Source organism: Schistocerca nitens, chromosome 9 (genome assembly GCF_023898315.1).
Source record: "Schistocerca nitens isolate TAMUIC-IGC-003100 chromosome 9, iqSchNite1.1, whole genome shotgun sequence".
NCBI lineage: Eukaryota > Metazoa > Arthropoda > Insecta > Orthoptera > Acrididae > Schistocerca > Schistocerca nitens.
In genome coordinates this window covers 284,922,196-285,066,374 of record NC_064622.1, presented here as the reverse complement: position 1 = coordinate 285,066,374, position 144,179 = coordinate 284,922,196, and the positions used below count along the sequence as shown (strand labels likewise).

At 41.7% G+C, this 144,179-nt stretch overlaps 1 protein-coding gene across 2 annotated transcripts; it reads right to left on the bottom strand.

Moving 5' to 3' along the window:
* Window positions 1-39,781: 39,781 nt before the first annotated feature.
* LOC126203489 (guided entry of tail-anchored proteins factor 1-like) lies at window positions 39,782-143,736 on the bottom strand. Of its 2 annotated transcripts, XM_049937819.1 has the most exons (5): window positions 143,584-143,726; window positions 141,899-141,988; window positions 78,171-78,336; window positions 42,663-42,730; window positions 39,782-40,082 (listed from the first exon to the last, which is right to left on the bottom strand). In XM_049937819.1, the coding sequence occupies exons 1-5, from the start codon at window positions 143,650-143,652 to the stop codon at window positions 39,891-39,893; spliced, it is 585 nt and encodes a 194-aa protein (XP_049793776.1). In that variant the 5' UTR covers window positions 143,653-143,726; the 3' UTR covers window positions 39,782-39,890. The 2 variants fall into 2 exon arrangements, with proteins under 2 accessions (XP_049793776.1, XP_049793777.1); XM_049937820.1 differs by lacking the exon at window positions 141,899-141,988 and having other exon boundaries at window positions 143,584-143,736.
* Window positions 143,737-144,179: the final 443 nt, after the last annotated feature.

Below are 144,179 nucleotides of genomic sequence, written 5' to 3'. Positions count from 1 at the left end.
TGCTGGTAAGCCACTTTTTTTCTCCAAAACCTTTAATTCCCTTCATAAAATTACAATCCTTTGCATGACCTGACTTCTCATGGTTATAATTCCCAGGAAGTCTTCTTATATCACAAATAATAAAAACTGAACCATTGAAGCTAGATCTGTATGTGCAAGCCTGAATTATTTGCATATTTTTACTTCATTATTTGTGCTCTCCAGCATATATTCGAAATCTCCCATGTGGTAGCACATGTTGACCCTGAAAGTATAAGGTTTTTTATTTCAGCCAATATTTGTTTACTGTTTGAGAAACACTGAAACAAAATTTGAGAAACAGTCACATTACTTCACTAATTCAGCATCAGTGAGATGTTTCGTACTTTTTTCCCAAGAATATTACACACACTCATCAACCAGAACATTATGACCACCAACTTACTGTCAATATAAACCCATCCAGGAGATAGCAGCATCACCTAGCGAGGAATGGCTGCTAGTCGAACACAGGCACAGTGCATATAGTATCAGTGAGCATGTTGTCTGTGTGTAAAATGGGGAAGATGTGCAATCTGTCCCAGTATGACTAAAGGCAGATTGTGATGGCTCGGAGGCTCAGCACGAATATTTCGGAAACTGCCCGACTTCTCAGGTGTTCAAGGGGTGCTGTGGTGAGTGTCTTCGACCCATGGGGAAACCAAGATCCAGATATCAGATATCGTGGGATTGGGCGGCCACACCTCATTACAGGTCTCGGATGTCGTAGACCCGGCAGACTGGGAAAACAGGATAGGCGGCGAATTGTAGCAGAACTAAGATCAGACTTTAGTGCTGGACAGAGTACAAGTGTATCTGAAGACACGGTGCACCAAACACTCCTAACAACGGACCTCTGCAACCAACAAACCATACATGTGTCAATGTTAACACCACAACATCAGCAACCATGACTGAAATGGGCACATGAGCATTGACACTGGACGTTGGCACAGTGGCAGAGCATTGCATGGCCTTATGAACCCTGATATCTTCTTCATCATGCTGATGGGAGGGCACGAATCTGTCGTCTTCCAAGTGTACAGCTCCTTGACATCTGTATTGCGGAACAGAGACAAGCTGGCGTTTACTCAATAATGCTCTAGAGAACATTCACATTGGCATCAATGGGTCCAGAGAGCAGTGTGTATATGTGACAAAGAAAAATGTTCCCAGATTTCTCGGTCAAAAATACACTATTTCCCAGATGAAAATATACCTTTTCCATGTTAAGTGACAGTATACTTCCGCTCGAAACTGAAAAACTTATCAATCCTTTGAGTGGTTAAGGTTTTATGCCCAGGTGTAGAACTTTCTGCCACTTAAAAGAAAACAGGTTTTGGAAAGATCTTTTATGTGCAGCAGCGTGTACGCTGCATATTTTCATATTACGAAAGTATAAATTCGAATTCTACCAAACATACTTGTTTCCAAAACATTGAAATCGAGGTTGTGATGCACTTTTGTAAGCCAATCATAGTTCATGTCACGTGATTTCATCAACCGATGACAGCAGATATTCAAAGCATAGGATATGTAATGCCGTCAATCGATAGCAACATTACCGTTAAGTAGCACGTACACTCAGATAGGAAAAGTTAATGCTTTAAATTAATAAACATAGCGTAGCTCCAAGAAAAGCTAAGCTATCACATATAATCTTGGCCTTGAAGATTAATAACTACAAGAATAGTTAAACTTCCATATATAATATTGGTCTTTTTCCGTGTGTTACACTTTAATATACATCACACAAATGTGCCAACAAAATTTTAAATAATGACATAAATGTCCAGTCTTCTGGGCTCGAAATTCTTCTAAGTGGCTGGTCCTCAAAGTGTTAAGTTTTAAATCAGAATCAAACGGGCTATGGTTTAAGAAATTTGTTGCACATTCTCTAACGTAACATAATTCATCTTCTGTAAAAGGAAATTTACTTTGATAGTAACGCTTTTCACACCACCATTCGCAATATTTTCCCGCGATCCATTAGAAATAAGTTTATTTCAACAGTTTCCAGAGAGCATCAGGAAACGGGCATTACTGCACATGCGTAGCTTCGATAATGTAGGAGCCCAGTGTGTTTGTACGTATTTAGCATTAAGAGATCTTACATTACGTCGTAAAAGACATCACAGATGTTTCAAGAGCAACGAAATTTCGTAAACCATATTAAAATGCATAATTCGGCTTAAAGTGCCCATCTGTATGTCTAAATTCACAATGAAGTAGGCCCCAATCTAATTTTAAGCTTTTCAGCATGGTTTGCGGGATGCAAATTTTCTTGGAGTACCAGTACTGTATTACCTCATGTTTGGTTCCTTATTATGGCATAATGCCACACGGGCCAGAAGATGAAAACTTGCACTTGAAATTCAGCGAACAGCTGAAACTAGCCTAGTGTGAAATGAAACACTTTCAAATAAATGTACTGCCTCTGCGGAAATGGTTAGTAAAAACTAAATTTCTTTAGCAAACCGACGAAAACAACTTTAATGTTCTGTAAGGCGATTAACCCATTATATACCGAAATTTTTTTTTTTAGATTTTGATAAAACTTCATATCCACCATCTATATGTGTTAATAATTATATTCTGAATGTTAATTTGTTATTGTGGCCTGAAACGTATACTTTTTTTAATGTATGATACATCATACGGTGGGCAGTAAGGGATAGAATTCTTTCCAGATTTTTATCACACTTAAAATGTTGAATTTTTCATGATTGTCATTCAATAACTCAGACTTTTTGAACTTCATTATTATTTATATTTTAAATATACATTATTTATTCACATGTTAAGGATACATGGTAAAAACAAATTGTTGAACAAACAAGTAACTTTAACGTATTACATGAATAAAAAGACATTGCTATAATAGGAATGAATGACAAAAATGGTGGTTTATCAGGAAACTGTCTTCTTAGTGCTGGTGATAGAAAATGAAACACCGCTTCAAATGGAGTCCTACATTGCATTTTACACAACGGAATATTGTGCATTTACCACACTGTCCACATCTTCTTTGTGTGCTCTGCTCGTCAATCATATGTCCAGTATTATCAAATCTGATGTCTTCTTGCACCTGGGATAGAAATCGTGGTCTCATAGCTCTTGGCTTTTCAGTGTTGGGCGAGGTCAGGATTGAAAGTACTATACGTCTGGTAAATACCAATAGGCTCATGTACTGTTATTTAGTTGCCTGTTTAAGATCTACATATTCACAACAGCCCCATTCAGGCAGAACCTGATCAAACGCCAGTACCCTTTCTTTGATCTTTTTCGAATGTGGTATAAACTTCGTAGATTGTCAAAAAGGTCTACACCTCCCATGTGGCGATTATATTCCTGCACAAGAGAAGGCTGTGATATGGAAACCTTCTTTCTTGATTCTCTATTCCACCTCAAGCACGTACTCTCACCTTATACACCTACATCCTGTACATTTGTCCCCAAAGTCACTTGACTATTGTCATTCCATCTTACCAGTGTGGCAGAATTTTCTGTATCACGTAACACAAGTGTAGTACCTCTTGGTGTCTACTATATATCTGGTATAGGTGCCTTCTCCAAGCGGTCATTTCTCAGGGTTCCTATGCATTTGATTCCATGTGAAGAAAGAGATTAAAGTAGGAGCAAAGAGTTAACGTAATTATCAATGTACAGTCTGCTGTTCGGAGGGATGTAGCCCACACAAAGCTTTTCAACAACAGACTGCCCCAGTGTCTTCTGGGGATCTCTTTGACTTGCCCCAACATATGGCTCAAATTTGATGAGATATCCAGTAGATGTAGCTGAACACCACCATTTGAAACCATAGCGAATTGGCTTGCCCCTTATAAACTGTTTCATAAAGTGGTGGCCAGAATAAGGCTCCATGGCCTCATCCAAGAAGAAATTTTACCATAGAGGCGAACTTTATAAACTTTGTCTTCTTTTTCAATGCTGTCAATATCACTGACATGGAAGAATCTGTGAATTTTGTCAAAAGAATTTCTGGAGATAGAATTAGAAACAAGGGTATTGTTTGTGTCAGGTCGGGTCTCCCAGTACATACGTCTATGCATGACCTTACGATACCCAGATAAAAGCAAAATAACAATGTATTTGTAAATGTCATCATGACTTATTTGTATGTTGTGTCCCTTTTGAGCAGCATATTTTACTGTCTCTCTCATCAGAATCTCAACCAAATCATCATCAAAAACTGTACGAAAATGGTCAACTGGAGTCGAATTTGATGTGCGGAGATGTTCTATTATATCAGGTGTAGTATCACGAGATAACTCAAATTTTTGTGAAGAGTCTAATTTTTCTTCTATCCACTGTCTTTTTTTCCTAACTCAGGATCATGATTGCGATTTGGAACAGCAAGGATTTTGCTGCTGAGTAAATAAAGACGTAGCATCTTCAATAAGTCTGTCACTTTTTACTATTCTTACCTCTGCAGTTTGGCCCATAACCTTTTTCCCTAAATCAGCAACAGTGGCGGGTTGTCCTTCTGAATCACTAGCTGAGTCATCTTCATCACTGTCCTCACCATCATGTGGTGGAACAAGCAAAAATTCAAGTTCCTGGCATTCATCAAATTCATCAATGGCAGTTTCATCATGATCCTCTGTGGAGAATAGTATATTTAGAACCTCTTCTAAGTCTCTCTCCTTTTCCAATTTGTATTTGAAATAAATCGTACTAATTGATAGTACCATATGATATTTCATACATCAAAATACAAGCCAATACCACAACAGTGCTAATAAAGCATAAAGCACCGGTAAGCTTTTTAAATTTGAGCTAATATATTGATTTGGAGTATTCAGATTAGTAATCAATAGTAATATGTGCAAAATTATAACAATATACATCATAACTGCATCATTACTTACCGCTTATTCATGACGAAAAGCAGCAGAATCAATAGCACTAGAATAAATACCTTCCGCCACGAAATAAACGATCTCTTTCTTCACTGTTATTGTTGTTTCCAACAATGGACTTTTAAACTAACAATAAAAAGTATAAAAAAGGTTTCAATTCTTGACCATGAGCTTCTGGAAACTACAATGCCTAAGAATAGCATGCGTATGATAAATCATATGATGGGATATAATGGGTTAATGCTTAACTACCGAAAACATGGAAATGAAATAAAATCCGGAACTAATACCATAATTTAACCTTCCATAATTATCGGAATGTATTTTAATTCATTTGATAGCTCCAGGCCACAGAAATCCGTTTTGTTTTGAGGTGACGTAAGAGCTGTCAACGAAGTGTAAACAGCAAACTCAGTATTATCACAGTCTAATATATACAGTCGCGACACTCACTCCTGTGAAAGTTGTTACCATTTGACAGTTCAAGTGACACTATAGATGAATTCTTTTATCTTGGCGGCTCGCGCATGCTCGCCCAGACGCGGGAGATTGCTGCGTTGCCAGTTGCAAACGACGCACGCGCCAAGAGAAGCAGCGCCATAGTATAGTATAGTTCGCAAACTTACGTTTTTGGGGGAACGCGCAGTTCATGAAGTAAAGCCACCACGGCCGCATTAACCCTTTCGCTGCCACAGAGACGTGCTCCCCGCATTACGCGCTGTGCGCGATTTTGTCATCACTGCACTGCTCGCCTGTGCTGACACATGGTGTTCCGATTGCTTTGACACACTTATCATTCGATATCACAAAAACTATTTGGCCCAAAAATTTGATTTTTACTCATCTTCTTGACTGATACCTTCCCCCCATAAATGACTTAATTTTGTTTCGATGTTCAACGCAGTTATTGTGCAGCATTAAATGTAATAAACCATTGCACGAAATTTTGAAGAGTTTGCAGAGGTAAAAGTCCATAGCGTATACTTTCCGTATCGTCGATTTTAGTTTCCACAATGCTGAGAATGAAATGTGAACGAATTTCATATAAAATTTACTGTATAACGATGTCTCATTTAATTTAAGTACCAAATAGGTGTCATAATATTGAGAAACATTCCGTCTTTCGCGACTGTAATAAAAGTTTTATTTATACCAGAGTCATTTCGCTTTTTTCTAAAAAGTTCTGATTAAAACAAAATTGGCGAAGTACATAAAACCGAATTGTGGACGTAATAACACATAGAAACTAAAATATAATGTCAGTGAGGTGCAGTGCGAAAACAATTTGTGTTTGTCACAATGGACAGCAAATACTGGCCAAAACATAGATCAGTTGACGAAAACATTGAATATGATGATGTTGCCAAAGCAGCGGAGCAAAGATTTGCGTCAGACAATCAAGTAGCTCGTCAATGTACGAGCCGAAATGCTGCACTAAATAAAACTTTTAATACTGTCGCAAAGAATATATCTCAATATGAATAGTAAAACAGCGACTGCGGAAGAGAAGATATACAAACAAAACAAATAACATGAGTATTGTTTGTGTGCCTTTTCATTGTTTTTAATTGCTGTGATAAGAAATATTGGAGGACAAAATTAGGAAAACCGAAAACTTATGTGATTATAATGAATTTCAAAAAATTACATTCAAACGAATAAAATTCATGAAGTAAGACACTACGATTTTGTTTTTAAATAAAGAAAATATTATCACAGAATAAGGTGTGGGAACCTTTCACTTGGCAGCCAAACACCTTAACCATTACACTAACGCAGCTCATTGTTCAAACAGAAATCCTGGAGGAGTCTAAAGCAGCATGCAAAATACTGACAAACACTGTTGGTATGACTATGAATTATTCACGTTTCGTCAAAGTGCAATAGGAAATAAACAATTACCGCTGTTCTTTATTGCGAAAAAGCGGTTCGTGAGAATGATACAAACAACTTTCCTTGCTATCGCCTGAATTAGGAGGCTTATTGCTTGTTTGGTTTAACTAATTAATAGAATATGAAGTAATTGCTATAAAGCATACTTTTTCCAAACTTTCTACAAAAGAAAGTCTGCTATCAAGATATTTCATTTCATTTCATTTTATTATCTTCCTGTAAATCATTTACATGATGTAGGAATTGTCACAACAAAGTTATCATACTTGTACAAGTACTACAGACATAATAATGGAATATCACTTTCAAGGCATTTTTTAAAAGTACAAATTTAGACATATAAATTAAAATTTTTGGCAATAAATTTACACACAATCAAAGTACACATCTACATCATAGAAAGTTTTGCTTAAAAGGTAATTTTTAAGCTCAGTCTTAAGTTTTACTTCATCTACTATTTCCTTCATGTACACTGGCAGAGCATTGTAAAATTTTATTCCAAAATCACTTACATGCTTTAGGGTTTGTGTTGACCTTACCCTTTCTACATACAAATTCTTATGAGTTCTAGTATTATAATTATGGCAGTCCTCATTTGTACGTAGATTTTTCATATGTGCTCTTGTACACAGGATGCTTTTAAAAATATACAGTGATGGTATTGTGAGTATTTGCAGTTCTTTGAAAAGGGGCCTACAATGAGTTCTTGGAGAGTTATGTGTTATAATTCGTATAGCTCTTTTCTGAAATTTGAAGATATCTGTTAAGCTTGATTTAGTTTTACCCCAGAACACTATGCGTAAGACACAATGGGCTGAAAGTAAGCAAAATACACTAGTCTAGTGCAGTCTGTGCTGTAAACTCTTGATAATATCCTCAATGCAAAACATGCCGAATTGAGCCTGTGGGATAAGTACTTGAGATGGTCTTTCCAGCTTAAGTTTTGATCAATGTGCATGCCTAAAAACTTTGTGGATTGTACACTCTCTATCTTCTTATCCATTAGTTTTAACTGGAGGTCCATATCGAGTTGCTTTGCCATACTGTATATAATTTGTGTTACTTAGATTAAGTGTTAACTCATTAGCATTAAACCAATGTTGAATATATTTCAGGGCTATATCAGTTGTGGTGGTTAATGATTTTTTATCATCACTTATAATTATGCTAGTGTCATCTGCGAACAACATTATTTTGATAGAAATATTAGGATTTTTTATGTCATTTATATAAAGCAAGAATAATAAGGGACCAACAACACTGCGCTGTGGGACACCTATTTCCAATTTCTTTGCATCTGAGACCCACTTGATTTTCTGATTTTTATGTTCTGCGATGATTTCTACCACCTGAGTTCTATCTTGAAGGTAAGATTCAAACCACTGCTCCACAATTCCCCGTACACCTATTGCCTCCATCTTGTTTAACAGAATTTTGTGATTTACTGTATCAAAAGCGTTAGATAAATCTAAATTAATTCCCACTACACATTTTTTAGTGTCAAGACTTCTGACTATCTCTTTGGTATAGGCATGGATAGCTGTGTGCTGTGGCCCGAGCGAAAGCCATGTTGATTTCACTTTAGAAGTTTGTGAGCATATAAGTAATTTATGAGTCTGGTTTTCATTAATTTCTCTAGAATTTTTGAAAATGATTGGAGAAGGGATATTGGTCTATAATTTTCTACCTTGCATGGATCTCCTTTTTTAAACAGAGGTCTAACCTTAGAGATTTTCAACCTCTCAGGAAACACACATTCGCTGAAAGACAAATTGGCAATATGTACCAAGGGGCCGCCTGGGATTAGCTGAGCGGGCTAAGGCGCTGCAGTCATGGACTGAGCGGCTGGTCCCGGCGGAGGTTCGAGTCCTCCCTCGGGCATGGGTGTGTGTGTTTGTCCTTAGGATAATTTAGGTTAAGTAGTGTGTAAGCTTAGGGACTGATGACCTTAGCAGTTAAGTCCCATAAGACTTCACACACATTTGAACATTTTTTTGTACCAGGGGCTTTATAATTTGTTGGGCAAATTTTTTTATTATTGACACAGGCACTTCATCCACACCTGCAGACATTTTTGATTTTAGACTCTTTATCACCTTTAATATTTCATTATCATTTGTGGGAGTTAACAACATACTACTGTCTACTTTTGGGGCTGTTAATTTCTCATGTTTAGTAAAGTTTTTTTACTTAATGACACTGGTACACTTAAAAAGTAATTATTAATGTAATTTGCCAGAGTTTCATCTTTTAATTCAATATTTTCACTATTTTTGAGTACTATTTCCTGATCCTTGAGGCCCTTGCTTTTGTTCAATTACTTTATGTATGACTGAACATTTTTAAAATTGAAGCCACTCGTCTGTGCTCTGCACTACAGTCGAGCTCTGGCTACGTCATTCTCTGCTCATTGGCCGACTGTGTTTTGTGGCGTCAGATGCGCAGAATGAACCTAAACTCGCCCGCCGTCGTAAATGACGCGCACTATAGCGCCCCTAGCAGCCAGAAAGCTCGACTTCATCTGACGGCAGATGCGACATAAAAATAATGTTTGTTTTTAATTCATCTTGTACGTAATTCACAAAATATTTAGTATATTTTTGCGTCACAAGTGTTAGGAGAACAGCGAGAGACATATGGTAAATGATAGTGACATGTAAGTAAACAGAGTACAAACTATTAAATGAAGTGACATAAGCTGCAACATATTCTTGAAGAAATAATTAAGAAGTAGCATACAATCGTACTTATTCCACTGAAAGTAAGAGAATGCACACTGTATATCCCACATATGAAGTATATAGATGCTCTTCCTAGTGTAAAAATGAAGCAATATATCACTTTTCATTACGTTCTGTTTTGCAGGAAGCCTGCTTCCAAAAATATGATTTCCATCTTATTCTTTGTGGTATCAGGTTTTCTCAATAAAAAGCATGACTGTTTTAAAACTTTATTATATCCCATTGATACATTTACCAAAAATAAAATTAAATGAATGAGTCAGTCCTAACACTTTAGGAACTCAAATGAGCCAGCTTCATCACTTTTTTATTTCTTCTCTTACTCCCACAGACTAAGTCTTGATTCCTGAATTTAATAATGTAATAGAGCCTCATTTTCACAAACAGTCTTATTAACAGCAGCTTGGTTTCAGCACAACACCCAGGCGGAAAATTGGGGATGTCCATCAACATGTTCACAAAGGAAGCACCACAATTACTTATGTGAGCATATTCATCAAAAGTAGAAGTCATCTTAGTCTCACAATGAGTTAAAAATTCTTTGACATCTTCTGTAATAATAAATAGGCTTCCAAAGTTGCCTTCATAACTTTTAAAATGACAATAAACTTTGTCATTTGCATCTAAGTCTTGGCTGCCACCTACAAGTACTGTCCTACATTTATAACAGACATTAATTGTAAGCAGTTTCTTTAATACATAACCAAACACGTATCTCATGCTGTTTGCCTCTCCCAGGTCTGTTTGGACTTCCAAATTTGGTAGTCTGATAACTGAACTCATGTCACTGATGTCCAACTGTGGTGAAACAAGTAATTTGGGCGCTGCTTTCATATCCACTATTGTCTGACCCCAGTTGACACCCTCACAATTGGAGGTAGCTACGCTGTGTGTGTTCAATAATTTGCTTAAAGCACAATTACTGAATGCAGCACAAAACTGTCGTGGTGATGGGTTGCTACAAAAACCACCTTTATGCCTTATCACTGAGAAAACGTTTTCCAGTGGCTCTTGATTAACTTTGCGTGTTAATAAATGTAACTTGGTTCCATCCAAAACATCATCAACAAACATGTTGAAAGCGCTTATGTTACCCAGAAGTCCATTAACACACTTAATCCTAGATGAAAAATCTTTCCCACCAACATCTACAAATTTCCATGACTGTATCCATGGCTTTAATATTTCCAAATGTCTTGAGGCACTTGTAACGCAGTTCCTTCAGGATACGGGCCCATTAACACTATATGCATTAAATATGTCAAAATATCGTTTACGTTTTGGCAAAAATCTGCAGTAGCAGTAGCAGATGATGATATGGTGCCACAAGTAACAAGTGTCTCAATGCCTGTTGCTACTGTATGATTCAACACACGAACTGCAGTGCTTACCTTCATTTTTGAAAATGCTGGCAGTTGGGCAATTGATTTAGTGAGCTTGGGGGCCAACTTGTACTTTCTTTCACAATCACTTGAGTACAACTGACGAATGTCCTTCCATGAAGCAGTGCCAATCCATCCTTCGTCTGTTGTGTGGATAATGTTATACCTGAATAAATTATTACGTATGCTTTTCATCAAGGGTGGGGTGTCATAAAAAAAGTCGATCATACTCCCTTCGTGTACTAAGCATGGATTAACTGTTGTGATTCCCAGTCTGTGCCTCCACTCCACAAAATTCGAGCCTTGGTCAGTCACACGTTTTTACAACCAAACCAATCTCTGTGAGTTTTTCTACAACTTCGAAAAATATGCGCGTCAGATGGGTGGCTCCTACTGGTTCTTTGGAGAAATAATATACTAATGGCGGTTTAAAATTTGAGAATATGCCATTAATCATTATAACTAATGCAGTATTGGCAACCATAGATGTATGTATGAAACCCATGTCTTCAAATCCATTAACACGATCCCTAGAGCTGTCATATATCAAATTTTCCATTAGTGGCATCTCATCCATAGACAAATTAACAATTATATCAGTTTCTGGTAACTGCTGCACTTTCTGCTTTAAAAGATGAAATATGTTATTATTAACCCACAATTTAATTGTATATCTTCCACATACCTTTGCAAGGTACATACTGATGGAAGGCTAAAACAGTGTGATAAAAAACTGTATACCTGAGTACTATAATACAACAAATTAAGTGCAAATAATTCAGTTTCATCTTTCCATCTCGCACCACGTTTTCCATTCAGTGGTATACTGATTTGGCTTATCAATAAATCGAGAGCATCTTTTTTCAAGTACTTGGAACCAGTACTTTTTAAAATGAGCTTGTCCTTTTGTACTTGCGTCCTGCGACGTTGTGGCTGCAGTTTATTCTTACGATGGGCACTTTCCTTGTCACGTAGTAATTTTGTACGAAGTCTAATGATTTGCACAATTTTACAATTCACACGATTTTCCAACACGCGAATAATTACACGTAATCTAAGCATTTCATCTTCAAAAGATGTCTGTGTTGCAGATTACATTGTTAGTGATTTTATATATGTCTCTCGTGTAGTAACACTTGTGGTAACTGTTTCTTCTGTGTCAGGAGACAGTGTTATTGTTTTTGCAGTAACACTTTCACGTTTGTATGGCAACTTCCTCTTCATCATCACTAGTTGCGGCTTATTCGGCACATCAAATAACGTAGGAACTGCATTCCATACCAATGTCTTCTTTTCCGCGCTCATGAACTGGTTTGACTCGAAATGTAACACAGAAAACTTCACGTTATTGTGCAAATAAAGGATATCTTTTTGCAGCAGGTCCTGTCTTCTACTATTTATTAACCATTTTTTGCTCCTAAAAAAGAAAAACAAATTCAGTAATTCAATACAGTTTAGAAAAAAATTGTAAATAAAGAGCGCTCTAAAGTGATGTTTCATACCTCTCAGGGTCCTTAGGAAACCTGAAGAATGACAAATGTGGTGTCTTCTTCCTATTATTACTGCAACTGATTGCGCTACATACGCTGCCTTTCGTAAAAACCATGTTAAAAATTAATATAAACGATACTGTTTACATTTACTGAATACCGTATTCAGCAGCGTAGCTTCTCCACCGCTTGGGGCGCTGTTGTCGCGGTGTATAATAAAAATCAGCCAGTGTGTCGCGACTATATATATTAGACTGTGGTATTATAACAAACATAAACACGGTCACGTGGAGACTACCCCTCCCACTAAAACTCAGACTACTCTGTGCATGCGCGAATCTGGCAGATTGGGCGTGTCAGAAATATTTTTCCGAGTAGAATCTCGCTGCTTGTTGCCACTTCTGATACAGCTAACAGCCGCGCTTCAAGCAGCCAGAAGCTGGAGAACGTTCTGCTCTACACGACTCAACTATGCATGCGGATGGGTCCGCTGGCAAACTGCTCAAACGAACCTAATGTAAGCATCGGCCCATCATACTCATCGATAGCAGTTTGTTGTTATGAAGTATTGCATAGTCTTCGTCCTAAAGCCTCTGATACATTTTCCTATTGGCAGCCATTTGTGTGTGCATTGTGATTTGTTGTTTCAAATGGCGCATTTCCTTTGAAACCTAGGTTAGTTTCAGTTTTTTTTCTCTCGTTTACGTTTTATTGCTGGAGCTCAGTAAAATTCTTTATTAGGATATCAGTTCTTCCCAATAAAAATTACAAATATTTAACGAAAACTAAAACAACGAAAAATTCTCGGAATTCTAAAAAAATTCCGAGTTTTTCCCCGTTTTCTCCCGGACGGAAAAAATTCTGAGTTTTTCTCGGATTTCCCAGGGTGTATACACCTTGAGTGGAGCTCGCGCGAGGCACCAAGACGGCCAAGGAGCATCTTACACTGGTTGCTCACCGCATACAGCCCTTCATGACAGTTATGTTTCCCGACGGCAGTGGCAATTTTCAGCAGGGCCGGGAGTGTGATCGAGTCTTTGAGGAACACGGTGGCAAGTTCCAATTGATGTGCTGGTCCCCCACCATATCTGAACCCGATCGAACATATCTGGGATGTGACTGAATGTGGCGTCAGAGCTCATCGCCCCCTCTCCGGAATTTACGGGAATTACATGATTTGTGTTTGCAAATGTGGTGCCAACTCCTCCCAGTAACATACCAAGACCTCATTGTTCCCATGCAATGACCCGTGCCGAAGGTGGACATACCGGCTATTAGGTAGGTGGTCAAAATGTACTGGCTGATCAGTGTACTTCGTATAATGCTTACATGACAGCCTCAGTTTGCCCAAGTGGTGTTAACATAAAGTGGTACTGATGACAAATTGCTGATTTTAGATGAGCAGTTTTTTAATTTCCTTCAATGCACTATGCTTACTCATGTAGTGGCAAATTAAATATCTCTTCATTTCCACAACATTTCCCGGCATATTAACCTAATAGCAGTACCTTCGTAGTGTCCACTTAACAAAATTCTTCTTACTATATTTCTCACATGGGAACCTCCCCATCGCACCCCCCTCAGATTTAGTTATAGGTTGGCACAGTGGATAGGCCTTGAAAAACGGAACACAGATCAATCGAGAAAACAGGAAGAAGTTGTGTGGAACTATGAAAAAAATAAGCAAAATATACAAACTGAGTAGTCCATGCGGAAGATAGGCAACATCAAGGACAGTGTGAGCCAAGGAGCGCCGTGGTCCCGTGGTTAGCGTGAGCGGCTGCGTAACGAGAAGTCCTTGGTTCAAGTCTTCCTTCGAGTGAAAAGTTTAATTTTTTATTTTCAGACAATTATCATCTGTCCGTCTGTTATGTTTTCATCACTTTTTTGGGAGTGATTATCACATCCACAAGAAAACCTAAATCGGGCAAGGTAGAAGAACCTTTTTACCCATTCGCCAAGTATACAAGTTAGGTGGGTCAACAACATATTCCTGTCATGTGACGCACGTGCCGTCACCAGTGTCGTATAGAATATATCAGACGTGTTTTCCTGTGGAGGAATCGGTTGACCTATGACCTTGCGATCAAATGTTTTCAGTTCCCATTGGAGAGGCACGTCCTTTCGTCTACTAATCGCACGGTTTTGCGGTGCGGTCGCAAAACACAGACACTAAACTTATTACAGTGGATAGAGACGTCAATCAACGAACGGACAGATCATAACTTTGCGAAGATAAAAAAAGTAAACTTTTTCACTCGAGGGACGACTCGAACCAAGGACCTCTCGTTCCGCAGCCGCTCACGCTAACCACGGGACCACGGCGCTCCTAGGCTCACACAGGCACCGTCCTGGATCTGCACCTTCCTTATACAGACTACTTACGTGAAGTCAAGGATCACGCAAGACAACAATGGAAGTAAATGTGGAACGTTTCTCAACAGACAAAAGGCGGTTATTACGCAGTGCTACAACCTCGGATTCCTTCACAACCGTGGTTCATGAGGACACATCTGGACCGATCCACGATTTCTACCATCATAAGACTCCGCTTCAATCATGCCTCTTTCCCACAAGTACATCGGATCAACGTTTACAGTTCACCAGCATGTGAGTGTGATCCTGAGTCGGAAGCTGATGTCAACCACATCTTATTTATGTGCCCCAAATTTGACCGTGAACGGTTGGTCTTTCTGAAGACCATGCTGAGTATGGGCTAACATCTTCCTCAATCAGCTTCTTCTCTTTTGTGTACTAAAGACGTTCGTCTACATAAAGTGATAGTTAACTTCATCAAGAGTACTGGTTACAATCTGTAGGTTTTAATGGTGTACGATAATTATAAATATGTCTTGCTGATGAAAATGTTTCAGAATTGGTGTGATTGTAAGCCAAGACACTTTTAATTATTTTCCAATTCAATTCAATTCAATTTTTAAAACATTATGTACAAAACTGTAACAGTTAAGCTTTTTATTCTTGTAAATATGCATTTCTGTATTTGTTTATTCAATTATGTGTACATTGTTACTATGTGTTGCCGATGGCTAAATTGAGTACACACTCAAAGGCCAAATAATAAAAATTAAAAAAAAACTGAAACCTATCGCGTGACTGACATGACAAATGTGTAGGGGTAGTGGGGCGGGTCCGCGGACGGTGCGCCCCCATCCTAGGTTTTTCTCACGCTCTTCTCCCTGGATACGAAAAATGGTTCAAATGGCTCTGAGCACTATGGGACTCAACTGCTGAGGTCATTAGTCCCCTAGAACTTAGAACTAGTTAAACCTAACTAACCTAAGGACATCACAAACATCCATGCCCGAGGCAGGATTCGAACCTGCGACCGTAGCGGTCTTGCGCTTCCAGACTGCAGCGCCTTTAACCGCACGGCCACTTCGGCCGGCCCCTGGATACGCTTGTAATGGGGTACGAACTCATGTCCCGTCTGTGAGAGCACTCTTGTAACATTAAGAGCTCTCCTGTCACACAAAAAAATTGGGAAAGACACCTCACAAAACACTCAGTTGTTTGTTAAAATGATAATAGATTCTGATTAATAACAATTACATAATGAATTTAGACTTTCCAATTCGAATTGGATACTTCAGATGAACAATTAACAAAAGAAATAAAAACTGCAAGTATAAAAGATCATAACAATTCACGTACATTTTAGCATTGTTTAATCAACGAAAATAATCATTTTTTGAAAATCTAATGTAACTGGATAGATAAAAAAATCTACTCACCAACCAGCAGTAGCAGAACACATATCAAGAGGTATTTACATTTGAAGGCTTTCGGACGCAGTGGCTCCTAATGGCAGATTGGTTGCATGGGGAGGAAGAGGGGTGAAGGGAAAGGATGGTGACGTTTAGGAAATTGGGATAGTTTGGAAAAGTCGCCCAGAATCCTGGGTCAGGGGAGACTTACCAGATAGGATGAGGTTTCTCTCCTTCCTCCAGTCAGGGCAAACTTACCAGACGAATGTTTTAGTTGGACCACTTTTTTCGCTTTGTGATAGATGGCGCTGTACTAGTCACAAACATATGGCTCACAATTTTAGACGAACAGTTGGTAACAGGTAGATTTTTTTAAATTAAAATACAGAACGTAGGTACGTTTGAACATTTTATTTCGGTTGTTCCAATGTGATACATGTAGCTTTGTGAACTTATCATTTCTGAGAACGCATGCTGTTACAGCGTGATTACCTGTAAATACCACATTAATGCAATAAATGCTCAAAATGATGTCCATCAACCTCAATGCATTTGGCAATACGTGTAACGACATTCCTCTCAAGAGCGAGTAGTTCGCCCTCCGTAATATTCGCACATGCACTGAAAATACGCTGACGCATGTTGTCAGGCGTTGTCGGTGGATCACGATAGCAAATATCCTTCAACTTTCCCCACAGAAAGAAATCCGGGGACGTCAGATCCGGTGAACGTGCGGGTATGGTGCTTCGACGATCAATCCACCTATCATGAAATATGCTATTCAATACCGCTTCAACCGCACGCGAGCTATGTGCCGGAAATCCAACATGTTGGAAGTACAACGACATTCTGTCATGCAGCGAAACATCTTGTAGTAACATCGGTAGAACATTACGTAGGAAATCAGCATACATTGCACCATTTAGATTGCCATCGATAAAATGGGAGCCAATTATCCTTCTTCCCATAATGCCGCACCATGCATTAACCCGCCAAGGTCGCTGATGTTCCACTTGTCGCAGCCATCGTGGATTTTCCGTTGCCCAAAGTGCATATTATGCCGGTTTACTTTACCGCTGTTGGTGAATGACGCTTCGTCGCTAAATAGAACGCGTGCAAAAAATCTGTCATCGTCCCGTAATTTCTCTTGTGCCCAGTGTCAGAACTGTGCACGACGTTCAAAGTCGTCGCCATGCAATTCCTGGTGCATAGAAATATGGTACGGGTGCAATCGATGTTGATGTAGCATTCTCAACACCGAGGTTTTTGAGATTCCCGATTCTCGCGCAATTTGTCTGCTACTGATGTGCGGATTAGCCGCGACAGCAGCTAAAACATCTACTCGGGCATTATCATTTGCTGCAGGTCGTGGCTGACGTTTCACATATGGCTGAACACTTCCTGTTTCCTTAAATAACGCAACTATCCGGCGAACGGTCCGGAAACATGGATGATGTCGTCCAGGATACCGAGCAACATACATAACACACGCCCGTTGGGCATTTTGATCACAATAGCCATACTACGAGGGCTATTCCGAAAGTAAGGTCCGATAGGTCGCGAAATGGAAACCACGGTAAAAATCAAAAATGTTTTATTTGCAACAGTTAGATACACCTTGCAGCTACTTATCTCCATAGTCGCCGACCCGACTTAGACGTGTATCGTAGCGTTGTACCAACTTTCCCATACCCTCGCTATAGAAGGCAGCCGCCAGTGCTCTCCGCCAATTCTCTACGCTGGCCTACGGCTCGTTGTCTTGTGCCGAAATGTTGTCTTCATAACCAGCGGTTCATGTGACCAGAGCTGAAACTCAGAGGGAGACAATTACGGGCTGTATTGTGGGTACTCTCACATTTCCATTTGAAAACGATGCAGGAGCATCTTCATTGCCCCTGCAGAATGCGGCTGAGAATTGTCTTGAAGACGAAACAGCACGACAGTTATGTAATGTTAGCTGCATAGCTTCAGGGGAAATTTCTCACCAGGCCCCCGTACTTGGCGGCAGACACTATTTTCTAGACATCTTTACGCACTCACTGCGAGCTCAGAAATCAGAAGAGCGACGTGATGCTAACTGGGGTTATACTAGAGACACTACCCAACACATCTGTGCAAAGCTTTATCGGATTTTCATAGTCGTTTCCATTTCGTGACCGATCGGACCTTACTTTCGGAATAGCCCTCGTATATCGACCTTTTCCGCAATTGGTAAAAGGTCCAATTTAACACGGGTAATGTATCACGAAGCAAATACCGTCCGCACTGGCGGAATGTTACGTGATACCACATACTTATACGTTTGTGACTATTACAGCGCGATCTATCACAAAGCGAAAAAAGTGGTCCAACTAAAACATTCATATTTCTTTACGCACTACAGGAATATGTAATAAAAAATGGGGGTTCCTATTTTTAAAATAACGCAGTTGATATACGTTTGACCTATGGCAGCGCCATCCAGTGGGCCAACCATAGCGCCGTCTGGTCTCCCCCTTCAAGCTAGACGAGTTTCGTTCTTTGTAGTATTTTCGTGAGATATTAGACCCCGACACTATCAATGGACTACCCTATATATATAAGTGACGTAATTTTACTGCAATTTATGAATTACACAATTATATATATATAATGTTCTCCTGTTACTGATTGCCGGCCGCGGTGGTCTCGCGGTTCTAGGCGCGCAGTCCGGAACCGTGCGACTGCTACGGTCGCAGGTTCGAATCCTGCCTCGGGCATGGATGTGTGTGATGTCCTTAGGTTAGTTAGGTTTAAGTAGTTCTAAGTTCTAGGGGACTGATGACCACAGCAGTTGAGTCCCATAGTGCTCAGAGCCATTTGAACCATTTGCTACTGATTAGTGGGTAGATTTTTTAAAGATCGAGAGTTATATTTATCACCATTGTTTTAGATACATTTAAAAAATTGCTGATGCGCGTTTCTTTGGCAGTCAATTTTATTTTAAATAAAAGTAGAAACAAATGAAGATAAAAAGGTATAACGAGAAATGGTTAATTTAAATTTGGCAGTGCAGCAATGGTCAATAATTGACAAAGTTAGTTCCCAAGATAAGGCAAGTCGCTGCAAGGGCTCCCTTATCGGGGTTCAAGGCGAGAGGGGAGGGGCATGGGGAGGAGTCGCAGAGCGCCCCCCCTCCCACTCCCAGATCTCGACAACAGGAAGATATAGCCTTCCCAGGTATTGCCCCAACCCAATTATGGGCGCTCTTGTGCCCAAGTACAGATAGAAATGACGAAAAGGCAAGGAGCACCTTCGTCTCCTTTACCCTTCAAATGTGAATGGCTACTTAAAAACAATACATGTTTCATCTTTAATCTGCATTTTTATTTCCTAAAATCACACAGTAAATTTAAGTACAAAGATATTTTAATTAATGTGCCTTGTGATGTACTTTTTTGGCTATCTCATCCAATTCGCGCCTATTCAATCCTCGCTGTGTCTCCTATCTTCTGTTATCATGCAGAGCCACTGGGAGCAGGCGTACCGCGCAGGCTGCGGCACGCCTAGGGGCTCAATCGCTTTGATCGGATTATTTTCAATGTCTCCATATCTGAGTGACCAAATTATTTAATCCTCTCCTAAGAATGTAATATATATCTGACTGTTCGAATTAAAATACGAACTGTCTGTATGCGTGAACCACATTAATAACGGCAGGTATTTCTACTTGTGAAGGCACATCCCCATTGGGGATATTAATAAGTGGAAGCCGGCAGAGCCGCCCCCAGATGCCGGTTCCCGTACAGGTGCATTTGACTGAAGAAACTCCCGTGTGTTCACTTGTTCCGAGCCGTTACACAAAGCCGTTGATTGTTTGCTGCAATTTAAGGAGTGCATATTCATTTTAGTTTTATAAAACATAGGCGGAGAAACAAGAGTCCATATGGTGAGTACGTTTTATAGTTTAATTGTAGTAATTTCTAATACTAAATATTTCCAATTTTATAGTCGCTTTTTTAACATGTAAACCTCTGAAAGCAGTGTCTATACAGAACTTGAAACCATCGGTCGGACGTAACGTTCTTCCAAAGTGGCCGCGATTCACCTTTGACATTTGAAGTTAAATTTTCGCGGAAGTTTATAACATTTGTGCAGCGATCAGTTAGGCTAATGTTGTTCTAATTCCCTTTCCTATTGCCTTTTCGGAGTGACTTTTTTTGTTATTAATAAGGCCACTTGGAAAATGTCATTTACACCCAGTAAGTAACGAACGAAGGACTTTTAAACAAGAATAACACAGTTAATTCTCAAAAAAAGTAAGCATCTTTATCTCCTTTTACGGAAGGAGCAAGTAATTTTGTGGCAATACGCATTTCAAGAAGGGTCATAAATCAGATGCGAATAATTATAGGCCTATTTCGCTTACGTCAATCTGTTGTAGAATAATGGAACATGTTTTGTGTTCTCGTATTATGACGTTCTTAGATAATACAAATCTCCTTCATCATAACCAACATGGATTCCGCAAACAGAGATCATGTGAAACTCAGCTCGCCCTATTTGCCCAAGAAATTCACAGTGCCGTAGACACTGGCGAGCAGATTGATGCCGTATTCCTGGACTTCAGGAAGGCATTTGATACGGTTCCGCACTTACGTTTAGTGAAAAAAATACGAGCTTACGGAATATCGGACCAGGTTTGTGATTGGATTCAGGATTTCCTAGAAGAAAGAACACAACATGTCATTCTTAACGGTTCAAAATCTGCAGATGTACAGGTAATTTCGGGAGTACCGCAAGGAAGCGTGATAGGACCTTTACTGTTTACAATATACATAAATGACTTAGTTGACAACATCGGTAGCTCCGTGAGGCTATTTGCAGATGACACGGTTGTCTACAAGAAAGTAGCAACATCAGAAGACTCGTACGTACTCCAGGAAGACCTGCAGAGGATTAATGAATGGTGCGACAGCTGGCAGCTTTCCCTAAACGTAGATAAATGTTATATAATGCGCATACATAGGGGCAGAAATCCATTCCAGTACGATTATGCCATAGGTGGTAAATCATTGGAAGCGGTAACGACCGTAAAATACTTAGGAGTTACTATCCGGAGCGATCTGAAGTGGAATGATCACATAAAACAAATAGTGGGAAAAGCAGGCGCCAGGTTGAGATTCATAGGAAGAATTCTAAGAAAATGTGACTCATCGACGAAAGAAGTAGCTTACAAAACGCTTGTTCGTCCGATTCTTGAGTATTGCTCATCAGTATGGGACCCTTACCAGGTTGGATTAATAGAAGAGATAGACATGATCCAGCGAAAAGCAGCGCGATTCGTCATGGGGACATTTAGTCAGCGCGAGAGCGTTACGGAGATGCTGAACAAGCTCCAGTGGCGGACACTTCAAGAAAGGCGTTACGCAATACGGAGAGGTTTATTATCGAAATTACGAGAGAGCACATTCCGGGAAGAGATGGGCAACATATTACTACCGCCCACATATATCTCGCGTAATGATCACAACGAAAAGATCCGAGAAATTAGAGCAAATACGGAGACTTACAAGCAGTCGTTCTTCCCACGCACAATTCGTGAATGGAACAGGGAAGGGGGGATCAGATAGTGGTACAATAAGTACCCTCCGCCACACACCGTAAGGTGGCTCGCGGAGTATAGATGTAGATTATTGTGGTAAACTGATATTATGAAATTTTATCAATAATATGAACATGATTTCTAGCTTTCTGATTTCTTATCTATCATAAACAGGTTCGTATATAAGCTGAGTTGTCTTGAATTTTGTTGCCCTGTAGGATAAATTCAATGCCACCATCCCGTACACCTACATATATTATGTAACTTTCATTCGTTGTGTCATTGATACATGACTTGCTGCTTTCACATATTACACTGTGTGACACATCCCAGTTTTTGATGTCATTAGCCTACGTCGTTAATATCAGGATTAATATCCAAAACGCGTTTTACTCCGTTTTATTTACATACCAACACGCGTTGGGAAAGAATTGATGCAATTTTACTGCGATTTCCGGCTTACAATCGAGGAGAAAAGACGAAATTTTACTGCCATTCCCGGTTCACAATCGAAGAGAAGTGACGTAATTTTACTGCAATTTATGGCTTGCATTCGAAGATAAATGGCAAAATTTTCGTACGATACTTACAAAGCGCTGTAGTACAGAAGTACATGATCACCAACCACCACTGGCTACGACCTCATGATGCAGCATTCAAAGGAGAGGTGACCTCCGTAACAGACGATTAACAACTGAGAAACATTATGTCGCGTTTTTTACTGGTTGCTTATTATCTCCAGTACATCACCGATATTCTCATTGTTAAACCCAACCGTATATGGATGCAACGTCAGCCAATAGCGAATCCTCATTTTCCAATAAATTGGCTACACTATTTACTAATGTTAAAACAGTACAGTAAGTACATTCCGTATTACATTAGCATACATAAAATTAGTTCCGTATTTAGATAGATTTATTCGCTCCGCCTTACTGGATCTGTTGCCAATTGTAAACTACATTAACATACTCTTAGAAGAAATTAAGACACTGTGTAGCGTTATCGACCAAGTTCTGAATCCAACAGTCACTTATATGCCGGGAAAACAACGAGAGTGTCAGTAGTGGAAGGAAATATATTACGCTCTAAAATGTCTGCAGTAACACAAAATAAAATATTATAGAACAGAAGGGTAAGAATTTCATTTATTTGTAAATTTATTCAGTCAAGTACCAACAAACAATTTCAAAAGGTGCGTTAAACAAGAATGCCACAATCGCCCTTCGCAGCCCAGTAGAACCGAGCGAGGTGGCGCAGTGGTTAGCACACAGGACTCGCATTCGGGAGGACGACGGTTCAATCCCGCGTCCGGCCATCCTGATTTTGGTTTTCCGTGATTTCCCTAAATCGCTCCAGGCAAATGCCGGGATGGTTCCTTTGAAAGGGCACGGCCGACTTCCTTCCCCGTCCTTACCTAATCCGATGAGACCGATGACCTCGCTGTCTGGTCTTCCCCCCCCCCCCCCCCCCCCAACAACCCCAACCCAAGCCCAGTAAGTCAGCCGTAGCTGAGCACTGTATTACCACAGGACATGCTATGGATTTTTCTGCCACGAAAATCTTGGCCCTAGCGAAAACTTTCTGGGATTCAGCAATTAAATAACCTGTGGAGATACGCCTAGCGCAAAATCTTATAAATCGTGATGGCGGTTTTCAACTGGACAAGGTTTGGGACCCGGTGATCTCTATAATTTCCTCTGAGAAAAGACAATTTATTCATAATGACACGTCTGGCGACATCTGACGTCTATTTTTAGCGACGCGGGCGCGCATTCCGACAGAGGGCGGACATGTAGTTTTCACCTTTACGCATGCGCCTGTGCGCCACAGATAGAACAGTAGCTCCAGAGGACGTGGATTTCGATAGAGGACGCTCCTGTGACGAATGCCAATGTGCATGCGTTTTCGCGCCAATTTTTTGCTATAAAGTTGACTCCGGGATCTTGCAGTGTCCAGTGACGAACAGTCACCTGAAGATAGCTGGACGATTGCCAGCCGAAATATCGTGCCAAGAAGTCAACATGATCCGGTTGCAATCCCAAAATCTCATCGAACATTCAATACGTCGGGAAAACTTCAAGAATCACAATTTCATTAGTTTCGCCCAAAAATTGTTTCAGGAACTACAGAGGAAAAAAAAACCTTCTGGGACTCGGTTTCATTATCAGAAACGAGAGAAGAAATGGCAAAAAGAAAATCTGGCAGGTTCTATTACGAAATCTTTGACCAAATCTGTAAACGACGATCAAGAAACTCTTGCCTCCGCCACGTGCTCAACGTCTGGATCTGAAACTATGTAAGCAAGTGAAGACAAGACATGTTTCGCTCCTACTCCCTCTGGTGGTCTCAACGAAAGCATAGACACATGTGATGTTACTGCTGAAGACTCTTCAAGCAGTACAGCGGCAGTTTGTGAGAGTTTGACAATTAGCTAAGACCCAGGGCTGTGGCCTCTTCACACCTATACCAGTATATCACACACATTTAATTCCTAATAAATTACAATGAATCATGAAATTCTACAGATATTTGATGTTGCGAATGTAATTCATCACCAGTCAATGTTAAGGCCAAGTGTTTCAACTACTATAGATAGTCTGTAAAAGTAAAGCTTACAAAATGTTTGAAGAGAAAGTCAAACGTTTTGTGTAATGATTTGTCTAAAAGTATGAAATAAAAAATATTACGGAAACGTTTGGTGCACCTCATTTTCTGTTCATGATTTCGAGCATCATTCAAAGGCACGCAGAAAGTTTCTCTGATCTACTTATTTCTTTTACGCAAATCATTTCATAAAATATTTGATTGGTTTCTTTCATTTTTTAATTTCAAGTTTTATTCAGATAGCATGATTTTATTGACTCCTCGTAGGCTTTCCTAACGTACTTGATTCAAAGGACCCTTTTTGACATTTTAATACCGCACCAATGTATCTTTCTATGTGCGAAATTGCTAGGACTGGAATAGAAGAAATTTTTGACATTTCATTTACAGCAGCTTTTCGTGAAATATTTCAATTTTTCCTCAGCTTATTAAGTTTTCGTTAATTACCCTGATTACTTTCAAGCAGTTAAATATTTTCAGCCAAACTAGACCTCATGCTGGTCACTTTGATACCCCGTTTCTCTCCCTTTGTTTGGCTATGAAAATTTGGACAAAACCTCATGGTGTAAGTTATAGGGAGCCTTGTTTTCGGCTCTGCTCACGCATTTACAAAAACGCATCGAGTGTTAATCATATGATAAAATAGTCATTTCTGCGTGCTGTCATTTCCAAAATTTGTCGCTTCGACATCTTGAACCTTTTTGAGATACGACGATTTTTACGACCACTTGATTCCCGAAGCGCAGGAAAGGTTCGGACGCACCGCGAGCAACCCGTCCGCGGATATAACAACCAATATCTCAAGAATGGTCTCAACTTTAAATACAATTTAGATATACAGGGTGTTTCAAAAATGACCGGTATATTTGAAACGGCAATAAAAACTAAACGAGCAGCGATAGAAATACACCGTTTGTTGCAATATGCTTGGGACTACGGTACATTTTCAGGCAGGCAAACTTTCGAAATTATAGTAGTTACAATTTTCAACAACAGATGGCGCTGCGGTCTGGGAAACTCTATAGTACGATATTTTCCACATATCCACCATGCGTAGCAATAATATGGCGTAGTCTCTGAATGAAATTACCCGAAACCTTTGACAACGTGTCTGGCGGAATGGCTTCACATGCAGATGAGATGTACTGCTTCAGCTGTTCAATTGTTTCTGGATTCTAGCGGTACACCTGGTCTTTCAAGTGTCCACACAGAAAGAAGTCACAGGGGTTCATGTCTGGCGAATAGGGAGGCCACTCCACGCCGCCTCCTGTATGTTTCGGATAGCCCAAAGCAATCACACAATCACCGAAATATTCATTCAGGAAATTAAAGACGTCGGCCGTGCAATGTGGCCGGGCACCATCTTGCATAAACCACGAGGTGTTCGCAGTGTCGTCTAAGGCAGTTTGTACCGCCACAAATTCACGAAGAATGTCCAGATAGCGTGATGCAGTAATCGTTTCGGATCTGAAAAATGGGCCAATGATTCCTTTGGAAGAAATGGCGGCCCAGACCAGTACTTTTTGAGGATGCAGGGACGATGGGACTGCAACATGGGGCTTTTCGGTGCCCCATATGCGCCAGTTCTGTTTATTGACGAAGCCGTCCAGGTAAAAATAAGCTTCATCAGTAAACCAAATGCTGCCCACATGCATATCGCCGTCATCAATCCTGTCCACTATATCGTTAGCGAATGTCTCTCGTGCAGCAATGGTCGCGGCGCTGAGGGGTTGCCACGTTTGAATTTTGTATGGATAGAAGTGTAAACTCTGGCGCATGAGACGATACGTGGACGTTGGCGTCATTTGGACCGCAGCTGCAACACAGCGAACGGAAACCCGAGGCCGCTGTTGGATCACCTGCTGCACTAGCTGCGCGTTGCCCTCTGTGGTTGCCATACGCGGTCGCCCTACCTTTCCAGCACGTTCATCCGTCACGTTCCCAGTCCGTTGAAATTTTTCAAACAGATCCTTTATTGTATCGCTTTTCGGTCCTTTGGTTACATTAAACCTCCGTTGAAAACTTCGTCTTGTTGCAACAACACTGTGTTCTAGGCGGTGGAATTCCAACACCAGAAAAATCCTCTGTTCTAAGGAATAAACCATGTTGTCTACAGCACACTTGCACGTTGTGAACAGCACACGCTTACAGCAGAAAGACGACGTACAGAATGGCGCACCCACAGACTGCGTTGTCTTCTATATCTTTCACATCACTTGCAGCGCCATCTGTTGTTGAAAATTGTAACTACTGTAATTTCGAAAGTGTGTCCGCCTGAAAATGTACTGTTGTCCCAAGCATATTGCAACAAACGGTGTATTTCTATCGCTGCTCGTTTAGTTTTTATTGCCGTTTCAAATATACCGGTCATTTTTGAAACACCCTGTACTTGTTACATTTCATGAGCAATAATGTATGGTTCAAAATGGCTGTGAGCACTATGGGACTTAACTTCTGAGGTCATCAGTAATAATGTATGGCCTTAAACGAACTATACGGAAAGTCTACACAATGTGATTTTACCTCTGCAAATTTTTAAAAATTTCGTGCAGCCATGTACTAAATTTCGTGCAGCGCAGTAACTATGACGAATGACGAAAATAAATTCAAACCTTTATCGTTTAAAGATATCAAGCTATAAGTTGCGGAAGTATCAAATTTTTTCACCGAATAGTTTTCTTAAAATCGGATGTTAAACAATTCATAGCTGCCGTCGCGTCCGCTCCACTCCTTTGACGAGAAGACACGTGGCTGTCGCGCGTGCTGCAGCGACAAGATTCAAACAAGTTTGAATTCGAACGTCGCCAGCTGCAGCGGGAGACAGGCAGCGACACAGATGTTGCTCACGTAGGACCATGCTTATTCTTACCTCCATGCGTAGGACACTTCCGTAACCACACCTGCGGTTGTGTTTTGTCGCCTGAAGCTGTTACGGGAGTGTGTCCCAACAGTACGCACTTGGCTGTTTTGACGTTTAGCTGCCGGAAGTCACTGTTCCTTCAGCGAATCACTTGGCTGCGATGACGGTTTTCATGCACTTGCACCCGTGAATACCGAAGGTACTAGTTAAGCATTAGATAATTTCCATTTAATGTTTTAGTCGTTCATGTTCAATAAACCGAATAGTGTAAAAGTTCCGCGGTAGGCGCATATTGAAATTTGCATAATTGATGTATGTGCCTACAGACACGCCGAGATATTCTACCGATAAGTGTCAGTTTTTTTCTGTGAATCTTCGTTGTTATAACGAAATGTGCGTTAAATATAGAAAAATAAATGTGGTTGACAAAGTTAACACAAGGCTGCACTGCACATAAATCTGCTACAACAGCTTATTTCACATTCACATGTACGGAGGACCAAACCGGGGAATATGAAGTATTTTTAATATTTTGGAAGACGAAAAGCGGCTTTTAAGTAGCCACAGTATAGTTCCAGCCCTGTTAAAAACCTGTATAAGGAATGATGTATGGTAAAAAAAAAAAAATCATGGCTACATCTGAACAGAGTCAAAATTTGTACAACCCCAGAAAACGTCATTAGCTTCCACAGGGGGAGAGAGAGAGAGAGAGAGAGAGAGAGAGAGAGAGAGAGAAACAATTTCCCTAAACATAACAACTTTACAGCTGAAAAGCTTGAAAGTGTTTACTCTGAGCTTAGATATAATGTAATGGATAATGCAACATGGCCAAAAATATTGTGATGCATCGTTTTTTTATTCCAGAGAACCGCCAATATTCCTGTGAAATAATCTTTTCTGTGACAAACACAAAGAAGAATTAAGTTTAAACGGATCACATACTTCTCAGAAAGCTACTCCCATAATCACTAAGCAGTGCCTATGTCTCAGAACTAAACTTAATGTGTTATAGACGTGAAGCCAGATGTACAGTGTCATGAGGGACATGAAAGGGAAGCAGTGGTTGGGAAGGGAGTGAGACAGGGTTGTAACTTATCCCTGATGTTATTCAATCTGTATATTGAGCAAGCAGTGAAGGAAACAAAAGAAAAATTCAGAGTAGGTATTAAAATGCATGGAGAAGAAATAAAAACTTTGAGGTTCGCTGATGACATTGTAATTCTGCCAGAGACAGCAAAGGATTTGGAAGAGCAGTTGAACGGAATGGACAGTGTCTTGAAAGAAAGATATAAGATGAACATCAACAAAAGCAAAACGAGGATAATGGAATGTAGTCGAATTAAGTTGGGTGATGCTGAGGGCATTAGATTAGGAAATGAGACACTTAAAGTAGTACAGGAGTTTTGCTATTTGGGGAGCAAAGTAACTGATGATGGTCAAAGTAGAGAGGATATAAAATGTAGACTGGCAATGGCAAGGAAAGCGTTTCTGAAGAAGAGAAATTTGTTAACATCGAGTGTAGATTTAAGTGTCAGGAAGTCGTTTCTGAAAGTATTTGTCAGGAGTGTAATCATGTATGGAAGTGAAATATGGACTATAAATAGTTTGGACAAGAAGAGAATAGAAGCTTTCGAAATGTGGTGCTACAGAAGAATGCTGAAGATTAGATGGGTAGATCACATAACTAATGAAGTATTGAATAGAATTGGAGAGAAGAGAAATTTGTGGCACAACTTGACTAGAAGAAGGGATCAGTTGGTAGGGCATATTCTGAGGCATCAAGGGATCACCAATTTAGTATTGGAGGGCAGCGCGGAATGTAAAAATCGTAGAGGGAGACCAAGAGATGAATACACTAAACAGATTCAGAAGGATGTAGGTTGCAGTAGGTACTAGGAGATGAAGAAGCTTGCACAGGATAGAGTAGCATGGATAGCTGCATCAAATCAGTCTCTGGACGGAAGACCACAAGAACAACAACAAGAATCTCATCATACATTTCACCAATCTCTTCGTCATCTGTGGAGCTAGTTGGCATATAAACTTGTACTACTGTGGTAGGCGTGGGCTTCGTATCTATCTTGGCCACAATAATGCATTCACTATGCTGTTTGTAGTAGCTTACCCGCATTCCTACTTTCCTATTCATTATTAAACCTACTCCTGCATTACCCCTATTTGATTTTATATTGATAACCCTGTATTCACCTGACCAGAAGTCTTGTTCCTTCTGCCACCAAACTTCACTAATTCCCACTATATTTAACTTTAACCCATCCATTTCCCTTTTTAAATTTTCTAACCTACCTGCTCGATTAAGGGATCTGACATTCCACGCTCCGATCCGTAGAACGCCAGTTTTCTTTCTCCTGATAACAACGTCCTCCTGAGTAGTCCCCCGCCCAGAGATCCGGATGGGGGACTATTTTACCTCTGGAATATTTTACCCAAGAGGACACCATCATCATTTAACCACACAGTAAAGCTGCGTGCCCTCGGCAAAAATTACGGCTGTAGTTTCCCCTTACTTTCAGCCGTTCACAGTACCAGCACAGCAAGGCCGTTTTGGTTAGTGTTACAAGGCCAGATCAGTTAATCATCCAGACTGTTGCCCCTGCAACTACTGAAAAAGCTGCTGCCCCTCTTCAGGAACCATAGGTTTGTCTGACCTCTCAACAGATAGCCCTCCACTGTGGTTGCACCTACGGTAGGGCTATCTGTATCGCTGAGGCATGCAAGCTTCCCCACCAATGGCATGGTCCACGGTTAATTGGGTACGGTATTCCAGATAAGAAAGTGAAATTCTTGGTGGTCACTGTGGCCTGGGGCAGTACTGGGGATCCTCCCCTCCAGGTTGAATTTTTCGAGAGGGAGGAAATTAGTAGGAGACGACCATTATGTTTCGGGACTTGCCATGGAAAAGTGGTCTGAAACTGTCCTGACATTGATTACAGTTATTCTCAACTGCCATGTCAGCCTTTTTGCGTTCGGGGCTGACTCATGCATTGGGCCGAGGTCTGCTGAGTTCTAAGTACGTTTAACATTTTGCAATTAGCACTTTAGCAGCTCACAATTTGCAGGATTTGCAGCACAATTTAGGTCACTTGAGTACTTATCTTATTTTGCAAGTCTTGCACTCTATTATTTTGCATTTGCGAGCTCTACAGATTACGAAAGTTCTGCACTTCCCAAGCAGTCTTCCAGTTAGATTTGACATATCCTCCAATGTACATTAAGATACAAATAAGCTTCTCATGAGCCACTACTTGTTATTAATGTTAAGAGAACTTATTATTCTCATGATGTTAATTGCTTAGTAATCGTTTCTTTGGTTCATGTAGAATTCTCTTCCCAATGAACTGACACTTTTCAGTGCATTCTTGCTTTGCAATCATAAACCTGATTATCATACAACTAATCCTAACTACACAATCTGTAAATAATAAATAAAGTTAGTTACTTGCATATCTAATTTATCTCACTGTGATGATATTTCCACACTTCAGCGCTTTTGGTTAATTTGTTTAAATTAATGTATAATGGGAATAGCACTCACTCATCTAGCATTTGCATGTTAAAGTTGTGAGTGAGGTAGGCAGACAGACCCACAACAGCTGAGCCCCAGCGCGTTTTCAGTGTAATTGTCTCATTGGGATGCTAACAGTTTAATGCTGTAAAGAGGTTAAATTTTACATCCTCAAATATGACAACAATTCCAGTGCTCTTGGTTGATGGTATGGTGAATAAGGTGAACCCACCATCATACTGTTTAGATTATTGCACTAACTGGGTATTTGATTGCTTGCTTCAGACTTCCTCTACTGTTTTACACGTTACTTGTTTTCTGTGACCTTCTTCTGTTCACAATCTTCTGAATTTATCTTAATAATGTCCTAAAGCCTGATCACTTTTAATTATCTATCAAAAATATTTTAAGTGGAAACAGTAAACTTTTGTAGTCACACTGAACGTCTTACTTTCATGATATAAGTAACCCTGCAAAATTTACAAAGTTAATCACACATACTGATATGATTTCGTATTTTTAAAAGTTATTTAGACACCACAAAATTTTTCTTAACCCTTAACCTGAAAAATCTCTTAAATGGGTGCATCTAGCAACATGCGGTCCAGTAGACCTTGTAACATTTTTTTATCCCATAACTCCACATTAGCTGACAAAAATAAAGTGAATAGTCAGCTGCTTCATATTGTAAATAAGAAATACTATTCAGTGCTTAATAAGACTCCATTGATTACATTATTAAAAATGAACACCAAACATCTTGAGTGTGTGTACTCATATAGTATGAATCTTGAGATGACTGTTAATATTGTTACACTAGATGCGATATTCTTGAATATAAATGAAAGATTGCAGAGAATATAAATGGCAGTAATAATCAAAGGAATTAAACTGTAGAACTTCTCCACAGTTTACACACATCTTCCTACTGCATTCCAGTCAAATTGGCTGACGACATTTGGTGCACTTTTACGCTGTTTTCCTTTTCTTTGATACAGATACTTCACACATGTATTCCTCAGTCCATTCTATCTGTTTGATATACCTCTAACATCTCATCATCAAATAATACTCCTATATTTGAGATTTGGCATGTATTTGTAGCAAAATTCAATTTTTACTTTTACTCCAAGCATTCCTCCAATCAAAATGTTGTATTGAGGTGATTTTCTTGCTCCAACAGACTTTGAATAATTCCACTTGACCTTATTTTTGCCATAGAAAACTGTATTTGCTTTTAGTAACTAATTGTGGTACAAGGCACAACAGGCTCTTCTTCCAATAAAGAATTTGTTCATTAGTATCACATTTAGTTTAATGTTGAGCATCAGCTGCAGCAAAATCAGAATCACCATCAGAAACATCAAAAATGTCATTGTTGAGCTGTGGCAGGGTTTCTGGAGTTGCCTTTTGAATTCCTGGTGCCACTAGATTGTTCTGTCATGCGATGTCCCTCTGGTTTGTGGCCACTAAGATCTTTCCCCAAGGTTGCATTGATGGGGACTGGATGTGTTGTGGCATGGTAACGGAGCGAATGAGGACAGTGTGGGAGGTCCGCCCAGTGACTAAGGCGAGAACTTGTGCAAGTGTCTTGGGCATGAAATCCGGCAAATTGTTGCTGGGCATATTTGTGGGCTAATATGAACCTGTAGCTGACTCCGAGTATCGTCCTCATGCATAGCCTGGCCAGTCAGCCACCTCTGATCTGTGGCACACCAATGAGAGAGTTGAAGCATTTTGTTGTGGCTGAACTCTGCGCCCCCTTTAGATTTGGCAAGCTTCGACTTTGATTTGTTAACTTCAGGTAAGTTTTGGACCTTGAGGTCTTCAACTGTTATTTTGTTATTGATATCTACATACATGCTGCGATCATTGTGATTTCTTAGCTGATCTATTATACCTCCAGTTGTGGCTGTTGTTTACATTTCCTGAGTCGATACTGGCCTTGCTTGTTTGTTAACAGGATATCTTAACCTGTGTGAGCCAATGGTGTTTCCTGAGTCAGAGTGATAATGTGTTTTTCCTATGCTGTGCCTGACCTCCCCCCCCCTCCCCCCCCCCCCTTCGTCTTCATGCAGTGCCTACTAGAAGGTTGAGTTTTAGCTGACCTTCTTGCCAAATGTCTTCAAACACCAGTACCTTTCTCCTGTAATATGGTAAGGTGCCGGTTTCGAGATACCTTCGATCACTGCAGACATCATTGCTCTGTTAATTATATTGGCTTAGGAAGTGTCTGGATCTCAAAATTTGCAATTGCTGAAGCTATGTAATTGGATTTGGTGGCCTAGTTTTCTTTGAAGCTGTTATTATTGAAGGTCTGCCTGTTTTCTATTTGGTAATTTTGATTAACTGAAGCTGTTATTATTGAAGGCCTGCCTGTTTCCTATTTGGTAATTTCACTTAACTGAAGCTGTTATTATTGAAGACCTGGGTGTTTTCTATTTGGTAATTTACTTAACTGAAGCTGTTATTATTGAAGGCCTGCCTGTTTTCTGTTTGGCAATTCTACTTAACTAAAGCTGTTATAATTGATGGCCTGTCTGTTATCTATTTGGTAATTTTGCTTAACTGAAGCTGTTATTATTGAAGGCCTACATTTTTTCCATTTGGAAATTTTACTTAACTAGAGCTGATATTATTGAAAGCCTGCTTATTCTATTTTAATTAAATTAAGAGCTATTTCATAATTTGGGTTAGTTGAAACTCTTATTAATCAAGGCCTACCTGTTTTTATTGCAGTATGAACTTAAGAATTCAGGAGCTTAGCACCAAGGGTAGTGTTCCAGGGCTGGCGGCCAGGTCGCGCGCGACGTTGGGCACTCTGCTTTGCGGTTGGTGAGCACCATCGGGGAGGTCGGTGCTTCTCTCAATAACATTTCCACAGTGTTGGATGAGGTTCAGCAGAACCTGTCCTTTCTGCAGGACAGTCAACCTACTGTTAGGAAAATCGGTAGAATTCAGGCCCACCTAGCACATTTGGGGAATCGTTTGAGGGTCATTATCTCCTTGCAACTTAGCCAGCATGAAGTTACCAGGGTGGAGCAGTTGAGTGATTGAGCGAGGGATTTGCAGATCCAAGCAGCATCCTTAAGCTTGGAAAGTCAGGAAGTGGGAGCACGTCCAGCAGTTATCCCCACGAATCAAGGTCTTTGATCAGGCATCTGGGGCCCAAGGTTTAGGTGGCCCTCCAGCTAATAATTTTTCTAGACTACCCAATCCAGTTATGTCCTTTCAATGATATTTCAGAGCTTCCACTCAATACTTTGGGCCATGTCCAGCAGTTTTTGTGGCTGTTGGTGCAATTTGAATGTCATGTGGATGCCTTGAGGACATCTCACCATTTGATATTAGCATTACTTCGCCCCTTGGCGAAAGGTACTCTGAGTGATTTTATATCTTAAGTCCTGATGCGGACAGGCTCAATAGGACAACTAAGAGGACTGATTGTCAATAGGAAGCTCTCGCCACAGATGCGGAATGAGCTTGATCGCAAATATTACTGGCAGGTGGAGGCATCATTTGAACCGCTGAGCCAGTATGTCGAGCGAGGGCACCTAGCCATCTTGGCTCTTGCTATGTCAGTTTTGGAACTCAATACTGTATCAGACATTTTGGAAGGCATGCATACCAAGGATAGGTCGCGCTTGGCCATTTCTTCCCGCCCACTAGCTTCCGGGAATTGCAAACAATGGTTGATTCCACTGAATCCTTGTCATTTGCTGATGAGGAGCAGAGGTGTGTGGAGCACGTGGAAGCTCCTCTGCCCACCTCGAGAATTAATAGGGCTCCTCAGTCATCCAAAATATTTCTAGGAAATGTTTTCAGAGTGGTGCCCACGATCACTTGGGGGCATGAGTGTCCCATAGCATGAGCTCCTAGACCTAGCAAATGACACCAGGTGAAGAAGGGAGACACTGTTTCTGTCGGAGGTGCATATTCAAGCACCCTCTGGATCTGCCCTCCCTTTCATCTGTGCCCTGCTAGGACAAGAACCCTTGTGCGCGCTGCTGGCTTCTGGTAGCTCTGTTTACTTATTGAATTATAACTGGTATTTGGAGTTTGTGTAAATTATCTTCCTCAGAGATGTTATGTGGCCAATGGGCAATAGTTGCCTCTGGTCAGCGAGGTGCATAGTAGTTTGTCCATTTGTAATTTCTCATGTCCCATTACGCTCTTGCTTGTTAAAGAACTGGTGGTCAATTTGTTGCTTGGGTATGATTTTATTCAGAAAACTGGATTAATTCTCAACTTTGTGAGCCACACCTTCTCTTTAAGGTTTTCACCTAGTGACAAGATAGCCTTTCACTCTTGCCGTTGCGCAAGTGTGAAGATTCGGTAAATTGTAACTCCGGTGAATTTGATGTGACCCATCTTGAAATGGGTCAGGCAGGGCAGTTTCCCGAGATTTTCTCTAATAAGCTGGGGCTCACTAACGTCACACAGTACCACATACGCTTGGCTAATGATATTCTGTTGCATCTTCTTATCACCTATCGCCACCCAAAATGAAAATCTTGCGACAGAAATTGGCAAGTATGTTGAAGGAAGGGGTCATTAGGCTGTCTCCATCTCCCTATGCGTCACTGATTTTTCTCGTTCCCAAAGCTCAGGGCCAGGACTACAGGCCGGTGGTTGATTATAGACTCCTTAATAAAAAGATTATCTTGGAATCTGTCCCCTTGCCGGATCCTCACAACTGCTTTACCTGGTTTTCGGGGTTTAAGTGGTTCACAGTGCTTGATTTCAACCAAGCTTATTATCATATTCCTCTTACCGAGGAGTCTAAACATGTCACTGCATTCTGCACTGACTGGAACCTTTACGATTTCAACCGGGTGCTGTTCGGCTTGTCCACTGAGATGGCAGTTTTGTTTCATTTGTTAGATCGTATCCTAGGTGACTTGAAGTTTTTGTTTGTGTCTTTAGTTAACTTGATGATGATGTCATTTATGGTCAGTCGTTTGAGGATCATATTTCCCATCTTCGGGATGTCCTCAAGAAGTTTCGGGATGTGGGGTTGACCGTAAAGCCGTCCAGATTAGACTTGCTAGGAAAAAGGTGTCCTTTCTGGGGCATTTAATTTCTGAGGATGGCATTAGGATTGACCACGAATGAACTAAGGTGTTAGAGAAATTTCCTCGGGATCAAAATAGGAAGGAAATAGCCAGATTTATTGGGATGGTGAATTATTTTCGACATTTTGTCTCTGATTTTGCCCAGATGGCCACTCCCCTGAATAAACTATGTAGGAAGGGGGAGAAATTTGTCTGGGGTGAGAGCCAACAGGCGGCTTTTGAAGCTATCATCCTGGATTTCAGCAAAATATTCATCATTCCCACTGATCCCTCCAATGCTGGTATTACTGCTGTGTTGTTGCAGGAAGATTACGATATAAGTCACCCATTAGCTTTCCTGTCTATAATGTTATCTAGTGCTGAGATGAATTACTCCATTCATGAGTGTAAGGTGCTAGCTTTGCTTTTTGCCTTATAGAAGTTTCAGTTCTATCTCGAGCATAGGGAGCTTGATCTTGAGATGGGCAATCAAGCCCTAAGTTGGGTGTTGGATCAACCCAGGAAAAATGGCGAGATTGCCAGTGGGTGGTCAGCATCTCTACATTGCACTTCAAGGTGCTATGCATAAAAGGATCCGACAACCAAGTCGCCACCACCCTCAGTCGCATGTTTCAGGATGAGGGGGCTGTCGAGAATAAGGGCATTAATGTGTCTCACCTGGTTGTGTATACCGTTTTAGCTGAAGTTCCCCAGTTGTTTGTGGACGTTAAAACCCAACAGGATCAAGATCCAGTGTGGGGTCCATTAAGAAAGCAACTCTTATCCAGTGGTGAGGTTGGTGACTACTCCATCAGGAATGGCATTCTATGTAAACACGTTAACAAAGCCAGAGACTTTAAAATTTGTTTGCCTAAGGAGCTGGTGCCTCCCATTTTCCATTATTTTCGTAATTCTTGAGTGGGAGGACATCTGGACCTCTATAAAACCTTAGAAAAGTTTAAGGCTCACCTCACGTGGCCCTCTTTGTATTAGGATATCAGGCGATTAGTGGGTGAGAAGGCTAAACCCAGTAATAGTCCTCTGAAGGACTTGTTACAATCCAAGCATGAGGAGAACCCTATGGACAAACTCTTTATCGATTATGTAGAGCCTCTTCCTCATACCAAGAAGGGGAACAGAAATATTCAGGTGGTTGTTGACATATTTTCCAGATGTGTATGGCTAATCCCTAGTTGTGGGGTCATGGTGGCCATTACCATTGCACATCTGATCAACATTTTCAGCTAGTTTGGACTTCCGAAGGCTCTTGTTAGCAATAACCCTCCGGAATTTGTTTGTGAACAGTTTAAGCAATTTGGCTTTCGTCACACTGTTAAACACCTAACCAACACATGATGTTATCCCCAGGCACCTTTTGCCGAGAGAGTGAATCGCAACTCTAAGTCAGCTTTGATCATTTACCATCGTAAGTCTCCGAGTAAGTGGGATACCACCTTGCCGTGGATCAATTTTGCATTTAACACTGCACAGCATGGAGCATCCAAGGCAGTTCCTGCTGCTTTCTTGTTTACTTATCCTATCAGTACCCCTCTCTCTAACTTGTCCGGAAGAATGGACACAATCGATGACCTGCAGCCATCTAGAACGAAATTAGAATTATATATTAATACCTTCAGCTGCAGACGGGCATTGATAAATACTATGTCTGAAAGAACATACACCATATCCATATAAGTATATAGTTCTGGCAATACCGGCCATGACCTTCCTCTTCTGTGGTGATGCACACATATTACCCAAACTCTTACAGGACTTGGTAAGAATGTCTTCCACGAGTAATGAGTGTGTTGGGTAGGGACACTACGAATGTAGTGTGTGGATATATAAGGTGAGAATGTGGGTCTCACGGGAGGCGTGCATGAGATAGTCCCTGCAGTCGCACTGTCCTCTGTGCCCTCGGTGGCTCAGATGGATAGAGTATCTGCCATGTAAGTAGGAGATCTCGGGTTTGAGTCCCAGTCAGGGCACACATTTTCACCTGTCCCCGTTGATATATATCAATGCCCGTCAGTAGCTGAAGGTATTAATATATAATTCTAATTTCGTTCTAGATGGCTGCAGGTCATCAGTGGTGTCTGTTCTTTCAGACATGTCCATATATGTTATATTAATCAACTTAAGCCCGTTAATTAAACTCCCCCTTCTTCTTCCGTGGGCTGGGCCAGTATCCATTGGTTTAAGGAGGAGAGGTTGGGCATGGGGGAGTTTCTGGAGTCATCTTTTGAATTCCTGGCACCACTTAATCGATCCATTATATGATGTCCCTCTTGTTTGAGGCCACTAAGATCTTTGCTCAAGGTTGTTGATGGGGATGGGACGGGTTGTGCTGTGGCAAGTCAGGGAGTGGCAATGGAGCGAGTGGGACAGTGTGAAAGGTGCGCCCGGCAACTAAGGTGAGCAATTGCGCAAGCATCTTGTGCACGGAATCTCGTGAGTGGATGCTGGGTTTATTTGTGGGCCGATTTGAATCCGTGGCTGACTTCGTGTGCTGTCTTCATGCATAGACTGGCCAGCCAGCTCTGGGATGTGGCACACCAATGAGAGAGTTGAAGCTAGTTTTGCTGTGCTGAATTCTGGGCCCCCTTTGGAACCAGCAAGCTTCAGCTTCGATTTGCAAACTTCAGCCGATTTCAAGATACCTTCAGGAATTGCAGATGTCATTGCTCTGTTAATTATATTGGCTTAGGAGGTGCCTGGGTCTCAAAATTTGCAATTGCTGAGGCTATGTAATTGGGTTTTTGCCTAATTTTTTCTCAGGTGTTTCGCGCCGTTGTAGAGGCTGTATCTTGCAGTGACACAGGTACAACATTTGGCTAGTTATTGTTGCCTTCATGTAATTAACCTTGCTGTGTTAATATTTCTTTGACTGGTCTGTACCCAACAAAAAGGCCCTTGGAAGGCCGGTCCTCTCTTTGTTACCTTTCTTGGCCTTACTGTTTGGTGTAGTCTTGTGTTCTTTGTGTATAAGCCTTCTAGAGCACCATTTGTGAGGAGGCAATTCAAACTCCTGGTTACTTAACTGAAGCAGTTATTTATAAAGGCCTACCTTTTTTCTATTTGGTAATCTGACTTAACTGAAGCTGTTATTAAAGAAGGTCTGCTCATTTTCTATTTGGTAATATCACTTAACTGAAGCTGTCATTATTGAAAGCCTGCCTGTTCCCTTTTAATTAAATTAAGAGCTCTTTCAACATTTGGATTAGCTGAAACCTGTATTTATCAAGGCCTACCTGTTTTTATTGCCCTATTATTGAGATTTGATATTTTACTCAATCTGTTTTGTAATTAATTGAAATTGAGATTGCCAAAGGCCTATCCGTTTCAGAGTTATTTACGTCAATAAGTTAGTAACAGGAAATGACACATGATGGTACATGGGCCCAAGCCTTTCGCCTTACATCCCATTATCCATAATTGTAGGTTTCAGTTGTAATTCCAATTTTCCTCTTCACCTACATCACATAATTGCTGCTGCAACCAAGTTTCACAATTTGGATCAACCTCTCCTCTTAGAAGGCAACGGCCCTGTCGCAGTGGATACACCGGTTCCCGTGAGATCACCAAAGTTAAGCGCTGTCGGGCGTGGCCGGCACTTGGATGGGTGACCATCCAGCCGCCATGCGCTGTTGCCATTTTTCGGGGAGCACTCAGCCTCGTGATGCCAACTGAGGAGCTACTCGACCGAATAGGGGCGGCTCCGGTCACAGAAAACCATCATAACGACCGGCAGAGCAGTATGCTGACCACACGCCCCTCCTATCCGCATCCTCAACTGAGGATGACACGGCGGTCGGATGGTCCCGGTGGGCTACTCGGGTCCCGAAGACGGAGTGCTCCTCTTAGAAAGTTGCTCCATGCTACAGCTGAAAAATAACATAAATTCTTGTATACAGGGTGTTACAAAAAGGTACGGCCAAACTTTCAGAAAACATTCCTCACACACAAATAAAGAAAAGATGTTATGTGGACATGTGTCCGGAAACGCTTAATTTCCATGAAGAAGGGAACAAAACAGGAAGAATTTCTCAGCAACAAAACTTTTATTTTTAAAATATTTCTTTGGGATGGAAATACAAGTACTGTGCTCGTAACAAAATTAAGCATCTTGACATACACAATATTTAGCACACTCAAATACAAAACTGCTTAGCTGCTTTTCTTGCAACGTGTCCAACACAAAACAACCAAATAACAATACTTATACCACCATCAATGCCAGATGGCCATGAGAGAAATGCACCGAAAGGTTTCATCCAATTTGGTGGAAAAGTTGCAACAGGTACATGCTTATACATCCAGACAAAGCAGCAGGTAATGATGCCCTGTAAGTTAACAAGGCATTACTAAAGGAAACATATGGATAAATAAGTGGGAATATACGACAAAGATCTTGTTTCATTGTATCAAAGGAAAATTCCATTGAGAAAACTGCTGAATTACGAGACAAAATTGCTCGCCAGCACTTACTTTTAGGAGGCAAAATACAAAATACTGCCTATCCAACACGTATAATAGTGATACACTACCCATCTGTGGAACTAATAGTTCCTTCCTCAGGGAAGAGAGCGGGATAGCTTGGAGAAGATTACAAGGTATGGGCAGGTGACTCCGACTATAGGATGAGAGGAACCCACCTACGTTGAGGACGCGTGTACTGGAAGTAATCAGTTCATAAATACACAATGTACTTTCGTTACAAATTCCTAGATTACACATTGTTGTCAAATATTTAAGTAGTCTAATCTTCTAGAACATATTGTCATGCCTGCTAAGGAGTACATCATTATGAGAAGTGTTGTTCATACCCAGATTTATAAGTGATAGTAATGTTGTTGTTGTTGTGGTCTTCAGTCCTGAGACTGGTTTGATGCAGCTCTCCATGCTACTCTATCCTGTGCAAGCTTCTTCATCTCCCAGTACCTACTGCAGCCTACATCCTTCTGAATCTGCTTAGTGTATTCATCTCTTGGTCTCCCTCAACGATTTTTACCCTCCTCGCTGCCCTCCAATACTAAATTGGTGATCCCTCGATGTCTCAGAACTTGTCCTACCAACCGATCCCGTCTTCTAGTCAAGTTGTGCCACAAGCTCCTCTTCTCCCCAATTCTATTCAATACCTCCTCATTAGTTATGTGATCTACCCATCTAATCTTCAGCATTCTTCTGTAGCACCACATTTCGAAAGCTTCTATTCTCTTCTTCTCTAAACTATTTATCGTCCACATTTCACTTCCATACATGGCTACACTCCATACAAATACTTCCAGAAACGACTTCCTAACATTTAAATCTATACTCAATGTTAACAAATTTTTCTTCTTCAGAAACGCTTTCCTTGCCATTGCCAGTCTACATTTTATATCCTCTCTACTTCGACAATCATCAGTTATTTTGCTCCCCAAATAGCAAAACTCCTTTACTACTTTAAGTATCTCATTTCCTAATCTAATTCCCTCAGCATCACCCAACTTAATTCGACTACATTCCATTATCCTTGTTTTGCTTTTGTTGATGTTCATCTTATACCCTCCTTTCAAGACACTGTCCATTCCGTTCAACTGCTCTTCCAAGTCCTTTGCTGTCTCTGACAGAATTACAATGTCATCGGCGAACCTCAAGGTTTTTATTTCTTCTCCATGGATTTTAATACCTACTCCAAATTTTTCTTTTGTTTCCTTTATTGCTTGCCCAATATACAGATTGAATAACATCGGGGATAGGCTACAACCCTGTCTCACTCCCTTCCCAACCACTGCTTCCCTTTCATACCCCTCGACTCTTATAACTGCCATCTGCTTTCTGTACAAATTGTAAATAGCCTTTCGCTCCCTGTATTTTACCCCTGCCACCTTCTGAATTTGAAAGATAGTATTCCAGTCAACATTGTCAAAAGCGTTCTCTAAGTCTACAAATGCTAGAATCGTAGGTTTGCCTTTCCTTAATCTTTCTCCTAAGATAAGTCGTAGGGTCAGTATTGCCTCACATGTTCCAATATTTCTACGGAATCCAAACTGATCTTCCCCGAGGTCGGTTTCTACTAGTTTTTCCATTCATCTGTAAAGAATTCGCGTTAGTATTTTGCAGCTGTGACTTATTAAACTGATAGTTTGCTAATTTTCACATCTGTCAACGCCTGCTTTCTTTGGGATTGGAATTATTATATTCTTCTTGAAGTCTGAGGGAATTTCGCCTGTCTCATACATCTTGCTCACCAGATGGTGGAGTTTTGTCAGGACTGGCTCTCCCAAGGCTGTCAGTAGTTCTTATGGATTGTTGTCTACTCTGGGGATCTTGTTTCGACTCAGGTCTTTCAGTGCTCTGTCAAACTGATAGCAACAGAAACTCAAAATAATATGAGATACACACTCAGAACTAAAGTTTCTGTAACTTTCACACAGTGTTGCCAATATGTAGGTAAGAAATGAGTATGTGATATTATTAACATTTCAAGCCAATTATTACACTACGCCTAAACATCTAGATAAATTTATAGCTGTTGTAAAACTTCCTTACAGGTTAAAACTGTGCTCTGGACCAAGACTCAAACATTAACATTTGCCTTTCATAGCAAGAGTTCTTGTCAATTTAGCTACCCAGGAACACCTCATGGCTTGTACCATTTGAATTTATTCGCTGTATAACTAACACTCCTTTTTCCGAAAGACATTTGTCGGATTTCGGTTTTTTTGTTTTGATCATACCAGTCTAGAGAATTTAACACACTCCCCCCCCCTCCCCCCCTCTGTCTAGTGAAACTCCTTGATGGTTTCAAAGCGCATGCTGGGCTATCTCTGAAACCTGGACCCTTGCCTTTCACAGCCAATTTTCTTACTGACTGAAGACCAATACACAAATTACATACATAATATTCTATATGTTTTATGTTTCTTATTCAAACTCACCAACACAAATTGTGCAGCATATGTAACAGCAATTTTGGTTTTTGCTTGTGATTCCAGTCGTGAAGCCGCTGCAACAGAGGGGAAAAAATCGTAAGAATTATAGTGCACACACATAGTGCTCGCTGATACCAGGGTTATAGTTTATAGTATTAGGTTTTACACACACACACTTTTAGCAGAAATATCCAACCAAACATGAAAATGAGAATCATGTAATCATATTTAAATGTTCATATGCAGTCACAAACATTTATTATTATTATTATTATTATTATTATTATTATTACTATTACTATCATTACTACTATTACTATAATTGTATAATACCACAAAATCCTGGATGGACACAAATGTTGCAACTCAACTTATGGAATTGTATTGTTATTCAGAGCACACAGATTTGTCAGCTATATTTTCCACAGGGCCACACACTATATGGAGATGGTGTAACTGCTATTATGTCAAAGACTGTTTATGTGCCTATCCAATGTGATGAAGGAACATTTATGATAGACGTGGTTTTAACGGTTCCCATTAATCTACTCTAAGAGATATACGGTAATCTCAGGTAACTTTGGCCCTTTGCAGGTAACTTTCGTTCCCTGGTCAGAAAAAGTTTTATTTTTTTCCCCTGCTAAAATTATGCCCTTAGCGTGGAGTAAACAAGGTAGTATGCATTTACAGTGTATGAAGAAAGATCCACAACAGTTGCAGTCAATCTGGGCTTCATCACCCACTACTGTGCAATGTAGTTTTCGTCGTCAGCAGTAGGTAGTTGAAAGTTAAAGATATATTCTTTGCAACAATATTATGAAAAGGAAGGTTGCTATTCACAATAAAGCAGAGATTCTGAGTTGCAGATAGGCACAACAAAAAGACTGTCATAAATAAAGCTTTCGGCCAGTAAGGCCTTCGTCAAAATTAGACCCCACACACACACACACACACACACACACACACACACACACACACACACACACGACTGCACTCTCAGACAACTGAAGCCACACTGCGAGCAGCAGCACAAGTATATGATGGGAGTGGCGACTGGGTGGGGTAAGGAGGTGGCTGGGGTGGTAAGATGGGGGGATAGTAGGGTAGGGGTGATGGACAGTGAAATTCTGGAGGTTAGACGGAGGGCAGGCGAGAGGTGGGGGAGGGAGGAGGTAGAGGAAGAGGAGAGAAGTAAAAAGACTAACTGATATGTTGGACTGAGGGTAGTGCAGTGCTGGAATGGGAACAGAGAAGGGGCTGGATGGGTGAGGACCATTACTAACGAAGCTTGAGGCCAGAAGGGTTGCAGTCATCGAAAAGGAGGATGTCATGTTTTGCAGTGTGTTCAGCACCAGGATGGTCGACTTGTTTCTTGGTCACAGTTTGATGGTGGCCATTCATGCAGACACACAGCTGGTTGGTTGTCATGCCCACATAGAATGCAGCACAGTGGTTGCAGCTTAGTTTATACATTACATTACTTGTTTCACAGGTAGCCCTGCCTTTGATGGGATAAGTGACGTTTGTGACTGGACTGGCATAGGAGGAGGTGGTGGTGGTGGAGGATGTATAGGACATGTCTTACATCTAGGTCTATTACAGGGTTATGACTCCTGAGGTAAGGGAGTGTGAGCAGGGGTTGTGTAGGGATGGACGAATATATTGTGAAGTTTCGGTGGCGGACAGAATGCCACTGTGGTAGGGGTGGGAAGGATAGTGGGTAGGACATTTCTCATTTCAAGGCACAACAAGAGCTAGTCAAAACCCTGGTGGAGAATGTAATTCAGTTGCTCCAGTCCTGGGTGGTAGTGAGATGCGAAGGTAATGCTCCTCTCTGGTGGGATGGTGGGACTTTGGGAGGTGGTGGGAGACTGGAAAGATAAGGCAAGGGAGATATGTTTTTGTACAAGGTTTGGAGGATAATTACAGTCTGTGAAGGCTTCAGTGAGACCCTCAGCACATTTTGAGAGGAATCGCCCGTTACTGCAGATGTGGGCTTGGTTGATATGGTTTTACAGGACCATGTTGGTGTGTGTGTGTGTGTGTGTGTGTGTGTGTGTGTGTGTGTGTGTGTGTGTGTGTGTGTGTTGTGTGTGTATGTGTGTGTGTGTTTCGAAAAAAGGCCTGAAGCTTATGTGTTCAGTAGTCTTTTTTGTTGTGCCTCTCTGCGACTCAACAATTCTGCTACATGGTGAGTAGCAATCTTTTATTTTCATAATTAGGTTTATGTTACGTTGCTGACAGGTCACTGCATTCAGTCACGTTGTTTTAAGCAGTTCCCAACTTCCTACTAGTATTTATTTGGCATGAATGACCCAGTAGTGCTAAGAACAGGTGGATGGGACATGATGGGGGAATATATCTACAATTTTAATAAAATAGCATCAGTGTTGAGAAAAATAGATTTACAGTGGCAAAAAAATTAAATGCCATCAGCTATTCAAGCATTAAGCTGATCCTGTCTTTCCCTAAAACTTAATAGCAACGCATTAAACAGAAATATAAAACATTGGCATTAAGTGGAAAGCAGGCATAATTCACAGAATACTACCAAGAAACTGAAAGATCAACTGGCATATCTGCAAATGTGTTACGCTTTTCAGAATATTACAAAGACTAAGCAGATAGACCATGAGGGTTGCAAATTATGAACATACTGCTTGAGAATGAGCAAAAGGAAAGCAGAGTTAGCAACAAGCACAAAACCAGAATTTCTAATCTTCATGAGTGGTGTGTTCAAAAGCTCTTTGCATCCTGTGACACATCACAGTATTTTGAACACAAAAGGTAGTTGGTGTGTCAGACTGAAAAGTGAAACCAAACTTTCTGATTTGCACATTCATGCACTGCCAGCAACAGGCAAGGTTTGGTTCCAAACATTGGTACAATACACATTTTTTTCCCTTCTGGGATTTTTTGAATGGTTTTAAGTGCATCCCAAGACTGGAGAGAGCATTAATATCTAGTATGAATAATTGGAAATACTTATGAATGTCATATTACTGAAGCCTCTGGACTTTTACCATTGTTAACTCCAAATAAAACTAGTCATGTAACTGATGTTATGTAGAACCACATTTTACTATTACATCTTCAGGAAATTCTCTGTAGCTGGCTTTAGTACATTTAATGAAGAATTCATTTCCAATTTTTGGCCATCCAAAACATAGAGAACAGTTGTTACCCAGTTTTTGAACAAACTTTATCACACATGCACACAGACACACACACACACACACACACACACACACACACACACACACACAACACAAATAGCTAATCCCAAAGATGTGAAAAATGGGGGTCTGAAAAGGCCTGTTCAGCAAACTCACCTAAATTTCTTCAAATTATGATATAATAATTCAGGCTCTGTGAAGTGAAACATCATCACGGTGGTAGAGAAAAGACTTGTTGCCTCAGAAATAAAAAAAAGTTATCATCTAAATATTTTTGCAAACAACTGGATGTTCTGAATATTGATCAGAATTAATTAACAGAGCCTAACAAGGGAAAACAGTCCCAGATTTGCATACCATCATCCTTGAATTTCAATGTGGTCAATAAATGACATAAAATCATTATACAAGTCGGCCACTATTCGCACTGTTGATTGTTATTTTCCATCTTGATCATGTTTTAAATTTGTTTAAACTATAAGCATTTACGAGTGTTAGTGTAAATCTTCATCAGAAACACATGAGAAGAATATTGATACAATTTCCATGTATAACCATATCACTGGCAATATGCTTATACATCTATCTATTTTTCATGAATTACATTTACACCAATAATAAATGGCTCTTTACATCACAACTGTGAAACAATAGCAGCAAACTGCCCTGCTGAATTTGGTAGAAGTACCAAGAATTTTCTGTCATTACCATATATAATTACGTCGACTGTGTAGATAAGAATTACAGGGTACACTGTGTGAATGGCGTAGAACCAGCATTATAGGCAATAAATTTAATGCTTTATTTTGCATATTATTCCACCATTTTTAATTTACTTATCCAATAAGGCCTCGTCACCACCACCATCACTGCAAGTTGTCATGCCATTCACACTGACCCCATAAACCAAGTGACTTGATCCCAGATGTTTACCATCTTCCCTCAAAGCCTGCTGAAGATTTAGACTGGAGATGATCTTGATTTGATCTGTCTATCTACTTGGTGCTCTTCCCCTTAGTCTCTTGCCCTCAATCTTTCCTTCGATAACTATTTTCTCTAGATTTTCTTCATGTCTTCTCACACTATAGCCAAAGAACTGGAGAAATTTTGGTTGACATGAGAAAACCTATCTACCTATATCATACTCCGCAAGCAACCTAATAGTGTGAGGCAGAGGGTACTTTTCGTATCACCTCCAACCTCTTTCCACTCGCAAATAGTGCATGGAAGGAATGATTATTGGTACACCTCTGTATTGGTCCCAATTTCTCAAATTTTCTCCTTGTCATCACTACACAAGATGTATGTGCGAGGAAGTAATATATTGTCCGACTCTTCCCAGAAAGTGTTCTCTGGACATTTCAATAGTAAATCTCTCCATGATGCACAACGTCTCTTTGTAACATCTGCCAATGGAGTTTGTTGAGCATCTCTGTAACGCTCTCATACTGGCTACACAATCCCGTGATGAAATTGGATCTTCTCTATCTTTTCTATCACACCTATCTGGTATGGATCCCACATAGATAAACAACACTCAAGAATCAGTTGAACAAGTGCCTTATAAGCCACTTCCTTCATGGATGAGTTACATTTCCTTAACATTCTTGCTATGAATCTGAGTTTGGCATCTACTATTTCCACTATTTGTTCTATTCCACTTAAGGTCACTCTGGACAGTTACTCATACATATTTTACGGTAGATACTGTTTCCAGCAGTCTGTCATCAATAGTGTATCTGTGCAGTAGTGGACCTCTTTTCCTATGTATGTGCAATATGTTAAATTTATTTATGTTCAGTATCAACTACCAGCGCCTGTACCATTCATCAATTCTCTGGAGATCATTCTGCAAATCATTACTATCTTCTGGCGTTGCTATTTTGTTACAGACAATAGCATCATCTGCAAAAGTCTTAAAGAGCATCCAACACTTTCTACTAGATCATTTATATATATTGTAAACAGTAACAATCCTATCACACTTCCTTGAGAGGTACTCCGGAAATTACCTTTACACCTATCTATTTTGTTCTATTAAGACTGATGTATTGAGTGCTAACTGCAACGAAGTCTTGAATCCAGCTGTAAATTTGGATAGATGAAAGAATGCATGAGTTTCAGTTCTTTCAATTGACTTGTAAGTTGAACCTGTGCTCTTCAATCAGTTAGCACAGGTTTTGACTCGCTGAGGTTGGTGTCTAATTCATATGGTAAACTAGTGTACTTTATTTTTCTTAGTTTCTCAGAAAGTTAATCATCACTGCTGACTAAAGCACAGTGTCATCACCAAATCAGAGATTGCTAATAGTTCTACCACCAACTGATATGCCTTTAGTCCAACCATTGTGGACATTCCTAGTGAGGAATAGAACACAACCCTGTTTGACAACTTTTGCTTCATTGAAGAAATGAGACATGTCAGAACTTGTCTGTGTTTTCCTAGAAAACACAGTCAAAAGATTCTCCTTTTCCTTCATCAAAATGTGTGGATATGTGAGGCTGAATATACGGCTTGAAATGCTGGTTCAAAATGTAGAGCAAAATGTTGTTTGCATGGGATATGAGAGCAATAGTTCATTTGTTGGAGCAGTTCCTGATTGACACTTTATTGTATACAGGGTGGAAGAGAGAGTGCGACCAGTCTTCTGGCCACTCAACAGCTTCCTGTAATCTTGTACACAATGAATGCAGCATATTAATCCCTTCTTGCCCCATTTCTTTAATCATCTCTCCAGATATAATTTCCAGACCAGGGGATTTATAGTTATTCAAATGTTGAATTGCATTCTCTATTTTTCTGTGTAAGATTGTAGGTTCTGATGTAAGTTGCTCAACTGCTTGACCATCCACACTGTTGTTAATTCCAGAATACAATTTTTCACAGTACAGTACTGTTTCCATCTCAAAACAGCAATGTCCTTGTCTCTGATAGGGTAGGCATTCTCATCGGCTGCCTCCCATGTACAAAAATTAAATTCACTGGTTGTGATGTTATTCAGTTTTTTGAAGAGATCACATACTTGATTTGCTTGCAATGTTATTCTATTTCATCACAGATACCGCTACTGAAGTGTGACCTGTCTTTTCTACAATTCCATTGAATTTCTCAGCACAAGTTCTTATACCTGCTGAACGGAAGGCCTCTCCAGTTTGTCTGACGAATCGGTTTCAGGCTCTGTCTCCGACTGATACTGATCTTTGGCAGGACATGGCTGCTTGTCCTGTTCCAGAGGTTGCCCCTCAGTCTGCAAGATCCGGGCAGTCGCAGAGGGTGGGCTTACTGGTAATTGGGAGCTCCAACGTCAGGCGCGTAATGGGGCCCCTTAGGAATATGGCAGCAAGAGAGGGGAAGGAAACCAATGTGCACTTCGTGTGCATACCGGGGGGAGTCATTCCAGATGTGGAAAGGGTCCTTCCGGATCCCATGAAGGGTACAGGGTGCACCCATCTGCAGGTGGTCGCTCATGTCGGCACCAATGGTGTGTGTCGCTATGGATCAGAGGAAATCCTCTCTGGCTTCAGGCGGCTATCTGATTTGGTGAAGACTGCCAGTCTCACTAGCGGGATGAAAGCAGAGCTCACCATCTGCAGCATCATCGGCAGGACTGACTGCGGACCTTTGCTACAGAGCCAAGTGGAGGGTCTGAATCAGAGGCTGAGACGGTTCTGTGACCGTGTGGGCTGCAGATTCGTCGACTTGCGCCATAGGGTGGTGGGGTTTCGGGTTCTGCTGGATAGGTCAGGAGTCCACTACACACAGCAGGCGGCTACACGGGCAGCAGCGGTTGTGTGGCGTGGACTGGGCGGTTTTTTAGGTTAGATGGTCTCGGGCAAGTAAAGAAAAGGCAACAGCCTCAAAGGGTACGGGGCAAAGTCAGGACATGCGGGGACCAAGCAGCAATCGGTATTGTAATTGTAAACTGTCGAAGCTGTGTTAGTAAAGTACCAGAACTTCAAGCGCTGATAGAAAGCACCGAAGCTGAAATCGTTACAGGTACGGAAAGCTGGCTGAAGCCAGAGATAAATTCTGCCGAAATTTTTACAAAGGCACAGACGGCATTTAGAAAGGATAGATTGCATGCAACCGGTGGTGGCGTGTTTGTCACTGTTAGTAGTAGTTTAACCTGTAGTGAAGTAGAAGTGGATAGTTCATGTGAATTATTATGGGTGAAGGTTACACTCAACAACCGAGCTAGGTTAATAATTGGCTCCTTTTACCTGCCTCCTGACTCAGCAGCATTAATGGCAGAACAACTGACAGAAAATTTGGAATACATTTCACATAAATTTCCTCGGCATGTTATAGTCTTAGGTGGAGATTTCAATTTACCAGATATAGACTGGGACACTCAGATGTTTAGGACAGGTGGTAGGGACAGAGCATCGAGTGACATTATACTGAGTGCACTATCCGAAAATTATGTCGAGCAATTAAACAGAGAACCGACTCGTGCAGATAACATCTTGGACCTACTGATAACAAACAGACCCGAACTTTTCAACTCTGTAAGTGCAGAACAGGGAACCGGTGATCATAAGGCCATTGCAGCATCCCTGAATATGGAAGTAAATAGGAATATAAAAAAAGGGAGGAAGGTTTATCTGTTTAGCAAGAGTAATAGAAAGCAAATTTCAGCTTACCTAACAGATCAAAACAAAAATTTCTGTTCCGACACTGACAATGTTGAGTGTGTATGGAAAAAGTTCAAGGCAATCGTAAATTGCGTTTTAGACAGGTACATGGTACATGCCGAGTAAAACTGTGAGGGACGGGAAAAACCCACCGTGGTTCAACAACAAAGTTAGGAAACTACTGCGAAAGCAAAGAGAGCTTCACTGCAAGTTTAAACGCAGCCAAAACCTCTCGGACAAACAGAAGCTAAACGTTGTCAAAGTTAGCTATGCATGAAGTGTTCAGTGAATTCGAAAGTAAAATTGTATGAACTGACTTGACAGAAGATCCTAGGAAGTTCTGGTCTTACGTTAAATCAGTAAGTGGCTCGAAACAGCATATCCAGACACTCTGGGATGATGATGGCATTGAAACAGAGAATGACACGCGTAAAGCTGAAATACTAAACACCTTTTTCCAAAGCTGTTTCACAGAGGAAGACTGCACTGCAGTTCCTTCTCTAAATCCTCGCACAAATGAAAAAATGGCTGACATCAAACTAAGTGTCCAAGGAATAGAAAATCAACTGAAATCACTCAGTAGAGGAAAGTCCACTGGACTTTGACGGGATACCAGTTCAATTCTACACAGAGTACGCGAAAGAACTTGCCCCCCTTCTAAAAGCCATGTACCTCAAGTCTCTAAAGGAGCGGAAGGTTGCAAATGACTGGAAAAGAGCACAGGTAGTCCCAGTCTTCAAGAAGGGTCGTCAAGCAGATGCGCAAAACTATAGACCTATATCTCTGGCATCGATCTGTTGTAGAATTTTAGAACATGATTTTTGCTCGCGTATCATGTCATTTCTGGAAACCCAGAATCTACTCTGTAGGAATCAACATGGATTCTGGAAACAGCGATCGTGTGAGACCCAACTCACTTTATTTGTTCATGAGACCCAGAAAATATTAGATACAGGCTCCCAGGTAGATGCCATTTTCCTTTACTTCCGGAAGGCGTTCGATACAGTTCCACACTGTCACCTGATAAACAAAGTAAAAGCCTATGAAATATCAGACCAGCTGTGTGACTGGATTGAAGAGTTTTTAGCAAACAGAGCACAGCATGTTGTTCTCAATGGAGAGACGTCTACAGACGTTAAAGTAACCTCTGGCGTGACACAGGGGAGTGTTATGGGACCATTGCTTTTCACAGTATATATAAATGACCTAGTAGATAGTGTCGGAAGTCCCATGCGGCTTTTCGTGGATGATGCTGTAGTATACAGAGAAGTTGCAGCATTAGAAAATTGCAGCGAAATGCAGGTAGATCTGCAGCGGATAGGCACTTGGAGCAGGGAGTGGCAACTGACCCTTAACATAGACAAATGTAATGTATTGCAAATACATAGAAAGAAGGGTCCTTTATTGTATGATTATATGATAGCGGAACAAACACTGGTAGCAGTTACGTCTGTAAAATACCTGGGAGTATGCATGCGGAACGATTTGAAGTGGAATGATCATATAAAATTAATTGTTGGTAAGGCGGGTGCCAGGTTGAGATTCATTGGGAGAGTCCTTAGAAAGTGTAGTCCATCAACAAAGGTGGCGGCTTACAAAACACTCGTTCGACCTATACTTGAGTATTGCTCATCAGTGTGGGATCCGTACCAGGTCGGGTTGACAGAGGAGATAGAGAAGGTCCAAAGAAGAGCGGCGCGTTTCGTGACAGGGTTATTTGGTAGGCGTGATAGAGTTACGGAGATGTTTAGCAAACTCAAGTGGCAGACTCTGCAAGAGAGGCGCTCTGCATCGTGGTGTAGCTTGCTGTCCAGGTTTCGAGAGGGTGCGTTTCTGGATGAGGTATCGAATATATTGCTTCCCCCTACTTATACCTCCCGAGGAGATCACAAATGTAAAATTAGAGAGATTCGAGCACGCACGGAGGCTTTCCGGCAGTCGTTCTTCCCACGAACCATACGCGACTGGAACAGGAAAGGGAGGTAATGACAGTGGCACGGAAAGTGCCCTCCGCCACACACCGTTGGGTGGGTTGCGGAATATAAATTTAGATGTAGAAATGTAGATGTAGATCCTGGGTATTGTGGATACCAGTTTCCTTCAGACTGCTTCTCTCCTCAGTTGCCTATAGTGAAAACATTGATATCCCAGGAATGTTTTGCACTTTGTGGTCATTCTGATGTCGGAAGTGACAAGGAAACATACTTCTACATTTAGTCTCATGATTTTAATACTGGTGCTTCCTTATCAAGAGTAATCTTTTGGAGTTTGGTCTTACAAGCTCACCAAATTCTCAAAGTCCTTCCTTATCCACTCTTCTTGGTGAATTTGAGGTTAATCCTCATTTTTATGGACAGCAAATTGTGATCATTTCCACAGTCTTGACTTAAGCGCATATGACCCCAGTTCCACTCCCCCCCCCCCCCCCCCAAAAAAAAAGCAAAACAAAACCAAAATTTCCACAGTCAGCCCCATGAAATGTCTTACAGTTCAAGACCAAGTCTTCCAACTTCCTCACCCTCAGATGAAGTCAATCTGGTTTCTAAACCTACCACTAGGTGATATCCAAATGTACAATTGTCTTGCATGATGTTGGAGCATAGTATTACAGACAGTAATTTCATTGCTCGCACAGAAATCTAGTAAGTACCTGTCTAGAATAAGGAAAGTATGGTAAATTCAGACAAGGCAGGAAAGTGTATTTAACGTATAGCATACAAATACTGTGTGTCAGGAAGCGAGAACTTCACATTTAATTCCAAAGACTAGCAGCAATCAGTAAATGAATGCATACTGTTCAGACCTTCATTATGACGCACACAAAAAATTAAAACAAATCAAAAGATAAACCGAAACTGAACTGTAACATTATTAAACGGGAAATAAAGAAACACTACAACAAAACTGAGATTCAGTGCCCCAAGTTTGGTTGTCTGATCAACTACATGATAATGACACCAACAGATAAGTGAGTAAGGTTTATACATCTATTAAATAATGTACATGGCAATAAAATGTATGAGTTACTTTCTATTTTTAATTCCACAAACACACATTTCCAAACAACAAAGAATAACTTGACACAAAGTAACTTCTGAGATGAACTTTATATCAGTGGTAACAAACACTACAGTCCATTCTGTATTGATTAGACACACACACAGCCTCCTCCTCCCCAACCCCATTCCCCCCCCCCCCCCCAATAATGCGAGTCACCTGAAATGTAAGGAAATTTGTACTTTATTTGTCAGATGGGTTTTGTCTGGACTGTTGACACAACAATGGTGCAGCTGCTGGATGATGGAAGGGGCTGATAACAACCGGTGATGTCTGCACGGGTGTCTCCAGTGTGGTGAGGCTAACGACGTCAGCATGGTAAGGACGTGGGTAGGACTTATGCTGGCTTGACTCATCAGATCTTTGTGGTTTTGACATTTTAACGATCCCCATGGTATTGGTTTCCTTGTCACATCAGAAAGCGATCAGTCTGTGTAGCAGGAGCAGCAATCTGATTAGATCTGTGTTGAGTGGAATATGAGTACAGTAATCCAAAGCTTTGTGGATGAAAATAGGAGTTTGCCATGGCGTGAAGCAGGTAGGTGTTGGATCTTAGCTTTGTGGTCGGCTATACTGCACCAGATGTGGTAGTTCTGCTGTGGATGGCAGCAGTGCATATGTCAGATCATCTTCCAGAATGCATAACAGCTCCCCGTGCACTATTTCTGCTAGTGATGCCTCCATCTCCACTGTGCGAGGGCCTAAAAGGACCAATGAAAGGGGTTTGTTCATTTCTCACAGTAGCACATGAGGGCTGTGTCTGATGCCACTTTTCTATCATCCTACTGATAGCAGGATGGTAGTTTGTCATATGATGATGTTGGGGGCCACACAACTTGGACAATTATTAGAACAAAACAGTTTGGAATTCCCAACTCTATTAGGTAGATATGTGGAGGGGGGCAATGAAATCATACTAACGAGGTGGCAATTATAGTCTTTGCTGTTGTCTCGACAGAAACTTCCATGAGGGTGTAGCTTCTGCCCATTGAGTACACCCGCTAACTGCTGTGGAATGTATCAGTAGCTGTCCAATGCTGGAAGGGAGTCTACAAGATGAACGTGGACATGGCTTAGAACCTTGAAACTGCCCAATGTCAGCGCATATGTGCCATTTCATTTTGCATAGTTGACGTTGAATATACGAATGAGCCCAAGCCCCAAGCTTCTTTTTTAATTGATGGACAAACAAAACTATGTGCCAGTAACTTGATGATCGTGTTTGCTCCTGGATGTGACAAATTGTGAGCAATGCCAAAAGCAGCTTTGTGAAATTTTGGCAAAATGTAGAGCCTTTGATTCTGCTAGGAGATGTCACACAATAGTGACAATTTGGTGCCTAGCACTGAGATTTGGGTGAGTCACAGTCCTGTGGAAGGGTCAGACAATAAATGCCGTAGTTCTGAATCTGCAGTCTGAGTGCTGGCGAGTTCTTGTAGTCCACGGCATTTGCCAAACTACCGGCATCCAAAAAGTAATCAGCACCAACATTATCTGCTCCTTTTATGTGGTGCACATCCATTGTAAACTGGCTGACAAACTCTATACATCTGAACTGCCAGGAGGAGCACTCATCACTGGTGTGGTGCGCTGGTTGCTACTTTTGAAAGAAAATTTAACGGTTGCCAATGTTGGCCGATCCACTGCACATATTGCTGTTTGGTTAACACCAATGAATATTGCTAGGAGCACAAATGGCACTGGGTGAGGAAAGATCACTGCACTAGTTAGGCTCACCTGGAGATCACAGGTAACAGTAATGAACAACTGCCATCAGTTGAAATCATATGTCCTAGGAAGGTGAGGTTGCTTTGCCAATGATGCACTTCTCTCCATTCAGTACTATACCACAGTCACACAACTGCCACTGTGTTTCCTACGCATGTTGTTCGTGTAGTAATACATTTGATGAGAACACTACGAATGTCAACAAGGTATGGGAAGGAAAATGGAAGTACCTTTAACACTTCATTCATAAAACTTTGTGATGTCTGTGTAGCATTTTTGAGATCAAATGGCATAAATAAAAATTAAAATTTGTCGAACAGCACAACTACCACCATCTTCAGGAGTTCACAAAGTGGCACAAGTATTTGGCTGTACACTTTGTGACAATCTATAATGCAGTAAAATTTTCCACCAGCTAAAGTACATGTAAAATCTTGAATGTTTTGCATAAGGTACCTGTCTGGAACTATCTAGTTGTTTAAAGGGCAGTAATCCCCACAGAGACACCACAAGCCATCTTTATTGCGAACGAGAAGCAAAGGTGAAAATCAAGGGCTCTTGGAATGACAGGTTTTCCAGCTTGGAGCATTTCTTCAAATATGTGCTTTTTTATGTTATATGCTGAAGTATCCTTTGATTGAGGATACTTCCACAAAAGGAGCCCAGAGAGCGTTTAACAAAACTTGAAAGTTTACTTGCAGCTTGCAAAGTTCCAGAAAAATGACTATGTTAACAAAAGTTTGCATTTATTGCACTTTTGTATGAAGTAATACCTAAACAGGACTCCCAAACTTAATTACAGAAACACTACCACGATACTTTACTTGTGTGGTCTCAAGTCTGGAACACGACACTTGTTCAGAAAAAAAACAATCTTGGAAAATTAGAACAGTGCCACACTGCACTTGACTAAAGTCGTCAAATCACAATCACCTGACAACCAAACAAGGAAACAGTGAGTAAAAGAATAACATTGTCCTAAGTATCACATCGCCTAGCAAAGTCAAGTACTAGGAGTGAGTGGCATGACAATATTCTTTACGGCTGATGGCACGTAGAGAGTGAGCCCCTCACTGAAGAAGTACTAATGTACTCAGCGCCTGGCTCAGTCCACTCACTCTGACGGAAGTGGCTAACTGTGGGTAGTGTGTTAGCCTAAACACTTATTGGGTGACAGGATATGTGGCAAACTATTTGCAGCACGTGTCTGGTGGGAGAAAATAGTTCTGTGCGGCCAGCGACATATCTGAGCACCACTAGTGCCACCTGCTAGCCTGGAATTGGTGCCACAACCACCACCTTGTGGTGGATGCAATCTTCTGCAGGACTTTGCTGTCAAATGTTCTGCTGATGGAAGACGAGCCATAACTCGTGCTGTGTGATGGTTGCACTGGTTGCTGACGATGCTGGTACGAAAGCAAATGTTTTGTGACAATTTTGTGGACAAGTTGCAAAATGGGTTGGTCAGATGTACGGACATGGTGTACATTGTTGTGTTTGACACTGCAATGCTGAGCTAGTATCCATAAATCAATCAGGAGACTTCACTTCCTGAACTTCCAGTGTTGCCACAAGTTTCCCCAAGTGAAATTCCCTGACATTTCTCTGCTTTCCAGACACGTTTTAGCATTTTTCCCTGTCAAATTTTGTGACTGACTGATTGATTAATTGAGAGGGTTTCTGGGGCCAAATGGCGAGATCATCAGTCCCACAATTCCAAAGTTACTCACAGAGGAAAGAGGGTCAGCTAAAAGTGGATGGATCCAGTCAGGGGAGTCAAACTATAAGACAAGGAAGTTAAAACATACACAGTAAAAGGCATAAAAGGTTAGACGAAATCTAAAAACTGGAAAAAATCTTTACAAGGGGTAGTGGTCATGGGGACCCACACTGAGAAAAGATGAAGAGAGGCCCCAACCCAACCACCCTGCCTCTGCTCCAGGAGTAGAGAAAAACCTTATACCTGGAAATAACCACTTTCACAGAGGAAAGTGAGGACCAGTTCAACCATCTGTGAATAGTCTACTAATAATAAAATTAAGGAAGACTATACTTAGCATGAAGGAGACATTCTTTCAGTATGTGAGGTATTGTCAGTCTGGTTCCACAACTACACTGTGGCAGTGGTTCGTTACACAGGAGGACACAATGGGTGAGCCTGGTATGACCAATGTACAGATGGCATAAAGCAGCGGACTTCTTCTGAGAGGAGTGGAAGGAAGAGCACTGAAGTGCAGCAGTGGACTCCTTCCAAGAGGAGCAAAAGGAAGAGCATCAAAGTGCAGCAGTCTCCTTGATTGTGCGGAGTTTATTACTGAGAGCAGTAGCACACCAAATGTCATTCCACTTTTGGGCAAAGAGAGATCTGACATAGATCTGCATATCCGCAGTTGGAGTCATGAAAGGGAATGAAGCTTGAGTATCAGCTTATCTAGCCAAACAGTCGGCCCGTTCATTCCCTGGGGTACCCACATGACTTGGGACTCAGAGAAACACAAATGAGCAGATGTCACAGCCAAGGAAGGAGAAGTGGTCATGGACTGCAGAGACCAAAGGATGACGAGAGTAGCAGGCTGCTCAATGAGTCAGTACATATTAAAACACTGTGGAGGGAGACCCAAGAAACAAAATGGAGGGTCCTAGTAACGGCTAGCAGCCCTGCTGTGAACAACTACACGATTCCGGCAATAAATGGTGTTCGAAGCCAGTAGGAAACGTGAAAGTGTAACCTGCCTTGTCTATTATCTTAGAACCATCAGTGTAGAAAATGGTAGCACCCTGGAACTCTTTCAGGATGCAATGTACAAGATGCCGGAAGACCATAGGGGCGACAGAGACCTTAGGACCCTCGAATAGGCTGGTCCTAATCCGTGGTCTAGGCACCATCCAAGAGGGGATGTGAGGGGGAAATACACAGGGCACATTTCAGTGAATTGAGATGGAGATCCCAACAGAGGGAAGTGAGACACATTCCAAGCAACAATCCCACCCATGGGCAGTGATCAGGAGTAAGACATCCCTCACTTCCAAATAGGCCAGGATACACGGGATGGTCAGGGAATCTGCGAATGGTGATTGTGTAAGAAACTAGGAGTTGGCTTCATCATATTTGTAGAGGGGGAATCCCGCTTCCGGGAGGAGACTGTCAACAGAACTAGTGCGAAAGGCATCAATAGCCAGACACACCCCACAATGATTAACAGGATCAAGTATTTTCAGACCGGAAGGAGCCACTGAGCCGTAAACCAGACTTCCATAATCTACTCTGAACAAGACCAGAGCACTGTAAAGATAGAGAAGAGTAGCATGGTCTGCACCCCAAGATGTGAGAGACAGAAGGCAGAGCGCATTAAGCTTCTGCGTGCATTTCACCTTCACGCGGCAAATATGGGGCAGCCATGCCAGCTTTTCATTTAAAAAAAAGGGCCCAAGAAACAGGATTGTGCTGTAACATCTACGGTATGGTCGCCTACATAAAGTTCTGGACCAGGGTGTACTATGAATTGATGACAAAAATGCATAATCCATGTTTTGGAGTGAGAAAATTGGAAGCCATGGGAGACAGCCCACGCAGAGGTCTGTTGGACAGCCCCTTGAAGCCGGCACTCAGCAGACACTACCAAGTGGGATCTGCACTAGATGCAAAAATTGTCAACATACAACGCAGGGTAACCCGAGGGCCAACAGAGGTTACAATCCCATTTATGGCTATGAGGAAGTGTGTGACACTCAATACAGAACCCTATGGGATACCATTCTCCTGAATCCGAAGGGTGCTGAGTGAAGTGCCAACTGGAACCCGGAAGAGCCGGTGGGATAAAAAAATCATGAATAAAAATTGGAAGGGGGCTGCGAAAGCCCCTGTCATGGGGCAGGGGTAATTAAAATACAATGGTGCCAAGCCATGTCATATGCCTTGTGTGTGTCAAAGAAGATGGTGACAAGGTGCCGACAGTTAGTAAATTGCAGTCAGACTGCAGTTTCAAATCTGATTAAATTGTCAGTGTTGGAGATCATCCTTCCCAGAAGCTACACTGATATGGAGACAAAAGGCCCCAAAATTCGAGTACCCAACATAATCGGAAACTACCCATCCTCTCAAGCAGTTTACAAAATATGTTCATTGAGCTAATTGGGCAGTAGCTGTCAATGGGTTCCTCCCAGACTTAAGGACGGGGATAACTATACTGCCACACTGTTGTGAGGCGAAGGCACATGTGACCCAAATGTGGTTAAAGATCCTGAGTATATATTGTGTTTGTGTAATGTCCAAGTGTTGGATCATCTGGTTGTGGATGGAATCTGAGCTTGGGGCCGTGTCATGTGAAGCGCTAAGAGTCTGCAAGAATTCCCATTAGTGAAGGGTTCATTATAGGGTTCCGCTTAGTGAGGGTTGAAACAGCTCTGAGTTTCTGCTGGAGAAAGGTGGCAGTATAGGAAGAGAACACTGATACTGTCGAAAAGTGTGTCGCGAGGTGTTCTGCAAGGACCAACGGATCAGTAGACAGAGCACCTCGGAGGATAAGCCACTGGACAGCTGCCTGTCGCTGGTGGCCCAGAAGGCTACAGAGGTTGAACCAAACCTGCGATGAAGAGCCATACGCCCCAGGGAGGAAACATAACGAGCATTCCTTTTTAGTCTTCTTAATAAGGTAACAAGCCTTAGCACAGAGACGCTTAAAAGCAAGGTGGTTGGTCTGTGAAGGATGTCATTTAAATCGTTGTAGCACCTGTTGGCAGTCCTGGACAGCGACTGTTATGTCCTTGGTCCACCATGGTATTGGTCGATGATTAGGGGGACCTGTAGATAGGGGGACAGCAGTACCAGCAGCATGAAGAATAGTGGCAGAAATACCTTGCACAACCGCATCAATGCAGTTCGTGAGAGAGGTGTCGAAGTGCACAGCAGACGTATATAAAGGCCAATTGGCCGTACGGATTGCCCAGCATGGGGGGCCTGTCTGCTTGGCGGTAGCAGGGGAATAACAGAATCACTGGAAAAAGGTCACTGTCACAAAGATCATCACGGGGTGACCAATGTAGGCAAGCCATGAGAGCAGAGGAGGAGACTGTGAAATCGACAGCAGTAAAGGTTCCATGAGTGGCACTGAAGTGGGTAGGGGAACCATCATTGAGGAGACACTAATCAAAGTCTGTAGTAAGTTGGTCAAGTAGAAGACCCCTGCTGAACGAAGTGGCACTCGCCCACAGAGGGATGGTGTGCATTGAAGTCCCCGTGGAGGAAATACGGGGGTGGAAGTTGCTGTATTAAGGTAAACAGTTCAAAATAAGGAAGCGACCTACCTGGAGGGAGGTAGACGTTGCAAATGGTGATTGCCTCAGTCGTCTGCACTCTAACTGCTATTGCTTCCAGGTTGGTATGAAGGGGGATCCAGTCACTAATGACATTGGTGCAAACCCACATGCAGACCCCTCCAGATGCTATCCCAAGGCAGGCACAGTTCCAAGAGAATGTTCAATAACAAAAAACTTTAGCAAGTGATCATCACGAAAGTGAGTTTCTTGAAGAGCAAGACAGAACGAATAGTAGGAGGAAACAAGGCATTGTATTTCTGGGAGGTGGCGATAATATCTGTTGCAATTCCACTGGATTATCGTGTGGTGAGAGTCCAGGTGAGTCATAAAGAAGTTGAGGGAAGGTCAAGTCACTTGGTCGGTGGTCTTTGCCAATGAGGATGGTGTGACATCCATAAAAACTGGGTCTTGATTCAGTATGAGCTGAAGAGATTCAAGCCACCCAGAAAGCTGTGGAAGCTTCAACTTTTGACTTGTTCTGCTTCTTCTGCTTCTTCCTCAGAGAGAACAGATGGCGGTGATATCGGGATCAGACAGACAGCGAGTGGCTTTGGGGCCCTCAGAGCGTGTGTCTCTCCTCTAGCCTGAACGCAAGCTTCCTGTCCTGAGAACACCAGGGAGGGGTATTCTGAGATGGAGCCTCATTCCTAGCAGGAGCCAAAGAAGAGGATGTCTTCCATGTCTGAGGAGGAGGAGGAGGAGCAGTTCCTGGAGGGAAAGGGATGGGAGCTGCCGAGGGTGAGGAAACAGAAGGGGGGCAGGATGGGGGTAAGGGGGAGTGGTGAGGAGGGGAAGGCGTAACTGAGGCATATGTAGAGGAGAGATTTACAGGGTGAAGTCTGTCAAATTTCTTCCAGACTTAAAAAGAAGCTGTGAAGGTCAAGGGCCTTTATTTCCTGAATTCTTTTTTCCTTCATGTACACTGGACACTGGTGAGTGGGAAGAATGGAGACCAGATCAGTTTACACAGTTAGGCAGTAGGGTGCAAGGGCTCCCCACATGAAGAGGGTAGCCACAGTCACCACAGATGGGTGTGGCATCGCATCGCGAGGACATGGGGCCATACTTGAGACAATGGAAGTAATGCATGGGAGGTGGAATGTAGGGTTTCACATCGCATCTGTACATCATTACCCTGACCTTCTCAGGTAGGGTATCCCCCTCAAATGCCATGATGAAAGCACCAGTGTCTACGCGATGGTCCTCAGAGCCTTTCTGGACATGTCAGACAAAATGAACGCCATGTTGTTCCCGATTAGCCATAAGTTCATCATCGAACTCAAGGAGAAGGTCCCTATGGAAAATTACATCCTTTGTCATACTGAGAGACTTGTGAGGAGCAATAGCCATGAGGTTGTCTCCTAAACGGTTGCAGGCACAGAGGGATGCTGGCTGACTGGCAGAAGTTGTCTTTATAAGGAGAGAGCCAGAGCTCATCTTGCTTAATGACTCGAACTTCGCCGAACTTGTCCTCAGTATGTTTCACAAAGAAAAGGGGTTTGGTGGTGGCAGAAGTCTCCCTGTCAGTCCTGGTACAGACCAGGAACCATGGAAAAGGCCTCACTACAAGTCGGCACGTATGGCCCTCCTCCCAGGCTGGAAAGGCAGAAACAGGAACTGAGACAGAAATACGTTAAGAAAGAGACACGGCCGCAGTAAAGTAGCCAGAGTGTTTAACACATTTCATGTGCCAAACGTCCACCTTGGCAATAACCACTCCGAACAGGTGCTCGCCTTGTGGGCGCCACTCAGCCACAGCAATGGCCGCCTGGTGGGACGGTTGTTGCCACGAGTTACAATGCCCCAAAAAGATTGGCAACCACTCCTAGGCTTGCACAAGGTGTTCACTGTGCAGGTACTGGCAGTGTGACTCCTGTGGTATCAGAGGCTTAGCCAGATGGGTACATAACAGGTTCACCACATGGAATGGCTACCTAGCTGGTGACCTAGCATGGGGGCAAAAGGGTTTTGGCGGGGAGGGATGGGAAGGGGGAAAAGGGAGAGGAGGAGGAGAGGAATCCAAGCCAAAGACACTAGGGAGGGAGTTCTTTCCCATCTGGCTCACCCTACAGATTTCAAATTTAGAGATGGAGGTCAAACACCTGAGGGGGACCAAAAAATAAAAGCCAAAAAGGAGGAGGGAAAGCAACCAACCAACATCGCAAGGCGAAGCAAAGTCATGAGAATAGTCAGGCCGACATAAAGAATAACACCAAGAGAAGGAATGGCAGGGACAAAGAGAAAGGAAGATGGTCAGCTAAGGAGAAGGAAGGGGAAGGGAAAGCAGCCCAGAAAAGAATAAAGGCTGCAGTAGCTAAGAGACCCATGAGTGCCACCCATACACCCACCAAAGAGTTGTTGGCCCCCTGGGGAGACAAATTAAGAGATCTCAAGGCGTAAGTTGACAAAAGAATGTAAGGACTTCTGTATTTCTAAATATGTGAGCAAACATCTTAAGAACTAAAATCAACATCTTTTACTATGAACTGTTTTTAGATTGAGAAAGCAAGTCAAATGTAATGTATGTTTCATTAACACCAGAGATATTATTTTATTTCAATAAAACGAAACACATTTGGTGAGAAAAATACGTATATCATTGGAATCACAAGACAGATTTAAAATATCTTCACTGATTTGAGAAATAACCTCATAAGAAAGTAGGCCTCTTGAAAGAAATGTATAAGGCAGGGAAGAGTTGTGTAAACCAATACTATAGGTGACTGTCAATAAAATGTTGGTTCTACTATGTTTGTTATTGTCGGTTATTGCCCACTGTGATATGTCTATTATTTTACAGGTATTGTGTGGTTTTTCTTTCACGAAACATATGGTACATAGTGTACAAACCGCCAGTGACTGCCACTATTTTGTTTCTCTTATCAACCATACTTTCTAATATATATTTTGGCACTGTTGGTCCAGATTGTCCCACTTGTCAATGGCGATTCAGCGTAGATCCTTCAGAGTGTTTGGTGGGTTACGTCGTCCATAAACAGCCCTTTTCAATCTATCCCAGGCATGTTCGATAGGGTTCACGTCTGGAGAACATGCTGGCCACTCTAGTCAAACGATGTCGTTATCCTGAAGGAAGTCATTCACAAGATGTGCACAATGGGGGCACGAATTGTTGTCCATGAACATGAATGCCTCACCAATATGGTTGCACTAACGGTCGGAGCATGGCTTTCACATATTGTACAGCCATTAAGGTGCCGTCCATGACCACCAATGGCATACATTGGCCACACACAATGGCACCCCAAAACAGCAGGGTATCTCCACCTTGCTGCACTCGCTGGACAGTGTGTCTAAGGCATTTATCCTAGCTGGGTTGCCTCCAAACACATCTCTGATGATTGTCTGGTTGAAGGCATATGTGGAACTCATCGGTGAAGAGAACGTGATGCCAATCCTGAGCGGCCCATTCGGCATGTTACTGGGCCCATCTGTACCACACTGCATGGTGTCGTGGTTGCAAAGATGGACCTTGCCATGGACGTTGGGAGTGAAGTTGCGCATCATGCAGCCTATTGCACACAGTTGGAGTCATAACACGACGTCCTGTGGCTGCATGAAAAGCATTATTCAACATGGTGGCACTGCTGTCAGGGTTCCTCCGAGCCATAATCCATAGATAGCGGTCATCCACTGCAGTAGTCGTCCTTGGGTGGCCTGAGCGAGGCATGTCATCCACAGTTCCCGTCTCTCTGTATCTCCTCCATGCCCAAACAACATCGCTTTGGTACACTCCAAGATGCCTGGACACTTCCCTTGCTGAGAGCCCTTCCTGGCAGAAAGTAACAATGCAGATGTGATCAAACCTTGGTATTGACCGTCTAGGCATGGTTGAACTACAGACAACACGAGCCGTGTACCCCTTCCTGGTGGAATGATTGGAATTTATTGGCTGTTGAACCCCCTCCAATTAAAAGGCATTGTTCATGGATGGTTGTTTACACCTTTGGGAAGGTTTAGTGACATCTCTAAATAGTCAAAGGGACTGCGTCTGTGATACAATATCCAACCCTTATCTTCAGGAGTTCTGGGAAGCGGGCTAATAAAATACTTTCTTTGATGTGTGTATAATCTACTTTCAAAGTGCCAAAATGTACTAGAATAAATAAAATGTCTATAAAATGGCACACTGTACAATGTTCTTGCGGTGAGACAGCTGCAATTCCTGAAATGCATTACCTGTGGCCTCTGGCCTGCCGAGGAGCACCGCAGTCCTGAGTCCACAGATAAACCACGAAAATCTCGCACATTACACCACACACAAATAGACCTGGGCTGCAGGCAGATCGTTGGGACTATATCTGATGGGCAGGGCCTGCACATTAGTGGGAAATTTGGGGCTTCAGACTGGCAAGCCCGATCTGATAGAGATACCCACAGAAATGGCCTGCTGTTTTGGCCTGTCATGGAAGTCCACTGAAATGGCCAGCATGTCAAAGACACCATGTTGACAAAATTATACCGAAGTGATCAATCCATGCAATAGATAAATTGTGTGAATACTCTGAAAATCGATACTGATGAGGATAGGTTGCAACTCACCGTAAAGATGATTACTGAGCTGCAGACAGGCACATAGAAGAGACGATCACACTCTCACAACCAAATTTTTGGCCATAGCCTTTGTCAGAAAACGAGAGCACACACACATTCACACAATCATTGAGACACAACTCATACACACATGACTGCTGTCTCTGGCCCCTGCATCAACAGTCTCTGAGAATCAGATCCAAACAAACCTCTCCTGACGCCTTCCTGCCTCTCATCCGCAGTTGCTAGGCTAGCAGCAAGAAGTGGTGGCAGCACTGACTGAAAGCAGAGGGGAGTGGCAGAAAGGGAAGAAGCAATAAGAATGAGAGATACGGGAAGTGGCTCACATACTCAGCTGCGCCCAGCCACTGACTATGCATGACATCTCAGTAAACAAACCATTTCATCTACTGAGATAAAAACTAGATTTTTCCAATTTTTTTTTTCAAATTTTCCATGATTTCCCTTAAATTCCCTGATTTCCAGCACTTGTGGCAACCCTGACCTCACATGATTTTCAGAGATAAGCCCTTCCCCTTTGCAATTTTTCTATTTCCATTTTAACAGTTCCAATTCCCTTTCCATGGAAGACATTGTTAAATCTTGGTTTTTACCTGGTACTGGCTCCTTTTCTTGTTTCCAACTTCATACTTCCTTTCATCGCATTTAGAGTAGATTTACTACCATGGCAATTATTCTTTAACTATGGAAGATCTTCTAGATTACATCCTGGAGGTTCAGGTTTCACGTCAAGCAAGTTTAGCTTCTATGTATTTGTAACAGCTTGGATGAAGTGATAATGTTTTCTTTGTTGCTGCTCTTAACTGATGGTTGCTGTGGGTTGACATATGTGTTCATTGTGTCTATCTCTGTACCCTGCTATAAGCAGAGCATGCCCGTAGGTCGGTTACTGTGTTTTTCATGACTGCAAACCAGATTTGTGGTTGATCAGGCATAAAAAATGGGGCCTGTAACTGCAAACACAATGCAGAAGGACAGCTTGAGCCAAGGACAGACAGTCTGTTGCCCCTGAGAGCAGCTGTGAGTAGCTTGATTACATATTTAATACTTACTCAGAATTAAGTGTAGAAACATTTGACAAAAGTGTTCAAGCTCAAGGAAATAACGCTGCAACTGCTTATTTGTTTGTTTCAAAGCCTTAGTTATTTATTGCTGAAATACATTACAGCATTACCAACCAGTCCTCTACAAAAATTTCAGATTTATAGATCACTTCCAGCATTGTGGAAAGTGAAATCCAATCAGTGCATGAACAGTATCTTTTCTGTGCATAGATGGTGTAACAAAGTTCACCAATTTGATGGAAGATTTCTCTTTCATCCTTAAAAAAATTCCAACAGTCATCTGGCTGTGTTGCAATTTCTCTTAGCATAGTAATATGGCCATGTGTAGAACACTTTCCATGCCACTTTTTTGCCTATAGCTGCTCCCTCCTGCTTTTTGTTATAACCTTTAATCACTAATAAATTGCGTGGATATACAAAAGTAGAAACAATAGCGGGTTACATGCTACTAACTCCGTATCTGTCATTCGACTGCCATCTCGTGACATGCGGCCGGTGCCGTTCATAGATAGGTGGTGCTCCCGCGCTCAGCCGAGTTGCGGAGCGCCTCTATCGCCGTGTTCGCGTACTGACGTAGCAGCACTTTTAAATGTTGTGGCACTGTCACAACACTTTTTCCCCATTAAAAAAAAAACTCACTTCCTTGGAGACACGGACAGTGCGGAGACATCCATGGCCTCTTGGGAGGCCCCGAGAAGATCCCGCGGAGAAACACGAGAGTATGGTCAAAAATGTCCAGGACAGAAGCTTGTGCGTGGAACGTGCCTCCTGGACGAGATGATGGATGAAAACTCCGGAGCAGCATCCATAGGTGTCGTGGACCTGGGGGTGTGCTCCAGCGAGATGGGTCCCGGAGAAGGCGGCGTCGCAACTGGGGCCGGTTCCGGCGTACTCGGAAGCGGTAGCGACGTTGGCTGCAGCAACACGCACGTAAGATCGGCAGCAGCGACAGGACCGGCTTCTCGGGCTGGTGGAGGCGAAAGAACGGGCGGTGGCACCGGCGTGGCCACCACTCGTGGGCGCATCTGGTCGTAATGGCAAATAACCGTGCCGTCGTCCGTACGTATTTCACAAAGCCGGCGGCTGCGAAGAGCCTTGACCATCCCTGGAATCCATTTAGGGCGAGATCCATACCCTCGTGCCCACACGTCGGCGCCCACCGAGTATTTTCCCACACTAGGGGACACAGTACAAGGGTGAAGCAGGTGCAGTAGAGTGCGCGGTTGGCGGCCATGCAAGAGTTCAGCAGGGCTGCGATCACCCAGAGGTGTGAAGCGATAAGAACTCAGAAACTGCAACAGAGCGTCATCTGTAGAAAAATCACTAAGGAATTTTTTCATCTGGCTTTTGAAAATGCGGACAAGGTGCTCGACCTCCCCATTCGATTGCGGATGGAAGGGCGGTGCTGTAACATGATGAATCCCTTGTCCAGTACAAAAATCACGGAAGGCCTGCGAAGAGAACTGAGGGCCATTGTCCGTGACGATCGTGGATGGAAGACCTTCTAGCGCAAAGATTTTGGACAAAGCCAGCGTCGTCGCCGCAGTGGTGGGCGACTGACATCGAACAACAAACGGAAACTTCGAAAAGGCGTCAATCAACAGTAGCCAATAAGTGCCGAGGAAGGAGCCGGCAAAGTCAGCGTGCACCCATTCCCATGGCTGCGCCGGATCAGGCCACGGAGAGGGTGCAGCCAGTTGAGCACACTGACCACACGCAGCGACCATGTGGGCGATGTCCAAATCAATACCGGGCCAATAAACATGCCTGCGGGCCAGGGACTTAGTCCGAGAAATCCCCCAATGGCCTTCATGCAACAGTTTGAGAACATCTTTGCGAAGAGAGGCTGGCACCACGACCCGTGGAGATGCGCCATCTGTGGCCAGAAGAACAACACCCTCACGAACAGACAGACGAAGGCGCAAGGCATGGTAGTTGCGAAGGGGATCCGATGCCCGGCCCTTGGTCCTGTCCGACCAACCCCGTTGAACAAAACCGATCACCTGACGCAGGACCGGGTCCCGCGCAGTAGCCGACGCGACCTGCGAACCTGTAAGTGGAAAACCCTCGACCGCACGACGTTCTTCCTCATCAATGTGGAAACAGAGTAGTTCATCTCGATCGAAAACTGGGTCGGGGCCCATCGGCAAATGCGACAACGCGTCAGCGTTGGCGTGCTGGGCCGTGGGACGATAGTGAATCTCATAGTGAAAACGAGACAAGTATAAGGCCCAACGTTGCAGGCGGTGAGCTGCCTTATCCGGAAGCGACGGCGATGGGCTGAACAGAGAGACCAGCGGCTTGTGGTCAGTGATGAGGTGAAACTTAGAACCATACAAAAAAAGGCTGAACTTTTTTAGAGCATAAATGATAGCGAGCGCCTCCTTTTCGATTTGAGAGTAATGCCGTTGGGCATCGTTGAGGGTCTTGGAAGCATAGGCGATGGGTCGTTCCAACCCATCCTCATACCGATGGGCGAGAACAGCACCTAGGCCATACTGTGACGCGTCAGTCGCCAGAACCAAGTGCTGACCCCGGACGGAATGTGGCAAGACAAGGCGCGACTGCAAATGAGCCTTCAGGCGGACAAAAGCCTGCTCACACTCGTCAGACCAACAGAAAGGGACGTTTTTGCGTAACAGCTGATGCAGAGGATGAGCTACCACCGCCGCGGATGGAATGAATTTGTGATAATAAGCAATCTTGCCTAGAAATGCCTGAAGTTCTTTGACCGTAGACGGCCGGGGTAGAGCGTTAATGGCCGCAACGTGCTGACGTAGAGGACGTATACCCTCATGGGACAAGTGGAAACCAAGATACACAATGGAGGGTTGGAAGAACTGTGACTTGTCCAGATTGCACTTCAACCCAGCCGAATGCAGAACCCGAAACAGTGAACACAAATTGCGAAGGTGCTCCTCAGTGGAGGCCCCCGTGACAACAATGTCATCCAGGTAGTTGATGCAGCCGGGAACGGAAGCCGTGAGCTGTTCCAAAAACCGCTGAAAAATGGCCGGCGCGCTAGCGACGCCAAATGGTAACTGCTGGTACTGATACAACCCACAAGGAGTGTTGATGACAAGAAATTCCTTGGAAGACGCATCCAACGGCAACTGATGGTACGCCTCCGATAAGTCAAGTTTGGAAAAGAACTGGCCCCCAGCGAGCTTAGTAAATAACTCCTCAGGACGGGGAAGAGGATAAGTGTCAATGAGGCTCTGAGCGTTGACAGTGGCTTTAAAATCACCACACAATCGCAGACTCCCATTTGGTTTAGAAATCACCATGATTGGCGATGCTCATTCGCTGGAGGTAACAGGAAGGAGAATCCCTGAAGCTGTTAACCTATTTATCTCAGCCTTGACAGGTGCACGCAACGCCATCGGAATAGGGCGTGCCCGGAAAAACTTAGGGCTTCAAAACCCTTGGCACGACCCAGACCAGCAGAGAACACGGACGAGAATTCAGAACACAATCCATCCAGCTGTTGATACGGAATATCCTCAGATATGAGGTGCACATCATCATCAATGGAGAACCCGAACAACTGGAAAGCATCATAACCGAACAGGTTTTCAGTGCCCGCATGATCCACCGCATAAAATGTGAGGGGCCTAACAACAGACTTGTAGGCAGTGGAAGCATCAAACTGGCCAACGATAGGAATTTTCTGCTTATTATATAAGTTCGCAGATTTCGCGTAACTGGAGACAAGGGAGGGGTGCCCAACTCCAAATACGTGCGAGAATTAATGAGAGTTACTGCAGAGCCAGTGTCCACTTGCATGCGAATGTCTTTATCCAGAACACGAACAGTAACAAACAACTTATTTGTTTGAGAAAGCACACAGTTAACATCCATGTCCGATGCCTCGTCCTCGTCGACAGGAACTTTAGGGGACTGACACACAAAAGCAATGTAGCCTTTTTTCCTACATGACTTACACGTGGCCCAACGTTTTGGACACACGGCCTTGTCATGCTGTACAAAACAACGTGGACAAGAAGGAAGTGCAGAACGAACCTGCTTCTGTGGTTGCTGTTTTCGCTGCGAGCGTGGCGGCCCAACGCAACGTTGTTGACACGAGTGGACCGCCGCCACATCGTCGTTCCCCTGGGAAACAGGGAAATTGTCTGTGTCGAAAGTTGTCTGTATAGCGCCTACATCACACCACGCGTCTATTTGCGCACCAGCAGCATGAGACACTTCAAAAGATTGAGCGATGCTTAGAACTTCCGACAACGACGGGTTTGGCAGTTGTAAGGCACGTTGCCGAACTTCTTTATCAGGAGCAAGCCGTAGAATAGCATCCCTAACCATCGAATCAGCATAAGACTCATGATGAGTGTCCATGACAAACTGACATTTCCGACTCAGACCGTGTAGTTCCGCCGCCCAAGCCCGGTAAGATTGATGGGACTGTTTACGATACCGGTAGAACGCCACGCGGGCGGCAACGACGTGGGTGTTTTTTCGGTAATAGGTAGACAATAAGTCACACATTTCTTGGAAGGACAGAGAGGCAGGTTCCCGCAGAGGGGCTAACTGAGATAGCAGCTGATAGATCTGTGGGGAAATCCAAGATAGATATAACGACTTACACATAGGAGCGTCGACAACGCCGAAAGCCAAGAAGTGTTGCCGCAAACGCTTCTCATAATCCTCCCAGTCTTCAGCGGCCTCGTCGTAAGGAGGGAATGCAGGCGGAGAAGAGGAAGACAAACGATGAGTAAGCGACATCGACAACGCCTGAATAGCAGCCGTCAGCTGTGTTTGTTGTGCCTGAATAGCAGCCGTCAGCTGTGTTTGTTGTTCAATGAGCGCTTGCATAAGCTGTTCCATGTCTGCCCCGACACGAACACACAATTCCACAACGCAGGAAAAAAAATATCCCATCCTCGTCGCCAAAAAGTGTTATAACCTTTAATCACTAATAAATTGCGTGGATATACAAAAGTAGAAACAATAGCGGGTTACATGCTACTAACTCCATATCTGTCATTCGACTGCCATCTCGAGACATGCGGCCGGCGCCGTTCATAGCTAGTTGGCGCTCCCGCGCTCAGCCGAGTTGCGGAGTTCCTCTATCGCCGTGTTCGCGTACTGACGTAGCGGCACTTTTAAATATCGTGGCACTGTCACAACACTTTTCTTTTTGCAGCATGTAGTGACAGCAATGACAATACATGTGAATTATACATCATCAAGCGCTGTTATGTTCGCTACAAAGGAAGAATTCTAACTGACTCTTCCCAGGCATAAGTATTGCACTATTCTTGGCCTTGCACTTTTGCATTTGGTCTTGCACTTTTGCACAGTATATCAATACAATATTATAGTGAAATAAATATTGAGCATGTGACATTAAAAGAGAGTAATAGAGAAGTACAAATAATGTCCAACTGAGAAAAGATATAATATTTTTAATGTTCAATGAGGTTCAGCACTTTTCCTCTCCTGCATATATTGCCTACCGGCTAACAACGAACAGCTTAAGTCTTATTCTTACTAAAATCCACCTCATATAAAGTCACAGTAGACACAGAGGTCAAAGATCCCACAAATATAGATTTTCTTAGTCACTAGATGATACTTCACCAGACAGAGAATTTCTTAGTGTAAAGATAGATAACAAATCAAAATGGAACAACCAAACTGAATGCTGATCATTAAAACCCAGTTCAATGTGTTTTGACTATAGAATCATCTCTCACCACTGTGGGAAAAAATACTAGCTTCCTTTGAGTACTATCACTATCTAATTAACTTTATACGAGAATCGCATGGAGCAATGAACCTAAGCTCAACAAGGTATTCATTAAACAAAAATGAGCAATAATTGAATAAGGACTCATCACTGGAATAAATGATGTTCATTATAACTTTGTCTCCATACAAACAGAAAGAAATAGGTACCAGTGTACACTCTTTGAAATTCTGAAGCTAGCAGGCATAAAATATAGGCAGCAAAACATTATTTACATTTTGTACAGAAATTAGACTGCAGCTATAGGAGCCTAAGAGCATGAAAGGGAAGCAGGTTTGTGTTGTGACTCGCCAATCATTCAAAGCGCTGCCGCGCAATTATGCGCATCCTCTACGTGCGGCGCTGTCTGCCTGCCAGCCATGCAGCAGCTGCATCACCTAAGCGGCCAGCCGAGCAGCGGCCGCTAGACTGGGACTCAGTGCTCATTCGAATGCTAACGTGTACACATGTCTTGCTTGTCAACTTACTCTGTGACTTATATGTGTTTTGTCGTTCTGAAATATATTTGTTAAACTTGACGTTATAACAATTGGCAATGAGGTAGTGGATTTTTCCTTTTCACCGTTGACCCACAGGGTTCCATGGCTACTGTCGAGCAACTATTGCAAAATCTCCTTGAACAGCAAATGCTTCTAACAGCGGCGATTCGCGATTTCGTCGCGGCGTCAAATGCGGGGCATTTCTCGTCGTTGGCTGTACCTCCTTTTCCTCCTTACGACGAGACGGCGGAAGACTGGTCTGATTATGAAAAACGTCTTTGACAGCACTTCTTGGCATTTCATGTCACGGACGAACAACCATGTAAGTCTCTGTTCCTTTCCTGGATTTCACCTCAAATGTATCGGTTGTTGTCGCAATTGGCTCCTTTGAAGGATCCTGCATCTTTGTCCTTTGCTGAAATGTGTTCACTTCTGTCTGTCTATTTTCAAAAGCAAACGCACGTGGTGGCCTCTCGTGTTGCCTTTTATCTTTATCAATAACAGCCACATCAATCCTATTGCGCTTGGGCTGCTGAAATTCACGGCCTCAGACGAAAGTGTCAATTTGCTACTGACATTCACAAAGAATCCTATGCCGATTCCATGGTATGGGATGCTATTATCCGGTCGGCGCCCGACAAAGATGTTCGGCAACGTGCCCTTCAGTTGGCGAATCCAACTCTAGATGAGGTTCTCTCCATTGCACAGTCTTTTGAAATTTCTCGCGCCGCTGGGGCGCAAATAGAGGCGTGGGGTGATGTCGGGGAAATACAACCTCTGTGCGCTGTTGACGACGCGTGTGGCGCGTCCCCACCGGCCGACGTGGCCGCAATGCGCTCCCACGTGCAGCCTCGGCCTAGCCGTAAACAACCCGCTAAGAAACTGCAGCAAAACCCCCGGCAACTTCCTTCATGTCCGCGGTGTTTTACGAAACATTCACGCGAGGATTGTCCCCAACGTTGGGCTGTGTGTCACAATTGCAAAAAAAAAGGTCATGTGTCTTCCGTTTGCAAATCCGACCGCATACATGATGTTCGTGAACATGACGCTGATGCTGATTCTGATTCTGTGTTGTCTGTCAATTGCACTTCTTCCCTTTCAGGAAAGTTATTCCTCACTGTCCAAATCCTTGGTTGAGATGTTCGCATGCAAGTGGATACTGGTTCTGCTGCCACTATAATTAATTCTCAGACGTATCTTCAGTTGGGTTCCCCACTCCTGTCACCTGTCACTCGGCAATTACGGACGTACAATTAACAGAAGATTTCTCTCTTGGGACAGTGTAATGCTGAGGTATCTTACAAATCCGTCATTCGCACTGTTCCCATATTTGTGGTCGACCAGAGCAACGCAGAAAATCTTTTTGGTTTCGATGCCTTTCGTGTTTTTGGGTTCTCCATAGATGACTCTGTCAATATTGTCTCTGATGCTATTCCTTATGCTCAACTGGATTCCTTGTCGACGACATTTTCGTCCCTTTTTTCTCCTGGGTTACGCCATGCAAACGACTTTGAAGCTCATATCACACTCAAACCCACTGCTCGGCCTAAGTTTTTTCGGGCTCGGCCCATTCCTGTGGCCCTTCGTGATCGGGTAAAACGGGAGGTGGATCATCTCACTACTTCAGGGGTCTTGCTTCCTGTCACTTCCAGTGAGTGGTCCTCTCCTGTCATTGTCGTTGCTAAGCCAAATGGTGATATTCGTCTCTGTGGCTATTTCAAAGCCACTGTAAATGCTCAATGCCTCATCGACACTTACACTATGCCCCGTCCTGAAGAACTGTTCACTAAACTTGCTGGAGGTCAGTATTTTTCTAAAATTGACCTGTCAGAGCTTATCATCAACTTCCTCTCGACGCTGCTTCCCAGCAGTTTCTGGTCCTTAACACGCCTTTCGGCCTCTATCAATACCAACGCTTGCCATTCGGGGTTGCTAGTGCCCCTGCTCTCTTTCAGCGATTCTTGGAACAATTATTGCTCCCTGTCCCTGGGTGTATCAACTACATGGACGACATTGTTGTCACTGGCTCCACCATTGAAGAACATCTTCAAAATCTCTACACAGTTTTTCATGTCTTACTGACTGCCGGTCTTAAGTGTAATCTTCAGAAATCACAATTTTTTTCAGGCATCTATTACGTACTTGGGGTTTCAACTCTCTCGGGATGGTATTCGTCCGCTTCAGCAAACTGTCGCTGCAATCGATGCCCTTCCTCGCCCTACATCTGTTAAGGAACTGCAGGCCTTCTTGGGGAAAATAGCATACTATCACAAGTTTTTACCATCTGCGGCTTCGGTGGCTCAGCCGTTGCATCGCCTGTTGCATAAAAACGTGCCTTTCCACTGGTCCGAGTCATGCGATGCGGCTTTCCAGAAATTGAAGACTATGCTGAAACAGACCCCGTGCCTGGCTACTTATCAACCTGGCCAACATCTTGTTCTTGCCACAGACGCCTCTCAATACGGGGTCGGTGCAGTCCTTGCGCACCGTTTTTCTGACGGTTCAGAACAACCCATTGCTTATGCCTCCAAAACGCTCACGGATGCCCAACAAAAGTATTCTCAAATTGAAAAAGAAGCTTTGGCCATTATTTATGCTCTTCATAAGTTTGGTGTTTTTCTCTATGGCTCAAAATTTCATCTTGTTACGGATCACAAACCACTTGTTTCCTTGTTTCATCCATCAACGTCACTTCCCGACAAGGCTGCACACCGCCTCCAGCGTTGGGCTCTTTACTTGTCTCGTTTCAATTATGAGATTGATTTCCGGCCAACGGCTCAACATGCAAATGCTGATGCTCTGTCTCGCCTTCCCATGGGTCCTGATCAGGCATTCGATAGGGACGAACTTTTGTGTTTCCACCTGGATGTTGCCGAGCAGCGGGTTGTGGACGGGTTCCCCATCACTGGGGACAGGCTGGCGGCTGCTACGAGTTCTGACCCTACCCTCTCCCGGGTTTTACGTTGTATTCAGAAGGATTGGCCAGATTGCCCATCCGCTAAGACTTCTGATCCATTGTGGAACTACTACGCTTTGCTCTACCGCCTCACGGCTAGGGATGGTGTTATCCTCCTGTCCACTGACAATGCTTCGCTGCGTGTCGTGGTACCTGTGTCTTTGTGTGCTTCGGTATTGCGTCTCCTTCACCAAGAGTGCTGGGGTGTGTCTTGCACAAAATCTCTGGCGCGCCATCATGTGTACTGGCCTGGCATCGACTCTGAAATAGCACACATGGTCGCTGCCTTTGGCCCTTGTGCGTCACAGGCCGCTGCCCCAAAGTCATCTTTGTCACCGTGGCCTTCGCCTGAGTAGCCCTGGGAGCGCATTCATGCTGACTTTGCGGGACCCTTTTTAGGTACTTATTGGCTCCTCGTAATTGACGCCTACTCTAACTTTCCTTTCATTGTCCGTTGCACGTCGCCAACCTCCGCGGCAACCACCAGTGCTCTCGCCCGCATTTTTTCTTTGGAAGGCCTCCCCTCTACTCTTGTTACTGATAATGGCCCGCAATTTGCCTCTTCCGAATTTGCGGATTTTTGTGCTCGTCACGGTGTTATGCATGTCACGGCCCCGCCGTTCCATCCACAATCCAACAGTGAGGCTGAACGACTGGTCCGCACATTTAAGGCTCAGATGCGGAAACTTCTGACTTCTTCTGCTGCTGATGATGCGCTTCTCCAGTTTCTGGCGTCTTACCGTTTCACCCACATGGGTGACGACAGCCCGGCTGAGCTCTCACATGGCCGACAGCCCCGCACGCTACTTCATCTTCTGCGGCCTCCCACCTCACGGCCGTGGGTGCCTTCCCTTGGCTGGTTCACCGCTGACGACCTCGTCTGGGTACGGGGATATGGCAGGCGGCCAAAATGGAGCCCGAGCCGCATCTTAAGACACCGTGGCAGATGCCTGTATGAAATCCAGACGGTCACGGGTGTTGCAGTGCGTCATTCGGACCAGCTTCGGCCTCGTGTGCCAGCAACGCCTGTTCCGAATGCCGCTACACCACTTTTGGCCCTACCTGACACTCGGGATCTTGGCATCTCTCAATACTCACAACGCAGCCGTCTCACCATCATCGCGATGCCAGCACAAGAACGGACGCCACCAGGAGACGTGCCCATGCAGGAACCGGATGACCATCCTCTATCAGAGTAAATCTACTCGCCTCCTCCTCCAACGGACACCGACACATCACCCATGTCTCCTGTCATATCAACTGGACTTGCCGCAACGGGCAGATTGGTGCAGGGGGCCCCAGCAGATTCGACCCCTACGTCTCCTGCCATCTCGACCCGTTATCATCGGGGACACTTCCGTCCGTACGGGAAGCCTCCTCCTCGAGACTTTACGGTGAGTCAAACAATGCCTATGGACGTTAGCCATCTCCAGGACACCTCCATCAAGAACAGTGCAACAATTTCAAAGGGGGGAAAAGTGTTGTGACTCGCTGATCATTCAAAGCACCACCGCGCAATTACGCGCATCCTCTATGTGCGGCGCTGTCTGCCAGCCATGCAGTAGCTGCGCCACCTGCCACCTAAGTGGCCAGCCGAGCAGCGGCCGCTAGACTGGGACTCAGTGCTCATTCGAATGCTAACGTGTACACATGTCTTGCTTGTCAACTTACTCTGTGACTTATATGTGTTGTGTCGTTCTGAAATATATTTGTTAAACTTGACGTTATAACAGTTTGTAGCCTATCCAGTACATTATTAAACCTGTATACTGAGCAAGTAGTAAAGAAAACCAAGAAAAAACATAAAATAGAAAATTGAAGTTCAGTGAGAAAAAGTAAAAACTTTGGGGTTTGCCAATAACATTGTAATTCTTCCAAAGATAGCAAACGGGTAGAGTCTTGAAAAGAGGTTATAAGATAAATGGAATGTTGTCAAATTGAATGAGGTGATGGCGAGGAACTAAATTTTACAGGGAGACCAAGACTTGGATACACTAATCACCTTTAAATTATTGTAGATTGCAATAGCTATGCAATGATAAGAGGCTTGCATAAGATAAACTAGTCTGAACATCTGTGTCAAACTAATCTTTGGACTGAAGGTATCAGCATATTCATATAATTGTTATGTTTATAGCAATAAATGAGTAACAACTATATATTGTAACTGGAAAATCAGCTGCTCTTTTTTCCATCTCCAAAGTAAAGGCTGTCGTTCTAAATATGAAAGGCAAAAGTTTGTGATCTTTTTAGGTTTAAATAAGAGTATAACCATTATCCTTAATATATAATATAAGCCACTTGTCACCAATGAATCGTCACTGCTGCAGTCTACGGAGGCAGTTTCTAATAGCTGTGTGTTAGTGACAAACTATATCTTGACTCATTCCACATATATAAGGATTCCTCACATGATGTGGTTTACCATACACAAGGTTTTAATTAAAAACAACAGTATTATTCTAAAGTTTCTTTTTAACTTTTTATGGGAGTTGTCTCAACAGAAACAACACATACCTCTATCAATATTGTGAACTGTATTGAAATATTGCAGTATTTCGCCTTAAGGCTATAATTATTATATGACTTATTTTGCTAACTGACCATTTTCTCAAGCACAGAAAGAAATATGTTAATGAGAAGTACATTCCCTTTGGCAGTAGGGAAAAAGAACTGCTATACTGAGTAGTACATCTCAAATAATACCCTTCTTCTTAATACATAGAAAATAGAGACAAGTATTCTTTATATATTGAACACTTACCTACAGTTTTCAACTCATTCTGAATTTTGTTAAGTTTACGTTGCATTCGAGCATATTTTGCAAATTCATCGATCATTGAGATTGTTGCTAACTCTGCTTTTACATGTGCTTCTTCAGTTTTGAGTTCCCGTTCATGTGCTGATGCAACACAAATACAGGACAGCAGCTGTTAAATGAAATGATTATTAATGAGGCTGATGATATGAGGAATATAGTAATGTCCTGTAAAGCTCATTGTTATTGTTATAGTTGTAAAATGTAAGTACCGAATAAAAAAGATTAAATATTTACCTATTGTGGTATCTGAATACATGTTAAAGTATGCCTCAATTAAAGTACACCCTAGACAAAACAGGCATGAATCACCAAACTAGTAGGGTTCTTTATCATAAATCATGTGCTTTATTGCACAAGTATTTGAACAAGTGTTGAATACAGACAGATAGGTTTCACAAAAAATAAGAGTTTTTAAATTCTATTCACGTAGTCATTGATACTTAGCCACTTCCTCATCTGAACATCAGATCAAGAATAAAGCAGTCTTTGACACCAGCAGAACAAACCAACTAGTCAGTTGATATTCTGCTGTGTCTTGCCATCTTATAATGCAAATTAACTAGAAACACACACTAGCAAATTCAGCATCAGCATTTTCAAAGGCAAAAGCTCCACAGATTTGTTTTTTATCTGTCATGCCCCGATTCTTTTGAGATTCATACAACATCAATAAGCCCTCACTACCACACAATGTGCAGCAGTTATCAAAATTTTGGTGTATAGCTAATGTAATGCCACAGCAACTATAGAATGCAGATTCAAACACAGAACCTAGAAGAAATGGATATGATCTTTTTTGACAATTCTATATTATCCAGGCAGTGATAAGCCCAATCAACTGTAAATAGTGCTTCTAACTTGCAACAACATAAGTTCCACAACAGTACAAATGCAGGGGCTATATCGCTAAATGAAATAAATGGATATGATCTTTTTTGACAAATCTATATTATCCAGGCAGTGATAAGCCCAATCAACTGTAAATAGTGCTTCTAACTTGCAACGACATAAGTTCCACAACAGTACAAATGCAGGGGCTATATCGCTAAATGAAGAAGCTTAGAACCCATACAGTTATCTCAAACAAACAACAAACTTGAACTGTTTGATTACCAGAGCATGCCAATCAAACAGAAATTTTCTACGGTAGCTAAAAAACAAAAAAGTATCATGTTAATCAACTATTGTTCTCATAACATGGCCACAAGCCACAAATACTTTTTGCAGCTTTTCAGTTTAAGGCCCAAATTTTATACTGATGGCAACTCCTATAGTCTTTGTGACAAAACAAAATGGGTCCTTAAGGTTACATGATCAAAGTTTACAGCACAAGCTCATTACATTACTGACATTTATTTTGAAGCACTGCATGGTAGATGCTCGAAGTGGGTTCACAATTGTATAATCCAAGCTGTGTAATCAATTTTGTAATGGACAGTATCCACAAAATCAATGCTGTGTGTGTGTATTAAAAATGTATATATTTTTGTACCTTTTATTATTGACATTATAATATTTCCTTTCTTGCACAATATTGATAGCAGAAACATGATTTTCCAAAACTGGTCTTCAAAACATAGAGCTGTTTGGTGGCCCTTCTTTCTTTACAAAACATTACAGACACATAACTCATTTCACATACAAAACAACTACTTTCCAAGCAAGCTCGCAGAAAAATATTTTTCAAAAATTTGGTCGAAAGATGCACATTTGTAATTCTAATTGGATGACAAATCTAAATTAATGGTAATAGTCAACACATCATTATGTTCCATCATCTTTCGGGCGTGCACTCGGGACAGCGACAATTCTTCTTGCGATATTTCGGCTAGAAACCTCCCAGCCATCTTCAAGGCGAGTCAGAGACTGAGTTCATAGCGTTTGCACGTGCCTATTTATACAGAGAGTCACGTGATACAAAGCTGCTGAGAATTGAAAGCGCATGCGTCAAAGATATCAAAGTCGCCACTACTGCCCTAGTCATAGATAAGATGTATATAGCAAAGATAAATATATAAGTGCAGAGTGCAAACAAAATAGTGCTGCTGCGAATCCACCGTGCTTGTAAATAAATAATTAATCTTTAAAAGTGGTGACATCTGTCGGAAGTGAAGATGCAGAAATTCTTTCCGAACGAAGGTGTGAAATAAGCGGTTTCCAAGCATTGTCAAGATGAAATCCTTCGTCACGGTTTAGCAGGTTGTTAAGGAAGCTGTAGAAAGACAACTAGCTGACAACCTGCTAAACTGTGACGAAGGATTTCATCTTGACAATGCTTGGAAACCGCTTATTTCACACCTTCGTTCGGAAAGAATTTCTGCATCTTCACTTCCGACAGCTGTCACCACTTTTAAAGATTAATTATTTATTTACAAGCACGGTGGATTCGCAGCAGCACTATTTTGTTTGCACTCTGCACTTATATATTTATCTTTGCTATATACATCTTATCTATGACTAGGGCAGTAGTGGCGACTTTGATATCTTTGACGCATGCGCTTTCAATTCTCAGCAGCTTTGTATCACGTGACTCTCTGTATAAATAGGCACGTGCAAATGCTATGAACTCAGTCTCTGACTCGCCTTGAAGATGGCTGGGAGGTTTCTAGCCGAAATATCGCAAGAAGAATTGTCGCTGTCCCGAGTGCACGCCCGAAAGATGATGGAACATTATGTCTGCCGGGAAAACTTCAAGAATCACAACACATCATTATGTTTACAATAATACAAAAACCACTACTTGAGGTAGAGAGTGCACCCATTATCTTCCAGAAGTCCTTACCGCATTTAACACATTACTCTAATTACTTGGCCAATATAAGTTGCCACAGGCACTCATTAGCAGAACCGATCATTGAATCTAAGGATTATGTCTGCTCATTACAAGCTAGATTAAAGTGCAATTGTATTATGTGTATGTTTTTAAACAGCCAAACTAAATATGTAAGTCACATTCTCAGTGTAAAAGGCATGTCACTGACAGAATTATGTTTGGTTACAGCCAACATGATGACTCCGCTAAATGAGCTACAGCTGGGATACCATTCCAAAGATCACCAGTGTGTGACAAAACATTTACTTCTCTCCAGAAAAATGTAAATGTAGCCACAACCCCAATACTTGGTAACTCATATAGTAGGTAAATCTCTGGTCCTTCCTGCTATTGACTCTCCAGGATACGACAAAGATGCCCCGATGATGTGACAAATCAGGCCCAAAACAAAGTATTCAAAATTAAAGACAAGGCTCTACAAATCAGATACATAATATTTTGTAGTCAAGACACTCCATGTGGATCTCAGTGGGACCAAGTGCCTTTTGGTGACTTATAAGCCTTAGTGAGCATTTTTAGACTCCAAAACAGCCTAAAAAGTTATTGGTGCAAAGCCCACAGTATTGAGAGATTTTTTCCTTAGTTCGTATCACTGTGACATATACTGCAATCAATAATATGCCATGCTAATTCAGGAACATTCTCACATCTACAAATTAATCCAGAATATTTTTTGACCAATGATAGGTTGTATGTAAGATGATCCCTGAATGGATAAATAAATACATACACTTCCTCAGGGGATACCATCTTAATGTAGCACTGTTTGTGTGGGTGAGGAGGTATGCGTGCACCAGATCTGGAGGGCTACGCCATCGGTAGCATAGCTACCAGCAGGGTCACCCAAGCCGGACAGGCCAAAGGGGAGGAGCCAGACAGAGTGTGTCCCACAATGACCTATCACTGCCCTTTCCTATCCCAAACCTGTCCTCAGCATTTCGTTTTCCTGTCATTCCCTGATATATGTACAAAAGGGCAGATAGATCTCTATAGGCATGGAGAAGCCCATCTTTTTACAGGAGAAAACCCTGAATGAAAAACCCTGTCCTCCAGGTTGGGGGTTGGCGACGAGCTACCGACCTGTCCTAGTCTCATATATAAATTGTCATGCCCAAAACAAAGAAAGCAATGACAACAAAAAAGATATTTTCTATGAGGAATTAGAAACAGTTTTAGACAATGTACCAAGTGAACATTACAAAATTAACGCAAAAATAGGGCAAGAAGTAGCCTTCATGGGGACCATCAGAAAGCACAGTTTACATGATGTGAACAGTGATAACGGCACTAGGCTGGTTAGCTTTGGGACTGCAAAAGGCTTGTTTATAAGTAGTACTGATTTTGACAGGAAGAGAATATATGAAGAAACCTGGGTTTCTCCAGATGCGAAGACAGTGAAACAAATAGACCAGCTAATTGTAGAGACGAGAATAAAGAAGTGGATACAAAATGTCAAAACGGCAAGAGGTGCAGAACATGGATCAGACCACTTCCTTGTCAGGGGAAAGATGAAAACAATATGGAGAGCCAGGAAGTACAAAAGAATGCAAAGAGTCACTTGATATTACCAGGAGAGTATGATTAAAGATAATATAAGAAGAACTTTCAAGATAGCACTGACAAACCGTTTTGAGGCTTTGAATGATGAGGAAGGATATACTGTGGAAGAACAGAACTGGAAGGTGATCGCAGAGACCATTAAAGAAAGAGCCCAAGAAGTAATCCCTAAACGAACTAAGGGAAAAAAGAGTGTGGTTTGATGAGGAGTGTGAGGAAGCTATCAGGGAGAGACAATGAGCCAAACTACTGTGGATACAAAGTAATATGCACGAAGAATAAAAATCAAAGATCGAAGAAATACGACAGCAGACACAAGCCACCATGAGGAAAGCAAAGAGAAAATATGTAAAAAGCATCATGGAGGAAGCTCAACAAGGCTTTCGTGGAAATAGATATACAGAACTTTATAGAAAAGTGAAAAGTTTTAAAGGAAGGACATACCATCAACACAAATTCATAAAAGATGCCAATGGAAGAATGTTAACAGAAGATCAAAAAATTGGGGGAAGATGGGTGGAATACTTCAGAGAATTACTAAACTCTGATGAGCTGACTGAACTACTCGAGTTTGATGACCCAGTAACAGTAGACCCAGAATATCCTCCACCCATCATTGAAGAGATAAGGAACCAAATAAAAAACCTTAAGAATGGTAAAAGTCCAGGAGAGGACGGAATTTCCGTTGAACTTCTCAAGGCTGGAGACGAAATCCTCTGTTTTAAAATCCACAAGCTAATCGAGCAAATTTAGGCAAAACATGAAATACCAAAGGGATGGAAGGTAGCTGTGATATGCCCCATATACAAAAAGAAAGACAAATCATTATGTGACAACTATAGAGGCATAGTGCTACTCAACATCTGTTATAAGATCTTCTCCAACTGCCTATTAGATCAAATAAAACCTCTAGCAACAGACATAATTGCAGGTTTTCAAGCATGCGATCAACCAAAAACCAGATTTTTGTCCTAAAACAAGTCTGTGAAAAAATGTACGAATACAGCCGAGAGATACAACTCCTGTTTGTAGACTTGAAGAAGGCAGGAAGTATACATAGACCTAGCCTGATTAGAACTATGACAGAGCTTGGTATGCCAAATAAATTGGTCTAACTAGTAGAGGTATGCCTACATGACACAAAACTTAAAATTTAAGGTACACAATAAAAAGACAAAGCTTCCAAGTTGTAACAGGACTACACCAAGGTGATGGGCTATTATCACCTGTCCTCTTCAACCTGGCACTTGAGAAAGTAATGTGGGATTTCAACAAAGAAAACTTCCAGGGCATTCAAATTGGCAATGAACACATTACATATCTGGCCTATGCAGACGACATTGCACTATTAGCATGCACACAAGAAGATCTGAAAAAAAGTATCCAGACCTTGGAGTTGGTGGCAGCTAGCATTGGTCTACAAATTAGCTCTGAAAAGACTGAGTATATAACCATAGGAAGAAAGATTCAAAACTCCCAAGATTTAATTGTGAACCACACCAGGTATAAGCATGTGAAAGGTTCAAATATCTTGGATCAATTTTTACAGAAGTAACATCAACTGAAAGAGATAAAAGCATGACTGCAGGCGGGAAACAGATGCTATCACTCTCTAGACATGTAGAAGTGTCTCTCAACAACTAAAGCTATGGTTATATAAGACACTAATAATGCCAGTAGTACTTTATGGTTGTCAAACCTGAAACATCCAAAAGCAAGACCTTAACCGAGGTTTGAAAGGAAGGTCCACAGGAAAATATTTGGAACGGTCCGAGATCAGACTACTGCAGAATGGAGAAGACGTCATAACACAGAATTAGAAGAGCTGTACAAGGAGTCTAACATCTTGGGAGTGATGAGAAGCAAAAGACTGCAATGGGCTGGACATGAAGTTAGAATGAAGGCAACAAGGTGGCCCAAAACTGCAAGGGACTGGATCCCGTCAAACAGCAGACCAGTGGGAAGACCTAGAAAGAGGTGGACTGATGGAGTGAAAGAAGACTTGTTGCAGCTGGAAGTCGTGGAAAACAGGAGACAGATATCAGAAGACAGAGACAGACGGAGAGCTCTAACTGTGGTGGCCCACGGTCCACTGGGCCTGATCACGTGAATGAATGAATGAACATATAAATAAATGTTTTACACTGAAAAAAGTGAGTGAGTGAATGGTAGCGAGATTCCCAATCCTATCAAGACTGATAGTTTGAGCAACCAAAGAAGACCTACTGGCAAAAGCAATGGCACTGACACAGAGAGTCATCAGAGTTGCCACAGGTTTCCCCAAGTGAAATTCCCTGATATTTCCCTGATTTCCAGACAAGTTTTAGCATTTTTCCCTGACAAATTCTGAGATCTCAAGGGTAAATAAAGACATAAATAGACAAAAAAATGTAAAGACTTCTGTATTTCTCTCCAGTTCAGTTTTGTTTTGTTTTAGGGCACAAAAACAATTAGGGTCATATGTGCCAGGGACATGGAGAAAGGTTTATAAAATACTTAATAGAGAAACAGAGGTCCAAAACTAAAAATTAAATGGCCTTCGCCGTATTGCTACAATGGATAAAAAGTGAAATGCGGTCAACAGCCCGCTTGTGGTTCACTTAAACAGCCGATATCTCAGATGGCAAATTCAAACAGGAACATAACTGGTAAAAAAAGAAAAGGCATTCCATCAGGAAATGCAGACAGTTAAAAGTTGGGCACAATGTGCACAAAGTGATGGGGGAGCATGACTTAACAAATGGTGATGGCTAAAAAGACAGTGTCCAAAACGCAATGTAGTTAAAATGACCTCCTCATGGCAGGAGGGGCAAGAGGAGGTCATCCAAGCCGCTGGGAGAGGCTTAATAACCCAGAGCTTATTCCCATGAAGGGAGGAACAGTGGCGATGACAAAGTCACACCATCTCTTGACATATGGCAACACAGAGATAGTCAAAGGGAATGTAAGAACTAGTGGGCTAAAGTATGAGGACTACAGCCTTGGCAGCAGCATCAGCAGCCTTGTTTCCTGTCAGACTGGCATGACCAGGAACCCACATAAACATCACAGGAGCTCCATCAAGAGTGAGCAAGTGCAAGCTTTGCTGGACCCGTTGCACCACTAAATGGACAGTGTACTGTCCACAGAGGCTTTGAAGGGTGCTGAGAGAGTCTGAGCAGATGACACAATTGAAAAGCCTGTGTCATCGGATGTACTCCATGGCCTGATAAAGGGCAAAGAGCTCTGCTGTAAATACTGTGTGCCAGAAGCCGATACCAAAAAACATCAGTGCCAACAACGAAGGCACACCCGACACCACAATCGGTGTACATAAAGGTAATATTGTGAAATTCCAAATGAAAGTTGTGAAACTGAAGGCGACAGAGCAAGGCTGGTGTATTGTCCTTAGGAAGCGAATGAAGGCCAAGGTGTACATGGGCCGCCACATGAAGCCAAGGTGGAGAAGGGTCCACACCCACCAGGAAAGTTGCAGGGAGCGTGAAGTTAATCTGCTGGAGAAAGATCCAAAAGTGAACTACAGGAGGTAACAGAGAAGAGGAATGTGCCCCATACTGGCGATCAAAGGAGTCATCAAAGAAGGAGGCATAGGATGGATGGCCATGCATGGTAGACAAATGGCATGAATATCTGCTGAGAAGGAAGTCACGGCAGTAGTTCAGCAGCTTCTGCATATAGACTCTCAACCAGACTAGTGCAAAAGGTGCCAGTGGGCAAATGGATGCCACAATGGTGGATAGTACTGAGACAGCGTAAGAGGGACAGACGTGCAGATGCATAAACAAAGCACCCATAGTCTAGTTTTGAATGGAGAAGGGACAAGTACAAAAGGTGGAGGATGGTTCGATCTGTACCCCAGGAAGTACCATTGAAGACACACAGAGGATTGAGGGACTGCGTACAGCAGGCTGCCAAGTAAGACATGTGGGAGGACCAAGAGAGTTTCCTATCACGCTTGGGACCCAGGAATTTCATAGTTTCAACAAATGGAAGAGCAATAGGCCCAAGATGTAAAGGTGGTGGGAGAAACCAACTGTGCCGCCAGAAGTTCATACAAACGGTTTTGTCATAGGAAAAACAAAAGCCATTGTCGAAGTTCCATGAGTAAAGACAATCAAGACATTGCTGAAGACGCCACTCAATGAGACAGGTCTACGAACAACTGCAATAGTGTGCAAAATTGCCAACAAAAAGGGAGCCGGAGATGCCCAGCAGGAGACAGGGCATTATAGGGTTAATGACGATAGCAAAGACAACATTTGCTCAGGATGGAACCCTGAGGCACATCGTTTTCCTGGATAAAGGTGTCCGACAAGGCAGAACCCACACATACTTTGAAACTTGGTCTTTTAAAAATTCCTCAAGGAAATGGGGTAGGCAGCCACAGAAGCCCCATGTGTGGAGAGAACGAAGGAAACTAGTCCTCCAGCAGGTGTCGTAGGCTTTCTTCAAATTGAAAAACATGTGCACAGTCTGGGATTTCTGCAGAAAACCATTCATGACAAGGGTGGACAAAGTGAAAAGATGGTCAACTACAGAATGGCGTGCTCTAAATCCTCACTGTGCAGTGTCTGGGAAACTTGCCCTCTGCCCAGATGCGGTTGTAACTATTAAGTAGAAAGTGCTTGCCTGCAAGAGAAAAGTCCTGCAACATCCGAATGTGAACAGTGTTTGGCCCTGGGGCAAAGGATCTTGATGAAGTGAGAGCATGATCTAGCACCCCCATAGTAAATGTGGCATTGTAACACTCACGATTCTGAGAAGAGAAGGGTATCGCCCGAGCCTCCTCCACTCGTTTCCAATGGAGGAAGGCAGGGTGATAGTGGGAGGAGCTCAAAAATTCTGCAAAATGGTGGCCCAAGGTGTTGGAGATAGCAATAGGGTTGATGATGGCATCGCCTGCTATTGTCAGGCCGGAAACTAGGGGAATGGACCTTGGTCCCAGAGAGCCATCGGAGGTTGGCCCACATGACGGAAGAGGGGGTGGAACTGTTAAAAGAACTAGTGAATGAAACCCAGCTTGCTTTTTTGCTATTCCAAGAAACAGGACAACACTGTGCACACATCTGCATATCATGTATGCAGTTTGCTGCCATAGCATGACAGTTAAAAACGCAGAGAGCACATCTCTGCGCGCGAATTGTGTCGCGGCACGCCTAAGTCCATCAAGGGACCGAGACATGGTGTAGTAAAGAGGAAGGCTGAGGAATGGAACATTCTGCAGCAGTTAAGTTAATGTTTGTAACATATTCCACCAGGTCAATAAACTGGAGAAATCATGTTCGTCAAAGGTCACCAGGAGGGAGTAAAGCCTCCAGTTGGCCTAAGTAATCTGCGATTTGGGTGTGCAGGAGTCAGCAAATAGACAGCACATGGGAAAAGGTTGCTCGAGTAGGTGACAGAAAGAACAGATCACTCAAAACAATGGGCAAGATGGGCAGTGCAGAAGGATAGGTCCATATAGGAATAGGTGTATGAGGAGTCTTAAAGGAATGTGGGAACTCCTGTGTTAAGGTAGAAAAGGTTAAGTTGATTAAGAATGTCAGCCAACCTCTCAGACAGGTTCTGGGAGAACCCCAAATGGGAAGGTGGGCAGCAGAAATGGGTGAGGTAGCTGCCCAATAAGCTGGAGGAAGACGGCACTGGTGACATCGAATAATGGGGGGATGTAAATGATACAAGGGGAAAGGTCAAGTGAGGAAGGAAAAGGCAGACTGCAACAGCTTCAAGATGGGTAGTCAGGGAGATTGGTTGACTATGAATGTCATTCCATATGATCAGCATGACTCCCCCATGAAATGGAATCCTTGGGCGTAAGGTCAAAATGGACAGGAAGAAATGCGAAAGCTCAAAGTCGTCAAGAGGACACAATTTTGTTTCCTGAAGGCAGAGTACAAGTGGATGCTGCAGTTCTAAAAGCGGCCATAAATCCCCTTTGTTGGATCGAAGGCCAGGAACTTACCGCTAGAAGAGTGTCATGATGAGGAAAAATGGATTGGTGTCCCTTGGCAGCTGCCGAGTGCTAGCCTGTGAAGAATCGCTGCTACAGGACACCGAGGCAGGATGATCCTGCTCCATGAGGTCCACAGAAGTGTCAGCTTTCTTCTGCTTTCAGCCTGTGGAGTCCTAGGCAGAAAAACAGTTGGGGGTGCGCACCGGCAACATGGAGGCAGGCCGGGCAAAGGTATCACATGGCAACACTGCCGAAAAGGATCTTCGAATCGGCGAAGGAGAAGACCGTTTGCCTTTGAAGGACTTCTTCGAGCCTTTCTGGTTGGCAGAGGAAGACTCAGGTGTTGGCCAGTTGTGTAGCTGGTGACTTCGCCCTGAGAGGCGAGAGTTTGATAGCTTGTTGCACAGCTGGACGAGGGGACTGCGATGCTACCATGACACAGGGTGATTTCACAACCTCAGAGCCGAATTTGGTTACTATGTCTGTGTGTGGCTATGTCCCCCAGGAGTGAGATGTAGCATGAACAGTACTGTAAGTGCCAGACTGTAAAATGCAGGGTTTGCAACTAGCAAATAACTCGCGAGCAACTGGGTAAGGAAATTTTTTCCTTTACCGGGGAATCTCCTGGACAGCCCGCTCATCGAGATACACAGGACAATCTAAAGAGGAAGTGGCATGGTGGCCATTGCAGCTGATACAGCAGGGAGAGGGAGGTGGACAGTCACCCTCATGTGCATTCCTACCACAGGTTACACATTTGGCCGGGTGTCGGCAAGACATTCGAGTATGATTGAAATGATGACACTGGTAGTAGAGCATCAGGTTCAGAATGTATGGTTAGACTATGAGAACCTCACAGCCTGTTTGATCTTGGATGGAAACACCACTCTATCAAAGGTGAGAAAAAGAGTGCATGTGGGCACTAAGGAAGCATATACCTTTTTTATCACCTGATGGACGGCAATGGCATCCTGATCAGAGAGGTATGTTTGGATTTCGGCCTCGGTCAGACCGTCGAGCAGCCTTGTGTAAATAACACCACGGGAAGAATTCAGTATTTGATGGGCCTCAATACGAACAGTATAGCCATGGAGAAGTGAAGCAGCAAGCAGTTGTTGTGCTTGAGAACCAGTAGTCGTCTCCAAAAGCAAAGAGCCATTCCGTAAAAAAAGAGCAAGATTTAACAGGTCTGGCAACTGCATCAATACCTTTCTGAATAATAAATGGATTTACCATTGTGAAGGATTGATTGTTTTCAAACCAGGAGTAACTGTGGTGCAGCTGGGAGAGTCTTTGAATCGTTAGGCTCATTCTGCTTATGTTTTGTAGATGTAGATTGTGAAGATGATCGGCTCATCAGAAGAAAATCCTCCACAATTGCCAGAGTCTCCAAAGGCATGCTCCTTCCAACTGGGGTCCACCTTCACAAGTGGGTGCACCTGCCTTAAGTGGTTGTTCACACCTCAGGTTACACATCCCGAACACCTGACAGAGGGACCAATTGGCAATTTGGGAAGGTAGCAGCTCAAGCAATCACCCCTCTCTGGGCCTGGCCTGTACCACGCGGTATGTGCGAAACCTACCTGTCGACCCAGGACTGGGAATTACGTGTTACCCAGTCACCTGTTATGTGTCAGACACATGGGGCTGCCTTCAGGAGTGCACAGAGAGGAAGAAGAAGAAAGAGGAGCCTCAAATGCTGAAGCGGCAGAAGGATAGGAGAAGGTGAACAAAAAAAGGAAAAAGGAATGAAAAACAGTGGTGAGACTGTTCTTATGTCAGTTACGGACAGTGCAGAACATTCACAAAAACACTCCAGACATGTTCCCCAAGGGAGGGGAAAAAGAACAGCAAGAGGATAGACATGCAGCATGGAAGGGAAAAGATGCTGCAAAGACTGGGGCCCTGTGCTAGATTTCTCTCCTGTGTGAGCAAAAATTTTAAGTACTAACAGAAACATCTTTTGTAATAAACTGTTTTTAGATGGACAATGCAAGGCAAATGGCATACGTGTTCCATTAAGACCACTGTTGTTTTTTTTTTTATTTCAATAAAATGAAACACATCTGTCACAAAAATACGCATTTCCTTGGAATTTCAAACCAGATTTAAAATACCTTCCCTGATTTCACGGATAACTCAGAAAAAAGATAATCTCTTGAAAGAAGTGTATAAGGCAGGGAAGAGTTGTGTAAACCAAAACTATCTGTGACCACCAATAAAATGTTGGTTCTACTATTTTCATTATTGTCAGTTATTAGTTACGGTGTTATTTTATGGGTATTGTGTGATTTTTCTTTCAAGAAATGTACGAGTACATAGCACACAAACCGCCAGCGACTGCCAAACTTTCCTTGTTCTTATCATCCATGCTTTCTAATATATAAATTATTTTTGAAATGTACTAGAATAAATATCTATAAAATGCCACACTATACAATGTACTTGTGCTGAGACAGTTGCAATTCCTGAAATCCATTGCCCATGGCCTCTGGCCTGCCGAGGAGTATTGCAGTCCTGGGTCCTTGAATAAACCACGAAAAACTGCCGCATTATGCCACACATAAACAGACCCAGACTGCAGGTGAGACTAGATCTGATGAGCAGGGCTTACATATTAGTGGGAAATGATGGGCTTCAGATCAGGAGGTCCACTCGTTACAGATACCCACAGAAATTGCCTGTGGTTTTGGCACGTCGTGGAAGTCCACTTGTGTGACCAGCTATTCATGTGCCACAGACAACATGTTGATGAAATGAGACCAATGAGATTTTTCCAATGTCTTTTCTTCCCCCCCTTCAAATTTCCCTGATATTTTCCCGATTTCCATGACACGTTTGAAATTCCCTGATTTCCAGAATTTGTAGCAACCCTGGCCATCATTCTGCAATCTTTAATAACCCAAATCCTCACCCTATTTCATAGCAATCACTGCAGAGTGACCAGAAAAAAAAGAAACATTACAGAATAGTACATACACAGATGTAATTTATCTTATGAAACCAAGCATTTTAATTCCCTTCTGCCGGCACTGCATGCAGAACAAGGCAGCTATCAAAATACAGGTTATCCATAAAAGAATGTTGCAGCGTAATTCCAACAGTTTTAGATAACTGCATGTGCAAGTACTGGTTTGTTATTTCCCTACTTCCAGTGCCATATACACAAAACTGCAACTCCTGAGTGTAAAACATTTTGTGTTCTGTGGTTTGCTGAGAGTGATTCTGCAATTTCAGTTCAACATGTGTTTCATTTAAAGTTAACTGCAATCTCCCACATGGCAAAAACATTTACCAATGGTATAGTCAATTTGAAACAACCAGACTTGTGTGTAAAGGGAAAAGCACACGATGACCAAAAGTGTCTGAAGAGGATATTGACCATGTCAGAGCTTCTCAACTTCATTATGCTAAAAAGTATGTTTAAAAACCAAGTCTTAAACTTCAGTTGCCAAAGACAACGGTGTGAATGGTTTTAAGAAAATATTTACACATGTATCCATACTGGTTGCAGTTGGTACATGCTTTAAAGGCAGATGATTATAGTGTACATTATAACTTTGCAAGTGAAGTGCTGCAGTGGTAGATGACTTCCTTAAATGTAAGGTGTTCAGTGATGAGGCAACTTTTCATCTAACAAGGGGAAGGCCGCAGACACAGCCAACCGATTCGGCTCAAATTTGGTAGGTCGCTTGTGTACAACCTAAAACAAAGGAATCTAAGATATTTTGGGTCAACACCCCCTCGTTTTTGAGAAAATCACCCCTAAAGGTTATGACGAGCAATCAACTCAAAATTGGCGGGATCGATAGATAATTGTAAGTAGAGCATTTTCCATCATCAGGTATGGGGTCCCAAAACGCATACTTTTCCTGAAATGGGGGTAAGAAACTTTTACAACTGCCACTTCTGTACCGACATGCAAAACGCTTTTCGCCGGCAGCGCCGATAGCGCAATGGCCAAGGTAACTGGCTCGGAATGGGAGAACCCGGGTTTGAATCTCGAAGAAACATAGCGGATGCTATTCTTTTCGTTTGTATTTTTCCATATCTCAATTGATAGGGATAGGAGGGTTAATAAGGTAAGTAAATCAATAAGGAATGATAATAATAAGGTAGGCAAATTAATTTTCCGAACACAGTGAGTTAGTAAAGTATTAAACTTTTAAACTTTGTCACATGAAAACAACTCCAAGTAAGAGTGCTGCGAATTCCTCACAAGGGATCACAGATAGCCAACCGTGCGACGCTTGTTTACAGCGAGGCATGGGACAGAATGCACGCGCAGAGAGTTAAGTTATCCCGGTTGCCTCTTCGTCATATCATAGTTGTGAACCTGGAAGAGTGAAGGTTTCCAGCACGAGCCTTATAGAAGCCAATTCGAGTTGTTTTCCGTCATTAGGCTGCCGCGAACCTCGTGGATACATGTAGTAATTTTTCCATCGTTAATGCGACGAATGAAATACGTTTTGTGAATGAATACAGTGTCCTTCCGTAAGTAACATATGACGAGTACTGTATGTAGTTTGTAGTAATTAGCTCATCTGTTTATGCTGTAGCAACTAGTTTATTGTTTGTTGTGTCATATCTTTCGAGTTTTGAACCCGGGTTCTTTGAGTCCCAGCCAGTTACCTTGGCCGGTGCGCTATCAGCGCTGTCGCCGAATAGCGTTTACCATGTGGGTACAGAAGTGGCAGTTACATAAGTTTCTTTCCTCGATTTCTGGAAAAGTTTGCGTTTGCGGATCCCATACCCGATGATGAAAAATGCTCTATTTACAATTATCTATCGATCCCTCCAATTTTGATTCGATTGCTCTTCACAACCTTTAGGGGTGATTTTCTCAAAAACGCGGGGGTGTTGACCCAAAATAACTTAGATTCCTTCGTTTTAGGTTGTACACAAGCGACCTGCCAAATTTGAGCCTAATCCGTTGGCCGTGTCTGAGGCCTTCCCCTTGTAAGTGGGAATGTAAATACCCATAATGTTTGTATCTGGAGGTCAGGACATCTCCATAAACCTGAACAATTTCAGAGAGATCCCCTGAAATTAAACATTTTCTGTACTGTTTCCGAACAGCAAGTGTATGGACAATTTTTTCTTTTTTTTCCACTGAAGCTACCGTAACAAGTGTTGCTTATCTGGATATGTTGCACGAACAGCTCTTCCCCAATTAGAAGATAAACCTAAAAACTTTAATTGGTAACAAGTCGGAGCCTCTTCCCATTGCCATCTCTTTGTATGAAAGTGGATTAATGTCAAAGTCCCTGACCGCTGGATTGGTCATAATGGTCAATACGACAGTGCTGTTTTCCGCTGACTTACATGTGCACCTCACCTCAGGTCATGCGATTCTTTCCTTTGGGGCTTTATAAAAGATTGTGTCTACATTCTGCCTATGATTTTCCAGATCCAAACTACAGAACTGAAGAGGCTACTGCTTCCATTATTCTGGACTTGCTATCCAAAGTTTGAGAAGAATTTTATTTTAAGTTGCACATTTGTCTTATAACTAAAGGTGCACACACTGGACATTTTTAATAAAAATTAGATTAGTTTTACTTCAATTTGATGTATGATTTGTTTAAATAGTCCAAATTAAACTGGGACATTCTTTTATGGACATCCTGTATCACTGGTCCTTTCTATCATAACTAAACAATGAAATGGCAGATACTGAGACAAATTGTAGTGGAGAAGAAAGTCAGCATACCTCAACAATCGAATGGCATCTGGAGCACATGAGACATCTGTGAGCTTCTGCAGAGATTATGTGAAAGAATGTGCATTCTTTCAAGCACAAATTTATAAAGGTCTCTAGAGCAATAAAGGGTACCATGTGACTGGAAAAAAGCACAACTTGTTCTTGTTGTCAAACTGGCTCTTGCCAGACTGATTGGCATAATTATAGGCCTATATTATTTACATCTATGTGTTGTAGAATTATGACTTTTTGGAGATCACAAATCTCCTCTATAAAAATCAACACAGATTCTGCAAACTGAGATCTTGCAAAACTCAGCGCACTTTGTTCATCCAAAAGATCAATTGTGCCGTAAACAACAGTGTCGAAAAGGCATTTGATACAGTTATGCAGTCGATTAGTGAAAAAATAATGAGCATCGGTTCAGATTTGTGACTGGGTTTAGAATGTTCTAGAACAGGGGTGGCCAAGAATTCAACTCGTGAACTGTGTCCTGGCATGATTGCCACAGTGCTCAGGCTGGTTGGCACACTTCCCAACTGCCAACCACACTGTCTGAGTCCGGGGCCAGGGAAAGTGTGAATGCACTCTATTTAAATGGCAATACAGTTGCACCACATATGACATTGTTTTATATTTCACATTTCTCAACAACAGAGATAAGAAACAAAACATTTTCATTATTATTTAATTATTTTTTGCACACTGAAGACATAATATAATTTTTATCTGGTACAAACTGTCAGCATACTGACAGATGCAGACAATTTCACAGATTTTTACGATCAGGTTGCCGCATAATTGTTACTTATAACTCTGTCTGTAATTCTTTGAAGGCCACAATAAATTCTTCAAACCTCACTTTTTCTTTAATTCCAGTGAGCTTAGGGAACTGGACTGTGTTTGTCAGAATGTGTCCTTCTAAAATGCAATTTTCTTTTTAAATGCATCCCTATCAAATCATAAAGAAGCTGTTTCTCAACTTGTTATGTCTTACTGACGGCAGGGTGCAGTCAAGCAAACTTAAAATATGAGGGCTGCAAGCCATTCTAGATGTCTTAATTTTCATTCCTGCAGTCGTTTTCCCTTCATAAATGCAACAATAGCATTAAACATAGCATTAAAAAAAATCGTTCCAGGCATGTCCCTTGACTTAACCAATGTACTTTGCAGCAATATATAAAGTCTCCATACTCTTCGTTCTGTTCTATCAAAAACTATTGTGACTGGCAGTGGAATAATGCATGCAACTTCAGATAATTTACTATTTGTATCACCAATTTCCTCATGTGCTTCATGCCTGCAAATTTTGCGGAAAGTGCTTATTGATGTACAAAATAATGAATCCAGTCTGTCAATCATTGTATTTTTTTTCCCCCTTTCATTGTCAACCAAAGCTTTAAATTATTTCTGCGTGATACTGTGATGTTTCATAGCAAAGTTTCAGTACCCATCGCTTATGTGACTGCATAATATGTAATGAGAATTTCTCATCCTTCTCTTCTGTCATTCCCATTCATTTTTTAAAGGCTTGTGAACATATATCACTCTTTGGCACAAACAATTACTGGAGATGTAAACATCCTTCATATAATGAGCAAATGATGAAGGGTAAACATAGGGGACACCACGAGTCTGCCAAACTGAAGACAGTTGTGCCAACCAAAAAGTGCCACACTGCAGCACTCAATGAAATGTTGGACAGTTCCAAGTACTTCCAAGAAGGACTGAGCGAACCCGAGACAAGCCAAGCCTTGGCCTGTGTGCAGCCCACACACCCTGCAAGCAAGAAGTTTAGCACGCTGCGACCGGCCCTGACCAATAGCATTTCTGGCAGGCAGCAAACTGTGTTGCTCTTGTCTTCTTGTAGTCATTTATACGTGGTAAAACAGAAAACGCAACCACTCTTGGACCCCAGTGTTTTGTCTTTCACTGATCTCTGTGCTCTCTTCACTGGGTACTATGGCCATCAATCTACTTAGCTATGGCTAGGCTACAGTTCAGTCAGAGTCATAAACAACATGATGGACAATCTTGTGAACATGGGACTGCCAACTTGTAGGGTCTTACACACAAGTGCAATTCCCTACGTCAGGACTGTAAAGTATTGTATGCAAAATCATTGATTCAGGATGTATTGTGCACCTCACCCTCAACAAGGAAATTTCAGTGTAAGCTTTGGCCATGCCTGACATCATAGTCTTGGTGATGTGCGTAAAACTGCTAAATCTTTCAACGTTACCTCAGAAGCTCAGCATGTTTTCACAAACAAAAAATCAAGTATCAACAGTAGTTCATCACTGTCATGACCACCAGCTGACTGATGATTTCACCTTATCATCATCTTTTTGTACCTCTAAGTCTCACTTGAGTTCTGGGCATCTGGATCACTGACGTCCCATGAGAGACTTCAGTATATCGATCATTCTGCTCCCACTTCAGCAGTGAGAAACCTTTTTTGTAACGTCAAGAAACTTCACTCCTTCCCTGCCCGCAGAAGCCAGCACTCCAGAACCAGCTGGCCTCAACATGCGGAGGACTGCTCGGTATGTGGCAGTCAAGACCCCCTTACAGCAGTGCCTCAGCAAGTGGCCCACTAGCCGCACACTCAGTTATGGCATGGGGGCAAGAAAATCAGCCTACGCCATCACAGCTGCAAAGCAGGTGGCTCCCTTGTGTCTAAAGCAGAAGCTTGTGTAGGACCTTGCCCTTTCCAGCCAGTCCATGAAACTCTAGCTGGATACTAGCACTGCCTTGTCAATAATCAATGACAACATATATTGGCGGTTCAGCTCTCCTGCACTGGTAAGGGTGCGGCACAGAGCCGTAAATTACTGCTGCAAAACCATTCCTCTCCTCAGAGAACTTTAGCTGGCAGCTAAGTACAACAATGTTTAATGTGTGCTAACCTTCTCTGTTGTGCACTTCCATGGAGTCGCTAACATTTTCGGCTTAGACACCTTTACTACTTTTGGTTTTAAAGCATGAAAAAAGTCAATTTAGTGTCTGAAATGATTCCTTCTTCTGTTCTTGACGGGCTGTGCAATTTGAAGAAGATTTTTGAACCAACACTCAGGAGTGCACTTAATGTAACTGTTCATATCCCTATGTAGCCTTTGTTGGTGCCAAAATTTTGTAGAGCTCGCCTGTTACCATTTGCAGTTACACAAGCTGTTGAAGAGGAAGTCGCACAGCTTCAAGACAACTGCGTCATTTCCCTAGTTTCAACCAGTCCATGAGCAATGCATATAGTTGCCCTTAAAGAATCTAACTGGTCTTTATGCAGTTATGGTGATTTTAAGTACAGGGTGTTTCAAAATGAATATACTGGTTTTAAGACATTATAGCATTTATTACATTCAACTTTCAATCATAAGTAATACATCAAACGAAAGAGCAACTCAAACAGTTTTGTTTATACGCCTGTATGTGAAGGGAAGAGTATGGAACGAACAAAAATGACTGAAGAACATGTTGAACTAGTAAGAGTCTTCCAAGCGTAGCACCAAGAGATCATTTTGGAAGGCTTTTCATCGGGATATGGCACAAAAAACTTCAAATTTATGGGAATCTCAAAACAAATGTACCATCTTGTGGGGATTTCCTGAAACCCAGATGCGCATATTACCAGTATGTGTGTTCAAGTTTCCACTTAGCTGAAATTTCGATTCATCTCTGAAGACAACACAATCCAGAAAATCATTGTCATTTTGCAGCAACATTTTGTTTGCAAAGCCAGCATGTAAAATGTAGTCTGTAGGATTTCGATGCCGTAACAGCTGCAAATGATAAGGACTAGTCTGTAAATGTCTCCTATCAAGGCTCCACACAGAGGTCAATGGAATTGTTAATCCTCCAACAGCCTTACAAAATGATCTCTTGTCACTACATTTGGAAGACTCTTACTCATTCAACACGTTCTTCAGTCATTCTTGTCCGTTCCATACTCTTCCCTTCTCGCACAGGTATATAAACAAAATTGTTTGAGTTGCTCTTTCATTGGATGTATTACTTATGATTGTAAGTTGAATGGAATAAATGCTATAAAGTCTTAAAACCAGCATATTCATTTTGAAACGCCCTGTACTACCAATGCCCACTCCAACAATGATACCTATCCCATGCCTTGCTTGGAGGATTTGTTGGCTAAATTGACTGTGGGCCATTATTTTTCAAAGATAGATCAAAACGATACGTATCTACAACTGCCAGTCTATGATGCATCACATCAGCTGCTAATCTTTAAATACATCGTTTAGCTTATACAGGTACAACTACTTATCTTTCGCGATTGCTAGTGCACTCGCCATTTTTCAAAAGTACTTATAACGAATGATTCAAGGTACTCTGTCCTCTGTTAATTATTGAGATGATATGATTGTTATTGGATCGACACATGCAGAACTCTGCAGAAACCTTGAATTCTTTTTCAAAAGGTTCCAGAAAAATGACTTGCCCTGTCATTTGGAAAAATTCAGTTTCTTCAACCATAGTGTCAGATAGCTGGTACACACTCTTAGTCGCAAGGAAATCACGCCTACATGTCACCATATCAATTCCATCAGTAATATGCCAACCCCGACTACTTTCAAACATATTCAGGCATTCCTGGATAAAAGTTTATCCCCAAAGTGGCAGAAATCACACACCCCCCAAACCACCTGTGCAAGAAGGGCATCAAATTTGTGTGCCTGGCCACCTGTCAACAGACTTCTCAGCATCTTAACGACAGTGTCAAGGCAGTACCATGCCATGCCTGATGCCATATACGCTGGGCCTAGCATTGACATAGTGACAAGACAAGTTCTTGCACAGTATTGCTGTGGTTTTGTCCCATATGTTGTTGGATGGATCCAAATGACCAATCACCTTTGCTACCAAATTGTTGACTGTGGTGCAGCTCAACTACTCACAACTGAGAAGGAGGCTTAAGTGATCATTTATGACCTCAAGAAATTTCATGTGTATTTGTATGGCAGCAAATCCCACCTGCTGAAAGACCAAAAACCATCAATTTTGGCATTTGGGCTTTGTTCTACACCCCTCGAAAAGACAGCACAGCATTTGCAGTGCTGAGCGTTGTTTTTGAGCAGGTATCACTATGAAATCCACTTTCATTCCATTGCCCAACTCACTAATGCAGATGTGTCTGCAAATCTGGACCAACTTCTATTATAAACCCTGCACGAATTCCTGCTGATTGGGTGCAATGTAACTGTGGCATCATCCTGTGACACCATCGTGGAGAATGTTTTGTCCCAGTAGTACAGAAAGTGTGGCCAGGGGATGTTTCCAGTCAAGACGACCCCAGATTAGGGAATTATTTCGCATTGTGCTACAGGCTCAATGCCACAAAGGGGATTTTAATGTTGCCCAAAGAAGACTCTGAATGCCAGGTCATCATTCTGCCTCCACATGCTCCAGCTCCTTCATGCTTTGCTTTGCGGGATGATGCACATGAAGATGTTGGCCTGGCAGCATGTCTGCTGGTCCATCTCAATGCCAACTCTGAATGTGTATTTCTGTTGTGCCTATTCTTTGAATCAGGTGGCCCCTGCATAATGTTTCTCACCGCCCTGAGCACCCATGGGGGAGTGTGTATGTTGATTTTGCAAGGCTGTTTCAGGAAGCTAAGTGGCTGCTGGTCAAGGACACCCTCTCAAACCTCCCTTATGCAGCATGGATGCTATCCACTACCACCCCTACTACCATCCATGCCCTCTCGATGATATTCACCGTTCACCCTGGTGTCAGATAAAAAGGTCCCATTTTACACCGACACAATTCCATGCCTCCTATACTGTAATGGCATCAAACACCTGCCACCTTTCACCCCAAAGCAAACGCAGAGGCTGAGCAGACAACTCATACAGTCAAAGTACATATATGGAAGGCCTTGCCAACATCATCTATTGAGGAAGCTTTGCACAGCTTCCTCACGACATTCCAGCCACCCCCTACGAACTGGGTCAGTCTGGCCTAAATACTGCCCAGGCATTGACATCGCACTCTCTCAGACGTTGTGCATTCCATGCAGCATGCCCAGATTGTGTACAGGCCTGTCTACAAGTAGGGAACCTGTGTTTGGGCATGCACATTCAGCCAGGATTTGGGGTGCACCCGAGGGGTCATTGTAGGCCTCAGTTCTTAGAAGTCGGATGGGCACATTTGTCTGACTTATCACTACATCCAGCTCCAGCTGCGACTCCAGTCACTACTGGCATCCCCTGCATCTGTCTTTGACACATGGGCTGGACACCAAGCTCTTCACCAGCTGTACCTCGCACCCTCACCCTGCATCCCAGTACGACCTCCACCCTGTGCTCCCACTTGGCAGAGTGCTGGTTCAGGGATAACAGTGTGGGAGCCTACGGAGGTGGAACAGCTCCCTCTGCCCCAGTCTTCCTTCATCACTGTTATACTAATACAGTCTGCTGCCTCCGGGGCACAGCTGCCTTTGCAGTCTTCAGCTGGGCCTACGGTTCTGGATCGGTTGGCAGATTGTTTATTTGTCACCCTATACTAACATGTGCCATTCACTGAACATTTCTCACGTTGCTCTCTGTATACTCATTTTAGCTTTTTTTAGTACTGTTTGTCAACAAGGTTTTTACTTCATTCAAACATGTGATGAAGTTCTTTTTGCTTTCACAGCAACTTTCTAACATATCTACTGTTATTACTCTGACATAATGTTAAATGCTTTAGAATTTATCCAGTTGAACCCACATATTCAGTGTCATGGTTGAATAATTGATGTTGAGTAGTTACATATCTGTATGTGACATTACAGGCATACCTGCAATTTGGTTTCTGTCACTCTTGCTACGCAAAACTATTTTTCTACCTTTCTTAACATTCTGCTAACACACGTGGACACTGATGCTATAACAGCCGTAGGGTTTCAGACAGGACAACTGGGTGGTACTAGTACTGCTGTAAGACAACAAAAAAGCACCTTCCCACAACCCTGCTGATTAAACAGTTGATCAATGCACTGTCTTAGGCACCCCTTCCTCTCTCTGCTCAGGCCATGACAATGTCAGTACTATTTGCCTTTTCAGCATCTCTGGATGCACTGATCATGGAAGAGAAGTGCAAAGAACACTAGTTCATCAGCCAAATCTTGTCACCACTGGCTGTAGTGATTTTTGAAGGGATGGCATGCTGCTCACATCATTATGTACACACTAACGTATTCATGTTATCACTCAGCCATGTATAAATTTTAGTACTTTTCCTGGATCTATTCAGTACTGCTTAACATGTATTTAACAGCAGTCTCATTGCACAGTATACTTATTTTCCATGTGCTTTAATACAATTTGGCGACCACAAATATAAAAGTTATTTTCTTAGTAAGCAGAATATTTTAATCACAGCCTTTACTGCTTACGAGTCGCAGTCTCACTGTCTGTCAGTGGGTATCCTGCCTCAGATGTTTTCAACCTTCTGCTTATGCATCAAAATTTCCAAGAAGCTGAAATGTCTTCACTAAGAGTCTCTTCAAAGAATATTCTTTCCATTCTTTGTTACATCTAATTTAGATAAAACTTTTTTGAGTGGAAGTATGGAATAGGATTGGGGAGAAGAGAAGTTTGTGGCACAACTTGACCAAAAGAAGGGATCGGTTGGTAGGACATGTTCTGAGGCACCAAGGGATCACCAATTTAGTATTGGAGGGCAGCGTGGAGGGTAAAAATCGTAGAGGGAGACCAAGAGATGACTACACTAAACAGATTCAGAAGGATGTAGGTTGCAGTAGGTACTGGGAGATGAAGAAGCTTGCACAGGATAGAGTAGCATGGAGAGCTGCATCAAACCAGTCTCAGGACTAAAGACCACAACAACAACAAGTTACTTAAGTCTCATACTAGATATAATTGTGTTACTACAGCTCAAACAGATTCCAGTGGATGGCAGAATTGCTGGCATGCTGCTAATAGCTGGTGGTTTGCTCCTATCACTCTGACACAATGAAAAGGCAATTACAATGTTATGTTAATTTATGTGCACAACATACGGGAAGGATGACAGTTGATCACGTAACAAAGATGCAACCATAGTTTAGGTGTCTTATACCGACCCCCAACCCCCACCCACCAAAAAAAGAAAATATCCAGGTGAATGATGAGATGGTTCTTACTAATAAATTGTGGCCAGTGCCATTCCCTTTCCTTGACCCTTATTAAGATATGTAGAACCGAGTAAATTCTTATATTGTATGTCTGCTATTTACAAGGTCTGATGAAAAAATCCCGGAAGTTTACCTACAAAATTTTTCTACAGTTACCTTTTATCTATTGTGCATGGTCTCCTTCAAAATACGCTCTTCCACAATTGATACACACCTCTCAATGCCATTTCCCCTTCTGGAAACTACCTTGGTATGCCTCTTGCTGAACTGTACAAAGTGCTGTCTGCGAATTTTCTTTTATCTCATCAATCATTGCAAATTTTAGTCCTTTCAATGGGGTTTTCAACATTGGAAGCAAAAAAAAGTTCATAGGGACCAGGTCTGGAGAGTACGGAGGATGAGGCAGCACAGTGATTCCGGTTTTTGTGCAATAGTCACGCACCAACAGGGTGTGGGTGTGTTATCGTGTTGCAAGAGCCATGAATTGTCTCACCACATTTCAAACTGTTCCTGCTCACACTTTTTCTTAGGCATAGCAACACGTTCCAATAGTACCATGGATTAACAGTTTGTCCCTGTGGCATGAATTCATGATGAAGCATTTCTTAAAAGTCAGAGACAACTATCAGTGTGGCTTTGACATTTGACCTCATCTGACAAGTTTTTTCCGGTCTTGGAGAACCTTTCACAACCTATTGCGAAGGCTGAACTTTGGTCTCAACATCATGACCGTAGATCCACATCTCATCATCAGTTATGATTCCCTTAAGGAACATCTCATTCTCATTTGCGCAATCCACAAGCTCCTCACAGATTGTGAGGCGTAGGTCTTTCTGGTCGTAACTCATGAGCTGTGGGACGAACCTAGTGGCAACACAATGCATTCCAAGATGCTGTGTCAGGATTTCATGACACGGTCTGACTGAAATGTTACATTCTTCTGCAATCTCTTGGAGAGTCTCTCTTCGACTGGCATGCATCATTTCATTCACGTTCCTGACATGTGTGTCGTTAATAGATGTTGAAGTGCAACCTGAATAAGGCTCATCTTTAACTTCTGTCTAGCCACTTTGAAACCGCATGAACTATTCATAACACTGAGTACAGCTTAAGCACTCATCACCGTAGGCTTCTGGCGTCATTTGGCGTGTCTCCGTAAAGATTTTCTTGAGTTTCACGCAAAATTTAATACAGACAAATTGCTCCTCTAGCTCCGCCATCTCTAAATTTGCAAACTGTGCGACACAGTGTTCCTCTCAATACAGTATTGAATAATAACTAACAGAAATACAACAATGAAACTTCTGGCAGCTACACATTAAATGCAGGAATGTGCAGGGATACCAACTGCATTTTGCTCCAACACACCACTGGCGCAAAATTATGAATGTTCTGGAGTTTTTGAATGGACCTCATATTATCAGCATTAGTACTGTATCAAGAAAAAAACTCTGTAGCGAATATTTTGTATCTCTTCATCCTGATCACCAGGTGGGTCCCTCTCATCATGGGATCTGAGTGCCCTGCACTTTCTTTCTAACTTGAACTATTCTAGCCATCTTTCTTCCATAAGGCTGTAATTATTAGTTTCAAAAGCTATGACAGTGTACACACTTTCACATGTGTCTTCTGGGAGTATTGACATTTTTCCTGAAGTACTGGCCAGTAAATCTGTCTCGGAATTAATATTCGTATGGGATTCAAGAAATCACTCACTAAAAAGCAGAAGTGTTGAGTTGTCAATAGGCACACACAAATGAGAGAAAACTTGCTACCATTCAGAGTTATGCTTTGATGAACTAGAGTAAAATACATGTAGCAAACACATTTGCACATACACATGCCTCTGCCCCTACATGGTGTCAGCTGGACTTACAGTGCAACTGCTTTGTTTCTTGGCACGTGAACTATATATGTGAGGATAATGTCAGGTGGGGTGGGTAGAGTGAGAGGGAGACTGAAGGAAGGGTAAGGGTCTTTGGGTGGGTGAATAGCAGCTCGGAGGGATGCAGTTGGTTGCCTGTTAAGAATGAGGGAGGGAGAGGTGGTAGGTTTATGGCCTTGGCATGTAATCCATGACTGTAAGAGCCAGTGGGGAATGGTACATGCTGAAAGTAACAAGGGGACGTGAATTGGGTGGGACTGACAGGACAGAGAAGGAGAAACTGTTCAGTGGAGAGTGAGAGGACAAACGTCAACCCAAGATTGAGACCAGGATTATTACAGGAGTGGAGGATATGTTATAAGGATAACTCCAATTTGTGCAGTTCAGAGAAGCTGGTGGTGAAGGGAAGGAATCAGATGACCCTAGTTGTGAAGTAGCCATTGAAATTGTGCACACTGTACTTAGTCACATGTGGCACTGAGTGGTCAACGTTGTTTCTTGGCAACAGTTTAGCAGTGGCCATTCATCCTGGTGGGCAAATGGTTGGTAGTGATACCATCAAAAGCTGTGCAGTGTTTACAGCAGGTGTTTACTGGCCTTTGATGAGGTACGACAACTTGTGACAGGACTGGATTAAGAGGTGCTGGGCAGGTGGCTTGGGCATGTCTTGAACCTTGGTCTGACACAGAGATATGATCACTGTGGCAAAGGTTTGAGAGTGGGAGTGACACAGAGATGGACTAGAATGGTGCATAGGTTGGGTGGGTGATGGAATGCCACTTTAAGAGGGGTAGGGAGGATCTTGGGTAGGACGTGTCTTATTTCGAGGCATGATGTGAGATAATCAAGGCCCTTGTGAAGTCCATGGTGATATTGGATAATGGGGGAGGTGCTCCTTAGTGGCTAATTCTTGGGGTGATGGGAGGATATGGTATGGGAAATCTGTTTGTGAACTAAGTTCGGGGGGTATTGCCGATCTGCGAAGGCCTTCATGAAGTCTTCAGCATACTGGGAAAGGGAGTTGATGTCACTGCTGATACATCATCCAAGAGTAACATGACTGTATGGGAGGTGGTTTTTGACATGGAAAGGATGGCAGCAGTCAAAATGCAGGAATTGTTGGGGGTTAGTGGGTTTAATGTGGACAATGGTGTACATGGAGCCATCAGACAGGTGGAGGTGAACGTCCAGGAAAGTGGAATGTTAGGTGCAGCAGGACCAGGGAAGTGAATGGACTTGTGAAGGAAAGTGGGTAGGATGTCTTGGCCCTGAGACCGGATCATGAAGATATCATCAGTGAATCTGAATCGACTAGTGGTTGTGAGCTTTGGGAGGCTAGGATTCCCGTGGCTGTGCCGTGGTTTTGTTTGTATACCTTTCATTCAAGGCAAAAGTAGTTGCTGGTCAGGATGTAGTTGGTAAAGTGCATTTGGTAAGCTGTATAAGGAAAGAGGTGGTGAATCTGGAGTCTGAAGGACACTGGGAAGGGTACAGTTCTATTCATCCACTCTTTCACACCGACTTTCACCTTTTCAGATTCTGCCAGTTCCTATAGCTCACAAGCCTGGTACTGCAGAAACACCCCTCCATGACACAATCATCCCAGAACCACCTCTACTCTCGACAAGCTGCTATTAATGTGCAATCCTCACTGCATGCACAACATCTCCGAAACAGAAACCTTGCAATCCAACATCTGGAGGAGCATTCCAGACACCATATCCATAAACTGTCCCATCAGTTGACATCCTACTCCTACCTTGTGGTACCACAATCTACCAACATCCATCCATCCTACTCAAGATGCACCCCTTCGTCGACCCCTCTTATCACCTTGACCCTGTCAGCTGACCACTTCAATTTAGCATTTCCTCCAAAAATCCTTCCCAACACCCCAAAAGACCCAAAACACTGATGTTAACCTTTCCACCAAAAACCTTAGTCCCATAGAAGTTTCAGTTCAATCCAAAGGCCTCAACTTCAACTCTATGCCCAATTTTAACCTTGTTGGACTTAGCAAAGACCTACTCTCCTCCCAATCCCAACAGTGCAAACACTTCTTTGCCACCAAAATCAACCTAATTCCAACTTTGAACCTTGCCTCTCCCAATTCATACCACCAACTAACCATGACCTGCCTCCCCTCCTACATAACGACCCCTTGGTCACCATCCAGGACTTCCTTACTTCCAACTTCACCTCACCGCCCTTCCCCAGGTCCCTTCCTAACAATGTTAATCTTTCAGCAGAAGAAAGGACAACCACACACAACCTTAAAAAAAATGCTGACCTAATCATCCTGCCAACAGACAAAGGTTCCATCACTGTCGTGATGAGTCGCAGTGACTACCTGACAGATGGCCTCTGCCAATTGTCCAACTGCCCCACTTTCAACCTATGCCATAACGATCTCATCTTAGAAGTCCAACATAGCCTCAAATCCCTACTGAAATCCACAGGCCCTTCCCAGAACCACTCCCCTGAGCCCATATCCCTTCTCACCCCTACAACACCCTACATACCCACCTTCTACTTGTTAACCAAAGTCTACAATCCTGGAGGCCCCATAGTTGCTGGCTATCACGGTATCATCAAAAGAATTTCCACTCTTGTCAACCGTTACCACTAACCAGTTACCCAAAACCTAACCTCCAACATCAAAGACACTAACCACTTCCGTCACCGTCTTTCCACCATCCCCAGCCCTTAACCTCCTGGGTCCCTGCTCATCACTGTTGGTGCCACCTTCCAATACACCAACACCTCTCATGCTCATGGTCTTGATGCTATCAATCACTATCTCTCACAACATCCTTCAGACTAAAAACCAACCATCTCATTCCTTATAGACATTGCCAACTATATCCTTAGCCACAACACAACTACATTTCCTTTAAAGGGAAGGTATGCAAACATATACGCAAATAGCCATGGGCCCCTGGATGACACCTTCTTATGCCAACCTGTCTATGGATCATCTAGAGGAAACCTTCCTAGCCTCCCAACTGCTAGTTTGGTTCGGGTTCACTGATGATACCTCCATGATCTGGACTCAGGGCCACAACATGATCTGGACTCAGGACCCGGACATACTACACAAATTGATTCACAACCTCAACACCTTTTCTCCCATCCACTTTAATCATCCTTCTCTACCAAATGCATCACCTTCCTGGACTCTCAGTTCCACATTTCTGATGGAGCCATCCACACCATTGTACACATTAAACCCGCCAACAGTGCCTGCATTTTGACAGCTGTCAACCTTTCCACACCAAAAAATCCCACCCATATAGCCTTGACACTCGTGGACAACATATCTGCAGTGACAAGAACTCCATTGGCCATTGTGCTTAACGCATAATGAAGGCCCTCACACACCTGTAATATTCCCCAAAACCTAGTCCACAAACAGATTTCCCATGCAATATCCTCACGTACCTCCAATCCTCAAACCACCCCCAAGAATCAGCTACAAAAGAGTGCCCCCTTCGTCACACGATATAACCCTGTATCTTAGTCCAGTCCTGTGCCACTCTTACTCCCAACCCATTGCCTCGTGGATCACATCCCTGTGGCAGACTGAGGTGCCAGACCAGCACACTCCACCCACCCAGCACCTCTTCCTCCAGTTCTGTCAAGGGCCTACCCTACCCCATCAGAGGCTGGGCCACACATGAAAGCAGCCATGACATATACAGACTCTGCTGCAAACACCGCAGTTTTTTACGTTGGTATGACTACCAACCAGCTGTGCACCAGATTGAATAGCCACCGCCAAACTGTTGCCAAGAACAAAGTTGACCACATGGTGGCATAACATGCTCAGTTCCAATGGCTGCTTCATAACCCATGTCGACTTGATGTTTCCTTCCACCTATAGCTTCTCTGAACTATGCAGATGAGAGTTATTCTTCACATCTAGACGTAGACGTAAATCTACATCTACATCTACATCTACATCTAAATCTATAAGATTCCTCTGGAATTCACATTTAAGTGCCTGGCAGAGGGTTCATTGAATCACCTTCAAGCTATTTCTCTACATCTCCACTCTCGAAAAGTGTGCGGGAAAAACAAACACTTAAATCTTTCTGTGCGAGTTATGATTTCTCTTATTTTATTACAATGATCATTTCCCTTCATGTACGTGAGTGACAACAAAACACTTTCACTCTCTGAGGAGAAAGTTAGTATTGAAATTTCATGAGAAGATCCTGCCACAATGAAGAACACCTTTGTTTTAATGATTGGCATCCCTATTTGAATATCATATCTATATCTACATCTACATTTATACTCTGCAAACCATTGTGAAGTGCATGTTAGAGGGAATGCTCCATTGTACTGGTTATTAGGATTTCTTACCATTCCATTTACGTATGGAGTGTAGGAAGAATGATTGTGTGAATGTCTCTGTGTGTGCAGTAATTATTCTAGTCTTGTCCCTATGTGTGCGATATGTATGATGTTATAGTATACTCCTGGAGTCACCATATAACGCCAGTTCTTGAAACTTCTTGGGACATTTTACGTCTATCTTCAAAAGTCCGCCAGTTCAGTTCTTTCAGCATGTCAGTGATACTCTCCCATGGGGTCAAACAAACCTGTGACCATTTGTGCTACCCTCCTCTGTTCAATATCCCGGTTAGTACTATTTGGTACAGGTCCCACACACTTGAGCAGTATTCTAGAACTGGTCACACAAGCAATTAATAACCAATCTCCTTTGTAGACTGACTGCACTTCCCCAGTATTCTACCAATAACCAAAGTCTACCATCCATTTTACCCACAACTGGGCCTATGTGATCATTCCATTTTATATCCCCACAGAGTGCTACACTCAGGTATTCATAATAAGAGTTGGGCAATTCCAGCAGTGACTCAATAATATTATAGCCACTTTGTGAAGTGCACAATTTTACATTTTTGAACATTTAAAGCAAGTTGCCAATATTTGCACCACTATGAAATCTTATCAAGATCTGACTGACTATTTATGCAGCTTCTTTCAGACAGTACTTCATTATAGATAACTGCTCTCATCTGCAAAAAGTCTGAGGTTACTACTAATATTGTCTACACAGTCACACAGTCATTGATATGCAACATGAACAGCAAGGGTCCCAACACATTTGTCTGGGGCACATCCAAAGTTACTTCTACATATGACAATGATGCTCCAGCTGAGATAACATGCTGCATACTCCTTACCAAAAAGTCCTCAATCCACTCACATATTTCACTTGATATTCCATATGGCACTCCCTCCTCTGTTTCACAACAATACAAAATGAGCTGCCCTTTTTTGAACTTTTTCAATGTCCTCCGTCAATCCTAATTGATGCAGATCCCACACCACACTGCAGTACTCCAAAGAGGGTGGCCAGGTGTATGTAAGCTATCTCTTTACTAATCCTGTTGTCTTTTCTAAGTGGTCTGCCAATAAATTGCAGCCTTTGATTTGCTTTTCTCAGATTAGATTAGATTAGATTAGATTAGTTTTTCGTTCCATAGATCCGTGTTGAGGAGATCCTCGTGAATGTGGAACATGTCACTTTTTTTTTTAAGCTGAAATAACAATACTAATACTATTGTCTATTGTTTCTATTAAAAAATTCGTCAGTGGAGTAGAAGGAGTTGGCCACTAGTAAGTCTTTCAGGCTCCTTTTAAACTGATCTTTATTTGTAACTAAATTTTTTATGTTTGCTAGCAAATTATTGAAGATGAGTGTTCCTGAGTAGTGGACCCCCTTTTGAACTAAAATAAGTGCTTTTAAGTCCTTGTGCATATCATTTTTGTTCCTGGTATTGTATGTATGAACTGAGCTGTTTGTTGGAAAAAGAGATATATTATTTAGGACAAATTTCATTAAGGAGTAAATATACTGAGAGGCAGTAGTTAGTATACCCAGTTCTTTGAAGAGGTTTCTACAAGACGTCCGTGAGTTTACTCCACAAATAATACGTATTACACGCTTTTGGACTCTGAAAACTTTTGTTTGACTTGAAGAGTTGCCCCAAAATATTATACCATATGACATTATGGAATGAAAGTAGGCAAAGTATGCAAGCTTTTTCACTTTTATGTCGCCTATGTCTGCTAACACTCGAATTGCAAATACAGATTTGTTAAGGCGTTTCTGCAGTTCTGTGGTGTGCTCCTCCCAACTGAATTTATTATCAAGTTGTAATCCCAGGAATTTAAGACTGTCAACCTCTTCTATCTGCTCTTCTTCGTACTTTATGCATATGCTGGGTGGAAACCTCTTACAGGTTCTGAATTGCATATAGTGAGTCTTTTCGAAGTTTAACGTCAGTGAGTTGGCTTTAAAACATGTATTAATATCCATGAAAATATCATTAGCAGATCTTTCTAGAACTACACTCGACATACTATTTATTGCAATACTTGTGTCATCTGCAAACAAAACGAACTCTGCTTCTAGCAGTGTAACTGATGAGAGATCATTAATGTACACAAGAAAAAGCAATGGCCCTAAGATGGATCCTTGTGGGACACCACATGTAATTTCTTCCCATTCTGATGTTGACTGATGACTTAATTCACTAGTCCCTTGCACTGACACCCTTTGTTTCCTGTTAGCAAGGTATGACTTGAACCATTTTGCAGCACTGCCCGTGACACCATAGAATTCTAATTTATTTAAAAGGATGTTGTGGTTTACACAATAGAATGCCTTTGACAAATCACAGAAAATACCTGCTGCTTGTAACTTGTTATTTAATGAATTAAGTACATTTCACTGTAGGTATAAATGGCCTTTTCGATATCGGAACCCTTCAGAAATCCAAACTGTGTTCTTGATAATATGTTATTTGTGGTCAGATGGTTGAGAAGCTGCCTGTACATTACTTTTTCTAAAATTTTTGAGAATGTTGGCAAAAGTGAAATCGGTCCGTAGTTTGATGGCATCTCTTTATCCCCTTTCTTGAATAGAGGCTTAACATCTGCATATTTCAGCCAGTCAGGAAATGTCCCAGTTATAATTGACTGGTTACACAAGTAACTTAGAATTGTACTAAACTCACAAGAACATGCCTTAATTAACTTTGTTGATATTTCATCGTAACCACTAGAATGCTTTGTTTTTAAAGATTTTATTATGGAAGTTATTTCTTTTGGTGAAGTGAGTGACATATTCATGTACCTGAAGCTATTTGTAAAGGCTAGTTTCAGATATTCAAGGGCATTATTTACTGATCCTGACAATCCCATTCTATCAGTAACGGATATAAAGTACTTGTTAAATAGATTTGCCACACTATGCCCATCGGTTACTAATGTGTCATCTACCCATAGTGCTATTTGCTCCTGTTTCTTTCTGGTTCTACCAGTCTCCTCTTTCACTATATCCCATATTGTTTTTATTTTGTTCCCTGACATTGCTATCTTCTTCTCGTAGTGTATTTGGTGTATTTGTTTAGATGTCTGAATTACTTTTTTTAATATTTTACAGTATTCCTTGTATTTAGCTAAATCATCAGCATTGGAGCTATTCTTGGTCGACAGATACATTTTCCTTTTTGTCTTACAGGAAATCTTTATTCCTTGTGTGATCCATGGTTTTATTATAGACTTCTGTTTAATTTGAGTAACTTTTAGAGGAAAACAGTTTTCAGGCATGGTAGGATTTAGTGATCCTAGTTGGAAAGTTTACAGTGTGAGTTAGATTGAAAGACAACATTACTAACTGCAGTAAATGTTTACTGGAAGATTGAATTAGAAAATCTGTATTAAAGTCACCAGCAATCAAAATTTCTTTGTTTCTTACTGTTAAATAACCCAAAAGAGCTTCTAGATGATTTATGAATAGATTATAATTTCCTGCGGTAAATAGTTACTATTATATAGGATCTGTTATGGAACACTGCTTCTGTTGCACATGCTTCTAGATGCTGCTCTAAACAGAATTTATTAATGTCAATGTTCTTGAATTTATGGCAGTTTTTAATAAATGTGGCAACTCCTCCTCCATCCCTATATGCTCTGCAGAAGTAGGAAGCTAGCTTAAATTCTGAAATGTCTAACATATCTATACCAGTGGTCACTTGATGTTCGGAGAGGCAGATTATGTCAATTTGGTTAGATGAATTCATTTCATCGATACAAATGAATAGTTCATCAACTTTATTTCTGAGTCCCGGAATGTTCTGGTGTAATAAAGATAACTGATACTGCCTACTAATGGGATTATAACTGCTTTGGTGAAGATGAACTGGCAGTTTCTGATTACTTTCTGTTAAACATTGTTTAAATGGAGGCTGTATGCTAAAATCTGACTCCTGTTCATCTGTTTTCTCAAACTGAGTGTGTCTGCCAGTCTCTCTTAAAACTCATTTACTATCCCCCTTCCCTATCCTAAAAAAGGCATCCCTCTGACACCTGTGACCACTGGTATTTTACCACTTGTGACAGTGTCCCCCCTTAAGTTTTCTGCAATCAAGCCCGACAGTTTTCCCTTCCCTTTCCTATTGAGGTGAAGGCCATGCCTAGTGTAGTCCCACCTATCAATAGCTTCCACAGGAATAAAACCAATCTGGGACCCTATATCCGTCCTAAGCAGCCACTCCCAACTCCAAGTTCACCCTCCCTACAGAAGAGTTCAAATGAGGCCGATCACGGCGTCTCAACACAGACACAAATCCCACCTCGTATGCTTCGTTGCTGATGCTATCTTCACCAGGTCACTCTCTATGGAATATTCAGAGTCTCTGTCAATGCTGTTTCCCGGACCACCCACCATAACCACGGCATCCTCCTTCGTGAAATCCTTGCATAAAGAACCTATATCCTCTGTTACCTGACCCAGATCTGCACATTACCATGTGATAATTCCAGTTTAAGTTACCTGTAATTATAACCCCTAAGTATTTAATTGAACTGACAGCCTTTAGATATGTGTCATTTATCGTGTAACCAAAATTTAGTGGATTCCTTCTGGTACTCATGTGGATAATTTCACACTTTTCATTATTTGGAGCCAAATGTCACTTTTTGCACCATACAGATATCTTGTCTAAATCAGTTTGCAGTAGGTTTTGATCATATGATGACTTCACAAGATGGTAAATGACAGCATCATCTGCAGACAATCTAAGTGGACTGCTCAGATTGTCTTCTACATTGTTAATGTGGGTCTATAACACTTCCTTGGGAATGCCAGACATAACTTTTGTTTTACTCTATACTTTCCATCATTTACTAAGAACTGTGAATTTTATGACACGAAATGAAGAATCCAGTCATACAACTGAGACGATACTCCATAAGCACCCAATTTTCACTTGTGAGGAATGGTGTCAAAAGTCTTCTGTAAATATGGAATCAATTTGATGACCCCTGCAATAGCACTCATTACTTCATATGAATGATATTTCCTGAATCTGTGTTGGCTGCTTGCCAATAAAACCTTTTCTTCAAGGTAATTCATAATGTTCGAGCACACTGTATGTTCCAAAACCTACTGTAAATTGACGTTAGCAATATGGGTATGTAATTCAGCAAATTACTCCTACTTCCTTCTTTGAGTATTGGTGTGACTTATGCAATTTTGCAGGCTTTAGATATGGATCTGTCAACAGGTGAGCTGTTGTATGTGGTTGCTAAGAATGAAGCTATTGTATCAGCATACTTTGAAAGGAACATGACTGGTATACAATCTGGATTAGTGGATTTTCTGCCAGGTTTCGAGACACAGTTTTATTGTGGAAACTGTTAAAAGCATCTCACACTGAAATTAATGCTAAATTTCTAGCTTCTGTAAACTTCGTCGATTTTGAGGGTTTTCTGTTCTTTTCAGTTTTACAAACTTTTTTGTTGCTTCTGCAACAGTGTTCTGATCCGTTTTGTGTACCATGGGAGATCAGTACCGCCTCTTCTTAACTTGTTTGATATTTATCTCTCAATTACTGTTGATACTATTTATCTGAATTTAAACTATGTCTGGTCTATGTTTACATAGTCAGACTAGAAGGAGTGGAGACTGTCTCTTAGGAAGGCATCATGTAAATTTTTATCTGCTTTTTTAAACTGGTGAATTTTGCATTTATTTTTGATGGGTTTGGATGTTAAGGCAATCAGTCTTGCTACAACAACCTTGTGGTCATTAATCCCTGTATCCATCATGATATTCCCTATTTGCTCAGCATTATTTGCTGCTAATATGTCAAGTAAATTTTCACAGTCACTTATATTTAGAGTGGGCTCCTGAACTAATAGATCAAAATAATTTTCTGAGTACACATTCATTATGATTTCGGACAATGTTTTATGCCTACCACCAACATTAAATTTATATTTTTGCCAACATATTGTGGGTAGCTTATGGTCACCACTAACTATAGTTGGATGAGTGGCATATCTATCTGAATTGGGACTCAAGTGTTTTTGGAAATGTTCAGCAGGTGTATCACCTAAGGCAGGAGGAAGGGGGCGAGGGGGTCAGCAAAAGGAACCAGTTATTAATTTTTTCTGATTGTCAAGTATAATATCCACCCATACTAACTCACAGAAACTATCCACTTCAATTTCATTGCAAGGTAAACTACTTCTGACAACAATAAATACTTCACCACTATGGTGAGGTCATCTGTAGACTTCAGCTGACCTTATTTCCAGCTTTCCATAAGTACAACAAGTTGAGCTTCAGTGCTTTCTAGAATGAGATTTTCACTCTGCAGCAAAGTGTGCGCTGATATGAAACTTCCTGGCAGATTAAAACTGTGTACCGGACCGAGATTCGAACTCGGGACATTTGCCTTTCGTGGGCAAGTGCTCTACCGACTGAGCTACCCAAGCACGACTCACGCCCCGTCCTCACAGCTTTACTTTCGCCAGTAAATCGTCTCCTACCTTCCAAACTTTACAGAAGCTCTGCTGCGAACCTTGCAGGACTAGCACTCCTGAAAGAAAGGAGTTCGAGTCTCGGTCCGGCACACAGTTTTAATCTGCCAGGAAGTTTCATTTCAGTGCTTTCTATTGGCACCTGGAGCTCCAGTTATTTTCCAACACAGCTACAACCATTCAGAACTACAATACCCATTGTGCCCAGGTCTAGCTTTTGCTGCACCCTTTTAGAATGATGCCCTTTCTGTATTTTCCTGAGACCTTCTGACATAATAACCTGCCCAGTCCCCTCCACACAGCACCCCCACTACCCATCTAGCCGCTTGCTGTGTGTAGTGGACCCCTGATCTATTAAGCAGAATTCTCACAACACATCCTCCACTCCTGTAGTCATCCTGAACAAACTCTGTCCCCGCACACTCCATCCAACAGTTTACCCTTCCTCCTTCCTGTCACCCCCTCTCAATTCAAGCCCCCACATTGTCTTCAGTGTGCATTCCTCACTGGCCTCTACAATCGTTGATTACATGCATAGCTTATAACTCCCCAGCTCTCCCTGTTGCACTCCTAGCCAGCAAACCATTGCTTCCTTTCAAGCTGCTATCCAACCACCCGCAGTCCCTCTCCCAGCATCCTGCCTCCCTTTCCCTCTACCAACCCCACTTGACACAACCAATCCATATCCTGAGGAACAAAGCATTGGCACTGTTAGTCCAGCTAGCATAATGTGGGGCAGAGCGGAGAGAGAGAGAGAGAGTGTGTGTGTGTGTGTGTGTGTGTGTGTGTGTGTGTTTACTCTAATTTGCCAAAGGATAACTCTGAAAGGCAGAAAATTTTCCTCCTTTTGTGTGTGTCTATCAACAACTCAATGCTTCTGCTTTTCAATGAGTGGTCTCCTTTAATTCATGAGTTTTAAAAGAACTTTTCTACAGCATTAATATTAGTATTTTCCGAGATACTTTTATTCTGAGGGTTCTTGTTTTGTTATCCTATTTCTGTTTCTTTAAATACAGTTTTTGCATGTTATGGCATGCTTTATGGTGTTATCTAACTGACAATAATGTGAAACTGAATAATAATTTCATAAGCAAAGTAAAAGTAGAACATAATCTACAGCAACAAGGCAACATTTTGGATGATAACAACAACTGGGTCACTAAGTTGCATGTAGACCTCTTGGAATCCAGTTCAATTTATGTTACATGTCTCACTTTCCAAAAGATGTATTTTATTACAGAGGTGTGTCTTTTATTATAGGGGTCTATATTGCCTTAGAAGTTAAACCTGCAGTTACAGGACTTGTCAGTTCATAGAAAGCTTTTGGCAATGTTGAATGGAAAATTCTCTCAATATAGCAAAGATAATACACAGCGAGCATGTTTATCTACAACTTGTACAGAAGCACACGGCAGTTATAAGAATCAAAGGATATGAAAGGGAAGCAGTAGTTCGCAGATTGCTGAGGTTCTGCAAAGATTAATGGGCTTGTAGGGAACAGACTAGCAAGGACATATGCATCAAATCAGTTTTCAGACTAAATACTATAACATCATCATAACATCTAGCAAGCAATATCTTAATATTGTGTAAAGTGTGAATCATTTTCATTACTATCATTCATACATCCTCACAAGCAAATGGGTTAGGGCCCAGTTTTCTAAGCAGGATGATATACAGGGTGTCCTATGAGGAATTGTTCAAGGATGTAACAGGAACGATCATTCGAAACAAAAAAATTTGATATGGAAATATGCCTGTCACGAATGGTTTCCAAGTAGAACACATTTATTGTAGTACACTGTGATTTATTTTCTGTATTATTCAAACATTCCCAGGTTTATAAATGTAAAAGAGTTAGTGAACATTACAACATGCAGTTTACAAAGTACCAATTGAAAAATACGTATTCTAACACTTTCAGCTCTGGGCATTATTGTACATGCCACATTACAATAAGTGTTTGAATATTCCGCTGTGAACTTCAATGCATTTGTGCAGTTGGGAAAACGTGTTGGTTGTCTCTTTAGCTCTGCATGTTCCCTAATGAGGGCAGCATAGTGTCCATGAAGTGACCAAGCAGTTCATCCCGCTTATTCACCTTTCGCTTGTATGCTTCAGATTTCATCCAACTCTAATCTAATGGCATAAGAATGGCAATCTTGGTGGCCAGTTAATTGTACTAAAATGACAAGTCCGCCAAATAGGGTAAATGCAGTTGAGATATTCCATCAAACGTCTCATAAAATGCGGAGTGGGCCTCATCATGCTGAAAGTACATTTCAGTCCACATGACCAAAGGAACATCCTCAAGTATTCAACAAATGAATTTTCCAAAAACAGCAAGTAACTCTGTTACATCATTCACTCTTCTAAAATGACTGGACTTAAAAAAAGAGGGACAATTATTTAAATGCATGAAAATAAACATAAAACAGTTAAAACTGCAGTGTGCACACACTTTATTCACCACGTAAACGTCACTACAGATATTCGGACTTAGCTTATGGCATGTTCAATATGCTTGCAATCATTGACAATGATGTGGCACAGTCGAACAGCGAAATTCTGCATGTCTTGCTGAAGTGTCGGAACATCGATGCTGTCGATAACCTCATGAATGGCTGTTTTCAGATCAGCAATAGGTTTGGGGTTCATGATGTACACCTTGTCTTTAATATAGCTCCACAAAAAGTAGTTGCAAGTGTTCAGATCCAGAGAATAAGGAGGCAAATCAAGGCCCATGCCAGTGGCCTCTGGGTATCCCAGAGCCAGAATGTGGTCCCCAGAGTGCTCCCCCAGAACATCAAATCTCTCATGCTTTGATGGGGTCAAGTTCTGTCTTGCATGAACCACATTTTGTCAAACTCACAGAAATCATCTTCCAAAATCTTCAGGTACTATTCAGTAGTTATTGTGGCATCAAGAAATATCACATTGATTATTCCGTGACTGGACACTGTACATCACAAGGTCACCCATTAAGGGTGAAGAGACTTCTCAATCACGAAATGCAGATTCTCAGTACCCCAAAAATGCCAATTTCGCTTACTGACAAACCCATTCAAATGAAGGTCGACTTCATCAATAAATCAAACCATACATGAGCATATTAATTCCCATCATGCCCCACAGCCAACTGTGCAGTTTTAATGTCCTAACACAAACCATTTGGAAGTTATGACAATTTTATTTCATATAGTTCAATAACTGTCACCTGCATCAACAAGTTACCTATCATGACACAACAAACACTGATCAAAAATTAAACTAGGTAAATGGTTTCAAATGTAGCATGTGGTTTTCCTGTGACCACCTATGATTATTATGTGTGTTGTTGATTCTATTCCATGTAAACATGACTTCATTAGTGAACAGTATTAATGGAAGTAAATGACGACTGTCATTTAACCAGCAACATAATTGAAGTTGTGAGGCACTGTCAGCAATGTGAAGATTATGACATAATTTCATCATACATGAGTTCATGGGACATTAATATGTGCAGAAAGTCTGTGTGTGCTGGTAGTAGAACTAAGCTGCACCATTTCCACAACATGTTGCTGTTCTTGCACTTTGTTGTTGAACTATGCACTCAGAAGAAATATGGGAACTTGGAAGAAAACTTTTCATGCAATGTGCTGAAAACTCTGGTATGGTAAACACCCTACAATCAGGGATTCGAAAGCACTAATGGTATTCTTCGACAGCAGTAGGAGCACAACCAGCACAAAACCCACACATACACCATATAAGCATATTCTCCATTAGTACAGACATGTGGCATTTCATCCAGCACATGTACAAACACACTTAACTGATGCTTTTCTCTGATACACTCTCAAGTTCCTTGCATTACTTCATTCACAATACACCACAAACAATTGCACGTTAAACAGGATAGTTTAATAGCGGAAAAACATCCTGAGTAAAGAGATTGATAGCAACACAAGGTAGGCTGGGCTAGAATAAAACATTAAAGATGTTGGGTGTGAAACACACATGTGTGTGCACCACTAGCCCAGACACAAATGTTTGTTAAATGTGTTCTACAGGGAGAAAAGTATTTAAACCGACAAACTCTGGGAGGTTGTAGGGGACATCAAAACAAATATTCCATAGAAATGTTGGTACACTGACCCTACGACTTATCTTAGAAAATAGATTAAGGAAAGGCAAACCTATGTTTCTAGCATTTGTAGACTTAGAGAAAGCTTTTGACAATGTTGACTGGAATACTCTCTTTCAAATTCTGAAGGTAGCAGGGGTAAAATACATGGAGTGAAAGGCTATTTACAATTTGTACAGAAAGCAGATGGCAGTTATAAGAGTCAAGAGATATGAAAGGGAAGCAGTGGTTGGGAAGGGAGTGAGACAGGGTTGTAGTCTCTCTCCGATGTTAATAAATCTGTATATTGAGCAAGCAGTAAAAGAAACAAAAGAAAAATTTGGAGTTGGAATTAAAATTCATGGAGAAGAAATAAAAACTTTGAGGTTCACCAATGACATTGTAATTCTGTCAGAGACAGCAAAGGACTTGGAAGAGCAGTTGAACGGAATGGACTGTGTATTGAAAGGAGGATATAAGATGAACATCAACAAAAGCAAAACAAGGATAATGGAATGTAGTCAAATTAAATCGAGTGATGCTGAGAGAATTAGATTAGGAAATGAGACGCTTAAAGTAGTAAAAGAGTTTTGCTATTTGGGGAGCAAAATAACTGGTGATGGTCATAGTAGAGAGGACATAAAATGTAGACGCAATGGCAAGGAAAGCGTTTCTGAAGAAGAGAAATTTGTTAATATCGAGTATAGATTTAAGTGTCAGGAAGTCGTTTTTGAAAGTATTTGTATGGAGTGTAGCCATGTATGGAAGAAAAAAAAAAAGTGGACGATAAATAGTTCAGATAAGAAGAGAATAAAACTTCTGAAATGTGGTGCTACAGAAGAATGTTGAAGATTAGATGGGAAGATCACATAACTAATGAGGAGGTACTGAACAGAATTGGGGAGAAGAGAAATTTGTGGCACAACCTGACTAGCAGAAGGGATCGCTTGGTAGGACATGTTCTGAGGTATCAAGGGATCACCAATTTAGTACTGGAGGGCAAGGTGGAGGGTAAAAATCATGGACGGAGACCAAGAGATGAATACACTAAACAGATTCAGAAGGATGTAGGTTGCAGTAGGTACTGGGAGATGAAGAAGCTTGCACAGGATAGAGTAGCATGGAGAGCTGCATCAAACCAGTCCCAGGACTGAAGACCACAACAACAAAACATGAGGATATTGAAAGTGTAATACAATGCATACGGAGAGATGAAAACCTAACAATCATGGGGAGCTGGAATGCAGTTGTAGGGGAAGGAGTAGAAGAAAGGGTTACAGGAGAATATGAACTCAAGACACGGAATGAGAGAGGTGAAAGACTAATTGAGTTCTGTAATAAATTTCATCTAGTAATAGCAAATACTCTGTTCAAGAATCACACGAGGAGGAGGTATACTTGGAAAAGGCAGGGAGATATGGGAAGAATCTAATCTAATACAGAAGAATTCATGAAGAAAAGGAAAGAGGCAGACAGGATTTGCAGAAGAAAGAAACGAAAATTAGAGAGGAGATGGATTACGGAGCTAGAAGAAGAGTATAATGATCAAGAAGTAAGAAAATTCTACAAGAGAGTTCAGGAACTGAAGAAAGGCTTCCAACCACGTACAGTATTCTGCAGAGATAAAGAAGGAAATTTTATAGGAGGAGAAGAACACGTTCTAGACCGATAGGCCGAATATTTCAGTGAGCTGCTGAATGTCACTACAGAAAGAGAAGTTCTGGAAGGAAATGAAACACAGGGTGACCAACCGTGGCAGAATGAAAGACCTATACCTATACCAACAACAGAGAAAGTTAGGAAGGCAATTAAAAGCCTAAGGAATAATAAGGCTACAGGTAACGACAACATTTCAGCAGTGATGATCAAGGGTGGAGGTGAACATCTAACAAGATTGGTACATCAGCTGATAGTGGAAATATGGGAAAAGGAAGAGATGGCAGACAAGTGAAACATGGGCATTATATGCCCGATTCATAAGGACAAAGCAAACGGTGAAAATTGTCGTGGTATTGCTTTAGTCAGTGTGGTGTACAAAGTGTTAGCCAAAGTCATTGCTATGAGACTTGCACCAATTATAGAAGAAGTACTCGGAGACTAGCAGTGCAATTTTCGATAGGGCAGATCAACAACTGACCAGATCTTCATTGTAAGGCAAATAATGGAGAAAAGTGTTATGAATATAATGTGGATGTACACCAGCTTTTTGTAGACTTTAAACAGGACCATGATAGTGTTAAAAGGAAATAGCTGCATGACACCTTAATGGAGATGGAATTCCAAGTAAACTTATCAGACTGGTACAAATGACCCTCACCACGACAAAATGCCAGGGTGGCACTCTGTTTAACTGTATGCACCAAAATCTAGCTTATGTCGATGATGTGTGTATGCTGTCTAGAAGTTTGAAAGAAATGGAAGAAGGATTTGGCAGACTGGAAAAGGAGGCAGAACAGTTGGGATTTAGAGTAAACAACACAAAAACACAGTATCTCTTTGCTTCCAAGAAAAATGTTGTTAAAGAGAAATATATTACATTGAACAGAGGCAATTATGAGAGATGTGAAGAAGTTCCAATACCTGGGAGAGCTGGTTACGGAGGAGAGCAGAATAAGAGAAGAAATAAAATCTAGGACTGCTGCAGGAAATGGAGCTTACTGGGCCCTGATCACGATCCTTCAGTCACGAAGCCTGGGCAGAAAATCGAGGGAGACTGTCTACGAACAGTCATAAGACCGGTGGTAATGTATGGCTCAGAAACATGGACAATGACTGTAGCAGAAGAAGAGCTCTTAAGAAGATGGGGAGGAAAATATGGAGAAAGATTTTTGGAGCCGTGTATGAGGTAGGGCAATGGAGGATAAGGAGAACCAATGAATTGGAAGAACTGTATAGAAATCCTGACTTTGTGACTGAAATTAAGTGTAACAGATTGAGATGGCTGGGCCACGTAGAGTGAATGTCGGAGGATCAAGCTATCAAAAAGATTTACACAGGAAATCCGTGTGGCAAAAGGAACAAAGGGAGACCCAGAAACGATGGCTGGGTGATGTAGAAAATGATTTGAGAAAGACTAGAGTCAGGAGATGGAGGAAACGAGCAGAAAATCATCATGGTTGGGCTGTGATCATCAGAAAGTCCAAGGCCCTACATGGGATGTAGTGCCAAGGAGTAAGTAAGTAGGTATGTAAGATATGGGAAGAATTCAGTTAAATTACACCATGGACAGACAGAGATTCCGAAATCAGATAGTGGATTGTAAGGTGTATCCAGGAGCAGATACAGACTCGGATCACAATGTATTAGTCATGAAGAGTAGGATGAAGTTTAAGAGATTATTCAGGAAGAACCAATGTGCAAAGAACTGTGATACGGAAGTACTTAAGGGATGACGAGATACGCTTGGAGTTCTCTAAGGCTATAGATACAGCAATAAGGAGCAGCTCAGTAGGCAGTACAGCTGAAGAGGAGTGCACATCTCTAAAAAGCGCAATCACAGAAGTTGGAAAGAAAACCATAGGTACAAAGAAAGTAATTGCGAAGAAACCATGGGTAACAGAAGAAATACTTCAGCTGTTGCATGAAAGAAGGAAGTACAAAAGTACCCAGGGAAATACAGAAATGCAAGTTGCTGAGGAATTGAATAAAAAGGATGTGCAGGGAAGCTGAGATGAAATGGCTGCATGAAACATGTGAAGAAATTGAAAAAGAAATGATCATCGGAAGAACTGACTCAGCGTATGGGAAACTTAAAACAACCTTCGGTGAAATTAAAAGCAGTTTGCATTACAAGTGCAACGGGAATTCCACTGATAAATGCAGAGAAGAGAGCATAGGTGAAGGCCTCTATGAGGGGCAAGATTTGTCTGATGTGATAGAGGAAGAAACAGGAGTCAATTTAGAAGAGACAGGGAATCCAGAATTACAATAAGAATTTAAGAGAGCTTTGGAGGACTTGAGATCAAATAAGGCAGAAGGGATAGATAACATTCCACCAGAATCTCTAAAATCATTTGGGGAATTGGCAACAAAATGACTACTCGTTTTGGTGTGTAGAATGTATGATTCTGGGGACATACCACCTGACTTTCGGAAAAATATCATCCACACAATTCCAAAGACTGCAAGAACTGACAAGTGTGAGAATTATCACACAATCAGTTTAACAGCTCATGCATTTAAGTTGCTGACAAGAATAATATACAGAAAATGGAAAAGAAAATTGAGGATGTGTTAGATGATGATCAGTTTGGCTTTAGAAAAGGTAAAGGCACTAGAGAGGCAATTCTGGCGGTGTGGTTGACAATGGAAGCAAGACTGAAGAAAAATCAAGACATGTTCATAGGATTTGTCAGCCTGGAAAAAGTGTTCGATAATGTATAATGGTGCAAGATGTTCGAAATTCTGAGAAAAATGGGGGTAAGCAACAGGGAGAGATTGGTAATATACAATATGTACAGAGCCAAGGGGGGATAATAAGAGGGGATGACCAAGAACGAAGTGCTCAAATTAAAAAGGGTGTAAGACACAGATGTAAACTTTTGCCCCTACTGTTCAATCTCTACATCAAAAAAGCAGCGATGGCAATGTAAAAAAGGTTCAGAAGTGAAATTAAAATTCAAGGTGAGAGGATATCAATGATACAGTTTGCTGGTGACATTGCTATCCTTAGTGAAAGTGAAGATGAACTACATGAATTTCTGAATGGAATGAACAGTCTAATGAATACAGAATATGAACTGTGAATAAATTGAAGAAAGACAAAAGTAATGAGCAGTAGCAGAAATGAGAACAGCAAGAAACTTAACATCAGGATTGATGGTCATGAAGTAAATGAAGTTAAGGAATTCTACTATCTAAGCAGCAAAATAATCAGTGATGGACGGAGCAAGGAGGACATCAAAAGCAGACTAGCACTGTCAAAAAAGGCATCCCTGGCTAAGAGAAGTCTATTAGTATCTAACATAGGCCTTAATTCGAGGAAGAAATTTCTGAGAATGTATGTTTGGAGCACAGCATTGTATGGTAGTGAAACATGGACTGCGGGAAAAATGGAAATGGAAATTTGTAGTAAAGACTAGGGGACCAAACTGCTGAGGTCATCAGTCCCTAGGCTTACACATTAATTAATCTAACTTAACTTAACTTACACCCATGCCAGAGGAAGGACTCGAACCTCTGGCGGAGGGAGCCATGCGAACCATGAGAAGACGCCCTAGACTGCGCAGGAGAAAAATGAAACAGAAGATAATCGAAGCATTTGAGGTGTGGTGCTACAGATAAATGTTGAAAATCAGGTGGGGTGATAAGGTAAGGAATGACAAGGTTCTGTGCAGAAATGGAGAAGAAAGGAATATGTGGAAAATGCTGACAAAGAGAAGGGACAGGATCTGTTAGGACATCAGGGAATGATTTCCATTGTACTAGATGGCAAAAACTGTAGAGGAAGATAGAGATTGGAATACAGCCAGCAAATAAGTGAGGACATAGGGGCTGCAAGTGCTACTCTGTTTGGCACAGGAGAGGAATTCGTGGTGGGCCACATCAAACCCAACAGAGGACTGATAACTCAAAAAAAAAAGAGGGAGTTGTTATATGGTTTTGTCACACACAAACTTGAGTCTAGTCTTCAGGAGGCTAAAGACTTCGAGGAATTTGCCACATGTGCCATTCTGAGTGAATACAAAGTTCACCCCATTGGTTTCTGTGGATGGCAAAAAAAGCTTTAGCATCTACAAAGACATTCTATCTCCTACCAGAAAAAGACTGACTTTTAAAAATGTAGAGATCCTTAATGTACTGAAGTACAACAGCTTCATGTTCTTTCCTTCTTTTGAGGAGTGATAATTTGATGTACTTGTTTGTATTCCAATAAACTAGAATAGAGGAAAGAGAAATCGTTGAATTAGTTGATAATTCACAACTTTTGTACCTTTTTTTACTTTATTTGAGCACCTTTCCCTTCCTTTTTTCATTTGAAATTTGCACCACTAAATTCTAGCACCTGCTTATTACTATGTCATCCATACATGACTCTGTGTAATCATCAAATGACAGTATGTTTGTACAATTCTCCAGTGTGAACGATTTCTTAAACACAGAATTTAAAACTTCAGCTTTTGTTTTGCTCTTAAATAAAGAATTTAAAACTTAGGCTTTTGTTTTACAATCTTCAACTACCACACAAGACCTGCCAATGAGCGACTGGATGGAAGCCATAGATCCGCTTAGGGATTTTACATAGGACCACAATTTTTTCGGGTTCTTGGCCAGATCTTTTGCTAAGGTGTGCTGTGGTAGTTATTGTATGCTTCCTGCATAGATCTTTTCACACACACACACACACACACACACACACACATGTGAATCTCTACTAACTTTTGCCTGTTGTCATTTCATTTGCTTGTTCTCTTTTGAACTGAGAATGCAACAGCCTTTGCTTCCTTGGCATTTTTTTTCCTGCCCCCCCCCCCCTTCCCCCCCACCCACAGTGGGTATTTTCCATCCTTAATCCACTTACTAGGCACATATTTGTCCAGAGCATGATTTACAATCTATTTAAACTATGCCTATAATTCCTCCAGATCCATAACATTGGAATTAAATGATTGCAGTTCACTGTCTAAGTGAGATGCTAACAACTGCTTATCTTCTCTTTCTAGAAAACACCCTTCTAGACTTCTTGGCAGATTTATTAATTTTCATAACCATAGTCACACTCACTAATCCCCATCTATATACTGATGCCATTCATACGGTCCAGCTTGTTCGTGGCTACAAGGTCTATGGTATGTCCACTAAATATGGGCTGACAAACTAGCTGCTTCAAATGTGTGTTCCTGTCATATCCCTGAATATTGACCATTCCTCCTAGAACATCCTGTAAGAGTTCCTTGACAAAGTCTTCTGACTGACAACCCATAATAACACATGGTAAGAAAGTTTTGTAACAGACAAAGAGCAGTATGTCGTCCTGAATGGGGAGACTTCAACAGAAGCAAGCGTAACATCAGGTGTGCCCCAGGGAAACGTAATAAGTCCGCTGCTTTTTACGATTTAGATAAACGATCTAGTTGATCGTATTGACAGTGGCATTACGCTGTTTGCCGATGATGCTGTAGCCTACAGGAAAGTAGTATCACACGAAAGTTGTGACCAAATCAATGAGGATTTATAGAAAATAAATGCACCGTGTAATGACTGGCAGTTATCTCTCAACATTAGTAAGTAAAACCTACTGAATATAACAAAGCAAACATCGCCATTAATGTATGAGTACAAAATAAATGTCCAGTCTTTGGAAGCGGTAACATCTGTCAAGTATCTGGGTGTGACTATTTGAAATGATCTCAAATGGAACGATCAGACTACACAAGTAACGGGTAAGGCGAAATCTAGACAGCGGTTTATTGGTATAATCCTGAAGCAATGCAGTCCTACAACAAAGGAAATTGCTTACAATACTTTAGTTCGTCCGGTCCAAAGAAGAGCGGCAAGATTCGTGACGTATATTTAGCCATCACGAGAGCATTACAAATCTCATAGAAAGTTTAAAGTGGGACACACTTGCAGATAGGGGCTGCTCACTAAATTCCAAAATCCGATCTTCACCAAGGATGTAGAGCATACATTATTACCACCAACTTTCATATCACGCAATGGTCATCATTCAATGATAAGGGAAATTAGAGCTTGTACTGAGGTGTTCAGACAGTCATTTTTCCCTTGCGCGATCCGCGAGTGGAACAGAGGGGGGGAGGGAGGGGGGAGGTATGACTTTGGCGTGAATAGTGCCCTCTGCCACACACCGCTTGGTGGCTAGCAGAATGTAGATGTAGAAATGTGGCAGTTCAAGGGAAGCTACTACTACTGGTCACTTAATTCACCATATGTAGCAACCGAGCATGGGGGCACAGTGGTTAGCACACTGCACTCACACTTGGGAGGACGACTGTTCAAACCCATGTTTGGCCATCATTATTTAGGTTTTCCATGATTTCCCTAAATCACTTCAGGCAAATGCCGGGATGGTTCCTTTGAAAGGGCATGGCCGACTTCCTTCCCCATCCTTCCCTAATCTAGTGACCTCGCTGTTTGGTCCCCTCCCCCAAAACAACCAACCAACCACGTGTAGCGGGTGCCACCAGGGTTGTACATTCCATGCTAGGGAAGCATTAACACTTAATAGGGTCATGATATTAACAGGGTGGGACTGATGCAGGATTGGTCACAGGTGTTGCCTGGATCAAGTCTTATATCATGAAAGACACAGCAAAGAGCAATTACTGTTATGAAATACTGTAAGCACTTGTGCATTTAGAAAAGAAATAAATATTTTTTGCAATAGAATCAAACATAAGCTCTGATGGCATCAGTGACAGACAGAATGATGTGTGAGGACAAGATGGTGCACAATACTATATGAGAATATCAATATTTTTTTCTTTTTTTCTATTTCACGTCTGAAAATAATCAAATCTTCACAATTTTTAGTCCAAAACTAGTTACACTGATAAAATATTTGATTACTCTCTATAGATCTTCAAAGATGCATTGGAACAAAGAAGTGGGGTATTCCAAACTAAGCTAATGTCATGGACCTGAGTGGAATCACAAAGGATGAACATTCTTCCCTTATCATGCTAGGTTGATCTTCAGCAGCACCACAACTGTTTGTAAATAACTGGACATTCTCCAGATCGTTCACAAAAAGATTAATTCCAGTAGACTCATCCTCTTAAAGTGAGTATCAGCTTGGAAGTTCTAAAATAACATATGACAGACAATCTTCTTGATTTTAGTCATTCTGTTACACCAAATGTGTACTCACATTCAAAAAAAAAAAAAAATTGCCTCCTCTAAAGAGTCTACCTCAATTTCTCAATCATGAGCTGCTCATCAATTTGTTGAAGTTATTTGCTCAAGTGAAACATACGAGGGGGGACCCAAAAATAACTGAAATTTCTTTCTAGAAAGTATATACTTTATTGTTTTCAAATACAACCTTAATCTCCTTCGAAGTACTCTCCATTAGCATTAATACACTTGTCCAAACGTTCATTCCAGTGTTTCAAGCACCTTTTAAATTCGTCCTCTTTGATACCTGCTAGCAGTTTCATGACATTGCATTTTACGTCTTCCACATCCACAAAACGCTTCCCTCTCAAGCCTCTTTTCATCCTCGGGAATAGGAAGAAGTCCGAAGGTGCTAAATCCGGCGAATAGGGCATGTGTGTCAAGGTAGTCATCTTCGTTGAGGCCAAAAGCTGGCGAACGCTGAGAGCCATGTGCACGGGAGCGTTGTCGTGATGCAGGAACCACAAGCCGGAATCCCACAAAGCCGGACATTTTCGCGACAAACTTCTGCGAAGCCATTTCATAACCTCCAAATAGAATTGTTGGTTTAGTGTCTGGTTTTCAGGGACAAATTCGGAGTGTACAATCCCTTTGATGTCAAAAAAACAGATCAACATTGTTTTCACATTCGATTTCACTTGTCGAGCTTTTTTTGGTCGAGGTGAGCCAAGTGACTTCCATTGTGATGACTGTTGTTTACTTTCTGGATCGTACCCATAGCACCATGACTCATCACCTGTAATGATTTTGTTGAAAAAATGTGGATCATCTTCGATCGTGTCCTTCATTTCAAGACAGGCTTGAATGGATGATCCCTTTGATCTCCAGTAAGAAGCTTCAGCACAAATTTTGCTGCCACTCTTCGCATCCCCAAATCGATAGTCAAGATGCGCTGAATTGAGCTCCAGGAAAATCTGGACAAATTCTCGAGTTGGTCAATTGTCCTGCGTCGATCTTCACTGATGAGATCACGGATTTTGTTGATGTTGTCTTCGCTTCGAGCAGTTGAAGGTCGACTGGAATGGGGCTGATCTTCAACCATCATTTCTCCATTTTTAAGCTGAGAAAACCATTCATACACTTACATTTTACTAAGAGCATGGTCTTTGTAGGCTGTCTGAATCATCGCAACAGTTTCTGCTGCGTTCTTGCTGAGTAAGAAACAAAACTCCACTGCTGCACGTTGTTCGTAAGAACTGGCCATTTCCTCGTGTCACATCTGCACTGTACGCACACTCAAAGAACTGCCAAAGAAACCACACTTCTCACTGTTGGGTGATGCTGCGTGGCAGAATGGCTCAGCAGAGCTCCTACTACAATCCTCTGGCAGCGCAACCTGCTACTACAAGTACACGATGTGCAGCATTACGATTCCGGTTACTGTTGGGTCCCCCTCTCGTTTACGTTGTGGTTATGAGAGGTCAGCTGTGATTTCAACTATTTCTCATCATCACTGGCACTAATATCATTACTGCTCATTTTAGCAGTGGAGGGAGAATTAAACTGGAGCAGTACTCCTGTATCTTCTTCGCAAAGATATATTTGGAAATGTAGCTCAGCATTTCTGTTTTTGAACTGCTACTCTCAATTTTGGTTCCTGTGTTAGATATGAGGCTCCAGACACTATCTCTGACAGCCTTCATACTGCGAGCCTTTACACATGACCCAATTTCTTTGATTTTGTAGAAGATCCTTCGATAAGACATTGGTACGATAATAGCTGATGTCTTCATACAATACTCTTTTGAAAGCCATACCTATTTCATTCATTGTCCCTCTATCCGTATCCCTACGTTTTCATTTTACTTCTATTGTGCAGTAGTTGCTGTTTCTTTAGAAGTTTCTACACAGAGGCTGTATTTCATGGACAGCCCCTCAGTCACTAACTGTTTCTACTAGGTACACATGTATCCAGCACTTAGTCAACTATTCTTGCAAAGCCAAAGTTCCTCTGCATCCTCCTACAGAGAGATAAATATTTCAAGTTCCTCCTTGGGATGTGAAGAGCTAAATGTTTCATGTTCCTTCTTGGGATATGACACTACTACTTTTTTAATTACTTTAATCAATATATAAATCTTTCTGCTTGTTTTAGTTGCTCTTTGTATTTTAGTAATCACTGTTGTTGCATAAGTTTTACAGCCACTGATATCAGTTTCAACATGACATCCTGAAAGAGACCATTACTCTTCATTGCCAATAGATCTACTACATTTCTGTCATGATTGTATTTCCAAACTATCTGTTCTAAACAGTAATTAGAAAACTATTTAGTATTGTTTGACGCAATGTTTTGGCACAACTACCAATTACTTTGTGTTTTAGCACAACAACCAATTACTTTATAGTAATTACCATTTACTACTAAACTAAATGATCTTGTTAAATTCAAGTTTCTTGTCTACTCTGACAAGGACACCACTTCTACTCCCCATTTCACTATGTTTTCAATAAACTTATAGATTTACCCCAAATACCCTCAATGCTATCAATTTTGTATTTCAGCTGGATTTCTGCACCTAGTATTACATGAGCTTGACTCCTTTTATGAAAACTTCAAACTTCGTGATTTTGTTCTTGTAGGAAGTACGGTACTCAGGATAGATTAGATTAGATTTACTATCATTCCAATTTATCTGTAGTGAGGTGGTCCTCCAGGATGTAGAACATGTCAGAAAAACAATAATACATGACAAATATTTACAACTAAAACAAATAAGCTAATGTACCTTCCACAGGTCCCAAGTGGAATGATTGTTTCTTTTATTTTTTATTAACATACTATGAAACGATCATTTTACAACACTAATTTACTAACATCGCATTAATGCACTGAATTTAAAATCTTAAAAGGTTTTTTTTTATTTATAAGGTAATAACATATAATAGAACTACTACAATACTTATTTACAATGAACACATTACTGCACTGAAATGGTGTAGAAGTTATCACACACACAGGATGGTTCATCGATCGTGACCGGGCCAAATATCACACGAAACAAGCGTCAAATGAAAAAACTACAAAGAATTAAACTTGTCTAGCTTGAAGGGGAAAACCAGATGGCACTATGGTTGGCCCACTAGATGACGCTGCCATAGGTCAAACAGATATAAACTGCGTTTTTTTAAATAGGAACCCCCATTTTTCATTACATATTTGTGTAGTACGTAAAGAAATATGAATGTTTTAATTATAGTTGGACCAATTTTTTCGCTTTGTGATAGATGGCGCTGTAATAGTCACAAACATATCGCTCACAATTTTAGACAAACAGTTGGTAACAGGTAGGTTTTTTAAATTAAAATACAGAACATAGGTACGTTTGAACATTTCATTTCAGTTGTTCCAATGTGATACATATACCTTTGTGAACTTATCATTTCTGAGAACGCATCCTGTTACAGCGTGATTACCTGTAAATACCACATTAATGCAATTAATGCTCTAAATGATGTCCATAAACCTCAGTGCATTTGGCAATACGTGTAACGACATTCCTCTCAACAGCGAGTAGTTCGCCTTCCATAATGTTCGCACATGCATTGACAATGTGCTGACGCATGTTGTCAGGCATTGTTGGTGGATCACGGTAGTAAATATCCTTCAACTTTCCCCACAGAAAGAAATCTGGGGACATCAGATCCAGTGAACGTGCGGGCCATGGTATGGTGCTTCGTCGACCAATCCACCTGTCATAAAATGTGCTATTCAATACCGCTTCAACCACACGCGAGCTATGTGCCAGACATCCATCATGTTGGAAGTACATCGCCATTCTGTCATGCAGTGAAACATCTTGTAGTAACATCAGTAGAACACTACGTAGGAAACAAGCATACACTGCAGCATTTAGATTGCCATCGATAAAATGGGGGCCAATTATCCTTCCTCCCATAATGCCGCACCATACATTAACCCACCAAGGTCGCTGATGTTCCACTTGTCACAGCCATCATGGATATTCTGTTGCCCAATAGTGCACATTAGGCCAGTTTACGTTACCGCTGTTGGTGAATGGCGCTTCGTCGCTAAATAGAACGCGTGCAAAAAATCTGTCATCGTCCCGTAATTTCTCCTGTGCCCAGTGGCAGAACTGTACACGAAGTTCAAAGTCATCGCCGTGCAATTCCTGGTGCATAGAAATATGGTACGGGTGCAATCGATGTTGATGAAGCATTCTCAACACCGACGTTTTTGAGATTCCCGATTATCGCGCAATTTGTCTGCTACTGATGTGCGGAATAGCCGCGACAGCAGCTAAAACACCTACTTGGGCATCATCATTTGTTGCAGGTCGCGTTTGACGTTTCACATGTGGCTGAACACTTCCTGTTTCCTTAAATAATGTAACTATCTGGCGAACGGTCCGGACACTTGGATGATGTCGTCCAGGATACCAAGCAGCATACATAGCACAGGCCCGTTGGGCATTTTGATCACAATAGCCATACACCAACAGGATATCGACCTTTTCCGCAATTGGTAAATGGTCCATTTTAATACAGATAATGTATCACGAAGCAAATACCGTCCGCACTGGTGGAATGTTACGTGATACCACGTACTTATACGTTTGTGACTATTACAGCACCATCTATCACAAAGCAAAAAAAGTGGTCCAACTAAAACATTCATATTTCTTTACGTACTACTCGAATATGTAATAAAAAATGAGGGTTCCTATTTAAAAAAACGCAGTTGATATCCGTTTGACCTATGGCAGCGCCATCTAGCGAGCCAACCATAGCACCATCTGGTGTCCCCCTTCAAGCTAGACGAGTTTCGTTCTTTGCAGTTTTTTCGTTTGACACACACACACACACATGTATACAAATCAGTTGGTTCTACTCAGAAATCCATCTTTGGAGTAGAGCTGGCCACCAATAAATCCTTTAGGCTTCTCTTAAACTGAATTTCCTTGGTTGTTAAGCTTTTTGTGGCTGTTGGCAAGTTACTGAAAATGTATGCTCCTGAATAATGCACACCTTTTTGTACAAGAGTAAGTGACTTTAAATACCTGTGAAGATTATTCTTATCTCTAGTATTGATTCCATGAACTGAGCTGTTGGTAGTAGTTCATACAACAACAACTAACAGGTTATACGATTCAATACAAATACATTTAATTGTCCTACAAGGTACAAAGCATGTTGTCACAAATATTGATCAGAGCAAACTAACTGTAGGTCCAGAGAGGTTAGTTGAGCTACCTCAGGGCAGCAATATTGTTTCAGGTGACTCCACAGAGTTACGTCCCCAGATTCTCAATGCTTTGCCAACAGAACACTATCGTTTGTTTCATCTCCAAAGGCAATTTCCTCGGACCCTAGTCTTCAGCCACTCACCCATTACCATTATCTGGACTGTATTATTATTTACTTATTAATAATTAATCTATTTATTGCTTTGATAACTAACTTATTTCACATGAAGGTATTCTTCTTCTCTGCCCCTTCCCTCTCACACAATTCTGCCCCAGATTTTTTCAACTCTGGTTTCATACTGAGCAATTAAAGAAGGAAATACAAATTCCTGATATGAGTCTTCACTTGTAATGAACTTTATGAATGGTGTAGTAAATATAGCTTACACATTTTTTTTAAATTAATTTATGCCCTACTCCGGTTAACATTTTCAGGCTCTTAGCTCAAACCCAATTGTCACTGTTTTGTAATCAGATTTTGTGTATATTACCTACGAACTTTATTTCAACAGTTCTACGCTTAAGTCTGAAAGTGACAGACACTTAAACACGGTACACAAAATTATATGATTCAAAAATATTACACAATCTAGATATCTACATCTATACTCTGAAAACCACCATGAGGTGCATAGTGGAGGGTACGTCCCATTGTACCAGTTATTAGGGCTTTTTCATTTTCCATTCACATACGGAGCAGCACAAGAAGAACGATTGATTGTATACCTCTATGCATGCAGTAATTATTCTAGTCTTATCCTCATGATCCCTATGTGAGCAAAACATAGGGGGTTGTAGTATAGATACCACTATTTGTACAATGTATGACAATAACACACAACTGGGTACTACAGACTATACAGAGTGGAATACACATATACATTTTGCATGTAACACACAGTGATATTCATTCAAATTTAAAATAATTTAGACAGTAATTTTCTTTGGCATTGCCAGTGCATGATTCTGCCATTTATATCACTGTAAATTAAGTCCAAAAATATCCAAAGTAAAATGTGGTACATCAACCACTAAATTCAAAACTAATTGCTAGGGTACTGACTTATGTAATATAATTATTTCTATAAATTTATTGGAACTACTTTAAATTCATGATGGAGAACAGGTATAAAACAATACTTCCAGTACTATCAGACTTTGTATTTATTAAGATTACTACGGTACACACCATAGAACATTAGCTGCCCAGTTATAATGAAATACTGAAAACTATATTTAGTTTCCAGTTTACTGTTTGATTAACTGGAAGAAGGTACAGTGTAGCGCTTAAACCACACCTCATAACTACACTGCCCCAAAAAAATAATGAAGCACTAATGAAACAGGGTCGGATGTCAAAGTAGCTTCACACACATATGCATCACTGGCCGGTATATAAATGATTAGAGCTGCAATTCTCTGTGACAGATAGACTACTTGAGTGCATCAGTGTTCTTTATGTTTAGTGTCGTTATCAGGCCTGGTAGCATATGTAAGGGGTACAAACAGCATCAGAGTTATCTCTGCGAAGGACACGGAGATGAGACATGCTCGTATGAGACAGCATTGTCAGCATCTGATGGAGTTTGAAAGCGGACTCGTTGTGGATCTGCATATGGCCAGCTGGTCGAATCGTGCAATATGCAGACATGTGGGTTCATTGGGTGCAACAGTGGTCCAAGGCTGGACTGCAAAGGAACATGAGTGCAGGCATACTTATTGTCAAGGTTCCAGTGAACTATGTCTGACTACTACCAGGGAGGATTGCCACACTGTTCACCAAGCATGCCATAACTCCTTCACGTCTGTGTCTGCCATATGAGAACAATGAATGGATCTGTGAAACATTCTGTGTCATCTCACACCATTAATAAAAGTAAAGCAGCAGCCAGACTAGGGAATTACCATCCAATGCTTAGGCTGCCAATAACACCACAAAACAAACAGCTGCTTTTGGAGTGGTGCATGACCTGAACACATAGTCTGCTGATGTATAGCATTGCATCACATTCATTGATGAATCGTAGTTCCGCATATCCCCACATGACCATCGTCAGCGAATATGGTGGTGACCTCGGAATGGTTCCCATTCTTACAATACAGAGGAACCTCACATAGCGAACATAATTCGTTCCAGAATCTTACTGATAGTATGAAATACTCATTAAGCCAAACAAGTTATCCCATATACATTATTGTAAAATACCATAATTCGTTCCATGCAGAAAAGGTGCTAAAAATTTTATCTTATTCATGCCATTTATTCAAAGAAAATTTTATGTGCAGCATTGTGTACTTTATTATTCATGGCCATAACTAATTCTTTTTTACTAGGAAGTTATCTATAGTCACCTGCAGACACTTCAACACTTGGCAAAAACGTGACACAGTATTATTGTGAAATAAATTTGTAGCGCACATAGCCACTACTTTATTGGGGGGATGATTTTCAATGTACAATGCAACCGATTCCCATGCTTCCAGCATTTGTCATATTGGGCCAGAAGACTGCTGCTGTCTCCTCCTCCTCTGAAGTTCAACTCTCCACAACTTCCTGCTGTGAAACACACTGCAACTGCATAAGCTCTTCCACGGTCATTTCTTGGCGGTGATCTTTCATAAGCTCATTTATGGCATTGTTATGCACTTCTAGTCCCATGCTCTTGGCTAAAGATACATGGAATGGCAGATTCATCTCAAGCAAAAATTTTTTCACCGAAGGACGAAACACATCATTGATCCAATCAGAAGAAACATCATTTGTCACCCAAGCCTCATTGTTGGACCTCCACATCACATTTAACCTGCCCTTCAGGATTTTACACTTCTTGAAGGCTTGTGGAGTTTCTGAATGGCCAACAAGCAGCAGTTCAATTTTCAAATCACCACTTGCATTGGCACAGAATAACAGTGTGAGACGGTCTTTCACTGGCTTGTGACCGGGCAATGCATTCTCCTCTGCTGTTATAAAGGTACACTTCAGCATCTTTTCCCGAATAGACCTGTCTGATCACAATTGAAAACCTGTTGTAGTAGATAACTCTCAGAATCTATGAACATCTTGAAGTTGATGAAGAAGTTCTTGCTGCCTTTGTGTTGGAGCTGGCTGCTTCAACGTGCCTTACAATGCTGTGGATGCCGGTTTTCCTCTTAAACTTCTTGAACCACCTGTGGCTCCCTTAAACACTTCTTTGGCCACTGATGATACTGGTGTCTTCTAAATGAGCTCAGCAAAAATCACTCTCACCTTCTCACAAGTGATGTTCTCATTAGTAGTGTTGCCTCGCAATTGCTTTCCATTTATCCATATAAGCAGCAACCTTCCCACATCACCCAGAATATGAAACTGTTGTTTAGATACTCTTGTCATTCCCTTTGAAGCCTCTATATCCTTAATCTTACCCTTTTTCTGATGATAGTGCAAATATTTGATGCATACCAATTGTATGCGCATGCTAAATCAGCAACGCTCACATCACCTTCACATTTTTCAATGATTTTTTTTTTTCATTTCCTAGGTCATTTATGTTCTCTTACGGTCATCTTCTTATGGCTTTATCTTCAGTGACATTTCTACGAGAGCTATTAAATTTGTACACAAAAAGATACTGTGTGAACACAGGTTTAGAAAAATGTTTGATTGCAAGCTGCACTAAGATGGTAGCAGAAAGGGCAGTAAACCCAGACTGCAGTATGTACTAAAGGCATTGTTCATATGTCACTGCCAAGAATGAAAAGTATTCAAATCACTGAACTTTTATCCCTCCACGCGAACTGTTGGTAATGTCACACTACATCATCATCATTCATTACGATAAGGATTGCTCAATACGTGAGTCTTTTTTTACAATTTATTTTGCTCATTATGCAAATTGCACATTATGGGAGGTGCTTGTTAAGTGAGGTTCCACTGTATTTTGGAGAGGTACAGCAATGTTACTATTGGGCTCAGGGGAGTCATCAGGTATAGCTTCAGGTCATGGCTGGTAATGACAGGGAACCCACAGAACAGCAGCACGTCATGAACATCCCGTTCCCTCTCAAGCAACAATATTGTGGTGCCATTTCTCAACAGGATGGTGCTCATCCACACACGGCATATCTCTCTATGAACTGTCTGTGTAATGCTGACTTACTCCCATGCTCAGCAAGATTCCCAGATCTGTCCCCAATTGAATGTGCATGGGATCAGCTTAGATGTCAACCCAGAGTCTGTTTCCAGGATATCAGGACCAGCTGTGGGACAGCTTGCCTCAGATGAGGATGCAATGGCTTTATAACACATTTCCCAACCGAATCAGTGCACACATCAAGGCCATAGTGGCACTGTATTACACTGATAACTGGGCTCATACTTCCAAGTTCTTTGTAAATTTGACTTGATTTTTTAAACACTGTAACAATATTTTATACCCACTCAATCTGTCAAGCTTCAGTTTGGTTCCTCCTCACCTTCTGTGTGATTCACTTTTTTTTTTTTTTTTTTTTTTTTTTTTTTTTTTTTTGTCAAGATGTGCAACTGGATAAGGCAGACAATAAGATGGCCTATAGAATGATGTTCTTGAATGTACTGATATGTTCTGTGTCTTTGTTATGATAATGTTTTCACTATGCTGTTCATAGCAGTTCAGGTGCTCTGCTATTTACTTATTTATTATTGGATTATTTATCCATTGATTTTGTGCTGACAACCCTGTACTTACCTGACTGAAAACCCTGTTCTTCCTGCCACCACACTTCACAAAATTTCACAATATTTAATTTCAATTCACTCATTTCTCTTTTGAAATTCTTTATTTTATTCTTTCTGCATGATTAAGGGATCTAATATCCCACACTCCACCCTTATAAGTCCAAATTCGTTTTTCCCCGGTGGAAACATTCTCCTGGGTAGTTCTTGTCCCACGATCCAAATGGGGAACTGTTTTATCTATAGAATATTTTACATGAAAGGATGCTATCTTCCTTTAACCACATAGTAGAGCGACTTGTTCTTTGTAAAAATAAAATATGTTGTTTCCCCTTGCTTTCAGTCATGCCACAGCCTCAACTTAGCAAGGCCATGTCAGATAATGTTACAAAACCGCATCAGTCACCCATGCTGATTGTTGCCCTTGCTTTCTGTCATGCCACAGCCTCAACTTAGCAAGGCCGTGTCAGATAATGTTACAAAACAGCATCAGTCACCCATGCTGATTGTTGCCCCTTCAACTACTGAAATGCTTGCAGCCGCTCTTTAGGAACATTTTGTAAGTGTGCCTCCCCACAGATACAAATCCAATGTGGTTGCACCTGTCATACAGCTATCCGTATTGCTGAGACACGCAAGCCACCCCAGGGGATGGCAGGTCAATAGTTTTGGGGGGGATGAAAGGCCAAATAATTTATAAAGGTTTACATTATGTCTGAACTACAACACAAAACTACAGTGATCACTTACTGCAGTTGTACTCCAATTTATTCAATCTTGATGTTAACAATGACTTTCTATGGCTGGTTTTAGTAGTTAATTAGCCATTTTCAGAGGATAGCTGAAAACTGTCACAAAAAGCTGAGAAATTCTACGAAGACCATGAATAAATTGGGTACATAAGGACACAGATAAAATGAAAGAAGTTACTGAGTAAAACACACAATGCACAGTTGTTGTAGCAAAGTGGGCACATGATTTCTACCAGTAACTGTTGATAGTGTTTGTGTAGATTAATGGGTTAAGTAGGTCTGCTTTTGGTAGATGACATCGCAAAAATAAACCAAGATGTGGCAAAAATTTCTTGGACAATTTAATGAACTGTCTCGAATAGAATGGATGTGGATTTCTGTAGATGTCTTGCTCCATTTGTAAGCATTGACATTTATCTCCCTGAAGGTAGCTTTAAATGCCGTTGCACATTGTGAGCTCATTGACAATATCTAAATTCTGAAGGTTGGCATTCTTGTTCCTTCTCCTATGGTCTTCCCATCTGTATTAAATATATCAGTTCTGATGCCGATCTTCCACACAGGTTTACAGCTTCATTTTTCGTTACTAACTATGAAGTGTAGTTCAAAAACAGGTTTTTTATGATGTTTCGACCATCCATTTTATGCACAATATTTCAGTTACTTCAATTACTGAAAGTTGTGCTGCTATGTGTACTTGCTGCCTGACTCCAACCAGACTGTGAACTGCTGTTGGTCTCAAAGCTCTATTTATAGCTGAGTTTTACTCTTGACATCTAATACACTCTTTGATGCTCTATAGTTCAGAGGTCTCACTAACATTTTATGAAATTCACATTCTCTCAATGTTTACCAACTCTGTTGGATGAGAATGGTTGATGAAATCTTAATAAATTGAGTGTTGGATCCCAATCCTAATTTAAATTGAAATATCCATCCCAGTTCATTATGTCCGCCGACATCTCCATTTCAATAGACTTCAGCATTACGCTGTTCCAGAAACTTAGCATCTGACCACAATATGTGTCTCATCTTATTTCACTTCATGATTATATCAAGGGCAGTGCTTGGTGACAGCTGATTCGTATGGTTGTATTCGTCAAGTGTGTCACTGATGGTCCTTGCATCTCTACTCAACTGTCGTGATAGTCTCTCCCACATAAGACATGCCACATTTGCACAGAATGTAGTGTACAATCGGATTTTGGAAACACAGATCATCTTTAATAATACAAAAAGACTTTTTATCTTCAGTGACGAGAGCAAAATATGTTAGAGACTATACAAGGAATACATTGAGGCAAATGCACTAGAAGCTGCCCAGCTCAAACCAACATGTTTCTACTAACATGTGGACAAAATGTATTGTGGTGTGGCCACATGGAATAAAAAAACTTCAAGGCAACTTGAGGCATAAGTTATTCAGCAGTCCACTTATAAGATGCATTTTAAAAAACAAAAGAATGAGTTAATATTATTTTTTGACAATAAAATAAAAATTGATTTCAAATTGTTAATATTATAAATGGAGCACACTAGCTCAATATGACAGAGACAAGAAAGAAAGTGCCCATTGGTTTCTTGGAGGAAATAGTTGGCAGTCACATGGAACAATGTGGAGAAGGCATGTAAAGTGTCAGTCAAATGAATATAAATTTTTATCCATTGTGATGATATTGGGAAACCGGAGTTGATCTAGGAACAAAATTGCTTACAAAACAGTTGTGCAGCTCAGTCTATAATATTGCTTTTAAGTCTGCAGAACAAAAATCAGATCAGGTTAACAGGACCACCATGTTGCCAACATACACTGCTGAAAAAAAAATAGTACACGTGGAAAGACGATGTCAATTTTGATCTGGTAATGGCACATGCCATCTAGGGGATAGGAGATGTACTGATAACAGTTTCAATGTCATCTGCCAATAGATAGCATACTGGCACAGCTACCAGAGTGCCACCTGTGCCAACCCTTTCAACATGCTCTGCAGGATGTGCAGCAACTACATCTACATCTGCATACCATACGGTGCATGGCGGAGGATACCTCGAACCACAACTAGCATCTTCTCTCCCTGTTCAACTCCCAAACAGAACAAGGGAAAAATGACTGCCTGTATGCCTCTGTATGAGGACTAATCTCTCTTATCTTATCTTTGTGGTCTTTCCGCGAAATATAAGTTGGCGGCAGTAAAATTGTACTGCAGTCAGTCTCAAATGCTGGTTCTCTAAATTTCCTCAGTAGTGATTCACGAAAAGAACGCCTCCTTTCCTCTAGAGACTCCCACCCGAGTTCCTGAAGCATTTCCATAACACTCGCATGATGATCAAACCTACCAGTAACAAATCTAGCAGCCTGCCTCTGAATTGCTTCCATGTCCTCCCTCAATCTGACCTGGTAGGGATCCCAAACGCTCGAGCAGTACTCAAGAATAGGTCGTATTAGTGTTTTATAAGTGGTCTCCTTTACAGATGAACCACATCTTCCCAAAATTCTACCAATGAACCGAAGACAACTATCCGCCTTCCCCACAACCGTCATTACATACTTGTCCCACTTCATATCGCTCTGCAATGTTACGCCCAAATATTTAATCGACGTGATTACACTACTAATGGAGTATTCAAACATTACAGGATTCTTTTTCCTATTCATCTGCATTAATTTACATTTATCTATATTTAGAGTTAGCTGCCATTCTTTACACCATTTACAAATCCTGTCCAAGTCATCTTGTATCCTCCTACAGTCACTCAACGACGACACCTTCCCGTACACCACAGCATCATCAGCAAACAGCCGCACATTGCTATCCACCCTATCCAAAAGATCATTTATGTGGATAGAAAACAACAGCGGACCTAACACACTTCCCTGGGGTACTCCAAATGATACCCTCACCTCTGATGAACACTCACCATCGAGGACAGCATGATCTCCTGACTCGCGTTCAACTGAGCACACGTGGGGTATCATGGGACAAGAAGTGGCTCGTGCAACTCATCAGCCAACAACTCTTAGAGAAGTAAGAGAACAGGGCGAGCAGGCTTGGCATAAAATATCCCAGGACAGTATTCACCATCTGTACAACTGACTGGATGACACGAGTCAGCACTTACATTGCCAGCTGTGGAGGCTACATCACACATGAATGTGTGTATTCCAGCATGGGTCGATACCTGGTACCTCAGAATCCCTTGTGCTATTATCTGTAAATGTAATCATTTCATTTACTCCATATACAGTACTGTAACAATAAATAATGAATGAACAGGAAACCTCTAAAAGGGTGTACTAATTTTTTTTCCTGCAGTGCATTAAGCAGGACATCACAAATGGTCACCAGGCTTTTCTAACTAGCTGATAGTATAATAAAATTGTTGAAAAACATAAGCTGGCAAATCCTCAAATGGTAAATGCTAAACATCTCTCATAAATCAACATATAAAATTCACTGACCTGGTTTTGAGGAATTAAATTACAAGTATTCTTAGTTCCTTTACCTTAAATAATTATGACTCCCTTGAGGTGATAATCAGTAAAATTTGATTAACAACATTACACAGAATGGCATACAAGCAATATTTTTTCCAACATTCCATCCATGAAAAGAATTTGAACAAAACTAAATGTCTCACAGAACAAAAAGTGTCCTCTGCCATTCACTTTATACTGACTCAAAAGTGTAAAGATGCAAATGTAAAAACGGATTATCAAATGGTAATTCAGTATAGACAAGCATAAAACCAGTACCTTAATCACTGCACTACCTATCACAATCGTCCCACACAGTCACAGACTATAAAAGAGCAACCCTAAAAATATAAATCCAGTATTCATTACTGTGCTGCCTCTCACAGTCACTGTACAGCCATTAGCTCTAGGCGAAAACACGACAAAGCAAGAAGACAACGTTAACTGGGAAGTAAATCATTCAATACATTCAAAATGAAGACTACAGTTCTGAAGGGACAGGGACAACACAGGTATTAAGCAAAAATGAAATATTATTGATAGAGAAACCACATGGACTGCAGGTCTTCTACGAGTATGTAGCCCAACTAAAGTGAATGAAAAATAGTTAAACAGCAGAAGAAATAGGAAAGAAGGAAAATTGGGGTTCAACATCCATAGCAACAAGATTACTAGAAATGAAGCAGTAGTATGGTTGGACATGGAAAGGGAAGGGAATTGGTTGTTGCCTCGTTGTTGAAACCTAAACGTGAATCATCAGATTTGAATTTGATCCTTCTTCTTCCAGATTATGATTCCAGTGTCATGCACTGTGGAATTTCATTCAAAAGATAGGAAGAACGAAGGTGAGGAAAAAGAGATGGTAAAGAATATAGAGGTAGGTTGCACTGCAGGTGATTAGACTACGAGTCAAATACATAGATGGTTATGATCAGTTGTACTGTACATAAAACAGCCTGCAAATAGGTTTATTATTTTCAGTGGTGTATTAAATGATATACAAAGGAATATTATTGTTGAGGAAGTGCTTCAAAAACAACCGTGAGATCGGGGAGAAACTTTGAGTGATAAGTACCAGGTTCACAATCAGGATTAAATACAGAGCATTACAATACTACCACTATCTTGTTGCACATATCGCTTCCTTCTAATTCAGAGTTTTGTTTTCTCATTTCTCCATGAGTAAATTATCAGGAATCTGCACGGCTAGGTGTCTAAATGACATTTCCGAAACAATAGTACTTTATAAAAGCATCGTACTTCGTCACGTCGCTGAAATTTATGCGAATGGCTAGTGCTTCTCTTCATTAATTGACAAAACAGTACTCACACTTCTGACAATAACTGGAAGAAACGCGTTTATAAAGCAGATGCATGTCGTTGACAATAAAATATACATCGCCGGTTCAATAGTTTATTTACTTTACGTATGTAAACAATACCAAAGATCTTTCATAAGGAACCAAGGCGGAGTGAGATTTCTTAGATGGGGCAGAAAACATATCCACGCTTGAAGAGAGAGATAATTTTTATCCGCTTCAAAGTTAGCAGTGATTGAATCAGAGATTTCAAGTCTGTATAGTGTATTCAGAACATAGATAAATGCTTCAAAAAAAAAATACGGTGATAGGATGTGAAAATTTTACGTTATGTTGTAATGCTGCCTATTTACGTCGCGAAACACGTTTTCCGTCTACAGCAAACCGATACAACCCGTAGCAGTTATGATCATACATTGTTATAAAAAAAAAAAATTGTGGAGAAATTTTTTTGTTCGCTCAACGATGTACATCGCACATACTACGTAGAGACTAGAGATCAATTTGTTTCTTTGTCTTAACCGTGTGATAAATGGCACGACAGATGATACTTATTTAAACAACGTAATTAATGTGTAATTACAGTGATATTGAGAGCAGAATTTAC

Coding starts and splice junctions, on each gene's coding strand:
- LOC126203489 (XM_049937819.1), bottom strand. CDS start 143,652: ATGTATATTTTATTGTCAACGACATGCATCTGCTTTATAAACGCGTTT. Junction 78,337..141,898: donor TAGCCTCCACAGCTGGCAAT/GTAAGTGCTGAC, acceptor TTCATTTAACAG/CTGCTGTCCTGTATTTGTGT. Junction 40,083..42,662: donor ATGCTGCACAATTTGTGTTG/GTGAGTTTGAAT, acceptor GTTAACTTACAG/GGCATCATTACCTGCTGCTT.